Below are 104195 nucleotides of genomic sequence, written 5' to 3'. Positions count from 1 at the left end.
AAAGACACAAAGGATCACGGAATATACCTGAAACCACATTAGACAAAATTTTATTAGGCCCGGATAAAAGAAACATTACTAAAATTTATAAATACCTTCTGGAAGTAGAATTAGAGGAAGAAGTAGTGAAAGGATGCATGATTGCATAGGGTCAAAATATTGGACATAACATAAAATTATCAGACTGGGAGACCATATGGAATAGAAATCACAAATTAACAAAATCAGTAGCATACAAAGAAAATGCATACAAAATGTTCTATAGGTGGCACTTACCCCCTTTGAGATTAGTGAAAATGTATCCCAAAATTAGTCCCATATGTTGGAAATACAAAAAAAAAAAAAGAGGAAACATACTACCATATGTGGTGGTCTTGCCCAGAGGCTCGAAAATACTGGCTTAAAATCAAAGATTGGTTACAGAAAATTACTAACAAACAACTAGACCTGGAACCAGAACTCTTCCTATTGGGAATCTTCAAAAAGAGAATATGTAAAGAGCACAAAATACTTATTATTACATATATTGACTGCTGCTAGAATTGCCTTTGCCCAATGCTGGAAATAGCCAGATATACCTTCAAAGTAACTGGTAATACAAAAAGTTATGAACTGTGCTGAAATGGACAAATTAACGCTGAGTTTAAAAGATAAAGAAGCTTCAATATTTATAAGGTGTGAGAACAATGGTATAGCTGGATAGAACAGAGATAGATTAAAGATAGATAGTTATCAAATATAAGTAATAGATAAAATAAGAATGTAATTACACATAAATCAATACCTGTAAATAGAGCACGAATTATTGTTATATGATAAGCACCACAAATTGCTGTTAGTTAGTGATATGTTTTTTATGTTTTTAATGTAATAAAAATTCAATAAAGTTTATTTTTAAAAAAACCGCCTGGCTCTTTTAAAAGTGGATTTTTGATACAAAATAAGAGAAACTTTGTTACAATAAAATAGAAATCCTGGAAAAGTGGAAATACAGAACATCAAAATAAAAGAAAGAAGTGTGAAGAAATTACTCAGGGACTGTCTGGTGATCTTGGCATAAACTTAATTTTTTGGATCTTGGACTATTTGATGAATTTGGGGAAAAATTAAAGAGGAGTTAATTAATAAAAGCTGATCGTTGGAAATAAATATCAAAGACGCTGGTCGAATTAAATTACTGGACAATTGGTTTGGACTTAAAGAATAAAGAAAGAGATAAAGAAAATATAATAGAAGTGTTTAAAAATGGCAGAACTTTTTTCGGAATTAAAAATGGAACTAAGAAACATAAAATAAATGCTACATGAAAGAGGTGAGTCGTGCTGTCTTGCTTTACAATCATTAGAAATGGCGATTCTGGAGTATGAAGAACAAGGAGTGCCAGAAGGGGAGCAGTTGATTAAAGAAGAGGTCAGCTTCAGCAAATAATTGGAGCAATGAATATTAAAGCGAAGGGGAAAAAGAATGGGAATTAAAACTTGGAGATTTGAGGAAAGTGTCATGTGGAATCCGGCCTAAAATGCATGTGGTGTTACATAGTTGTTAGGAGATCATTGTTATTCATTTTTTTAGGTGATAATTAAAACTCAATTATTATTGGGAATTAAAGAGGAGTTAATTAAATGATGTATAAGGTAAAAGGGCAGTACACTCAAATGGGCAATTGTGGGGGAAATTTTTTGAATTGGGATGGAATTTTTGAAATGAAATAAGAAAATGCAATGAAGTTGCAAACCTGACAGATAAAAGTATAATGAATATGAAGATACGAGAATTATTTAAAGTAAAAAGAAAGAGGTAAAGAAATGAATAGAAAATATATAAAATAAGTCTGAGAGAAGTATTTGAGAAAATGTATAGAAAATGTGTAATGTAATGATAGGATATGAAATCAAATGTGAAAGATGAACATGTAACCAAAGTCATGTTTGTATGGAAATGTGAAAACCTGGAATCATGCTGTTCACTAAAAAAAAAGATGTTTTTGAAATGTGAAAAAATAAAAACCATTTTACAAACAAAAAGAATGAGCTACAGCGCGATACAATTGAAGTTTTACATATGGGCTAGTAAAACTGCCTTCCATGAGAGTCACATTTTTCTCATTTACTAAGCGCAATCTCTGCATGAAAATTGTAGATGCAGGGTCTTTCATACATAAAAGAATATTCTATTGCATTGTCCAATACCGCTTTCTCCATTTGGTCCTCAACTTTAAGAAATTATAATTTTGAAACTAATTGAAAATGTCAAATGTGAGAATGCCTTTGTACTTCAATTATCATCTTTGCCTTCTACTAATTTGACAACCAACTGATGGTAAATTGTTATCATAGCCTGAATAAATATAAAAGAGTGCTACTATTCCTCTGCATGTCAACAATTATGCTGCCTTCCTTGTTGTTTTTCTGTATACTGTATTTTCATCCACCCGGTGTTCTTTTATGTACCTCACTGCATTTAGTAATTTCATAAATATAAAATCTATTAACCGCTATGCCTTGTTTAGACAGCAGCAACTAGAAGATTATTCTGACTGAAACATCTCAAAAATTGCATATTAAAGAACCACCGCAAACATACTTTATGCACATAATTTATCTGGCCCTTAAAAAACTTCCACCAAATAGATTTTCATAATTTGATACAATTTATCTGGAATGTTTTAACAATCTATTTGGTATTGCAAATATATTGCACAAGCTGACTCAAACTCTTATTTGAGTGAGTGCATGAAATTTGACCTGTCTTGACGTTTATAGAGTAAAAGTAAGAGCCTTGGAGGCACAGTGGTTACAGTGCAGTACTGCAAGCTACTTCTGCTGCCAGCTGCCTGCCTGCAATTTGGCAGTTCAAATCTCCCCAGGTTCAAGGTTGACTAAGCCCTCCATCCTTCCGAGGTGGGTAAAATGAGGACCCAAATAGTTGGAGGTAATTTGCTGACTCTGTAAACCGTTTAGAGAGGGCTGTAAAGCCCTATAAAGAAGTATATAAGTCTAAGTGATATTGCTATAGCCAAAGTCCTTTTCCATCTATATGCTACTATCTAAGTGCTATTGCTATATAATAAAAAATTATTTTGCTTTTTATTTCTTTTTTTCTAACTTTCCAAAAGCTAAAATGAGAATTCAATTTATTCCATTCAGTTATAATACCCAAGAGTTTGTGCATCTAGAGGCCCTCAAATGAACCTCTTTGTACGTAGCAAGACTTTTTTTTTCTGTTTGAATATGCAATGAATATATGGAATTTAAAAAATGGAACTGTGGTACGTATGTGCAAAAATGTTGTAATTTTCACTGCATCCTGGGTTCAAATGACATGACATTACCTAACAGAAAAACCAACTATTTCCATAAAGTTTTGAAAAAATTCTACATGAACATTATTAAAAGGGAGGTAGGCAATAGCTGAAATGAAAGAAATTAATAAAAAAGAGCCCATTTGGTGTAGTGTGTCAACTTGCAAACCATCCCTGGTCTTAAGGTGGTAGTCTAGAAACCAAAAAATTGTGAGCTAATTCCACTTTAGGTATAAAAGCCAAAATGACTTTGGACTTGTCACTATCTCTCAGTTCAACCCAACTCACAGATTTGTTTTTGTGAGGAGAACAGAAGTATTGTGTATGGTCATCTCCATAAATAAAAGTGGGATAAAAACAATCAATCAATAAAATAAACTTTAAAATAGACAAATTTTTGTTAAGCTTCAGAAAACAACATATATTTTTCATATTTATTTTTCAGACAGTATCAGTTAACAGTGTTTTTATTGTTTTGGAAGACCAGTTAGAAGACAGTTTGTTATGCCTGAAACAGCGTATAACGTAACATTAAAGTAAACATCCAATACATACCTAAGGCAATTTCAAACCAAATAGAGTAACAGTTACTTGTTAATTTAAAAAGTCATTGTTGGTCATTCTAATAGCCTGGCAAAATTTATTTTCTGAATGGACAAGTTTGTAATAAGATGTGGTGCAGGGCCTCAGTACTAGTGTGCAAAAATATAGGCAAGTATTTCCATTCACAGGAGGAACATTAGCTTAACAACCAACCATCTTGCTACTCAAGTCTATTTTTTATCTAATCCCATAAAGAGCAGTTTATGTCTAATTTATAAAGGAGATTTTTTTTAGAGATTAGAAAGTGCCCCTGCAAGGAAGCCTATCTCATGGTAGGAAAGGTCTCATGAACACAGGAATAAGTCCATGATCCTACCCAGCAAGATCTTTTAGGATTAGTGAGCTGTCATAAAGTGTTCTGTTCTTCCAAGCTGGAGAAAAAATCATCAGGAAGTTCACCAAGAAGCTGGTCCAGATCATCTACAAGGATAAAATGAGAAGTGAGACCAATTTTTTTTAACAATAATCACTCTGGGCTACATCAGCCATGGTGGCACAGTGCTTAGAATGCAGTATTGCAGGCTAACTCTGCCCCTGCAAGGAGTTTGATCCTGACTAGTTCAAGGTTAAATCAGCATTGGTAAAAGATTGGTAAAATAAGGACCAGATTGCTGGGAATATGTGATGACATCTGTAAACCACCCAGAGAGGGAAAAAACAGCCCAACCTATCAAAAACAGCACCACAAAAAACAGATTAGGAACACAAGTTAAAATAGGGAAGAAAATGGTAAGTGAACTCCTAGACGAGTTCAAATCACTAGGACTGAATGGACTACACCCCAAGGTTCTGAAGGAACTGGCAGACGAGATCTCAGAACCACTGAACTATATCTTTCAAAAATCCTGGAGCACCAGGGAACTGCCAGAGGACTGGAAAAGGAGCTGATGTGGTCCCCATCTTCAAAAATGGAAAAAAATAGATCCAGGAAACTATAGACCTATCAGCAGGGAAGATTCTGGAATAGATAATCAAGCAATGAATCAGCAAACACCTAGAAGCAAACAAAGTAATAACCAAAAGCCAACATGGATTTGTTAAAAACAGATCATGCCAGACTAATCTTATTGCATTCTTTGACAAAATGACAAAATTAGTGGACCAGAGGAATGCTGTTGATATAATTTACTTGGACTTCAGTCTACTTTATTTGATAAAGTAGACTATAACCTAATACTAGACAAAGTAGAAAAATGTGGGTTAGACAGCATCACCACCAGATGGATTCGTAACTGGCTGACCAACCGCACTCAGCATGTAGTCCTCAATGGAACTGCATCCACATGGAGAGAAGTATGCAGTGGAGTACCCCAAGACTCTATTTTAGGCCCAGTACTCTTCAACATCTTCATCAATGATTTGGACAAGGGGATAGATGGGGAACTCATTAAATTTGCAGACAAAATCAAGCTGGCAGGAATAGCAACACTCCAGAAGATAGGCTTAAGATACAGAAGGATCTTGACAGACTTGAACATTGGGCACTATCTTAACAAAATGAAATTCAATGCTGAAAAAAGTAAGGTTCTACATTTAGGCAAGAAAAATCAAATGCACAGGTACAGTATATGTGGTACCTTGCTCAATAGTAGAAACTGTGAGAGGGATCTCGGAGTCCTAGTGGACAACCATTTACATATGAGCCAGCAGTGTGCAGCAGCTGCCAAAAAAAGCCAACACAATTGTGGGCAGAGGGATAGAATCAAGACCATGTGAAGTGTTAATACCACTTTATAATGCCTTGGTAAAGCCACACTTGGAATATTGCATTCAGTTTTGGTCGCCATGATGCAAAAAAGATGTTGAGACTCTAGAAAGAGTGCAAAGAAGAGCAACAAAGATGATTAGAGAAGTGGAGGCTAAAACATATGAAGAAGGTTGCAGAAACTGGGTATGTCTAGTCTAATGAAAAGAAGGACTAGGGGAGACATGATAGCAGTGTTCCAATATCTCAGGGGCTGCCACAAAGAAGGGGGAGTCAAGCTATTCTCCAAAGCAACTGAGGACAGGACAAGAAGCAATGGGTGGAAACTAATCAGAGAAGCAACTTAGAACTAAGGAGAAATTTCCTGACACTTACAATTAACCAATGCAACTTGCCTCCAGAAGTTGTGAATGCTCCAACACTGGAAGTTTTTAAAAAGATGTTGGATAACCATTTGTCTGAAGTGGTGTAGGGTTTTCTGCCTAGGCAGGGGGTTGGACTAGAAGACCTCCAAGGTCCCTTCCGTTATTATATTCTAGTATTGAAAAATACTGTAAAGTGGTATATAATTCTAAGTGCTATTCTAAGTGCTACATGCAGAGATTGTGGTCTGGATATATTATTTTAATGAGAAGCTGTCTTGTTTTTTTCAGTGTCTATTTTTTCTGTGATAAGTGGAAAAAAGGGAAGAGAGAAGAAAATCTTATGTAGACTTGCTTTCTGACAAGCAAGTTCATATTTAATGCTTAGCACATTCTATACTTAAGATGACACTGAGCGAATAAAACTTTTCATTTCTCATATCCTACGAATTTCTGTTTTTCTTTCTTGGGGAAAAAAAGCACAACAGGCCTTTATAATACATAACTAGGGCAGCACAGAAATAGATGAAACACACTAAACAAAGAGTTCCATGACTGCAGATAAACATAACAAATAACGCTAATAGTAACTTCCCATCTTATACAATTATAGAATATGCATTTTTAATCTAAAAATGCTGTTGCAAGCTACCTGATTTGCTATAAAGCCCTACATGTTTTATTTCTTCCCAATATCTGCCAATGCCACTTGTACTAACAGGGTGGGCATGCTTTAAGTCCCCTTTCTAAAACTATGTTATTAGATTGGACCCAAAGGTATGCATTTTCTGTGGGAGTGCCTGCCTTCTGGAGCAATTCCATCCTCCACTCCCAAAACATACATTTTCTATTGGCCTTTAGAAAAGCATTAAAACCCTCACTTTTTCTCAGGTGCTGGGATCAGGATGATGGACACCCCTGTCTGGAGGAGAGTAATAATTGAGCTTCTGATACCTATAATGCGTTTCTTTTTCACTGTAATGGAATCTTTTTTTTTTTTTGTGCTCATTCTTTACATTCTAAATCAGCCAGAATCAAATTTTTAAAGCTGGGCACCTATATAAATAAATAGATGCATAATGAGGGCTGATAATATATGAGTTAGCAAGCATTATGTAGCTCTGCAAAGCTTCCCTCATTTTCCATTTTAAAAGCCGAGATGAGTAAGGAAAGACAACAGATAAGAAGACAAACATTACTGTTTAGCATTCTATTTACCCAAGTCGGCTCTCTCAGCAGATTTGCCTACTCCACAATTTCCTGATTCTTGTAATGATGATGGACTTTCGTTTGATGCTAATACACGATGACATCTCTTCTTATTTCTCTCACATCCTTCCATGTTCTTGTTATCCATAGCGGCCATTACAATCACAGCACTTATGGGAGAATCCTGCTATAATTTTAATACAGCATGTTCATATAACGTCTCATAGACAGCTAACAAACTAAGTGTTTGCACAATTTGTTTATTCAATTTATTTGCTGCCTATCCCACCATGGCTTACAACAATAAAAACAAAAATGAAAAGAAATGTAATGTAACAATAGAACAATTTACAATTTCCTCACACCATGAATGCCATCCAATAACAGCAGGAAAAATCAGAGATGCTCCTACCATATCAGATCATTCATCCATTCTGTATCATTCTGTTCAAATGATCATCTGAGGCTCATTACTCTCAAAAATTGAAATGTGAGACCCACTACCTACAGAACACTCAGTCATAATATCACATTATATCTTCAATGCCTATTGATCAATTTTGAATTCAAGATAATAAATGTTCTAAACGATCTGAATACTTGTAGACCACTTTCTTCAAATTAATCTGCATTTAAACATCAAGAGATCAAGCCCTTCCCTGGGTTCCATTGATAGGGAAAGTATCACTGACTAATATACGAATTTGGACTAGAATAATGTATGCTTTAAAGACACCTAAAAATATAATAAATATCATCACCATCATTAAATTTTTATCCTGGCTATTGTAACTCAAATGAGAAACATGCTTAATCCTGCTTCCTATTTTTAGAGCAAGTGTTTGAGGTAGGTTAGGTTAAGAATGACTGGCCCAAAGTTATCCACCTATGCCTGAGGCAGGCCTAGAACGCAGTCTTTTGCTACACTACTATACCACGCTATTATACTAAACTGGCTCTCATGGGAGCATAATATTTTTCTGCTGCTCATTAATTAGTCAATATAACGAGTCTGAATTTAGCTTGCTTGGATTTAAATTAAGCTTTCTTCTCAGTTTAACTATCTATCCACATGAAATTTCTCACATCTTTTCCTACAATAGTCACATTTCTAATTTTTTGATAATTAAAATGTTACTGTTATTGTCATTATTGTCACATCCTTACCTGTGGTGTCACAGTCTCACTTGTTTCCCAAAACTCTTGGTATGGCTGAAGCTGATTTCCACTGCTAAAACCAGGTGAATATACTTTCACCAAGTTACTGGGTGTGACATTGAGATAGTGATTGCGATGGGATGGAGAGAACACGCTCACCTGTGAAGATACTTATCAGTTATTTTCACAATAATATGTAGCACTACTTACATGCTAATTTGTATAGACATGCTAAAGTTTGATGCCAGCAGATGAAATATATCAAAATCTTGCCTCTCCACTGACTCTTGAAATGATCTATGTATGTTATAGTCACCCTAACCTAAAGAACAATAGGAAGGAAATAGCCTTGTAACATATAACAAAATTGTCAGTGGATAATCTGATTTCTATCCATTATGTTGAAATAACACAACAGGATTGATATATGTGTCTGCAACAGGAGGGAATTAAGACATCCAGCTTAAATATTCAAATGGAAGTGGGGGTAGGGGTTAAGAATATTTATATTAGATAATTAGAATTCTTACTGAAGAATGCTCAAAATAAATCATATTGTTTTACTAATTCTGTTTTGTGTTTTGCCAGACTATAAATATCTATTTTATTCTGCTTCCAGAGGTTTTACAAACAGACAGCAGGAAAATATGCATTACAAGTTTCTTGGACAGGAAGTTGTTTTTTTATTTATCTTATTCTAACATGCTTCAAATTTTGTAAAACATCCTAGCTCAAAAGCACAAAACCAAGGAAATATAAATAAGTCAAGTGCAATCAAAGATTTTACATACGTATTATTACTTTCGGCATGGAAATTATCAAGGCTCATCCAGCCTTGAATTTCTTACTTCCTTACCTGTTTTAGCAAAAGCACTGAACCAATTTTAAATTCACTTTCTTTTTCTTCCAGCAACAAACGATGTATTGTGCCCTGCATTTCACCTATTTGAGAGAAGATCAGACAAATGACAGCAACAGTGAATCTACCAAAATGTTATTTAGCAGTAATTCTAATTTGCTTGTACAGAAAATAGGAACTGGATTCAAGCATGTGATCTGTTATTTGCTCAAACACAGCAGTTACTCTCAAATGAGATTGTTTTGAGTTTATATTGTTAGATATGTTCTATAACTAAGGTTGCATAGTTAGTAGTATTAAGTTCTTCTAGAGAAGGTTGGATTATATATTTAGCCACCCAGAGTCTTTTTAGAATTGGGTGACTTTCTTCTTATCTGCTAGGTTCTCTTTTTGTGATAACAATTGTGGGCAACACACAGACATTCCCCCAAATTTATAGCCTACAAAAACATTCTGAAATTCGGTGAACTATTATGTTATTGGACTTAATAACATAAAGTTTCCATTTGGGAAACTTGGGGATAATTTTTATGGCTCAGCTACTTTTGACATAATTCATCTTGGTACTGCAGTACTTGGCTAATCATGCATGCATGCAATATATGGTCAAGAAAAGGTCTATATTTCTTTTGTAACACAGAAAAGCACAGTAATAATTAATTTCCCATAACTTTTATTAGAATGAATCCCTAGAGGAATGCACCATTATTTTCTACAGGATAAACTTTAAGTAATCAAAAGAGCATTGGCTACACATTTGTTCAGGTATCCACAAAAATTACCTCACTCAAAATGATGCAGGCAAAAGACTTTACATGACACAAATCAAGCATCCATTTAAGTTACAAGGCAAAGCATTACCTCACCAACTTAGTAGGGCTGAATCCTTTTTACTCTTACCAGTAGGATCCTTGAACTCAGCACCTGCATCAACATTAGTCCTCATCATTGATTTAATCATTACTGCCATGTTTGGAACCTTGTTCTTTGGGAGTTGCTTCAGAGCTGCCTGAATGGAAGAAACCAACAGAGGAAAAGCTCCAACATGAATTGGGAATACATTCAATTGTGAGAAAAAAAATGTCTCACATTAAGAAGTTGATAACGGAGATTAAGTTGACTATTCAAAATTTCAGCCTTTACCTTACGAAGTACCATAGAAATGCTGTATATCTGAAGAAAACAGGATGGATCTCCTTCATCCAAATCAAATTCATTTTTCATGGCAACCCATGGGCCTCTTTCAAATTCTTCTTCTATTGTTTGCTGGGAAATAGACATTTCCTGAAGGAACAGCAGAGAATCCCAGATAAAGATTTACTTCTGCAGAGCAACATATTCATCTTAGAAATGTTTATTTATTTTGGTGATACATTAACCAATTATATATCTGAAACACTGCATTTATCTTTCCATGTACTCACCTTTCCCACTAGCTTTAATTGTATCAAGCATTTAGGGAAAAATACTGATGTACTGGCATTTTAAGCAACAGACTAAATCCATCCATGCACTTTGTATACAAAAGTGTATTTATAGGTAGTATTCAACTTACCATCACAACTGAGTCCAACATTTCCATTGCTAAGCAGGATAGTTATTAAGTGAGTTGGGCTTTATTTGTGCTGCGTATGGTAAGTGAATCTGGCTTCCCCCACTGACTTTGCTTATTGGAAACCAGCTAATTAGGTTACAAAAGGTGATCATATGACTCCTGGACAGTGCAATTGTCATAAATACAGTATATGCTAGCTGCCAAATGTCAGAATTTTGATCATGTGATAATGGGGAAATGGCAATAATCATGTGAAAATTAGTCATGTTGCGTTTTTCAGTACCACTGTAAATTCAAACTTTGACTAAAGAAATGATTAAGTCAAGGACTACCTGTACAGTTGTAATTCAAGAATTACAGCTCAACTATTGAAAATATTATCACATTTGCTCTAACTCCAAATATGTTAAAGTTGAACTTGATTATCCATGAGCTGAAAGGTATTCTTCCATAGATGTTCTCTATTGTTAATGACTTTCCAGGATTACAGTAGTCACATGAGAGAGCTTATTCAGTTCATCATCCTTAAAATATTAAGTTTATCATCTCCAAAAACAACAGAACCAAATTATCCTGCAAGGACAAAATTTTCAAGATGGTTTCTTTAAAATAAATGATATGAGAAAATTATATATTTTATTATTATAGATATCTACAGGATCACACGACACATTTAGTGTCTACTTTTGAATAGTTAGGGATAGGACACTAAATTAATCTAAACATTGGATGTAGGAAGAAGAGTCTCATTTCACTCAAGCCCCAACTCTCAGACCTAATAAAAATCCCCTCATTCCAAGATGCAGCTGCTAGTTATAAGGGGGAAGATTGCTCAAAAGTATCCTTATAGGCTTATTTTAAAGACTAACAAAAAGATTGAAGGCAATGTGATTTTCTATTAATAAGTTTAGTATCTTAAGTCTAGTCTATTTTTCAACATCAATACAAAAATTTCAAAGACACAATGAAATTACCTCAGTTCGTAATTTTGCTACAGCCCCGTGAGTTGGCATCTGGGGAGTTGCAATGAGAATCTCATCCAGGTTTTTCCCGTTAGGCTTTTTAAATAAAGAAGGAAAAATTTAAAAAATGTACATCACCTATGCATATTTTTTTAAAGCCCTCTTATTCTTTAATTGTTTAAACAGAAGCAGAGATTTCTTAGGATACTCAAAGTGGTAATCTGAAGAAATTCTGTGTTTCAAGTCATCCTACTTATAGAAGCTGAAGGTATTAAAGCATGCTAAAAATATTAGATTTAATAGACACACAATAGAAAACTCTTCAGAAGTATAATCTTTGCAGTAAAGGCTACAGCCTTTATCAGGGCAACATATGCAGCAGCTCAGAGAATTTTAAGTCACAAAATGTTTTGGAACAGAATAGATAATAAAATTTTAAGTTGTATTAGTATTCTAATTTGGCCTTGTGTACTATTTGGAGTATTTACATCTTAGAAAGGTAAGTACTGGCATCCTAAGCAAGAGATTAAATCCATCCAGACTTGAATAATCTCTAAAATGAAGACAACTCAATCCAACAATCTTTTTGGAGTAAAGACGAGAGTTTTTATTCTTTTTTATGGTTTGTAGCTAAGTATAGGTTTTTATTAAAGTACGGCTGGAATAAATATTTTATTTTATAATAAGTAGATTAAAATATTTTAGAAACGTTTTTACCAATGTTTTCACATATAGACTTACTGTATCACCCAAGTGTTCTCTTACTTGTTGAGGCAGAATGCCTGCTGGTCCTGGGAAGCGACGAGTCTTAGTTCGCAGAGAAACATGAGCCATTGACTGAGGTGTCTTGCTGGTTGCTGTGACCAAACGGATAAGATGATTGGTGAGAACAGGAGTCTGAGGCTTTCCAGAACCTGTAACTAAACTCGGGGCTTTAGGAATGACAGGAGGGATTCCCACAGTTGTCACTGAAGGACCATATGTGATATGGAGTTGACCACCACTATTGGCCATTCTAGAGTCAGAGCAGCTGGGGCTAAATATCCGTGATTTGGGCAGCCTTGAAGGAGTACTTGTTGAAATGAAGGGAGAACAGGGTCTAATCAGTGGCAAGGAAGGACTGTTGCACTCAGCATTGGATTTATCCAAAGATGATTGAACAGGCTTTATCATCTGAATACTGGAATTTGAAAGGGAGACAATATTGTTGCTCATCCCTAAGTTAGCCTGGGGAAAACCAGAATCCATGGAGGTAGGCCTCAGATTTGACTCTGAAGAAACTCCCATTGGCTGTAGATGGCTGACGACCTCATCAACAAATTCTTTTCGAGTTTTTATCATTTGTGAAGTATCCAATCCAACAGGATTCATTGGTGTCATTGTGTTTGTGCCTTGTCGTTTCTTGACTGTTTCTAACTCATTGTCTCTCATCTGCTTCTGGGAATCACAGTCAGATCTGAAAGATTCTGGATACATACTAGATTCTTCTAAATCCATACATGCAGCCAATACAAGTTCATTGTCAATATCATCCCTGGGGGAAGTCCCAGAGGGAAATATAGCTGGAGGCCTGGTCATAAATTTAAATCTCTTGCCTGAAGTGCTACCTGTTTCACACTTGGCTAATAAGCCTGTTGGGTCCTTTTGAACTTTGAAGTTGCTTATCAGGGGAAGCATATGGTTATTTTTGATCTCAGTAGTGCAGATACCATCTCCAAATTGAAGTCTGGAGCAGTTTTGTACCTGTGAAATAGGGGGCATAGTCTCTGAAAAGCTACGTGTGCCTGGATCCTTAACTGGCATGAAGGCATTGCCAGGAGCTCTTAACCCTGCAGAAAGGGGTCTCAGGCCTCTTAAATTAGCAGATGTTGTGTCTAGAGTCTGCTTCTCCACATCACTCACAGCCATCAAGAAATCCTATGGAAAAAGAAGAAGATAAGACTTGGCATGAAAAGCAAAATTTCAGTTGTGTATATAGATTCTGATAGTGTTGCTTGGGGATTTCAAATTCTCAGAAATAAGCAATAATTGAACAGTGAGATTTCAACTGAGATTTTGTGGCTAATCTATATTAGATTAGACTATAAGCCTTTTTATCAAATAGAACTTCTTGTTTCTTCTACTTCAATGATCTGGCTTCATCATCTACTTTCCAGTTATGATTTAGAAGTGTTCCCTTACCTCATCTTCAAATTCAGCCTCCACAGAAAACAACTTTTGGAGCTTGCAGGCCTGTAAGAACAGTTTAATAATTTGCAAGATTAATTCTAAAGGGGTTGCTCACAGCAATATTTTTATTTTTACTTCAAAACATTCTTCACCAGAAGTTATAATGAAGCTGTTCTTCTTGTGTTATCAATACTACAAGCTGAAATTGCTAAATTATTAGGGGATGCTAAAAATACCGTGCTTCCTGGGGACTTAATAATCATAAACAAAAAACAGAATAGTATATCTAGCAACACAGTTCTTTTTTCTTTAAAGGAAAATTAAATCTCTCTTAAATCCAAGAAACTAAAAAGAAATGGCTTTTTAGATCATTTTAAAGGCAAGGAAAGACTTCTTTACCAAACTTCATAATTCTGCTAACCAATAGTATCCAAAATAAAAATTTTTGAATTTTTAAAATGAATTCTAATTGTACAGAATTCTAATTTAAAAATGCAGGAACTCTTCTTCATTTTAAAAGTCCATCGGTATTGTCAGTCATCCAGGTCATGGTTGTCCCAAAACTGGTTTTTCAGGAAGCAACTGGACTTTGTTTTTTCTTTGAAGATGTTTTGCTTCTTATCCAAGAAGCTTCTTCAGCTCTGACTGGATAGTGGGGAATGGAAGGATTTATATTCCTTTCAGACAGCTAGTCATTTGCATTCTTTTAGAGCAGGGGTATCAAGCTTGCACCATCATGGTGGTATCACATGACATATCACAGCTATTTTCCCCTTCACTAAACCAGGCATGGGCATGGCCAGACTGTGATATATCTGGCCCACGGGCCACAAGTTTGATAGCCCTGTTTTAGAGAGTCACTTGGAGTTTAGTCACTTTTAGTCACTTGGAGTGTGTCCTCAGGATCACCTGAGTAGTGCAAATGGATGTGGAGCCTTCTTGGCTGCAGGATGTTTTCTGCCCTATGTCCCTTCACTCTTGGGTCTTCCAACAATCCTTTCATTCCCCACTATCCAGTCAGAGGTGAAGAAGCTTCTTGAATGAGAAGCGAAACATCTTCAAAACAAAAATTCCAAGAAAGTCTAGTTGCCTCCTGAAAAAGCACCTTTGGGTCTTCTTCACTGAACCTTTTCATGGGCTCCATATATTACTTGTATTCACAGATCTGGCAACAGATGTCAGTTGAATTAGCCAAATCAATGTCACATCGATTTTAAAAGTAATCATTATTTTTATGCTCAGACACTTTATACTGCATGAAGTTTTTGGACTTGACAATAAACAATCATGAAAATTTGATGTTACTTGTTCAGTGCAAAATAAATATTAAGTTATAATTTTAGTGAGATTCATGAAATACCATTTAAAAGTAACTTAGTGAAAACACAATATATGAAATAATAGTAGATTAGTCTAATCAATTTCCATAGTTATAAAGTTCTTGGTTATTTAAAGGGCTATATTTATATAGATTACATCATCGTTAAATATATTTGCCACCTAACTCAGTGATTCTTAGCAGTTTACAAATGATTTCAAACATGATAATAAAAAACTTCAAGAACAAAAAGGGGTAGATATGGCACAACTGAGTAGAAACCAATATGAATTGAAGAGATTGTGAATCTGCACAAAACAAATATCTTTGTCATTCCGTCAGCATAATTTGCTGCCTTTTGCTTTTCTCAATTTTTCCATATCTTTGCTTCTGTGTCTTATCAGAGCTTCATATGCATTCTAGTAATATATAAACAGAGTGAAGGGAAAATAACTCCAAAATTGGTTTTTGTTTCATTTGTTATTTGCTTCATTTATTTCATGTTATTCAATATGCCAATCTGAAAAAAATAATTGTCTCCTAATTGGCTGCATAACCTTTAACTACAATTACCGTGACAACACATCTCTGTAACTTGTGATCTGTCACCTTATTAAGAATTTTTCAGACTATTCCTGCCTTGTGAATTTCTACAGCTTAGGCCTCCTGGGCTCAGTTTTCAGCCTGTAGCCCTCTGCCAGTGAAAACGCACGGTCCTCCTGAGCTCCATTATCATTGGTATAGAACTGCAGGAGGATTCCCCCAGCTAACATGAACTCATGGTGTCCCACTTTCTAGCATGGTGCCTTTAATCATTGTCTCAAGTATTCTTTCAATGATGGTAAGACATCCAGTTTGAGACATTAAAGTACTCCCAATTTTAATTGGTTTCTGTTGGGTTATCTCTGTTCATCATCGAGAGTTACATTGATTCAAATGTATAACAATATAAATTTAATAAATAAACCTTTACTATGCTTGACAATTCTTATTAGATTCATATTATGGGATGCAGTGGTTAATTTCTGCAAACATGTCAACATTCATATAAACCCCAAATTTTACTTTCTACCATCTACTCATAGAACATTTTTTCAGAAGTGTACAAAATAATCCAATTGATTTCTGGCAAGTTCAGTGCACTTGCATTTAGTAGTCATGGCTTTCAACTTGCTATTTTACCAGAAATCCTACCTTTATCCAATGTTTTTTCTGATAATGGAATGATAAATACTGACTTTAAGCAAGGCAAGAGAGCCTGCAAATCCCTCAATGTTTTTGGAGGGTTTTTTTGTAACTTCCAGGGCAATTTTATACCAAAGCTCTAAGAATGATTTTAACAGAGTGACCTCTCTCGGAAAGATTCTGTTTTCTTTTTTTCCCCACTCCATTATCCAAAATAATTATTTTCAGTAGGACGTGATGTTTCCAGAATCTTATGATGAGGTTTCATTGCGATGAAGACAACCAAAGGTCGATCCAAATCAACTTATTTAATCTAGTACAGTACTGTATCACACAACTAGCCCTTAGTATTCATTTAATTGAATTGATTAAACTAGAGTATAACTTTTTCCCATTGGGATGTTCCATAACTTTATGAATAAAAGCACCCATCCATAGAGGAAATGGGCAGCACAAAAGTAAATAAAAATAAAATGGTGTTATTCGTAGAGCAAATACTCCTTGAACAGGGGAATTTATACGAAGCTTATATAACATTCAGGATCAACAATACCCATGTATGCATAAAACCTAAAAGATAATAGATTTTCACAGAACTGTAAAAGTGGAAACAGTGATCTAAACACAACTGGTCATAAGCTGGTATGCCACGAAACAGCAGTCAGCGTATCCCTGTGTAAACCACAGTCCCAATGAAAAAGAAAAGAACTAATTTTAATTTTATAAGACCTTCATATACTATGGGCATAGCCTTTATTTTATTGCTCAGTCTCTGCCCAACTTTCACGGTTACCATTGTCCCAAAAGACACCAAAGACAATGGCAGCAAACATTATTCAAATATTCCTAGTTTTATGTACCTACGATTTTGAGAATCACTGTCTTTTATGGCCACAAAGTTCAATGCTAATATTCAAAATCAGGAGTATGTCCCATGAAGCTTCAAGATATTTTGCTTCAAACAATATCAACCAGTATGACTGAGAGAAAAGATCTGCAGCTGAACTTCAAAAACTTTCCAAAAATCAAAAGGCTGCTTGGCCGAATTCTAAACCCATAAATAACAAGCATATTTTAATATACACCAAAACCTCCTTTTCATACTGCTTTATATCTCTACAATAACACACGCTCACACATTCGCTAGTGGCAAATTAAAATTTTAAATTCAAATGCTTGTAGTCTTTACGTTTACCGTTGGGCTTTGTACCCTTTGACCTTATAACAGAAAACCACCTGGGGGATTTTTCCTCGATGGCCACAGAGCTTCCTCAGTTTCTTTGCCCGGAAACCATACACTCAAGTCATTCTCTATATTTTAACACACACACCCCCAAATTACGCCGGTCCTTCTTTACCATCGCAAAGCTCCAATGCTACTATCGGGGAAAAGGAAACGAACAGCGAGCATTAACGCCCGAAAGGCATCCCCGCCATTGCTTTAAACGCCGCGCTAGTGAACATTCGAATTAGCCATCCTCCGCGTGACGTTCATTCTTCCTCATTACGCCTGCGCGATGGGGAGAAAGGACTTCGTTTCCTCAAGTCCTGCCTCCTTTCTGTAATGAGTTTGATTGCGCAACCATAAACAAGATCCTACGATCTGAGACCGCCTAAGTGGCAGTGCATGTCTGACTCGCGATAAAGCCCAACCGATCCATTCATTTCAGTGGCACGCATTTAGCTTTTTTTCTCCCACTCAGAAGTTAGTTCCTACATTTTGAAAAAGTTCGTATGCAGATCACTAAACTTAATTGAATCCAGTCTGATCATTAAATGAAAGCTAATTAGATAACTTTGTATTTATTTATTTATTTTTATTTGTCAATTGCTTACAAGATAATAGGTATAAGTAAAAACATAATAGGTATAAGTAAAAACCACCACCCAGCACAGATAAACGCCTGGCAGACAAGACACACATAAAGACTGAACTATGCACCCTGACTAAAGTACTGTCAGCTAACAGCTTCCATTAAAGCAAAATCACCTGCTTGATCCACAAAAACACACTGAGACATAATGGAGACCTAGAAGATGAACAGACCTATGGAACAGCTGTCCTGCCCTACATAAGAGATACTACAGACAAAATCAGTAAGATACTACACAGGCATCACATCAAGACTGCCTTCAAAACAGACAGAAAAATAGCAGCCATCCTAAGAAACCTGGGAAACCAAGGCATATATGTATGCACAGTCCCCTGTGCATCATGCCCAGCCACATACATTGGACAGACCAATAGAAGAATAAGTACCCGGCTGAATGAACACAAAAATGCAGTCAAAAAGCTGAAACACACTTCCTCACTAGTCCAAAACATGAAAGCAACAGGTCATAGCATTGACTTCAATGGCACCAAAACCCTGGCCACTATAGAAAACCCCAGCTACAGAATTATCAGAGAAGCCATAGAGATTTAAAAAAAAGACCTGAAAGCATGAACAGAAGAGATGATTCCACCAGACTGTCAATTATCTGAAAGCCTGCACTCTCAAACAAAAAAATCTCCACACCACAAGCCAGCCAAACACCTGGGCACAAACAGACTCCCCCTGATACCTCCAGCTGAAACACACCCAAACCAGGCACCCAGATGAAACCTAGCTTCCTAATAAATGATAGCCGTCCATTTACTTGGAGCCAAGCCACACTAAAAGCCCCCAATACAGCAAACACAATGCTGCCAGCCAATCAAGACCAAAAAAAGCTACAAAACAGACAAAAGATATTAGAAACACCAATCAAGCAGAACACAGCAAACTCCAAGACCAATAAACAGAAACCAAGACTCCCAACCAATCAGGATGAAGAAAAAAACATTCTGGCACAGCATAGGCTAGCACCAAATTTAAAAGAGAAACAGCTGTGAAATCTGACTCACAGACGAACACTACACAGAAGCCTGATGATGGCAGATGAGATTCTGCCAAAATGTTGCTACAACTTTAATGACATGGGAAAATACCCGAATAAAGCTGAATACCATACATATAAATACCCCCCAAAACTTAAGAAAACAAAAACATAGTTATGAATACATGCATACATATAAGAAAAATATATATATATATATATAAAAAAACAATAGGACAGGGACGGTAGGCATGTTGGTGTGCTTATGCACGCCCCCTACAGACCTCTTAGGAAAGGGGTGAGGTCAATAGTAGATAGTCTAAGTTTAAAGTTTTTGGGATTTGGGGAAAAAAACAGTGTCAGGAAGAGTATTCCAGACATTGACCACTCTGTTGCTGAAGTTGTATTTTCTGTAATCAAGTTTGGTGCGATTAACTTTGAGTTGTATCTATTGTTTGCTCTAGTGTTGTTATGGTTGAAGTTGAAGTATTCATTGACAGGTAGGACATTGCAATGTATGATTTTATCTATTTTTTTCTATGCTTAGATCGGACAGAAGGCGGCGTAGTTCTAGGTTTTCTAGGTCTAGAATTTCAGGTCTGGTGGCATAAGGTATTCTGAAACAAGTAGAGGAGTGGAGAACTCTTCTTGTGAAATATTTTTGGACTTTCTCAACTGTGTTAATATCAGATACGTAATGTGGGTTCCAGACTGATGAGCTGTATTCAAGTATTGGTCTAGCAAATGTTTTATATGCTCTAGTTATTAGTGTAATATTACCAGAGAAAAAGCTACATAAGATTAGGTTAACAACTCTTAATGCCTTTTTGGCTATGACGTTACAGTGGGCTCTAGCACTTAGGTCATTTGAGATGAGTACTCCAAGATCCTTGACAGAGTTTGGATCATCAACAAGGTCTTGACTATTCAGCCTGTATTTTATTTTCTGAATTTTTTTTGCCAATATATAGGACAGAGCATTTATTTGCTGAGATTTGAAGCTGCCATTTGTTTGACCATTCTGATATATGGTCAAGGTCTTTTTGAAGGGTAGCAGTATTGTCGGTGGTGTTGAATAGCTTTACACATCAGCGAAGAGAATGCAGTTGCTCTTGATATGGTCACAGAGGTCATTTATGTAGAGTATGAAAAGAGTTGGTCCTAGAACACTGCCTTGGGGGACACCCTTGTTGACAGGTACAGAATTTGATAGGAAGCTCCCAATTTTGACCATTAGTGTCTGTTGGACAGAAATGCTTCTATCCAGTTATGCAGGTGTCCAGAGATACCGTAAGATTTTAGTTTTAGGAGTAGTTTGTCGTGTACCACTGAAACAAAGGCTTTACAGAAGTCTATGTAGAGTCTATGTAGAATGTAGTCTATTGCTTTGCCCTGATCAAGTTGTGTAGTCCATATGTTTTTGCAGTGTAAGAGTTGCAGATTACATGATAGTTTTTTCCTAAAACAAAATTGTTTATTAAAGAGTAGGTTGTTTGTTTCTAAGTGGAGGATGATGGATTGGTTAATAATTGATTCCATGACTTTACAGGTGACGCAGCATAAAGAGATTGGTCTGTAATTTTCAACTAGGCTGGGGTCTCCCTTTTTGAAGATGGGGATGACTGTGGCTTGTGACCATAGTTTTGGCAAGGAACTGGTCTTGAAAGATTTTTCAAAGATTATGCTAAGAGATTATGCTATAGCAGTGGGTAACTTTTTTAAGAAGCAGGCACATATTCTGTCCAGTCCAATAGATAGAGATGGTTTTAGATTGCGCAGTGCTTTTTCAACAATGTCTTCTGTAAAATCGATATGTATTAGATCATCGTAGTTGTCTGTGGTTTGACAAGGAAATACTGGGCATGATCCATTGCTGTTTACAAATACTGAGCCAAAGAATGTGTTAAATGTGAGAGGGACCTTAATGGACAACCAGTTAAATATGAGCCAGCAATGTACAGCTGCAGCCAAAAAAGCCAATACAACTCTAAATTGTATTAACAGAGAGATACAATCAAGAGTGAGGTATTAATATCTCTCTATAAAGCTTTAGTAAGACCACACCTAGAACTTTGCATCCAGTTTTGGTCACTATACTATACAAAAAGATATTGAGACTGTTCCGTACTAGCAGGCTTGGAGGCCTGCCTTCCTATTGGTCCGGAAAAGCCGGGCCATGATTGGTCATTATGAGACACTCTGATTGGCTCATATAGAGCTTGCTGCGATTGGCTAACACCAAGCGCGGCAGGCTCAAAAACCTGTCATTGGCTGCCTAGCCACGGCCAGCTCTATAAAAAGAGCAGCTGCGGCTAGGGTTTTTGTCTCAGTATCTGGTTGCTTAATAAAGAGCTGTTGTTCACTACTATGAGTCTCGTCTCTCCTTGGGACCCACCACCCAGACTTAACACTGGCGATGAGGATGGGATACTGAGACAGCAAGTCTGACCAGCACGTGGCAGACAGCGCGAAGACGACCAGCGAAATGGCCAGCAGCGCCATGCCACCCGCACCATTCAATCCAGCCAGCGAGGACTGGGAGTCCTACATTGATCGTTTCCAAATGTTCTTGGAATCAAACAACCTGAAAGACGCCACCGGCAGCAAGAAGCGAGCGGTCTTTTTGACACACTGAGGACCCGCCGTTTTTAAAATGGCCAAGGCGCTCATGAAACCTGCTGATGTCAAGACTATGGACTAGGACAACCTAGCTCCCATCCTCCAAAACCACTACGCCCCGGCTGTACCGACCCTTATCAGAAGGCCTGACTTTTACCAGCGTGATCAGCGCAAGGGTGAGAGCATCGGCGAGTTCATAGCCGACCTGAGAGACCTAGGGGGCTTATGCGGGTTCGCTAACCTAGACGAGGCCATGCGAGACCAGGTCGTCCTCGGCCTAAAAGATCCAGCACTCCAAAGCAGGTTGATGGCCAAGGGTGATATATCCCTCGCCGACGCCATAGCCGAAGCCACCGCAGCCGAGGCCACACGTAAGTCTGCGGCTTGAATGCGGCGTTCGAACAGAACTGATTGCAAATCCACCAGCGAGCCGGCCACGACACCAGAGAAACTGCGCAGCCTCCATCCACCATGGCGACATCGAATCCCCTCTGACAGTGAAGGAAGAAGTTCACAGACTTCAGTCAGAAGCGCGGCTGGCCGAGACCGGCGGGGTCGCAAGTCGGGGTACCAATGCGCCAGCTGCGGAGGAGATCACCCACGTTCCGAATGTAAGTTCCTGGACGCTGTTTGCCGTTTTTGTGAGAAGCGAGGGCATATCGCTAAAGTATGCCACAACAAAAGAAACTACAGCCCGAGAAGGCAAGATGGCAACCCTACCAAAAACCGGGACCGCCTGACAGACAACCGATGGAGCCGGGACAACAGAACCAAGAAATTCAGCGAGGCACCACGAAGAGAGGAAACGCACCAAACAGTCATTATCGGCCACGCTTCGCCAATCGACGCACGAAAAATTCGTATTGAGGTCGGTATCGAATACCAACCATGCACCATGGAGATAGATTCTGGCTCCTACCTCTCTATGGTCTCCTGGCGGACCATTAAGCATATAATACCCAGCATATGCCGCCAAGAACTGAGCGACCAGAAATTGATTTTGAAAGACTATCAGGGGAACCGCATTCCAGTAGCGGGTGTAGGACATTTCAAAATCTCTTTCAAAGACCGTACCAACGTCTTACCACTCACAATCGTCGATAAGGACCGCCCCAGTCTACTCGGGTTGCAATGGTTCGCACCGTTGGGGATCGAGATGGCCAGCATCAACCACACCAAGGATGAAGACTGGGAAGCAATGCTCGTTCGGGACTTCCAAGAAGTCTTCAGTGACACCCTAGGCAAGTACAAGGGGTCCCCAATCTCCTTTAATCTTAGCCCTGACATCGCTCCCATCCGCCTCAAACCGCGCCGAGTGCCTTTTGCACTCAAGCCTAAAATAGATGAACAATTAGACAAACTAATAGCGCAAGGCATATTAGAACCCATTGATCATGCCCGCTGGGAAACACCAATTGTCACCCCTATCAAACCAGATGGCTCCTGAGAATTTGTGGTGACTACAAGGCTACCCTCAACCATGCATTGCAGCAGAGTGCCTACCCAGTGCCACTCACTGGGGGGTGGCAGAATCTTTGCAAAGCTCGACCTGGCTCAAGCTTATCAACAACTGCCAGTCAATGCTGAAACTGCCAAGGCTCAAACAATCGTAACACATTGAGGGGCCTTTCAATGCAACCCGACTCAGTTTGGAGTCAGCGTCGCACCTGGGGTTTTCCAAAGCCTAATGGAAAGACTGCTACAAGGAATTAAAGGAGTTGTGCCCTATTTTGACGACGTCTTAGTAGCAGCCCCCAACAAGCGAGAATGGAAAAGAGACTGAGAGCAGTGCTACAAAAATTTAAAGACTCTGGCCTCAAGGTAAAGAAAGAAAAGTGCCAGTTATGTACTGAAAGGGTTGAATTCCTCGGGTACCTCCTTGACGAACAGGGAATTCACCCTACCAACAAGAAATTAAGGGCCATCAAAGAAGCCCCCAGGCCAAAAAACAAAATGGACCTCCAAGCATTCCTTGGACTCATTAATTTCTATAATATTTTCCTACCCCAGAAAGCCACTGTCGCGGAGCCCTTGCATAGACTCCTGAATAAAAAGGCACCATGGATTTGGGGACGGCAAGAGGAACACGCATTTCAACAGATAAAAGATCTTCTGACTTCCGACGCAGTCCTCATGCAATACGAGACCCTACCACTGACTATTACTTGTGACGCTTCACCTTTTGGCGTGGGAGCAATCCTAAGCCACACATTGCCTAATGGAACAGAGGCTCCCATTGCATTTTTCTCAAGAACCCTGTCCAAGCCAGAGCGGAACTACAGTCAGCTGGATAAAGAAGCCCTCGCCATCGTCTCCGCAGTCAAAAGATTCCACGAATACATTTATGGTAGGACATTTTCAATTATTACCTACCATAAACCCCTACTCAGCATTCTGGCTGGTAACAAACCTACTCCATACATCCTGTCACCTAGAATGACAAGATGGTCTGAATTTCTTGCTGCTTATAATTATCAATTAATACATCGACCTGGCAAATCCATCTCGCACGCCGATGCTTTAAGCTGATCACCCCTGCCAGATGTGCAAGACGACCCAGCACCCACATTATCAATTTTGCAAATTGAAATTGCATCCATGTCACCGTTGACCGCGCAGGACATTGTCCACAAAACACGACGGGATAAACAATTAGCCCGAGTTCTCAGCTGGGTGGGGAGGGGTTGGCCAGAAAGCAGGACAAACGAACCCTTTAAACCATTTAAAAACCGGCAAACTGAACGCTTTTCTCAGAGAGGATGTATCCTGTGGGGAGACCGGGTAATCATACCAGAAACGCTCGAAAAAAAGTTTTAAACATGCTGCATGATGGCCACCCAGGCATCATACATATGAAAGCCCTGGCCAGGAGCTATGCTTGGTGGCCAGGCATGGACAAGCAAATTGAAACCTGGGTTGCCGCCTGTAACAGATGTCAAGAGACTCACTCAGCTCCCCCAAAAGCCCCACCGTTAGAATGGGAAACTTCCAGAGGCCCATGGTCACACATCCATATTGATTTCACTGGATCAACAAAAGGGCATACCTTTTTAATTACCGTTGATGCTTACTCGAATTGGCTCGAAGTAAGCAAAATGAAAACCACCACCACAGAAGCCATCATAAAAAAAATAAACAAACTTTTTGCCACACACGGTCTACCTGATGTGATAGTATCAGACAACAGACCCCAGTTTACTGCATTGGCATTCGAGCAATACTTGGCAGACCATGGCATCCGACATGCATTGACATTGCCCATTCACCCTGCGGTGAATGGGAGGGCTGAACGCATGGTTCAATTCACAAAAAAAAACTATTCAAAGAATTGAACATGGCGACATCCACGAAAAAAATCACCAAAATGCTCCTGATCCAACACATCACGCCCAACACCACGACCAACAAGAGCCCAGCAGAACTACTCATGGGCAGAAGACTCCGGTCACCCTAGATCATCTGCACCCCTGCTTACACCTGAGAGAAACCCCCAGGATCCTCTACTTAAAAGCGCCTCAAGGAAGGAGACACTGATTTTGCAAAAAACTTTACTGGAGACCCACTATGGCTTCCTGCGAAAATCACCCAGATCACCGGCCCTCGATCCTACCAGCAAGAAACCACTGATGGTAGGTGTTGGAAACGCCATACTGACCAGCTAAGGTCCAGGCTGGCTATTTCTCCCCTCACAGACTCCAACCAAGAAATCAGAGGGGGTGGGGGAGAAACCGCAAACTCTGAACAAGAACTGGATTCTGAACAAGCAGAACAACCCCCATTAAACAGAAACCAAACATTTAACCAATGAGACTTACCAGTTGACAGGGAGCCGTGGCAGACGGGTTCTTCTCCTGGAAGCAGCAGCCGGACAAGCTCTACCAGCCCAGAAAATCCAGGGGGAAGCAACAGAGCAAACGACTCAACCGACCCGGATACAGCAGGTGGGAGTCGCTGCTATAGGCCCGGCTCACACTTCCAGGCGGTTCCTTCAAGAAGCTTGAGAGTGACGCGGAGCCCGTCTGAGCCTGACGATGACCAAAGACATTGTGAACTGCGCAAGTCAAGTAAACAGGTCCGAAGACCCGCCTACTTGCACGACTACGTTTCCCGCCTCGGACCGGAACCAAGAGGGAGGGGTGTTCCGTACTAGCAGGCTTGAAGGCCTGCATTCCTATTGGTCCGGAAAAGCCAGGCCATGATTGATCGTTATGGGACACTCTGATTGGCTCATATAGAGCTTGCTGCGATTGGCTAACACCAAGCGCGGCAGGCTCAAAAACCTGTCATTGGCTGCCTAGCCACGGCCAGCTCTATAAAAAGAGCAGCTGTGGCTAGGGTTTTTGTCTCAGTATCTGGTTGCTTAATAAAGAACTGTTGTTCCCTACTACGAGTCTCGTCTCTCCTTGGGACCCACCGCCCAGACTTAACAGAGACTCTTTTAAAAAAAAAGTGCAGAGAAGAGCAACCAGGATGATTAGGGGACTGGAAACTAAAACATGAAGATTACAGGATCTGGGCATGACTAGTCCAGTGAAGACCAGGGGACACATGATACAATGTTCCAAAACCTGAGGGGCTGCCACAGAGAGGAAGGGGTCAAGCTATTTTCCAAGGCACCTGAAAGCTAGACAAGGAATAATGGATGGAAACTGATCAAGGAGAGGTTCAACCTAGAAATAAGGATAAATTTTCTGACAGTGAGAACAATCAACCAATGGAACAGCTTGCCTTCTGAAATTTTGGGAGCTTAATCACTGGAAGCTTTCAAGAAGAGATTGGACTGCCATTTGTTAGAAATGGTACAGGGTCTCATGTTTGGGCAGGGGGTGGGTGGAGGTTGGACTAGATAACCTACAAGGTCCCTTCCAACTCTGTTAATCTGTATTTTGTAGATGAGATACTGAATACTTCTTTGCCAAGAGTTCCTGATGCTCAAAATTGTGCAGCCTGCAAATTTTCTAGCACACTATCTTATATGCTAATCATTACAATCTTTTTTTTTTCCTGCCTTTACTATATGGCAATATTCTAACATCCCAGTAGATTTAAGCTTATCTACACATTTGTAAGCTTAAAGGCTTGGCATCATTTCTGCTAACTTTATATGCTTATTTTATTAAGCAACTGCATTATCAATAGGTGGCAGTATTTAGCTGACATTGATAGGTCCTGAAAAAAAGATGTGGGAAAGTTACATTTTAAATCAGGGAATTAAAAAAAACTGGAAAAAAAACAAATAGGAAATCACTTCCCTATTTGTTTTAACCAAGGAAGTACATAGATATGTCCATGTCATCACCATTAATCAAGATTAATCAAGACTACATCTACATGGAGGGAAGTAAGCAATGCCGTATCACAAGGTTCCATCTTAGGCAGGGTACTCTTCAATATCTTCATGAATGACTTAGATAAGGGAATGGAAGGAGAACTCATCAAATTTGCAGATTAAGCTGGCAAGAATAGGCAACACCCCAGAAGACAAGTGCAGGATCCAAAAAGATCTTAAAGACTTAAACAATGAACCCTATCCCCCCCAAAAAATGAATATTAATGTGGGCAAAAGCAAGGTTTTACACTTAGGTAAGAAAAAACAAAGATACAAGTATAAATTAGGTGAAACCTGGCTTTAAAACAGTAACTGTGAGAGGGACCTTGGAGTCCTAGTGGAGGTTTGCTTAAACATGACCCGGCAGTATGTTGCAACAGCCAAGAAAGCGAATATAATCTTTGGTCGTATAAACAGAGGCATAGAATCCAAATCATGTGAAGTATTAGTACTGCTTTATAAATCCTTAATAAAGCCACATCCGGAACACTGTATTCGGTTTTGGTCACCACATCACAAAAAAAGATGTTAAGACTGTGAAAAAGTGCAAAGAAGTGCAACTAAGATCATTACAAGCCTGGAGACTAAAACATATGAAAAACAATTGCAGGATTTGGGTTTGGTAATCTAGACAAAAGAAGGGCTAGAAGGGACATGATAGCAGTATTCCAGTATTTGAGAGGTTGCCAGAAAGAGGAGGGGATCAATTTATTTATAAAAGCATCAGAAGGCAAGACAAGAAACAATGGATGGAAATTAATCAAAGAGAGAAGCAACTTGGAATTAAGGAAAACTTCCTAACAGTGACGACAATTAACCAGTGGATACGTTTACTGTCAGAAGTTGTGGGTGCTTCATCATTGCGATTTTTAAAGAAGAGACTGGACAGTCACTGGTATAGAAATGGTATAGGGCCTGGTTGATTGATTGAAGATGGGCTTGAGATTTTATTACTAATACAATAGTATTTTATTTTATTAGTATTGATTTTATTACTATATGACTAAAAAGTTACATTGAATCTCTCAGTTTGTGGGAATGCATTGGCAATGTGAGATACAAATATTGTTTGCTTTAGTCCAAGCTGCAGGATTTACATTTTAAAACAATTCAGTTTATGAACAGGAAAACAGAAATCTGAAGAACAAAAAAAAACTGTTTGAATTCTACTTTCAAATTGTAAATCGGTAAATACTAGTAAAATATGAGGAAGTAATTTGCCTCTTTGAGTAATTAAAAAATGGGATAATATTGTTTGCTTTAGTCCAAGCTGCAGGATTTACATTTTAAAACAATTCAGTTTATGAACAGGAAAACAGAAATCTGAAGAACAAAAAAAAAAACTGTTTGAATTCTACTTTCAAATTGTAAATCAGTAAATACTAGTAAAATATGAGGAAGTAATTTGCCTCTTTGAGTAATTAAAAATGGGATAAAAATAAAAAATGCTGATTAACTCTTGCATTCAGGTTAGGAAATAAGTATATCAATTCTACTATATCTACAAGACATTCTTATTTTGCTCTGCTGTCATCGCAGTTACACAAGCAATTTCAGAAGCAATCTATACTGTATAGTGGAACTCATAACTAACATTTTCTAAATGTATTAAATTGTCCAATCCTCTGGCATCAGATAATTTTCTATGTGGTAGCAGATTCTGTTAATACTTTAATGATTTTTCGGGGGGAGGGGGAAGAGTTTGGGGGAAACGAATTGAGGAGGATTCGCACTCAGTTGCCTCTGCGGCTCCACCACACGGTCCTTGGGACCATGTAAGCAGGCCTCGTCCTGGGATAATCAGCAGGCACTAGGACCAGGAAAAGGGTTTCTCTGAACCTTTTTAACGAGTCCGGGTCACTTGTCAAGACTTTTTGTTGCCCGGGCACGTTTTTCAAGTAGTTTCTTGCAGCCTTTGATATTCAACTCGCAATAGAGGCAGGGCAGAACACCTCCTGTCTTTTGAGAGAGATTTCGCTAATCTCAGAAACGTAAAAACTACAATCCCGCAAGGATTCTGAGATATTTGGGGGCGGGGGGGTGCATCCTAACTCAGGCCGCTGTTTTACACGTCGACGGAATTGATGCTGCTTGGCTGGAGTCCTCTCGGCCGCCTCTATTTTAGCAAAGCGCCTCCTCCGGCCCGTTCTTTCCTCTCCCTCCCATCGCAGCGTGCAACCTAGAAGTGTAGCTTTTTCTCTCCCTTTTCCACAATTGTGCCTTCGGGGAAGACCATGAGTTTGCTGTGCCTTATCTTTGCCCTGAGTTCTTTGGAGGCTCACAGCTTGGGAGACCCGGGTCCCTTAGAGGATGTCGTCATTGATAGATACTACATCCCCAAAGTGTGCTTGCGAGAAGTTCAGATGGGTGACTTCGTCCGCTACCATTACAATGGGACCTTTCAAGACGGCACCAAGTTTGACTCCAGGTACTGGCTCGGTAAATCCAGAACAACTGACCAAGGGAAAAGTCAGGGCTGTTTTTTAAAACTGTTTTTTTTTTTGTCGAGACCAGGGATGCGCTGGTCAGGAACAGTGCCGTGGGTTCATTATTAGCCCTATTAAATCTGAATTCCAAAAGGTTAAACATATTACTTATTAGCAGAATTCGAAGGAAAAATGTTTTTCCTATAAATTGCAATGCAAAAACAAAAGAAGTTACATTTTGTTCTTCCTTTTGTAGAGTATTTCTGAAATACTAAGCTCAGCAAAAAAAAAAAAGAATCTAAAAAGCAAAGAAGACCACACCCTTTCTCTCTTTTTTCCCTGTTTTGCTGGACTTCAATAAAGAAATTTGGCATTGCTGAGCATTCACATCAATTCTGTGTGACTGCACAGCATTTGTGTTGCAGAAGACAAAGCACGGAGGAATGTTATTGGAATAATAAAGGGTTAATTTTATAAATTCCCAGTTCTGAATGAGAAAGAAGGTGGGACTGGCTTGGGAACCAGAAATTTGAGTGAAGGAGAGATAAGATGGATTCCAGTCTTATAATGGGTTGAGATGCCATTGCAAAATGGTGGAGAAGTAAATGTGGCAAACTTTTTAAAATGTGTTTAAATCTACTAGCTTAAATAGGTGGTGAAATGTTAACCTGTCATATGATTGTCAACCATATCTTGACCAGAATATTAGAAACAGCTTGTTCTTTGTTGAACAATTAGTTAGAAGCCATCTATGCATGCTTCCTTTTATCTTTGCAAATAAAAGAATGAGAGATTTGAAAAGAGAAACACTCAGAACTGCAGTGTTAAAAAAACACAATTTGATTATAATGACATCTACTATTCATGTCAAAGTATGTTTGCTGAAGATTTTGATGTGGAAACTTTTATCTTTAATTATTTTCACAATTATTTCTTTTAAAAAATGGATTTAAGTTAGGATTCCACCAAGTTAGGATTGCACCATCCCTCAATATCTGGTTGTCTAATGGCATTATTCTGTTAAACATCTACACAGAAGTAGTTCCCATTGAATTTAGTGAGATTTACTACTGGAGAAATGGATAGAGTTTATTTAATTCTGCAATTGCTATAAGATTCCCATTCATTCAGCATCTGAGAAACTTAGGAGCAGGGTTTCTGGTCATAATTTGCTTGATTTTTTGCCCTAGCACCCCAAATTAAACACACACATTTGCACTGCCTGGGATTTCTGAATATGCAGGAAGCCTTCTCTAATTCCATGCTTAACATTTGTATTTGACTACAACTCTTATCGTTCTTATTATGCCACTCCACCGACCCAGTGGCACCCGAATGGGTAAATTAAGGGAAAGGCTTCTAATAGTTATATTTGCATTGGCTAAGAGCCATTAATTAGCTGGTCTTCCACTAAGACTTTTTTAAAAAGTATTTATGTAAGCATCTTTCAGTAGATCAATCCAGTCGAATATATTACTGTTATATTCATAATAACCCCATGAAATAAAGTACCAGGCTTTTAACTATGTTAAAAAGTTGAAAATAAATTCTTTTTCAGTAGCTGGATATAATACTCTGTTAGTTCATCATCAGTGAGTGTGAGTCTACTGTAACTTTTACTTATATAACTATATAGTATTCAAAAGTATTACAACATTTCAATATTTCCTTCAAGTGTTAAATATTAATATCCTTAATGTTGAGCTTTGATTTTTATCTAGCCAGAGTCCTCAGACTATTTAAAAGAGACAGTGGGTTGCAAAGGGCTGCCAAAGAGGTAGTGTCTATAATGGAATCCGCAATTTTGGTTGTAGACGTGTCACCTCATGAAACCATAACAGAACTGAAAAGTTAATTTTGAATGGGTAGATTTTGCAAGCTAAAATTCAATTCCAAATACATGAAGTAAGCTGCAAGCCCTATAAAACGCATGCACATTTATGCCTACTTTAAATTTTCAGAATATTTTCGGTAAATAAAATTTTGTTCCTGTTTAAACTGCAATTTTGGAAAGGCCATGGTGACTTAGCTAGCTTTTCCTCCAGCTGCATTCGGAATGTAAGATTCTGCCATTCTACTCTGAGCAAAGGAAGCTAGAGATCATATTTCACTTTCTTCTTTCTATGCTAGAAAAACAGGGGTCAACTTTAGAAGAAAAGATTTGTGGAATTGCTTTCTTACTAAAACATCCATCCATGATCTGGATAAATAATTAGGTTGAAATACAACTCTGTTAAACAGATGGATTCTGCTTTTGCAGCATGATAATTATAGTAGATCTGTACTAAAATATTCAACTTCATAATTACTTCAAGAGGGAATGTTTAGCCCAGAGGTTTCCAACCGTGGCAACTTTAAGACTTCAACTCCCACAATGCCCTAGCTACCCTTTTAAAGTGCACAAATTTTAAAGTTGTCAAGGATGGACATCCCTGGTTTATAGTCAGTTCAGTCTGTGCATGGATGACCACTGTGACTCATTATTATACTTGCTTTTTTTTGCATATAAAGTGAATTATAAAGTAAATTATGGCCATCGGACCTTTACTTCCTGATTTCTCCAGCCCTTTTTCTTCTTATTCCTATTTTTTCACACCCGGAGTCATGTCCTTCTCTATTTAGATTTGCATGAATTCTATCCTGAACCTGAAACAATACAAATATGAGAAATGGAGAAAATCCTGCTGTGGGTAGAATAACCTTCCAACGGGACAGATATACGTTTCAAAGGAAACAAAAGAATCACTTTCAGTGTTCAGGCTTAGATGATATTCTATATAAATTGTATTTATTTCAATGGTAGGTTGGGCTGAAATAGAGAAACTAGCTGCCAGCAAACTTTATGATCAAATGAAAACTTGAATCTGGGTCTTCTTAGTAAAGTCTGATAAGATTGAGGGGCAGAAGGCTTTAGGGATCCTCACATTCAATGATTTTTTTTCATCATTAAATCTGGGTGAGGTAACACTGCCCCAACCAGGGTTGGTGCACAATTTGGGGCTCTACTGGACTCAACAGTTCTTGCTCAAGGAGCACAAACTCTTTGCACACTTGTATTCCTAGACTGGGGGATATGGTTTATGTCACTCATGCCATAATTGGAGAAGTGCAACACATTCTGAATAGCATTTGGAAGCTGGTCCAGATGTAACACTGTAACACATGTAATATTGGGCATGCCTTGAAATATGCCCACACAGCAAACTGCTACAGGAATTGAACTAGTTTCTATAGACGATTCAATGTTCTAATTATCACCTTTAAAGGCCTACATGGCATGGGGCCAGAATATTTGCAGAATGTTTTTGTCCATCCCACAAGATGAGAGTGAGCATGCCTAGGTCCCGTTGGTGAAGCAATTTTTTTTTAAGGGTCCTTGACTTAGATTTTTCTTTAATTGATTTGTAAATTTGTATGATGTTATCTGTTCACTACCCAGAGTTCCACTGATACTTAACCATTATATGAATTTGTCTAATAAATAAATGTAAGTTTTATACTTCATTGACTGTTCCTACACTGCCACATTTTGTTACTGAAAAGTGGTCAATTTAGAACAATTAATTCTTTAATGGTCACTCTGACAGTAGTTTCTTCCTTCTCCAGCTATGACCGAGGTGCTACTGTGGCAGGTATCGCAGGTGTGGGACGACTCATCACTGGCATGGACAGGGGCTTGCAAGGCATGTGTGTGAATGAGAGGAGGCATCTCATTGTGCCACCACATCTTGGCTATGGCAGCATCGGTGTTGGTGAGTATGAAACTTGTGGTGTTGACTGGAAAGGAAAGATAGTGAGAGCAGAACTTTGCTTATATCTAAATTAGAAAGTTGCTTCTCAATCACAATTACAAATATGTGTAGTATTTTCCAGATTTCTTTTTTCCCCTCCGTGACATATATTTTCATCCATAATTGTTTTTTACACTATTTTCTTTTCCAATATCTTCTAGTTATACAATAATATGTAAAGATATAATACTGTGTAAGGACACTGTACCTGATTTTCTCCTGGTCTCCATTATAGTGTATCTTATTTTCAAACCCTTAGCTGGTCTCATTCCACCAGACACCACTCTCTATTTTGATGTCATCTTGCTTGACATTTGGAATAAAGAAGACAAGTTGCAGATCACCACCCTCTACAAGCCAGAACAGTGTAATCGCACAGTGGAGAATTCAGACTTTGTGCGTTACTACTACAATGGCACACTTCTGGATGGAACCCCCTTTGATTCCAGGTAAGAAATTCTGGAAGCATAGAGAGCAATTTCTTGGCAACTGAGAATAAAGTATTTATAAAAAAATAATCAATAAATGGCCACAATTGGACATATGATGACATGATATCACAAGGGTCATAATCTATGTGGTTCTATTGAAAGAAGTTTTCAGGCCACACTAAATCATGTGTCACTTGCAAACTTCTTTCAGTTGCCTACTTTGGTGCTAACATATTACTGGTGACTTGGTTCAGACGAAGAAAAAATATATCCAAGAAAGCAATTTCTATAATCAACTCAACAATTTCATTTTTTCCAGATTAGGAGCAGCAGTCCCCAAACAAGTATACAGTTGCAGTTGCAGAAGCAGCAGGCATTTCCAGCCCAAGAAAATTAAGTTGATTGATCAAGATGTTGTAACTTTTTAACTCCGTTACAATTAGAAAGCAGAGATCCTTTTGCAAAGTCATTAATTTCTAACTAATTACAACAGGGTCTAATAAGAGTAGACTGATACCAATATTTCATCTTGAGTGATTATTTATTGCCAGAGGCATCCACATTTCTTGCTCTTTTAAGGTACTGTATTGGATCACTGCTGGCTGCTCAGTTTTCCTTCATTCCCTGAGCTGCTTCATCTACCTAGTATTCGATGTTTTTTTCTCTCCATCCTCTCTTGCCTCCTAGCTATGGAAAAGACAATACTTATGACACCTATGTGGGTTCAGGCTGGCTAATCAAAGGTATGGACGAAGGCTTGCTAGGGATGTGTCCTGGAGAGAAGCGGCAAATAGTCATGCCTCCTTTCCTGGCCTATGGAGAGAAAGGCTATGGTAAGCTGGTCATGAAATTCATGTATTTCTTCTGCATCAAGAGATGATCCTCTTCTTTTGCTATCAATTCCTGAATCACAAAAACATGCAGATCTACTAATTTGGATTTCACAGATAATTTATTTTGTGGACTTACAAAGCAACCACCATCCATCATTTGCAGACTTTATGCAGACAAGTAGACCTTTAGAGGGTGAGGATTATGGCCATTAGCTCTACTCTTACATGGGACCCTTTGTAGTGTTGGAATTCTGTAGTTACCACTATTCTCCAGTTATCCTCCACCAAATAACCTCCAGTTATTTTGGGACGGCAGATCTCAGAATTCCCGGCTGGGTAGGAGAAATATGTGGATTATGTGCACTGTTGGGATATGCTCAAAATTCTAAATTTTGTTCGTTCTACAAGTGCTGCTAGCCAATGAATAAAGCTTTGCAACTGGGCATTTTTTTAAATGAATGTCAAAATCTATTTCCACAAACATATCATCTTTTGTATTCTTCCAGAGTGAATGTCCACAAATGACCTACACATATACAGCATACTGTATCACCCAGCTTAAAAGCATTGTTATCACCCTATCTGGCTCAATTCATATCTGTGCCAGCCTGAGCTGAGTCCTTTCTTTTTTTTCCCTCTTAGGTACCGTCATTCCCCCGCAAGCATCTCTGGTTTTTTATGTTCTTCTGGTGGACCTGCACAATCCAAAAGATAGTATCTTCTTGGAGCACTTGGAAGTGCCAGCAACATGCAAACGCAAGGCTGTGACTGGAGATTTTGTGCGGTACCATTATAATGGCACTTTAGTGGATGGGACCCTCTTTGATTCCAGGTGAAAATATTCTGAATCAGTTTCAAATTCTAATGACTGCATGCCCATACAGTCTTTGTGGTATGGAGGTATGGCTTCCAGCCTGGTTCCTTGATGTTTATTTTATTTATTCAATTGTATTAGCCCCTAATTCCAATGGACTCTTAAGTGGTGTACAAAATTGGAGAATCAGGAAAAATAGATAAAATATCAAATCCAAAAGACAGTTCAGATTAAAAAGGATCTTATAAACAATACAAACAAACAAGAGCACCAGAAATACAATAATATTTTGATATATCAACCCCAGGTTTGGGACGAAAAACAGGTTGTAAGAACTTTGCAGAAGTTGCAAGAGCAACCTTCAGCCTTCCATCTGAGTCAGTGGTAGGATTCAATTTTTTTTACTACCAGTTCTGTGGGTGTGGCTTGGTGGGCGTGGCAGGGGAAGGATACTGTAAAATCTCCAGTCAGAGGTGGTCTTTGCTGGTTCTCCAAACTACTCAAAATTTCTGCTACTGGTTCTCCAGAACTGGTCAGAACCTGCTGAATACCACCTCTGATATGAGTCCTAACCAGCCTTTTAGACATCAGCAATTGGCTGGTGCCATGACCTACCAAGGTAAAAATGAAAAAAATAATATTAGAATTGGAATTTACCTTGAAAAATACACCGTCAGACAAGAAAACAAGTTGCGTAGAGACGTGATAGATTTCAGTCAAGGGACATTACCTAACATGGGTTGCTTTCTTAAAATTGGATGTTCAAAGTAGGGTTGCCACATGAGTAGGTTTTCAACTGACTGAAGTTGTACCTCTTTTGCTAGAATCAGGGCTTCCTGATCCTTTCTGGCAAATAGAATTCGTATAGCAACTGGGTACATGTGACAGAAGATTTGATGACATCACAACCTTATGCAAATAGCACTACAAATATTGCTATCCCATATAATAGATTCTGGCCTAAATAAAACAACATGTTTACGTTATGCAAGATAAAAACTGCTAAACCAAATTCTGGTGAATTATTTTACCATGCCATTCAAATAAAAATAGCTAGTAAGAAAGTGCTCCCTTGTTTATGTCTTATAGGTTGCTCCTTTCTTATCTTCATAAATCCAGATCAGTATATTCAGAAGGTCAGTATAGCAAGAAAGCGACTATTCAGGCAGGATTTTCCAAGTACAGACTAAGAACAAGAAAAAATTACACTGGGGAGCAAGAAATAGAAATTATCTGACTTCTGAAATCTTAACTATTTGATTTAAAAAATGGTAAAGGAATGAGAGGCTTCCATATCTTTATTACTTAAACCGGATTTATGCACTTTGTGATCTTCCCTCCCTTATTCAGGCCAAATTTAATTAAATGATCATAGACATTTTGAATGGTCTAGCTGAGGGTGAGCAATGGGTTTTGCTGTTAGTAACAGCCAGTTCTTCCCCACAATTTCTTTTCTCTCTCAATTCCAGTTATTCACGGAATCATACTTATGACACTTACATTGGAAAGGGCTATATCATCCCTGGAATGGATCAAGGACTACAAGGAGTCTGCATTGGTGAAAGAAGACGAATAACAATTCCTCCCCATTTAGCCTATGGGGAAAATGGGGCAGGTAGGTATCAAGAAGATTGGGGAAAGCTTTAGTGTTATTATGGTGAACATTTTTGTATGTAGAAACTTATATATTACCTTCCAAATGTGTTAGACATAAGCTCTTGTAACTCCCATTATACAATACGAGCTGTACAATCTAGAGAGATCTGTGAGAATTCTTGATCAGACACAGCAATCTGTATCTGTAAGATATAATTATATCATGAATATAAATTAGGCACTGTTAAATTTGGCCAAGAGTTCCTTATAAATCTGGAAGTGCAGATTTTAAGATGTCTTGAGGTAGCTATGTGGCTCAATTCCTGGGAGGTCCAGACAGATGAACCATTGGCAATAAAGTCCGTGGAGATTCTCAGTCATCTGGTAATAGTTGTCTCAAAGGTGTTTTTTTTTTTTAAAAAAGCAACTGTACTGTCCTCAAGGGGAAAAACAGTCCCATTGCCTTTGAAACACTATTGGCAATAAGCAATTATGACACTTGGAATACAAATATACTTGTAAACTTAAGGTAAATGTTCAGCTTTTTGTAGTATTTCCTTTTCTATTTTTGTGTGTTGTGCCATTTTAAAGAACATATTTTACCTCTCCTGGAAATAAATCCAGGTTGTTTGTACTGTATGGATTATTATCAAGTTATTTTATAGGCCACTGATTTATTTGATTGGAATGGAGACACACTTTTCCTCTGGGAAATCAGGGTGGCATATATTGAACTCCATTCTCCAATATTTTTACCTTCAAACTATGTAAGATTAATAAAGACTGTCGCCAAGTAATTTTCTATGACAAGAGAACAGATATACATTTTTAACTCCTGATCAACTTATCTACTACATCACAAGGGCTGTCCTATAAAATATTAACAGAGCGGTGCTAATTAGGGTACCTTAACACCTATTCCCTCACTTTCCCTTATGGTAGAGTTAGTTCTGCTCTTCCTTTCACTTGAACACAAAATTTTAGGTGAGCATTGGTTGGCTTCTAAATCTAATAGAGCAACACTGAGATACAACAGATCCTGTATAGTGTCCAGTGTCTACAATTTACTTGATTCCTGGCACGGATACTTTGCATTCCATAATAGGTATTACTGTAGTGTGGAAAAAGTTTTCAGAAGACATGAACTTCAAAATTCAGTGGGTTAGAATGTGAAACCAAAGCAGAAGAAATGACTGAGTTTATTCTTCATGGTGATATGCCTGATTCTGCCTTCATGCAGCATGTGAACCTTATCAATTCTGATGTGTTAGATCACAGTTTGTCTCAACATGATGTGTATACCTTGATATCATAGCTTGTTCAATAAACTAATGATTAAAACAAACAATGAGTTAACATATGTAAACACAGGGAATAGATCAAAGGACAATTGTTGCTTCATGCGCTGTTTGAAACTTTCTGGAACCCATGTTCCTGGAAAGAGCAGAAAATACCTTTGGTCAACCAAGTTCCACAGAAGACCTATGTATTATTCTCATTCTTTCTTGCATTCTTTTGTATTCCAGGGAACAAGATACCAGGCTCAGCTGTTCTTATATTTGATGTCCACGTTGTTGATTTCCACAACCCCACAGATTCCATAGAGATAGAGACCATCTTCCGCCCTGCAGACTGTAATGTCACCGCTCAGGATAGAGATTTTGTTCGCTATCATTATAACTGCTCACTCCTAGATGGCACCAAGCTTTTCTCCTCGTAAGTTCCTAGCTCCAAGTTAATTTCAGTTAAATACCTACCCTGCCTCACTGCAAAAATGGAAATATTGAACAAATACACAACATAGGTATTTTTTTACCTATATGAAATAAATGTAACACTCCTGATTTGAATTCATTTTTCACCATCAAAGATTGACTAATCCCCATCTATCTCAAAATCACTATATAAACTTGAAAACATTGGGACTTCTAAATTACAAAAATAGTTGCTTAAAATATTTCTTTCATGGGCTGTTTTGTGAGAATACCACAACTTTGTCAGTGTCCTATATTGCTTTAGGTACCCTTCTAAAGCAAAATAATATTGGCTAAATAAGGAGATATAATAATTTGTATAATCAATACGGTTGCAGAATTTAAACTTCTTAAATCTAGAATTCTACAGGAAAAGTTTTGGAGAGCTAATAGGAGATGGAACACATTATTCTGAAAACCCAACAAAGTATTTTCAAGAGGACTCAGTGGCTTGTTTTCCACTAACAGGCATGATTATGAACATCCTCAAGAAGCTACCCTGGGTACCAATAAGATAATTGAAGGCTTGAACAATGGCCTACTCAGCATGTGTGTGGGAGAGAAGAGGACTGTCATTGTTCCTCCACATTTGGGGCATGGTGAAAATGGTGGTAAGGCAACTTCTTAGTAAACATTTCAGATTATCAGTCAGTTATACAAGCTGAGCAGAAGAAATGGAAAAATAAACATTGGATGGATCCTGAATTGTTTTCTGCCTCACCTCCTCCCTCTCTTCTTGATATCATTAGTGAAAAAGTTGGTTTACTGTCTGTGTGGGAGGTGATACAGGTAGTCCTTGAGTTATGATGAGCAGTCAGAAGACTATTAAATGGACCACTAACGCTATCAGAGCTAAGAAAAACATCTAGCAAGAAATGGAAAACTGGGAGGAATTTTTTATCACTAACACTGGCCTTAAGTCTTCCAGTTTTAGTTTCACTAGCATTATGCTAGAAACCTGACACTGGTGGAACTAAGGCATTTAATGTTAGTGAGAAACTAGTATTAGCAAACTAATGCTGGTGGAACTAACGCTATTATTTAGTGTTAGCAAGAAGTCAATGCTAGTGAACCTAATGTTGCCAGACCTAAGGCTAGCTTTAGTGAGGAAAAGAAAACCAAGAGTATCACCGATGGTACGTTTCACTCAGAAAAATATGTACACTTGTGGAATTGTGCTAGATAGCCCAGCAACAGAGCAGCCTTAGAAATGATGCGTTCATTCTATCAACAGACTTAAATTCTTAGAAATGTTTGTTATAATCTCTAAGATAATTTAAAAACACCATTTATTAGAACAAATATTTCACTTGCTGTGACTCACAGACCTTGTTTGCATGTCACACTAAGGCATAATGTGATTCTTTGGGCAGATTAAGTTTAATATGCTGCATGAACACAGGATTTAGTATGCTGTATGAGCACAGCATTATATACATTGGTTTATTTAATAAACTATGGTCAAGTCCACAATAGCCCAAAGTAGTGTATGAACCAGGTCACTGTTACTGCTGCCTATAGCACTTTTGTGCATGTCTGGAAACTAGATTTCTGCATTACAGGTGGCCCTCTATTTATTTATTTATTTGTCAAACATGTACAAGTATAGGTATGAACATAAACATGAACAAAGTAAGTAAATACAGATAAATGGGGACAGCAAGACAGGGATGGTAGGCATGCTGGTGCACTTATGCACACCCCCTTTAAGGACCTCTTAAGAATGGGGTGATGTCCGTGGTAGACAGTTTGAGATTGAAGCTGTGAGGATTTGAGGCTGTAACAACGGAGTCAGGTAGAACATTCCAGGCGTTAACCATTCTGTTGCTGAAGTTGCATTTTCTGCAATCGAGTTGGAAGCGGTTTATCTTGAGTTATATTGTTTGCCCGTGTATTATTGTGGTTGAAGCTAAAGAAGTTGTTGACAGGTAAGACGATGTAGCAGACAATTTTGTGTAATATGCTTAGATCGGACCGCAGGTGGCGCAGTTCCAAATTGTCCAAGCCTAAAATTTCAAGCCTGGAGGCATAGGGAATTCTATTGTGAGCAAATGAGTATAGAGTACTCTTCTCGAGAAATACCTCTGAACCCGCTCATGTTAATGTCCGATATATAGTGTAGGTTCCAGGCGGACGAGCTGTATTCAAGAATTGGTCTGAAAAAGGTTTTTTATGCCCTAGTTAGTAATTCTATGTTACCAGAGAAGAAGCTTCGCAAAATAAAGTTAACAACTCTTAATGCCTTTTTGGCAATGCTGTTACAGTGAGCTCTAGGGCTTAGATTGTTTGACATGTGTACTCTAGAGTGAGGGTCGTCTATGAGATCATTTCTGCCCAACTTGTATTTGGTGTGCTCATTTTTATTGCCAATATGTAGGACAGAGCATTTATATCGTTACGCAAGGCATTTGTTAAGTGAGTCTTGCCTCCATTCTATAACCTTTTTGCCAATTAAGTGAATCATTGCAATAGTTAATCACATGATTGTAGGTGAATCCAGCTTCTTTTAGTGACTTTGCTAATTGGAAGTCAGCTGGTAATCACATGACCCTGGTATAATGCAACTGGGATAAGTTGCCAGTTGCTAAGCGCTCAAATTTTGATCACATGACCATAGGACTGATGCAAGTTGTATGAAAACTAATCATAAGTCATCTGGAAGTGAGAATATTCACTGAAAGGGTCATAAGTCACTTTTTCAGTGCTGTTGTAACTTAAAACGGTCACTAAACAATAGTTTGTAAGTTGAGCACTACCTGTACTGAGATGTTAATCTTTTTATTTAAGCCCGGGGTGTACCTGGAAGTGCAGTTCTTCGCTTTGACATAGAACTTTTACACCTGGAAGTTGGTGTTCCAGAAGGTTATTTGTTCATCTGGCATGGTGAACCACCAGAAAACCTGTTTGAAGCCATGGATCTGAATAAGAATGGTGAAGTCCCATCTGAGGAGGTGAGACTGAATTCTGTTTTAGAAAGAAAGCAGCTGGCAAAGGGTTCAGAACTGGAAGGATAATTAGATTGGTTCTTATTGCCTAGTCCATTGAATGCATATGTTGGTAAAAAAAGAAAGAGTTGTAAAGAAAGCAACAAGATTTTTACTTGTAGAATATGCATATAGTGTAGTTGGGGCAATTCCTGATATAAGATGGAGCTCTTAAAATGTTACCGAGTTTCTATAAATATTTGAACTGAGTTGTTATTAAATTTACATTGAGGGGAAATATTATTAGGGCGCTCAAGTCAGTATACACAGTAAAATCAGTATCTAATTAAACGGATTATTTTATCCTAGCTGTATTATTGCCAGACATAAATCACTTTGTTTGAAATGCTACACATACTGGAAATCATTTGTAGAAATAATGGATCTATTATTGTCTTTTTTCTATGTCCATTCTGCAGTTCTCCACATTCATTAAGTCCCAGATTGCAGAAGATAAAGGTCATATGATTCCAGGCATTGACCCAGAAAAAGTAATCACAGACATGTTTCAGAATCAAGACAGGAATAAGGATGGGAAGATTACAGCAGATGAACTGAAGCTGAAGTCAGATGAGGATCAAGTTAAACATGAAGAACTTTGAATTATAAAGAATCCCTTTTCTAAAAATGCTTCTGTTTGGTGGTATTTGGGGGAATAAATTGGCCCCCAATCACTTCCAGTGCTAGTTTGGGTATAGGAAGTCAATAGTTTTTTTCCCTCATTTGGTTTTGCTTTGACTGTATATTATTGGTAATGAGTTAAATGAGAAACAAAACCCAGTGGACTAAATGAATGATAAATCTCCCAAATCACTGGTTGCATATCCTTCCTGAAATTAATTTTTCCATCTCAATTGAATTCTGCTTATTTCCCAATTACAGCACATTGTCTTTCCTGTAAATGACATTAAAACAGACATTCTGCTTGGGATCTGTGCATTCAACTGTCCTGAATCAAGATAACAGATAACAGATAATCAGAGTTGAAAGGGACCTTGTAGGTCATTTAGTTCAACCCCCCCGCCCAAGCGGGAGACTCTACACCATTTCTGACAAATGGCAGTCCAATTTCTTCTAGAAAGTCTCAAGTGATTGCGCTCCCACAACTTCCGAGGGCAAGGTGTTCCTTTGGTTGATTGTTCTGTCAGAAAATTTATCTTTATTTCCAGGTTAAATCTCTCCTTGTTCAGTTGAATTCACTATCAGGAAACCCAGACTGGCTTATTGGAGCCAAATAAGCAGTATCAGGATTCTCTGTATTCACTATTTTTAGGTTTTTAAGGCAAACACAACCCAAATTTATTTTTTTATTTTTGCTATGTTAGAATATGCATTTTTTAAATGAATTCCTATATGATGCTTAAAGGATTTAATTGGTTCAGCTTTTTCATGATTTTTGCTTTGAGTTTCTGTAGACAGGATTGTTGGATCAATTCTAATCTTGAAAATCCAGTGTCTTGATCAGAAGGACATGACCATAATTTACTTTCCTTAAACCAGCTTTGGTTGCATTTTTCTCTAATAGGGTTCTATGATTAACTGATAAAATTAAAATCCTTTAACTCTTGAAATTCTTGAAGCAACCAGTTTACCATAAAAAACTGGCTGGTACAAATAATGTATAATGTTCTCATAACTTTTTCTGCCTGAGTAACTTGATTTTCTCATGCACTTCAAGTTATACATCAAGTCATTCAAGAAAAGTAGTCCAACACAGCAGTCACATTTTTGAAGGCACTTAAGTCACCAATGGAACAAATATTTATCATCACATAGAAGGTACAGAATTAAAATGTCTTGTGTTTCATCCACCTAAAAGTAGTATAGGACCTTTTACTGAAGAGAACATTCAGAAATGTACAGTATCCAGAATTCTTTTAAATAAGCCGTAATGTTGAAATCAGTTAAATCACTACTAAGGTACATGCCTAGACTTACACAAGTCTGGATAGGTTTTTTTTAATTACAATTGTTTTTTAAAAATTGTAGCATGTTGAAGTCAGTGGTGCTGTGGTAATTTTTTAAAAATTGGTTCAATTAAAGCAGATGAAACAAAATAAAATAGGCATACCAAAATGTTCAAAATAAGACATTTGTTTTATTATATTTACATGTCTTTTAAATAAAAAAATGTTGAAAATTTTGTGGAAAAGCTGAATTTGGGCCATATATATATAGTTCAAAAATGTTTTGGAAAATAAATGTTTCATGAAATCAAAATACAGAACATCAGAAATCCAATAGTTTGCATACAAGTCAAACAAAAATACTTAAGTTATGCATACTTTTTAATTATCAGGGTTAAATATACTTGTTACACATACTAGTTTTTATTGGAAAAAGCTCAATAACTACTAGGGCCAATATGTATTATCTTTATTTTAAAGATAGTTTACATTACATCTAAATTCACTCTCACATCCAATTTAGAACATGCCCAAATACATAGGTTTCCAACAATGCTACTCACCCAGAAATCTGTTCAACCCACATTCCACAAGTCATTTGCATTAAAACAGCATCACCAATAATACCAAATTGTTTCCCACAGCAATATTATTTCAATAACTGCAATATATCTTAAGGTGGACTGTACCATATTACCATTAATTTCTATTTTAGGAGAGACGGAGTGACAATAGACAAATCTAATCAGTATCACTCCTTCCTTTGTTTTTAAAGAATATTTAATTAGTCAAATAAGTCTGATTCAGCCAAGAAAAAAATTGTCTGCTAAATCAGTAGATATCTTGGTACAATTGTGATGCCATTTTAATTAGCAATATAGTATAGATGTAAAAATAAGGTCAATACTAGCAAGGCCCTGGTTAATTCTATGATTATGGGAATGTTAAAGAACACGGGAATATTCCAAAAGGAAACTAGTTGTCAAGAGTTAAGGGAGAGTATACAGAGTTTGGGCAAAGATGAAGTGTAAAATGCCATTTACCACATCCAATGTTTCATCTTTCTCTAGTACAATATCATAAGCCTCAATGTATTTTTCCCGCCGTTCTTCTACCTGCATGGGACAAAGTATAAAAAGCAATTATAGTATTAATCTCAACAAACATTCAGTCTGTGGTTTCTATAGATACTAATACTATGGTGTAACATTTTCTTTCTATGAAATGCCACAAGAAACCCAATATAAATGGCTAAAAATTCCACCTCAAGATCGAACTGGAAGAATTGGTTATAATGCGTAGCCTAACATTTGAACTATCTTGTTTCTTTCTCATCCCCCTCTTTCTTTGATAACAACTTGCCTGATGAAAAGTTTTGAAGAACATAAAAGCTGACAGACACTATGTATCACTGTAGTCGTTCTAATAAAAAGATCACAACTAGATAATAAAACTAGCTATTTCTCCTGTTAATTTCTCCTGCTAATAAAATATTTTAAGTCAGCTCTTACTATAATCTGGTAGATAAAATTAAAGCTGAGACTTAGAAAAGATTGATGCTGTTCCATCTTTACACTATTGCCCTTTAGGCAGAACCTATTTATTTGTAAGGTTAGAAAAGACAACAAGGCAGGAACAACATTAAGCACACAAGATAAAAGAAAACAGTTCTTACTTTCTAGTGAAACTTGTCATCTCTCCCAAGCCAACTACCTTATATGGCACTCAAACTCTTCTACTTGAAATAGGTGCTTTAATTTGCTTCCAGACAGGGTTTTCACTATCTGTTTTAGTCATCTAGATCAGCGGTTGCCAAGCGATGGGCCACAAAATTTTTTGGGTGGGCCGCAGAGAAATGTCACCCCCAGAGCACCCACCCAAAGCAATTAATCCAGGCTGCGCAGAAACACGGCTGCACCGTCCACATGGCCTGCAGGAACCCTCTCCACCCACGCCTTACCCGGCAAACTTGCCTGCTAAGTTCTATTTTTGCTTTTTTTTTCTTGATCATCAGCTGCTCTGCTGTGCCAGGAGATTTAGATTAGCTAGAAAACAGGAAATGGTTGGATTTCTTGCTTTCTAGCTAGTCTTTAGATCTTCCGCTCTGCTTAAAGCACAGGCTCCCTTAGGATTGAAGGCTCTATTATTCAGTGCAGAGTCACAGCAAGCAAATTTTATGTGACAGACTTAGATAGACAATGGCAGATAGATAGATCAATGAATGATTTTGTGAACAACTCAATCTGCCTGCCTGCTTTGTCTGATTTTGGGTAAAACTTACCCTTTTTTATAAAAAGTCTTAGTGGTCCCTGGGATTTAAAATTATGAGTTTGGAGGTCCCTGAGGTCCAAAAGGTTGGCGACCCTGATTTAGATACTCTCAACTCACCCTGTCATTCAAGAAGCCAATCCGGAGGATATTCTCCATGTCAGCAACACCATCTGCCATACTGAGATCACCCAAGGAATCTCCAAGCAGTAAAATATTTGTTCTTGTGCACAGTTGCTGGAAATACTCTGTATTCTTCAGGACTGTGTTGTTCTTGTTATAGATGTGAATAAGAGGATCTTTGAAACCTTGTAGAACATCCTTCAAAGGCAAACAATGGGTTTATAATGTAAAAATGGCAAAATGCAGCTTAGGAGACATTATGTCTCCTTTCCCCCCCAAGAGTATGAATTGGTATTGGAAAGATGATAAAAAGGAGGCTGGCACATTCTTTTAAGAATAATCTCACAAATTATAAAATTAAAAACCAGACTTCGATTAATCTGAAGGTTTACATCCAAAATCCACTGCTTAAGAACATTTCTGGTGCTTTCAAAGCCTAAGCAGCAGAGGTTCTATAAAAATGAATTTTATTAATAATTTTCTTAAACCATATTGAATTAAAGACATCCCTAAGGTCTGAGGCAGCCAGATCTACAGGGAACAAAATTAACTAAAAGTTGAGAAAAAAAAACCAACCTCCATGGAAACTAAGCCCATCTTCATAAAGCATTCTTAATATATTTTAGAAATGGCTCTACTAAACATAGTTTGAACAACCTCAAGGATACTGAACTTGAAAAGAATATAACATACTTTTTGTAGATAGCAATAGCACTTAAACTTATATACTATTTCACAATGCTTTACAGCCCTCTCTAAACGGTTTACAGAGTCAGCCTATTGCCCCCAACAATCTGGGCCCTCATTTTACCCACCTTGGGAGGATGGAAGGCTGAGTCAACCTTGAGCCTGGTGAGATTTGAACTGGCAAACTGCAGGCAGCCGGCAGGCAGCAGAAGTAACCTGCAGTGCTGATCTAATCATTGCACCACCATGGCTCATACAGATAGTCCTCAACTTACAACCATAATTGAGTTCAAAGAGAGTTGAGTTTTGCCCCATATTACAAACTTTCTTGCCACTGGTGTTAAGTGAGTCACTGCAGTTGCTAAGTTAGTAAGACAGTTGTTAAGTAAAATCTGATTTTCCTTTTGGCTTTGCTTATCATATGATACCGGACACCGCAACCATGATAAATATGAGTCAGTTGCTAAGTGTCTTAATTTTGATTATATGACCATGGAGATGCTGCAAGGTGTGAAAACTATCATAAGTCATTTTTTTCAGTGCTGTAGTATCTTCAAACGGTTACTAAACAAACTGTTGTAAATTGATCTGTTCATAAATGTTCTGCTTTGGACAGCAAAGATTGAATATTTAAATATTTTCAAATATACATTTCTATTTCTACATTCTCCATGAAAATAAATAAACTAAGATCCTTCAGACTGCAGGTGCTATTTCATATATAAATTTCTCACAGGAAAAGAATATGGACAGAAATGATGCACCATGTCCTTTCCATATCTTCTGCTTTTCTACATAGAATATTTTTAATATAGGACAAGTCATAGTGTTTACAACCAAAATAGCACAGCACAACCCAAGTTTTTACCACTTTGAAAAAAATTAGATCCAAGTCCCTAAGATATTCACTGTAACAGCAGTATTCAGAATTCTGTACATTGTGGCAAACCCTGGAAGTTTGTTATTTATTCTCTGATTCCACAGGAAACAGATCAGAGGAGATGAAGTGGGCAAAAAGAGATGATTCAACTCACATTGTCATCGAAGTCCATATAGTTGGCGACCACATTGATGTTAGGGTGGAAAACACCAGCCTGATGAATTATTTCCTCTAGGACATCACCTATACCTGCTGAAAAGATGAACAGGGGAACTTTGTTCTCATGCAGCTGGTCAAAGAAAATGTTGAAGCCATCTCTAAGTGCAAGAAGGAAGAGAAAGATAACATTAGGCTAATGTTGTGAAATGTGAGCATTTATATTTGAAGGGCATCGATGTCCCAATGTTTCTAATAAATTAACTCAAAAGGACAATGATTTCTTGAAGCACACAAGTGCTGACAGAAAAATGTCCTTTTTATATTATCAACAGTAAACAGTAAACTTATCCACTCTCTTATCACTTTCTTAGAACAAATAAGGATATTCAGATTGAAAAAGACAAAAGCTTTAGACTATTAGCTAAAAATTAAAATAGCATATGATTTTCTAAAATATATAAAATCATCAAATCTTTATTTATACAAAGTGTAACTTTCTAGATAATGCATATGTCCTTAATTGCAATAGTTCCGGTGAATAAATTAATTGCTTAGTAGGAAATATAAAATTTATAATTTAAATCCAGTATTTAAATGTATACTTTAGGTGGATGATTTAATCAATGGCTTGTTCTATCAACTGAAAACCATGCACATAAATATCAGATAGTAGCAAAGCCTTTTCTTGAAATATGAGTTCATGTTGGGTAGGAAACCTTGCTATAAATAGTTCTCAACTTCTAACCATTTGTTTAGTAACTGCTCAGTTATGACAGCACTGGAAAAAAAAGACTTACAAATGATTCTCATATTTACAACTATCATAGTATCTTGGCAATCATGTCTTTAAAATCCAGGTACTTGGCAACAGTGTGTATTTATGACAGTTGCAGCACTGGGGTCCTATGCTCGTCATTTGCAACTTTCCCAGAGAGCTTCCAACAAACAATGTCAGTGGAAGAAGCTGGATTTGCTTAACAGCACAGTGATTTGCTTATTGATCACAGTAAAAAAGATAAAACCTGGTGTGAGTCACATAACAATCATATTGCTTGGAGATAGATGCTCCAGTCCCAATTTTGGTCATAACAGAACCAGTATGACTAGTGATAAAGATGTTGGCATGGAAACCAGGAGACTATGAGCTCTAGTCCTATCTTTTTATTTATTTATTTGTGTGTGTACACACATACACACGTTTTATTTGCAGTTACACATATATGTTTTATTTGCAGTTTTTCCTTTAACAACCAGCATTTTTGTGGACAGTGCAATGACTGGGTTAATGTATTTTTCACATAGTGCTCACAGTAATAATACAATTATATGCAAAAAATTTATCTTCCAACTTCTGACCTTAATGTACTCGTTATAATTATAATATATTCTTTTATATATCAATATATATTCTACTATTTTCCCAATTTATAGTTATTTCTTTATTTTTCCCATTTGTTGGGATTCTTCTATATTTACCTCATTATCTTTAAACAATAGTATTCTATGATTTTTTATCACTTCCTCCAAAAATATATACAAACATCAATAACATTTCTTCATACAATATACTTATTAACTCATATTAAGTCACTAATATTTTAATATATAGGTATTATAGGTATCTCAATTTTCTATAAACACCAATAAAACCAGTTCTTAATAAGATTTAATTAATCTCAAAATTATATCTCTAAATCCCTTGACTTTATAGTCCTTGAAAACTATATTTTCCAATGGGTTTTTTGGCATCCTATCAATCATAATAGTATATTTAGATATACCTAGTGCTAATCTACCACCTCCTAATCTTAATATATTTATGGTTATGATAAGTTCTATTATATATTTATATACGTGCTACTATTTCCCCAATTTAAACTTCCACTTATTTCTATTGGTTTTCAATACAGTTACTATATTGCATGATATTGTCTCTCTATCCATCATCTCTCAGCCTTTTAGAATTTCATCATTTATTGATTTTTTGATGATTCTTTTGTTTCTCTTTTGGAATCCTATATGTCTTTCTAGCATTTTTGCACAGGTTAGCTGTTCCTTCTACCTTGCCTTTTATCTCCTTCTCTGCATCTTTTGAATATCCATCCACACTCCTTCCATTATTTTTGAAGAATCATCCTTTTTTTCTTCTATTCTGTTGTAGGGTCTTAAGGGGTTGTCTATTTGATTTTTAGTACTTATTAATACTACCTTTTCAGTGTTTTTATCTACTTTTAATTTATTTTTACCTTCTTGTAGTTTATTTTGCTTTGCCTCTTCTACCACTCCTTCTAATTTCTCAGCTGTCTTTTGTGTGTTATATTCGTCTTTTCCTACCATTTATTGAGAGCCTTCTACTTTCACATTTTATCTTTAAATATTCCCATCAACTTCTTATAATTCTTTATCATTTCTAACATTTCTTCATAGAACTTTATTATCTCCTGCTGGGTCATTTTGTATCCAATTAATATACCTCTAATATTCCAGTATCCCAATATATAGAACCACCCCCCCCCCAAATCAATTGTTAATAAAAACTAGTCAATGCTAAAATTATTCCTCCCAAGTCTCTTAAATTTCTGATCTTTAAATGTTATAAATTTGTACTTTTCTGTCTTTATAATTTCCAATTTGCCCCTTTCCAATTGTCCAGATTTTAAAGTCTTATTTCTCTTTTTTTTCTTCTTTTTTCCGCTTTTCAGTTATAATTCCAATAAAGTTTACAGTTTAACTTGATTTGCCTTATAAATCTTCAAAAAGCTCAGCAGATATTTCCCAGCATCCAAATCGTCTACTAAGATAAAGTCAAGGTCAAGAAGCTTTCCAGACTTTGTTCACTTTCTCTCTCTTTTCACTTTCCTTTGGATTTTACACGTTGCAGTAATCTTCTTCCTCCATTAGATGGCTCTCCTTGCTCCCAAATCCAACAGTGTAGAAAATTGAAAACAACTGATTTGCATCCAACCAGGGGGGTTAGAGATTAAATTTCAGAAAAGCAATTTCTCCCAATAATCACTTTTCACAATGTTATTCAGCTTTTTGAGATTTTTAATGTTTTAAATCATCCTTTAGGTTTTTCTTTTACTTCTATGTCTTTGATCTTCTTCTTTAATTTTTAACCTTTAAACTTTCTCCAAAAATCTGCTTTCTTAAGGTTTGGAGATTATTTTTTGGAACTTTTTACTTAGCTTAGTCTTCTAAGGTAACAGTTGGAAATTATCTCACCCAGTTTCATTGCTCTGTCCACACACTGCTTTAGCACAAGAACCTAGTGTCCTGGTTGTCCCAGCTTGTAACAGACCAAGAAAATGGCTGTCGTCTCTGCTGCCGATCAGGAGAGCTTTCTTCGGATCAGCGAGGAAATTGCAGTTTCCTCGCGATGGATGAAGCACCTCTCCTTTCTTCACCACCCCTCCAGGGTAACTTAACCCCATAGGTCTCCCAGCAAGCAGTTGCTAGTTGCATTTCACGGAGCCCAGCAGAGCTCCACTGTTTTCCAACTGTTTTCACTGCAATGTCAACCAGAAGTCAGCTCTAGTCTGTCTTCTGCATGAAAGCTGGTTGGGTGATTTGAAGCCGGTCATTTTTTCTCAACCAATCCCCTTCATGAGGTGGTTGTTTTGGAAAATAGGAGGAGAGAGGAATATCAGTATGTTTGCTGCCTTGTTATCTATTAAGTAATAAAGGCAGGATAAAAATCTAGTAAGTCAAAGATTACCTGTACCATTCCTAGATCTTTGGCTAAATGTGGCATGTTTCATTGAAATACGATTTAATTATCCTTGCCTCATCAGCACTCATCATGTGAAGAGGCCATTAGGACAGTCAATCTAATGGCCTCTTCACATAATGCCCTCTTCAGTTTTTTAATCTCAGAAAAAATAAAGATGGATTTTATTATACATTTACTAATAGCATTATTAAATAAATGCATCTGAAGAGCTCCAAAACTTAAAACACATATTATAAATGCGTCTGATATTCTGCTTTTGTAACTGAAAAACATTCCAAAACCCATTTACTTCTTCCTTCTTTATGGTTTCTAGTACCATAGTTACTAACTCTAATCAAGTTGACACAATTGTGTACCAACAGATTTGCTTTGGATGAAAAAGAACATGCAAACAATAAGCACTATTTACATGTGTAATATTAAACCTTAAAACTTTGGGGAAGTTTCTATATTTAATTCCATGTGCAGAATTCCATCTTCAGATAGCTGAGGAATATTTGATACCAAGAAGAAATAATTGTAATTATTGCTTAGATAATTTACCTCTTTCTTGAATTGTTTTTGAATCCAATATAGAAACCACATACCTGAGTTTAACATCTGATTCTTTCACTATCTGGGCAATATCATTCTTCAGAATATTTTCCTGGGACAGGAGGTTATGAGCTTTAGTCCACCTGGAAAATATCAGTGTCAGGCGCTCTTGTCAGTTCAGATAATTCACCCATCTTCTAAGCAGCCAACACCCACCCCCCACTGCCAGATTTCAAACAAAATAATCTTATTTGGTACAATACTCACCATTCTATCATGAGGGGGAGTTTGTCCTCCATAGTCCGATAAGGGTCAATTTCAATAGGATAGTAATGATGAAGTAAATCTTTCAGCTGGAATATTAGGCAGAATCAACACATTTGTTCAAAGAAAAAACAGATTTTCAAAGCTGATAAATAGCACTGAATTATAAGCAGTTTTAAAACTGGAACACTGGTATTACAGTTTTCTATGTAATTACCTGGAACATTAGATGTCAATAGATTGACCATTGCTGGCTTAATCTCCGGCACTTTCTATTTTAATGACATTTTAAGAACATTAACTAGTTGGCAAAACTGAAATCTTCAAAGCTGATTTTAAGTTAGACAATTCTCATAAGTATCAGTGGTCAGCTTCACATCAACTGATTCCAAATTCACTGAAGCTTTAAAAAATTGGTATTTTCCAAACTTGGTATGAAAATGGAAAGAAAGTGAACTGCCCCAATATACTCTTTTAGCAGTTGAATTCTTAATAATTGAAGTTTCCAATCTTCAAAGAAAGACTTATGCATTAAAATAGCAAAGTATTTTCCCTAACTAAAAAGCCTAAAAGGTCACAAAATTTTAATTCCTAGGGTTCCTGATAACAGGACATGAAATATGAGTATCAGTTTAGATTTTAATTCAGATATTTGCTAAATAATTCCTAGAAGCTCATACCTTTTTCCTGCCTTCTTCACTGATGACCCGGCAGTTATCTATGATATCTGAAGAGATACAAGCAGATTTCTAGAAACTCTTATACACAGTAATGCTGAGTCTAAATTTATTTTGAACATGTGGTGTTTTAAAAGCATGTTCTGAATTTTCAAATAAAAAGGATTAATGCAAATGAATAAGCATGTGGCTATGCACTATGCAAAATCAGAATTTTAACTTGAGCACAAAATTTAGTCCCTTTTAAAAAATATAACTGAATTTTTAAAAACTATAATTACATTTATTATTAAAAAGCAAGTTTCTGGTTTCTGAGCCAGTAAAAATAAGGATGAAAATTGTGTATACTTCCTAATTGAAAACAAAGATTACAGTGCCAAAGAGTAGTAGTTTAGACCTGTGTAAATTATTTATACATGCAAAATTGCCTAATAGCTTATTTTCCTCACTGATAGCAGTGCTTCTCACTTTGTGAAATCTTCCCACACCTATTATTCATTAAATCTTTAAAACATAACTATTTTTCATTATGTTGAAACAACAATTAGATTATATTGAATCGAATGTGTCCTAAAAATCAAGAATTATATCCTGGTTAGGAAAGAGTACCTTAATCACAACTATAACATGCAGTTTGTCATTAAATTCATTAAGCTAAAACCATATTTCAAAATCTTATTTCAACTTAGATGGACAAAGTAAATTCTCTGAGGGAATTCTCCCTTCCACCTTAGAAATGGCAAAAGACTGGAATAGATATGGGATCACATGAACTCTTTTCTTTTTCTTTTACACTCCAAATATGTGTTATATAGGGATACAAATAGCCTGGACAAGGTGTAGTCAGTCTCCCCTCTGTCTGTTCTAAGTGTTTTTGACTCCAATAAGACAACTATGATTAAAAAATATATTTCTGCATCTGTAAAATAAAGTACTATTTCAGTGATCTAAAATGGTGGTTAACCAGTACAATCTGTATTAGCCTGGTTACAATTATCTTAGTTTAGTCAAATTATAATTACAATTAGATTGGGGTTAATATCATCATTGTATACTCATATATACAATATATCAATGACTCACTTAAAAGTGACCTAAAGACCGGGGCAATAGGAAGAAAAACATAAGAAAAAATAATTTGAGAAGCTTCTACAAGCCATCTTGTAAAGGAATGAAAATGAGGACAAAAATATGAGAAAACACCAGGAAAGAAAGAAAACTATTGAGGTGAAAAAAAAAAATTTTCAAAAGAGAATTGACAATTTAAAAAGGCTGGAAATTACACTCACTGTGCGAAGTAGGACAGCGCTTCCCATTGAAGCCAAATCGAGTAAGAGTCATGTCAAAATCAGAAATGACCTGGATTGAACAAAAAATAAGACTTTAATAACTTACTAAGGAATACTGTGTTCACGTGGCATCACACATCACCATATGACAGACAATTAACAATTCAAGCCACTTAACAGACTCAAGGTTAATTGCACCAAACTTGATTGCAGGAAATACAACTTCAGCAACAGAGTGGTCAATGTCCGGAATATTCTACCTGACTCTGGTTTCTTCCCCAAACCACAAAAACTTTAACCTTAGACTGTCTACTATTGACCTCACCCCTTTCCTAAGAGGTCTGTAGGGGGTGTGCATAAGTGCACCAACGTGCCTATTGTCCCTGTCCTATTCTTTTATTTTTTTTATTTTTCTTATATGTATCCATGTATTCATAACTATGTTTTGTACTTATACCTATTATCTTGTAAGCAATTGACAAAAATAAATAAAAAAAATAAATTCAGTCTCTAAATCAAGGGTTTACAACTTATTCTTCAAAAGCTTTCATGCAACATTCAACTCCAGTTACAGTTGAATTGTAATTATTAATGAGATGGAGGCGAAGTACGCAATGTGAAACATGTTATATTAACTGTAGTTAATTTTAAGTTACATTTAGTTTTGTCCCGGCCCTGCGTACCACTGTTTTATGCTGGTAAAATTGTTGGAATAAACAGATATCCTGAAAAGAGATGGGAAAGAAACTAAGATTATAAAAAGAGTCACACACCTGGAGTCTTGCTGCTCCGCCTTTCCTGAGTGCTGAAACTATATTTTTTACATGTTCAGGATTCTTCATCCGGACAGTTATTTTCTGCAACTCAGGTACCTTGAGACAGATATAGTATGCACAACACTTAATTATATTTTAGAACACAAATGGCATTTTTACAATTGATAAAAACTTATAAAAATTTAAATACATAAAATGTATATAAAAATAAGTCCAGAAGATGCATGCAAGAAGAGGTAAAAATGGCAAAATAAGGGAATTTCCATATGTTTCTATTCCCAGTCCTTTTATTTTGAAATCTGCCATGAGATTATCATTACTTGCGACCAATTTGGAATGCTGAAAAAGCAGGAACACCGTGCAATAAAGAGAATTCCCTATAGCTAATTAGTAAGGGAATGCAAGCACAATTACTCAAGTCAATGTTCATATTCTAAATTATAGCAGCTCTGGAGTAGCAACCCCCCTCCCCCATTTTGGCCTCTTTCACAACATTAAAATAAACATAAATATCTACTTCTCTTTCTATAAACTCCAATGTGTTTGTTAAAAATGTTGGTCTATTTTGAAAAGTAGTGACTGTTGGTATGAGAGAAAATTTTCTGCATTTTCTTTCTACAGTTTCCTTTGGAAGTATGGTGACAGTCAGGTACTTTCTCCAACATGTGCCAAGTATAAGTTGCTTTGTAAAACTTTATGTATGTATATGGAAGTGAACAAAGAATGATTCACTTTGATCCGTAGGCTGGAAAACCTACCTCTAAGAATTTTGATTCATAGCGCTTATATACGGTAAGTAAGAAAAATCAAGACAGGTAGTTTTATATAAACTAGAATTACAGTAGGTTGAGTGAGAAAGTTGCCTATGAAACCCATCAGAAAGTTCAGGTAGTAAAAAGCAGAATAAGGAAAATATTCATGTGAACCAGAACAATTCCCTGTTTCTATGCCTAGTATTACAAATTAAAAAGTAGCAGAATTTTTTTCTATAAATAAAATATAAATAAAACCTTTTGTTTACTCTGTTTCTCTAACCTATTCTATATTCTCAGTCTACAGTCTTCCAATCAACTTCTCCAATCTCTTAAATACTCTAATGTCTCAAATAATCATATCATTAGTACCCAAATCATTTTTTCAGTTCTGCATCATCACATCTGTAGTATTTAAAGAAAAATTTAGATTTTCTGTATTGCTTCCCCAAATCTCCATAATTACATCCCAAAACAATTTTCCTTACATATTTCTTCACACATTGCACCAAGTCTGAATCTGTAATATACATTTCATCATCTCAAATTATATTAAAAATGAATCGGTTTTAATTTACCATTAAATCTACTCAGATTACTCTCAGTTTCAGGCCTCTAATTAAAGTGGATGGACAATAAAATACTGATGTAATATATGGGGTTATTTTAAAGATTATATTATTCAGTAATATGAATGTAGCCTACAAAATATGCAAACACTAAGCAGGGAAGGTAATGTTCAGGACTACAAGGTAGTTAATAACATTTCCTATTTTCCCACTATAAAGTAGATAGGGCTAAGAGAAAGTGTCTGACTTAGAGTCAGTTAGTGAGACTCTGACTGAGTACAGAATAGAATCTGAATCTAGCTTTTTAATTATTATATTGAACTCACTTTCAGTTTCGTTTACTACAATAAGTCCATTTTTGTGGGCTCTGACAATTCACTGAAGCACTAAAGTCTAAATCACACAACCAACTAAGCTAGGCACAGCTGTTTAAATCTGTAGCTGTGGGTTGTGTAAACTCAAATTGAAGTAAGCTATCTCTTGGATAATTACGTACCCATTCACTTTACTGAGAGCAAATCTTGACTCTAGCCAAATGAATCTGGTCATGCAACTGCCATAACCTACTTGATACCACCTGATGTGTTGGAACACAACTCTCATAATTCATATGCTATATTTAGGACACAGCACAGCAGTTAAACGACAGCAAAAGAAGGGGTATATAAAAGTCTAACAAAATCCGCAATCATCCAGTGATCCTGGGGATCCATGAGGAAAAGCGTGCTGGCTTGAGAAAGAATGAACCGCCATTATCTCGGTATACAGATCCCATCCCACATCAGCCTTGCCCCTGCAGCTTTTCCCGTCAACCCTACTAGCGGACATCCAGCCGAAACCTGGATATAAAGGTTAAGACTTGCTTTCCCGTTCACTCACCAAACCTTATCGCATCGGTCATTAATTAAACACCACGGTAGCCTTTTAACTACATTGACCCCAGAACGCGCCAAGGTACCACACGGGCGCTCCTTACAAATCCCTCACCATGACTCAGGTTCTACGGCTGCTGCAGCTGCAAGCAAAAGGGCCGCTGTCCGGTTCTTCTCAGGAGGGCCGAGGAATGCAGAAAGCGAACGACCGCCAGGCGAGAGAGCTTCTCTAGGCAGCTGAGGCGACTCCTCCCGAACTCGTTAACTAAGCGCCTGAAACCCGAGCAGAGGTTTTATCTTAACCGGGTCACGAAAGGCCACAGCTCTTCCTTTTCCCTCCTCCCTCAATGGGGGAGGAGACATCAGCCCCTCCCTCCTGAGGTGAGGCGGTTTGCCTGCAAACAGTAGATACGCTTTCCCTCCCAACAAAAGTTTCTGAAAATAAGCGATGCGTTATTAGGTTTTAATTATTTTATTCATGGCAAGCTCAAAAGACCGGCTGCCCGTTAAAATACTACAAAATGGCTTTAAAGGAATCTTGATATTTTAAAGATAGTTTGACAGTCAACGTCTCTCTTGTTAAAAATGGTACGCTTATGGTAGGACTCGTACATAGCTTTATGTAGACCTGGAGGAAGGGCAGAAAATTGTAATACTTCTAATTAATAACTCATGACTCGATCCCTCCCTCAAAGTGGGGAATTTAAAGCCGATTCATTTCAGTACCAGAAAATATGCATCTGTTTCTCAGAGATTAATTGCATCACTCTTATAAAGAATACATATTCCCTTCTTTTTTCCTCGGAGCACCAAGCATACTTATTCATATTGAATAAGTAGGAACATCATACTGCTCCTACTTATTCAAGGGCAAGGAAAATGTTTTATAACGGTTAACAATTTGGCAATACTGGCAAGTTTTGAAAACGGTTGAAAAGTATCCGTGGGAAAAAACCGGAGCCCCAGAGTTACAACACTTCAGTGCTCATCGAGGGGATCATCCACAAAGCTTTTACCTGAGCTGGGACATAGCTGCTTACCAGTTGTTGATGGCACGTCCCCAAGCTGCAGCCTCCATCCTAGGGGCAGCCTGTCACTTAAGCAGCATAAAAATAGATATAGCAGGAAAGCGGTGGTTTCTAGCAGCAACTGGAACGAGCCCTTTTCTTTGCAAGCATTTTTTTATTGCATAGAGGAGCCAAGGGAGATCAGTGAGCTGCAGTGCTCCAATTGGCTTGTTTCCCAAACACCACCCTGAAAAGGGAGTGCCTTTATTTTAGCTGCCTTGGAAAGGAGAGCTTTGCCTGACAACCCTAGGATTTGGGGGGTTGTCTGGTAAAAATACTAATTTTATAGAAGTTTCATAATGTAATTAAGTAACTTTTGCTTATAACCTCATGGTGACCCCTTCCCTTATCTCTACATCTGCTAAGAAAGCACAGCTGAGCTAAAGGTGACAACTTGGTCGTTTTCCAACTGTGGGAAAAGGATATATGCAATAAATACTAATAAATTCGACTGGGATTTTAGCATCCCTCTGAAAAATAAAAGGCATAAAATACTTGTTAGTGTCCAATTGCATGTTCATGTTGCATGCTGTGTCTACATTTAAATAAGCCAATATATTTATTCATTAAATTTATATGGCTCCCATCTCACTATCCAAAATACATCTATGTTTATTATTTATCATATGAGAATAACAGAAGTAAACAGCAATATATGATGACCTGGTTTACACAATAGGCTAAGACAAAACATTGTATTTTACGTTATGCCAGGCCAAACAAAGCTTAATTTGAGAGTTTTATCTAGGCCTTTTATTTATATAATGACCATGAGCTCCAGTTTAATATTTTTACTTCTAACATAATCTCTCTCCAGAATATTGCTTTGGCTTACAGCAAGCGGGAAAGAATTTACTGTATAGAAACCACTGAATTGGTAGTTATACTCACTAAAACTGCAGAATACGAAAGGAGGAATGCAGATATTTCCTCTAATTGCCTAATTATCCTATACCTTTTTGTATTTTAATTAACCATCTTTAAATTGCATGGAAAAATGAAAATATCAAATACACTAATGTTACTTTTACACAAACTTTTTTTATCTTTTACAAAATTTTATGGTGAATAAAAACATTAGCTGAGTTCTGCAACTGTAATCAGTTCAATATGGTAAGTTATATGTTATATGGACACAGCATCTGCTTCTTTAAATCCTATCACTTTTTCCTTCTTTTGCACTGGAAGATTATGAATAAGAAAAAATAAATAAATGCACAAATAATTTTTAGTTAATGGTATTGGGATCCCTCCAGCTGTAAGCTTCCCAACACTACATTTAAGACAGAGCTACAGATGTATCTGTATGCAACAATGGAGACTGAGGAATAGTATCTCAAAAAATGTGACAGGCCAACAGAGTCAGAGATAAGTTTTTTTTAAAGTATTAAGTAGTTGAAGATGGGGATTCAGGTAATCATGAGGCATTTGCAGTCATAAAGTCCTTGACAAGTTTACAACTGTTTAGTAGCAATTAAACTGCACTAAAATACAGTTGGATTATTTTGGTATTTTAATTATTTTAATACATCTACCTATGTTTTCAAACTTGACTAGTGTCTCTGGAGAAACTACTGTTGAAAATGGATAATTCCTGGCATTGATTGTGGCAGTTAGGCCATAGAGCTTAAATTGTTTGACAGGACAATTTTAAGATAAAGATCCACTCAATCCACTCAATCCACTCTCCAATTTGTCTTGAATACCTCTTAGCTATATGGTATACAATCCTGTTATAGATATCAGATAGAAAGCAAATTTAGGTAAAAGTTCAGATGAATATGAGAGAACACTTTCATGTATGAAACAGACTTTCCTCTATAATGCTAGTTCTTGGTTGGTTGGTTGGTTGATCAATAGATTGATATCACAATTATATAGAGGCCATCTCACAGAATGTGACTCTGGTATACAATAGAAATCATAAAATGCTAACACAGAGCATTCTACAATTAAAAAAAGTCAAAGCTACCAGCATAGCAGAGAGAGAATAGCAGAGAGTTATCATTATAGGCAATATAGCCATCTCATTACAGGTTTTCCTTAACATGATGGTAATGGAGCCTGTCCATTATGGTTGTAAAACAGGTCATCCATGTCACCAGCCCAATTTTACTTTTGCTGCCATTATTAAACACACTTATTGTTCACTATTGATTGGTTTTGCAAAAAATATCAAAGTATATGCTGATTTTTAGCAAAAACTTTGTAAAAAGCACTGAGATAGTGCAAATGGCCATAGATTAGGCCAACTGCCAAGTGCCCAAAATATAGTCACAGGACAGTAGAAGGGGGCTGAATGTTGGTACTTCAGCACTGGCTCACAGGTATGCCCAGGGAGGTTTGTCATAACTTAGAATGGTTGCTAAGCTTTTAAGTCAAGAACTACCTGTAATTCCCAATCCTGATTGCACAACCATGCTTTAAGGAACTTCTGGAAGGATGGTGGAGCCGAGGCCAATCTCACCTAAAAGGGGAAACAATATCTCTGAAGTCCTTCCAGATGTCTTTCAGACAAAGTTCAAAACATACTTATTCTGACAAATCTAATGGGATGGACAGATTAGTCAGATAGAGGCAGTTCCTCATTTTACCCAATTCAAGTCATGAGGGATTTTAAAGATCATAAAAAGTGTCTTGATTTGGACCTGGAAGCAAACTGGCAATTGTGCAACTTTGAAATAGATGTTAAACCTGTAGGAGGATCCTTATTGCTCTGAGCTTGATAGTTGTCTTGCAGGTGTTTCATTACTACATTAGATATCATCATGCTAGAAGGGAAAGGTTTGCTCTTAATTTATGTATACGGTAGCTTGCACGTCAGTGTTGGTATGAGGTTCCTTGATTGGATTGTTTACTGTTAACTTGTCTGCATTGATAGTTCCTTGATGGCGGGTTTACTTGATTTTGTCCAATGTGTCACAAATCGGGGACGCATGACTCCCAGGATATTAACATATGGCAAATGTATAAAACAATATGACAAAATTATTATAAAAAATTGTCATAATACTAAAATATCATAAACATTTCCTGTGCTGATGTTTGGCTATACAAGTTTAATATTGCTATTTTCAAGATACATCCTTTTCTAGTGAAGGTAATACATTACACGTTCTATTATCAGTGAACGCACTGAGGAATCTAGTAAGAAACAACTCTGAAAGGTTAATTCAGTTAGTCATGGGTTGTCTAGTATATCCTACCTTTTTTCCCTTTTACTTATTAATTTTCAGCTGTCTGGTCATCTTCCCTTCTTCATAGCTAAATACATATCAAAAGTGGAACAACCAGGTATAATATTCCAAGCCCATTATGGCTGAACAGAATGGAAGTATTACTTACCTTGTTTTAATATTTAATATTTAAATTTTTGTTTACATCTCAAGAACTTATTAATTTAAAGCTTTTTCTATTGGCCTTCTTCTGCCAGTTTTAAACTATGTTTCCTAGAATGGGCAGTTTCAGAATTAGGAAATAAATATATTCCTATTTGTTGATCTTACATTAGTTAGTCTTCATTCTACAAGAGACAAATGAAATATGAATAAAATGACAAGAATCTTCTTTTTGCACTATTTAAAAATTCAGTGATAACTGTTATTGAAAGATAAGAACTTTTGTGCTGAAAACATATCCATGAAGAATTTTAATAAGAGAGGAACAAAAGATATGAAATAAAATGTTTATTGAATTAGTATTTAGTGTTACACAATGTAATATAGCACATAATGAATTGCATTTTAAAAAAGAAAGTTTAGAGGCCAGCATAGCATCTTGAGTATTCTGCCTGAACTAGGTGAAAATTCTGCATTGCAGCCTGAGAACTAACCTATTTATTTGAGGAACAGATCAAGCGCAAATTAGGATCATAACGGAAAAATGAAATTGGAAATTACTTTATGAATTCCTGATCCATTATGAACTCTTAGAATAAAGAATTTTATATTTTCACTGTTCTTTTCAAACTCAGAGAAGGCCAGTAAGTTAAGAGGTCCATCAGTATCTGCTTGGCATACCAACTGAGCATCGATTTATATAATTAACAGATTTACAACCATTGTAAACACATAATCTTTTTCCACAGTTGTAAAAGATATTGATGAGAAAACTAGCTTTAAAACCTGCTGATTCTGTTTTTCCACAAAACATTTTACAGAACAGCTGTTACTACCAGTTTCCTGAAAAAGAGGAAAACTCCACATTCTCCTGAGTCACTTTTTCCTCATCAAGTGTTATTTGTGCAATGTGAGTTCAAGATAGAAAAGAGCTAGTCTTTTGTAGGAACTCTTGAAAATGGCTTATTGTCACACTATTAAAAATTACTAACATATTTTTAATGTTTTTTTGTGGAAGGTTATAGCAGTAACAGATTACCATAACATTGTACTGATATATATATATATATATGTATGTATATGTATATGTATGTATATGTGTGTGTGTGTGTGTATGTATGTATGTGTATATATATATATATATATATATATATATATATATTTACTTTTCTTGTGAAAATTCAGCCTTAAGTGAAACAGAGACACAAACACAGGAGTTCAAATATATGAAGAGTACGTGCCTATGAATATAGCCTTCAGACAATATTACTCTAGTAATAATGCCTATTTATTATTTTAAAAAATCTGTCATATTCCTGTAGAATCAAAAAAGAACGGCAAACTGTTGAACCATATATTTTGCCAATAGAAATGCAACTGAAAAATATATTGTCTCCTAAAATTCTATCTAGCTTTGATGTCTGCCTGTCTTTGAACATTTCCACTGCGATTAGAAATTATCTTTTGTCCACAAAACATACTTCTAATTATTTTCACTCAGGCAGAAGTTCCATTTATTTAACTGAAACTCTCAGGCATGCTATAGTTCTAGATCTAATCTAGATCTCTTTATAATTCTAAATGGAAATATTTTTATAGTTGTTCCTTTTGCTACAAGGTCATTTTGTTAAGATTGTCATTATTAAATAAGATTAAGAAACCGCATGCATACCAGAGTTGTGCACTCAGACCAAAGGAGCAAGTTAGTAGCATAATATCCAGATATTAAGAAATTCTGACATTTGATGTACATATTATACAATGTGGCTGCTTTCCATACTGCTCTTACCTCTTCATACAAACTGAAATCTCCAAGCAGGGCATGTAAATAGTTGTGAGTGACTGCATTCACAAACAACCAAAGTGACTCCTAACTTTACACTACAAAGCTTATCAGACTAAACAAGCACATTGAACAAGCATTTTAATATAATCAACAAATTATTTGTGTTGATTTAGCAAAATATTTGCAATGAAGGCCATACATATCTAAGATTTCAAGTGTGTTTAATTTTAGGTAATTAAAATTTTGCCACAGTTGTCATTACTAAATAAATATAAGACACTTAATTTCAAATACTACAGCTATATTAGTTTATTAAGGGGAGTACAGAAAGATATAAGAAAAATAACAGATTGAAAAGGTACAATTTCCAATTAAACAGTTTTAAATTTTGCATACAAATGTGTGTAGGCTTGGGGCTAGATTATATTCTTAAAAAGCATAATTAATTAGTACTTCAGGTAATAGTTATGAACAAAGGAGTTTAGACCCGGCAGATTTGGAATGTCAAAAGATTTCCAGAAGATAAATTGCTTTCTAAAGCAGCTTTTACACCATATAAAAAGTGGCTGGAAAAAGTAAAGTATCTTTAAGGCAGGCAAGCAGCATAATTAGATTGTTAATGTCTGTGACACTATCGGACAAAAACATTTTAGTCCTAATTTGATATTAGGATTATTTCAGCCCACAAATTAATCCTGCCCCACCTACTGTACAGCTATATAATAAACAGAAGTATTAGAAGAGCAAAGATAAGTTAGAAAAATCTGCACACATGCAATTGAAACACTTACCCAGGTATCTCAGACATGAATTAGGTTTCCTGCTAAATTGGAAAACAGTAGCAGTCAGTCTTTTTAAAATTTTAAAAAACGTGCTTCTAAAATTTATTTATTTTTTGATTTGTCAATCGCTAACAAGATAATAGGTATAAGTATATACATAGTTATGAATACATGAAATGGGTACATATAAGAAAAATAAAAGAAACAATAGGACAGGGACGGTAGGTGCGTTGGTGCGCTTATGCACGCCCCCTACAGACCTCTTAGGAAAGGGGTGAGGTCAATAATAGACAGTCTAAGGTTAAAGTTTTTGGGGTTTGGGGAAGAAACTACAGAGTCAGGTAGAGTATTCCAGACATTGACCACTCTGTTGCTGAAGTCATATTTCCTGCAATCAAGTTTGGTGCAGTTAACCTTGAGTTTGTATCTATTGTGTGCTCTTGTGTTGTTATGGTTGAAGCTGAAGTATTCATTGACAGGTAGGACATTGCAATGTATGATTTTATATACCATACTTAGATCAGACCGAAGACGGTGTAATTCAAGGTTTTCTAGGTCTAGAATTTCAAGTCTGGTGGCATAAGGTATTCTACAATGAATAGAGGAGTGGAGAACTCTTCTTGTGAAATATTTCTGGACTTTCTCAACTGTGCTAATATCAGATACGTAATGTGGGTTCCAGACTGATGAGCTGTATTCGAGTATTGGTCTAGCAAATGTTTTGTATGCTCTAGTTCGTAGTGTGATGTTACCAGAGAAAAAGCTATGTAGGATTACTTTAACAACTCTTAATGCCTTTTTGGCTATGTAGTTACAGTGGGCTCTAGCACTTAGATCATTAGAGATGAGTATTCCAAGGTCCTTTACAGAGCTTGGATCATCAACAAGATCTTGACTATTCAGCTTGTATTTTATTTTCTGACCATTCTGATACATAGTCAAGATCTTTCTGAAGGGTAGCAGTATTGTCTGTGGTATTGAACAGCTTTACATCATCAGCGAAGAGAACGCAGTTGCTCTTAATATGATATGATTTGAGACATAGTTATTTACCAACCAAACACCATCAATAATATTGTCCAATATAGGTTTCTCCCAGAGTGGTTTTGTCTATTTCTCTCATCTTAGTCCTCCCAAAGATAAATCTGGACTAGTTAAAAAGAAAAAAAAAATAAGAGATGAGGAAAGTAGACCTAGATGAAATTAACTATTTTAGATCCTCCTCGGAAAATATTTAGATGAAGCAGCCAATTCTTTTTCTGAGGATTCTACTTGCACATCATTTGATGATCACATGCATTAGATCTAGATTCTTCTTAAAACTTCCTTTGACATTGTCATCACTAGCATTATATTTCTGACACAAAGCAAAGAGGAGAAATTAAAAGATGTTCTACCTAGCCAAAGACAGTTTCTGAAGTAATTTATTTCAATCATTTGAAGAGGCAGGATAATTAATGCAAACAAATATTTAGGTTTTTAGAAAAGGGAGTAAAAGTAATAAATCCAATAAAATTCCATAAAAAAATACTTCAGGATATCATGCTGTGTTTTTAACACTTTGAGACATATGTAATACAAAATAATTTATAAAATAAAATAATTCTATTGAATCAACAATTGTAAACATTCCATAAATGCTTCATATCAGTTTGCCTAACTGAACAACTCTGTAGCATTCTAAAACTTAAGTACTCTTTAATCCAATAAAAATAAATACATTTGTATCATCTGGTCATATTCTGTGTCTTCCATTAAACTATCAGAACTTTAAACAAAATAGAACTCTGCTTACTACCAGACTGGTGGACAGAGGACAGAAAGGAGGAAATAATTTGTATCAAAAATTATCTTGAGTGAGAATAAGTTTTATATGCTGCCATATAAAATATGCAAATATAATTAGGACATGGGTGTTATGGGTTCTTAATGTCTAGAATAATTGTTCTGGCAAATTTTCTACTCAAAATTGAACAGCCTACTGTCCACATAAATAGTGTATCATTTAAGACAAAAGGCTTTGTTAAATCTAGATCACATGGTAGTTAGACTTGCACAGATATTGACACCCGAGTTTACACAGCTTTAATCCTTCCATGAGGAACTCACAAATCCTTAGTTCTGAATTAGAATTGTTTTGATCATTTCATTCATGTTTTAGGGCCACAATTCTGAACCAATTAAATGAAATTCATTAATGAAAAATCTGTGGGGCTACTAAATAACAGAATGATCATCATGTCCTCAAACATCTCAGGACATTTCCACTATATAACTGACAATTATACTTAGGTTTATCATTTAGCAATTTCAAGTGCATTTAGATAAATACAATTTTAAAGTATTTATAATCATGGAACATTTTGAAGCTCTTAGAAAGTTTGTGCTTTATTCTTTTTATAAACTTTTTTGCTACTGCGTATCTCCAAATTTGACAGAAATAAGCAGATTTATAGCAGATTAAAAAGAGGAAATACCTCTGCACAAGTAGATAAAAATACTTTTTAAAAAAGCCATGAAATGATGTTTTCCAGATACACCAGGATTTTAAAACAAATTAGAATATTTCACAAACTGCATGTTATACAGTGGGATAAGATGATCCAATACATAAAAAGTAAGTTCAATACAAAAAATGTAAGGAAAAAGCTGTGCTAAATCTTTGTACTACCTGAACATATCCTCAAAGTGCAAGAACAATTCTTTTTTGGACTCATATTTGTGGAGATAACAATGGGCTGTAAGATTTAATATGTCTGCCTACCTCCATAATTATGGCCAGTGTACACCAAATTTCCATGTGGTGCTTGTAATCCAGATCAAACACTTAACACCAAGTAAGCTTTGTCTCCAATGCTTAAGTAGTTTGGTGACTTGTAACATGCCAAGCATCACAATTACCAACAGGTATTTCTGATATCATTTATTCAAGCTAGCATTCTATCTGAGACCGAGGCATTGTCCGTAAACTTAAGGAATGTCAGTGTATCTCTTGCATCTGCCGGATCCGGTCCTTCTGCCACATTAGGTTTTGCGGCATTGGATATTTCTGGTTACCATGTAAGGACCGAAAGGGGATTCTCACATGACAGGCTGTAGCACGGCAGCGAGGCTGAGGCATAGGAGGAAGTAACAGCCAACGCTTCTTCTCAGCACAGTAGCGGTAGGCCTCTTTTCTGTACTGTTTATCAGTATCATCACTGTTCTTCCATCCACCTATGATGAAGATATCATCTTTGTAATAGCAAATAGCCGCCCCTTCAATGCCAAGAACCTCTGGTGGTAAGCTTTCCAGAATGTCATCAGATATTGGATTAGAGATTTTTCTCTTGGCCTCTTCATGGTCTATAGGATAGCTCCTAGGACAACACGAAGCGGTGTAGTAAAAGTTGGTGTTCCCCACAACCATTTGGAAGCAGCAATAGTTATCAAGGAGTGGCAGAGACTCACAATCTCGCCACTGTCGTGTGTCTGCATCATAGCGAATAATGAGAGACCTTAAGCCATCTTCATTATCTCCGTCAACTGGTGTGCGAGCTGCCATGTAAACAAATCTGTTGTCTATTGTAATCACTTTAACATCCCGGAGTATCTTTGGGGCAGACTCCAAGTTGTGCCACTTATCTTGATCAGGGTTGTAGACAGCTACATCTTTAAAACCAGGGATAAAATTCCCATGGCCACCAATGCTGTACAGGTTTCCCTTTACCTCAGTAAGTCCAAAATAATGTTTCCTGGTTATCAGATTGGAAACCTGCTCCCAAACGTTTCTAACTGGGTTATACCTTTCCATGGTCTTGGCAAAGCCAGGTTTCATGGAACCTGCCACGTAAAGATAAGATTTGGTTACTACCACAGCATGCCCATCAAGGTGATTGTGTGTGCGTGGTAAATTCACCCATCTATCTTCATCAATAAAGTACCCCACACATTCACTCAAGTAATCACCTCCCTCAGACACACCACCAATGACCATGATAATGTCCATGTTTTGGCCAAAGCGAGGCTGAGATGAGATAATGGAATCAACTTGTGTATCCAACTGAAAATTCTCACTCTTGAGAGCATGGCTCTCCACTGCTCCCAACACAAGTTTGAGGCATTCTTCGTTGCTTGACACCAGCTTTTCAGATTTAACATACTGAGTCAAATAGGTTGGCTTAATTTGTGATAGTCGGAGAAGCTTAAAGAGCTCTGCAAAATACTTTTCTCTTTCGTCAGGATTTCTCTGGACCCACTTTAAAAGCATCTCAAAGAGAATCTCTTCTGAATCCACTGTGATTTCTGAGTCTGAAAGCCAGTCCCTAATAAGATGAAATGGCAAAGTATAGAATTCGTCATCTTCAATGACTTTGGAGAAGTTCCTCCTGATCATCTCGGCAGCTTTTAAAGCCAGCTGGTTCAAAGAGTACATATGAGCTAAGCTGTGAATGGCGACAGAGTTGGAGAGACTCAGTTTTTTCTTGAGGAATTCCCCACAAACCTCTTTTAGACGTATTAGTAGGAACCTGCAAAACAAAAAGGGAATTTAGAAATGTCACCTGAGAATGATTAGTTTGTTTTTCGGGTTTTTGTTTTTGAAAAGGAAGAGGAGGGGGGGGAGAAGGCATTGATTACTGACTCCCTCCGTTACAGTAGAATAAGGCATTAACACTGAACGCCAACTCTATACTTTTCCAGAATAGTATAAACTAGCCATTTTTATAACTAATCAATCAGTAAAACGCAAGATCAAAGTTTAATTTCTTTCCACCTCAAGCACAAAGTCCAGTAGTAGTTTCCAAGTAGAAACAAAACTACTTACATTATTTTGTTTGATCAAAACTGTCAATTTAGACATCTCTGCTCACCTTACAGCCATTCATCCATGGTGGGAATTGAAATAACCTTCCATTTTTGTGCATAATCTTGCTGCTGTCAACATACACAACACATCGAAGTTCCAATTATTTTCCCAAGTCTTTTCCCATTAAGCCCAGCTCCCCCCCCAAAAAAAGTGTTGGTTTTATCTTTATATTCACTTAAGAATTTTCTATATTAGAATATGAATGCTACTCCAATATTTCTTTGCTTTATCACATGTTCATCCTAAATGGTACACAGTCTCTTATTTACATTTCCAACATTCATTTGAAATATCTTTATACATTCTTGATAACTTGTCTGGTGTTAAACACAAGCGATACATCATCTTTATTTTAAATTGTAGTTTAATGTGAATTTTAAGCCCTTTGCCTACATATTCTTCCATTGTTCAAGCATCACATTATAGCCAAAGTTCTTCCCTAATGAATCATACAATGCCTTTACATGTTCACTTTCCAAATTCAATTTTAATAATGTTTTATAAATCTTTGAACATGTTTATCACTACCGTGCAGTAAGATTTACAATTCATTTTTAACAAAGTCAAACCTTCTGAGTCTAACTCTTCTTTGGACTTGAGGGTGGGGTCACCAAATTTAAAAGATGTTATTTTCAGTTTCTTTTTTGAAAAAGGCTACTTGGGGGGGATACCCAAAGTGGCATCTTCATAAAAAATGAATGTTTTGTATTTATTTTACTTTTACTATGGAACTTCTAACAAAATGATTGTTAAAATCAAAATTACTTTAACTTTGTCATACCATAAATAACCAGGCCATCTGAACTTTTAATTCTAAATCAGTTATCCTCTTGTTCTGGTTTTGCCAGACCGGACAACAAGCGCCAAAATACAATTTCATATCTGGCAAATCCAATAGTTTATATTTAATTCTGGGTTTGAGAATTGTTGGCGAGCTAATAACTTGCATTTTTTGCTTTCCACTAAGCTGACATTCAAAAATGGTGTCTTTTTCAAAAGGTGCCAGAGCTGAAGTTCTCTGCAACTGTCCAGCAGTCCCCCTTCATGCTATAACTCAAGTAATTCAGAAACTGCACTGGGAAGAAGTGTTGCCATAATAATTTTCACCTTGGTAAGGGCCATGTTTAATGCTGCCATTCGGCTTTATTTCTTTACTTTGTTCAATTCTAGTAGCGTCTTGATGTGCCTTATTATAACAAGCCAGACGCTAGGCTAGTCTTTCTGGAAAAGTAGTCTACGCCAACTAAAGCTCTCACTGGTCTACACTGGAACCCAAGAGCAATTTTCACAGTTCCAGGGAAGGAGAGAATGACTGACTGACCATCCCTGGTTGCCTTCACGAAGAAGGCCCTCGGGTGAAGGTACCTTCTCCCATCAGAACTCGGACAAACATTTCTGCCGACACACAACAGTCGGTCGGCGCCTGACTTATCACCTGACACTTCGTTCCTCCTTCCCGCCTCACCTGTCGGCCAACTCCAGAACCTCGTGCACGTTGCCAGGACTGACGCGAATGCTCCCCGTGTACATGAAGCTGATGACCGCCTCGATCGTCTCCGGGTCTGGTCCCGCTCCCGAACTCCATTTCCGTAACTCTACCCGCCCCGAGCGGGACTCCGCAAAGTCGCCCAGGAGGAGAGGAGCGAAGTATTCGGTGGCTGCTGCCAGGACGGAGCGGTGAGCCCGGAACTCTCGCGGCGGGGGGTCGGAGCCGCGGAAGGCCCCGCCCACTCCCCTCTCCTCCTCCTCCTCCTCATTGCTGCCGCCACTGAAGGCTAACGTGACGTCACAGAAGAGGCCTAACCGCCGCTGTTCGTTCTGGCGGCGGGCGAGGTCGGAGCAGTGGGCCACACACGAAAACACCTCCGAGTCAGGCTCTGAGTCTGGGCCCGCCTCGCCCTCCAGGCCCGGGAGGTCGACATCTGCGTCGCCGTAGCCTCCTGCGTCCAAATCGCCGTCACCTCCAGCTGCCGCCATCTTGGCTTCTCAATCGTTTCGAACACTTTTCCCGTAGCTAAATCTAATTACGTCACTTACAGGATCATAGAGATATGAATATATTATACTTCCGGACATAAAAAAGTAGCCGCTTGTGACGATAGATAAAAGAATGATAGAGATAAAATTCGCACAAGTTAATCTTGTTTGGAAAAACTGCTTTCTCTTTATTTAGGGTCACTGCACCTGTTATTTCTTGAATTAATATTTGCAGGTTTATTCTTAATTAGCCGTTATAGAAAGAGGGAGTTAGCAACCTCTGACAAATCAATCTTTGCAGAAAACAATAGACTAAAAATCACATGGTCTTCCTAAAAACCAAGTCAACTTGTAAAAAATATTTTAAAAGAAAATGGGTATAATTTTATTAACTAATTAAAATCAGACTAAATTTCAATTGAAGTTTAATATAATTATGGAGATTCTAATGCTGCCACCATTTCTTGGAATTCAATCCTGGTATGCCACAGGTGAAACCAGTAAACAGTTTATCCTTCCCATTTATAGAATGTAGCTAGTTATTATGCTTAAGGCTAGATTTTCTGTGCAAACCAAACCAAACAAACCATATTATTCCAAACAACTTAAATAATATAGTTACTATTATAGTTTGCCCATTGTCCTATCTAATCCACCATAATTAAATTCGCAAATGAAATCACATAAGAAATTCCAAGATCAAAAGGTCAAGCTATTTCCCCATGTTGTACCTTGGCAACATTGTTATTGAATGGGAGATATTTTACTCATGGAGATATATAAAGTTGATGTTTTTCAAATCCTGTTCTAAATATTCTTGGGAATTTATTCCCCATCCCAGTGCCAAAGCTGTTGTACCATAAAAAGGCATTTTGATTTATTTATTTACTTCGGTCCTTTTTTGATCGGAACCATTAATTGGAAGGGGCCATTTTAGATCAGGAGTGCAGGAATATGAATGAAAGAATCCTGAATTAAAGGATTCATTCATTTTCTATCTTGCTGCAATCACAAATAACAACACGAACACAGACATAGAGAAATAAAATGTTTATTGAATTAGTATTTAGTGTTACACAATTGTAATACAACAAAGAATTGCATTTAAAAAAATAAAGTTTAGGTTTCATCATAGCATCTAGAGAATTCTATTGAACGGGTGTGAAGTTTACATTGCACTCTGAGAGCTGACCTATTTATTAAGAAACAGACCCAAGGCAAATTGGGATCACAACAGAAAAATGAAACAAAGTTATTTTATGGTTCCCTAGTGTTCACTGGAAAAAGAGTTTCATATTTTATACAGTTTTATATTTTTTACCATTCTAATCAAATTCAGAGGAAGCAAGAAGCTGGCAATTGAAACCTGCAACTAATGAGATAGCTGGGCTACCTGACATGCCAATCTAATAGTAACTTAAGAGATCCACAAGTCTTAGCTTGGCATATCAACTGAGCATCAATTTGTATTACGGTATTAACATATTTACAACCTTTGTAAATGTATCACCCTTTGCTAGAATTACAAAGCTATTGATGTGAGAGAAAGCTAGTCTTAAAATTTGCTGTTTCCATATTTTTCCAAAACACTCTACAGAATAGCCAATACTACCAGTTTCTTTCAAATGGGGAAAACTATACCTCTACACAATTCTCCTATTCTTCCAATATCAAATGTCATTTGTGCAATGTGAGTTCAAGATGAAAGGCGCTTATAACAATGTCATTGTTTGGGGAAATTATTGTAAATTACTTGTCACTTGATTAAATGGTGACTAACTTAAAATATTTTGGATACCATGTTTTTTTGTTGTAGAGGTTATGAAAACAACCAATATATCATTTGTGACAAAACTGTACAGAATATAGGTAGTCCTTGATATACAATCACAATTGGGACAGAGACTTTCCATTATTAAGCAAAGTGGTTAAGTGAGTTGGATTCAATTTTATGACCTCCTTTGCCACAGTTCTTAAGTGAATCATTGCAGTTGAACACAAAGCAGGAGATCAAACACTGTATATGAAGAATATGTGCCAATGAATATCATCTCCATATCGTATTATGCAGTAATAATGTCTGTTTATTATAAAAAGATATATTATACTCCAGTAGGATCATAAAATAAAGGCATGCTGTGGAACCATATATTCTGTCAGTAGAAAATTAATAATTTATAAAAGATTATTGTCTCCTAAATTCCTACGTAGCTTTGAACTCTCTGTGTCTCTTAACATTTCCACTGCAATTTCTTTTGGTTGCAGGAAATAACAAAGTGTATTTCTAATTATTTTCACTCGGGCAGAAGTCCCTGATTCAGTTAAATAACTGAAACTCTCAAATATGCCAAGGAACAATCTAGATCTGTTAATAATTCCAAATGGAAATATTTTTATAATCTGTTGGAGGATTTCCCTTTGCCACAAGAAAGTTTTGTCAAGGTTGTCATGGCTGAGTAAAGATAAGTCATTTTTACACAGAGGCCACTGTTGTGTATTCAGACCAGGGGAGCAAGTTAATAGCATAATATCCAAACATTACATTAAGAAACTTTGACATTTCACCCTGCATATTATACGATGCGTTTGCTTGCTGTAGTGCTCTTAACTTGACATGCAAACTGAAATCCCGAGAATGACACGTGAATAGCTGTGACTTCATTCACAAGCAACATAGTGACTTATGATTTTAAAATACAAAGTTTACCCAAACTAAATAAGTATTTTAAACAAGCATTTTAATTAGTATAATCAATATATTAACTTATTTGTGGCGATTTGGCAAATATTTGCAATGAATGCCAATTATACATACTACAAAGTTTTCAAATTGTTTAATAGGGACATACTGTATACTTAATCCATTTTAATTATGTTTAAAAGAAATATTGAGATATCTAAGAAAAATATCAGACTGAAAAGCTATAATCCCAAATTTAAAAATTTACAATTTTCCACACAAATGTGCCCAGGCTTGGAGCTAGATAATGTTCTTAAGAAGGATACTTCTTAATTAGTACTTCAGATAATAGTTTTGAGAAGGGTTTAGACCCCGGCACCTTTGGAATGTCAAAAGATTTCCAGAAGATAAATTGCTTTCTGAAGCAGCTATTCCACCATAAAAACGGGCTAGTAACAATAAAATATCTTTCAGGCAGGCAAGCAACATAACGACTGTTAATGTTTGTGACTCTGTGGAACAGGGCATGTTAGTTTGATATCAGGATAATTAGTGCAGCCCACAGGTTTACCATGCCCTTATCTACTTATAGCTAAATAATAAACAGTAGTATTAGGATGGCAAAGATAAATTAGGAAAACCTACACATCCATGCAATTGCAACACTTACCCCAGTATCTCAGACATGAATTAGGTTTCCTGCTAAATTGGAAAACAGCATTAGTCAGTCTTTCAATTTTTAAATAAAGTGCTTCTAAAATGTAAGACATAGTAAGTTACCAATCAAATACCATCAATAATAATATTGCCCAATACAGAACTTTTCCATATTGATTTCATCTTCATGTTTCATTTTTGTGCTCCTAGCCATAAATCCAACTTGTTAAAAGGGAAGAAAAAGCAAGAGAGATGAGAATAGCAGACCTAGATGAAGTGTTTGATCATCTTTTTCAGAAAATATGTATAGATGAAGAAGAGGCAAATTCTACATTTGACGATTCTGCTTATAGACCATTTGGGGACCTCATGCATCAGGTCTTGATTTTTCCTGAGACTACCTTAGATATTGCCATCACTATATTTTTACCACATTTATGACATAAAGCCATAGGGGGAGATGGAGAGTTGCTCTACTTAAGCAAGGATGATTTCATGAGTTAACATGTTTAACGCTTTGGGACATGGATCTGTAATGGAAAAGAATTTATAAAGTTAAATATCCTCTTAGATCAATAAGCTGACGTCAAATACTGCATAAATGCTTTACATAAATTTGCCCGCCTGAACATCTCTGTAGCATTACAAAACTTCAGTATTCTTGAATAAAATATATTTCTTTCACCTGAATATATTCTGTATTCTTCATAAAATTACCAGAACCCACAAAATAGGATTGTGCATGCTACTAGGATAGATGGTAGAGAGAAAACAGCAAATAATTTACAGTATTTCAATCATTTGAATTATTTGAGTGAGAATAAATTTTATATGCAGCCAAAAGACAAGACTTGGAGGATATGGAATCTCAAGTCTAGGATATTCAGGCAAATTTTCCAAATGAACAGCCTTGCACTTTGTACTGTCCACACACAAATGGTGTCACATTAAGACAAATGGATCTGATTGTCAAAGATAGATCAGACGGTACTGAGACTTACTTACCAACACCCAAGTTTATACAACTTTAGCCCTGTATAATGAATTTCCAATTGCTTAAATTATAGATTATGATTTTTTTTGGTCTTTTCATTTTTTAAGGCCACAATTCTTAACTGAAAAAAAATAATGGAAAACAAGTGAGGCGACTGAAAGGCAGAACAGTAATCGCTAAAAATTATAGTGAAGCTGAGGAATGCAGACATATTTTATTACATAATTGTGAATGGTCCAAACAGCAAAACTTATAACTAATACTATTTAGCAATTTCAAGCATTTGGATAAATAAAACTATAAAATATTAGCATGGAACATTTTGAAGTTCTTAGAAATTCTGTGCTTTATTCCTCTTAGAAGAATTTTATTTTTTAGTTATTTTACATCTCCAAATTTGAGAGAAATTCATAACAGAAGAGAAATACCTCTGTAAAAGACTTAAGAAAACCTTGGAATGGTCCATTACATATATATCATCATTTTAGAACAAACTGAAATACTTTACATGAGCTGTATAATGTTTAAAATGAAAGATGACCCAAATACAAAAAACAAGCCTAATACAAAAAGATGCAAATAGGAAAAAAAAGGCTGCGCTATACCTGAACACATTCACAAAGTGCAAGAACAATTCTTTTGTTGGATTCTAAATCTGGATCACATCTGAGAAGAAACCAATAGATTCTTAAGAATTTTCTACATCTGACTTCCGGTTTGAAAGGCTTCGGCGGCGGCAGGAATCCACAACTGTGCGTGGTTCCTGCTGCGCTCGCCGCTTGCGTGCCCCTGATCCAGCAGGATTTGGGGGTTAATAGAGGTGTATAGGTGACTGAAGATAGAGAAGGTCCAGCAGGGGTTTGGGAGGATCGCAACCCCCCTCTTCAGCTGGCTGAACTTTTTCCAAAAGCGGTGGAGTGGCAGTCAGCAATTGCCGCCACAAAGAAACTTTCACCCGGACAAGACTGTGCAGGAGGAAGCAGGAGAAAGTGAAAGTTTTTGGCTGAACCGGGATAATAAGTAACACCTAAATACCCTGGAAATTCAACTCTTTTAAGATACATTGTTCCCTAAGAAGCAGCGGAAGAAAGTTTAAGGGGAAAGGTGTTTTTTTTTTCACTCTCTTTCCCTATGGAAATAGCAGAAAATCGGAAAAACCCATCTTGGCAACAGAAGGTAATTAAATTTGAAAAATAAAACCAAGGGGGTATTAAAAATTTCTGAACACTGGAATCAAAGATTTAAAAATTCTTTTTTTGCTATAAGTGGGAAGGCAGAGATAAAGAACTTATATTAAGACTTTGCTGGAGGAGATTGCTTTGAGCTTATAAGACTAGAGATAAAATGTAATAAGACTTCAAAAATACATTTTGGAACTTTGCAATTGATTGTACCCCAAGAAGAGAAAGTACAAAAAGAAGAAAGTGCTAAACGAAACAGTTTGTGTTGATTAGGTTGCTTGCTGACTTTGGGACTTTTGGAATCTATTTTTTGAAAGACTAATAACTTTTGGGTTGTTTAAAAAACTTTATAATGGCATTATCTGTTGAAGAATTGAAAATGGAATTTCAAAAGTTAAGAGAAGAGGAACAAGAAGGGAAGGGCTTTTCTGGATCTGTTTTCCACTTTTTGGAAATGGCGATTTCTACTTACCAGGAATTACAACAACAAGAAAGCTGGGATGAAGAAGAAGAAGCCATCTTTAATGAACAAATAACTTTAGTTGAGGAAGAAAAGGAAAAGAAGGGAAAGAGAATGGAGAATTCGAGACTTAAAAACAACAACCAAAAAAAGGGAAAATAAGGTGAAAATCCGATACAATGTCAGAAAGCAACATGAAAGAGGAATACAACAGAGAGGGGAGATTAAGAGGGTGGAGACTAAGAGATGGGGGGGGGTTAAAAGGCTAGATTGGACAAGAAAGGAAAGGAAAAAGGGAAGAGAAGTCACAAAGGCTTGAAACAAGATGTAAAAAAAACGGATCTTTTTCAGAGACAAAGGATAAAATATAAATTAAAAAGAGATTCTGCAAGAGCACATAAGATTGTATTGTAGTATTGCATTTGAAATAGAATTAGAAAATTGGAACATTATATGATTTAATAAAATATTAACGGGAATATGTAAAATGTTTAAGATTTAATGATAGAGTTTAATTTGCTTTGGATTATTGTTTCAACTATATTATAAACGTATTATTTTCTTATTTTAAAATGTATGTAGAATGTACTAAGCAGAATCAGAATAGAAATTATACATTATTTTAAGTCATAAATCTAGGGGAAAGATAGAATAGTTTGTGTTTATAGAAGAGAGTGGAGACCAAGAGGGTGGAGATTAAGAGATGGAGGGGTAAAAAGACTAGGATCACAAAAGAGATTCTGCAAAAGTACATAAGATTGTATTTTTGTATCTTTAATTGAAATAATGTCAGAAAATTGGATCTTTATATGATTTAACAAAATACTAAAATGCATAAATGATAAAGTTTAATATACTATGGATTATTGTTTTAACTATATTATAAATTTATTAATTTTTTATCTTAAAATGTAGTAGGTAGTTTTAGAATGTGCTAAGCAGAATCAGAATGAGAATTATATATTAATTTTTAAGTGTTGAATTTAGGGGGAAAATATAAAAGCGTCATACTTCAATTAGTGATTACAGGAGAAATATTGTGTTAATAAGAAAAGAAAAATAGATGATTACAGAACGGACAAAATATATTAGTATAATGATTTAAATTGAGATGAAATACATAAAACAGAATTAAGAGAGTGAAAAGAGGGGAGAAGCCATAGAGAAAATATAGAATGGTAAATAAGATATGAAATGGTATATAAAGTGAGCATGAACTTGATTTATGTCTGTACCAAAAGATGTAACTCGGGACTAGGCTGCTTTCCAAAAAGAAGTTTTATGTTTTTATGTTTTGTGTTTTGTTTGTGTATGTTTGTTTATTGAAAATTAATAATATTCTTTAAAAAAAAAGTTTTCTACATCTGCCTACCTTCATATTTATGGCCAGTATACACCAATTTTCCATGTGGCGCTTGTAATCCAGATCAAACACTTAACACCAAGAAAGCTTTGTCTCCAATGCTTAAGTAGTTTGGTGACTATTAGTCCATTGCAGGCATGACAATTACCGACAGGTATTTCTGATATCATTTTTCAAGCTAGCATTCTATCTGACACTGAGGCATTCTCTGTAAACTTAAGGAATGTCGGTGTATCTCTTGCATCTGCCGCATCCGGTCCCGCTGCCACATTAGGTTTTGCGGCATTGGATATTTCTGGTTACCATGTAAGGACCGAAAGGGGATTCTCACATGACAGGCTGTAGCACGGCAGCGAGGCTGAGGCATAGGAGGAAGTAACAGCCAACGCTTCTTCTCAGCACAGTAGCGGTAGGCCTCTTTTCTGTACTGTTTATCAGTATCATCACTGTTCTTCCATCCACCTATGATGAAGATATCATCTTTGTAATAGCAAATAGCCGCCCCTTCAATGCCAAGAACCTCTGGTGGTAAGCTTTCCAGAATGTCATTAGATATTGGATTAGAGATTTTTCTTTTGGCTTCTTCGTGGTCTAGAGGATAGCTCCTAGGACAGCACGAAGCGGTGTGGTAAAAGTTGGTGTTCCCCACAACCATTTGGAAGCAGCAATAGTTATCAAGGAGTGGCAGAGACTCACAATCTTGCCACTGTCGTGTATCTGCATCATAACGAATAATGACAGACCTTAAGCCATCTTCATTATCTCCGACAACTGGTGTGCGAGCTGCCATGTAAACAAATCTGTTGTCTATTGTGATCACTTTAACATCCCGGAGTATCTTTGGGGCAGACTCCAAGTTGTGCCACTTATCTTGATCAGGGTTGTAGACAGCTACATCTTTAAACCCAGAAATAAAGTTCCCATGGCCACCAATGCTGTACAGGTTTCCCTTTACCTCAATAAGTCCAAAAGAATGCTTTCTGGTTATCAGATTGGAAACCTGCTCCCAAACATTTCTAACTGGGTTATACCTTTCCATGGTCTTGGCAAAGCTAGGCTCCATGGAACCTGCCACATAAAGATAGGATTTGGTTACTACCACAGCATGCCCGTCAAGATGATTGTGTATGTGCGGTAAATTCACCCATCTATCTTCATCAATAAAGTACCCCACACACTCACTCAAGTAATCACTTCCCTCAGACACACCACCAATGACCATGATAACGTCCATATTTTGGCCAAAGCGAGGCTGAGATGAGATGGAGGAATTAACTTGTGTATCCAACTGAAAATTCTCAACCTTGAGAGCATGGCTTTCCACTGCTCCCAACACAAGTTTGAGGCATTCTTCGTTGCTTGACACCAGCTTTTCAGATTTAACATGCTGAATCAAATAGGTTGGCTTAATTTGTGATAGTCGGAGAAGCTTAAAGAGCTCTGCAAAATACTTTTCTCTTTCGTCAGGATTTCTCTGGACCCACTTTAACAGCATCTCAAAGAGAATCTCTTCTGAATCCACTGTGATTTCTGAATCTGAAAGCCAGTCCCTAATAAGATGAAATGGCAAAGTATAGAATTCGTCATCTTCAATGACTTTGGAGAAGTTCCTCCTGATCATCTTGGCAGCTTTTAAGGCCACCTGGTTCAAAGAGTACATATGAGCTAAGCTGTGAATGGCGACAGAGTTGGAGAGACTCAGTTTTTTCTTGAGGAATTCCCCACAAAACTCTTTTAGAGGTATTAGTAGGAACCTGCAAAACAAAAAGGGAATTTAGAAACACCACTGGAGAATTATTGACTAGTTAATAACTTGCATTTTTTGCTTTCCACTAAGCTGACATTCAAAAATGGTGTCTTTTTCAAAAGGTGCCAGAGCTGAAGTTCTCTGCAACTGTCCAGCAGTCCCCCTTCATGCTATAACTCAAGTAATTCAGAAACTGCACTGGGAAGAAGTGTTGCCATAATAATTTTCACCTTGGTAAGGGCCATGTTTAATGCTGCCATTCGGTTTTATTTCTTTACTTTGTTCAATTCTAGTAGCGTCTTGATGTGCCTTATTATAGCAAGCCAGACGCTAGGCTAGTCTTTCTGGAAAAGTAGTCTACGCCAACTAAAGCTCTCACTGGTCTACACTGGAACCCAAGAGCACTTTTCACAGTTCCAGGGAAGGAGAGAATGACTGACTGGTTGCCTTCACGAAGAAGGCCCTCGGGTGAAGGTACCTTCTCCCATCAGAACTCGGACAAACATTTCTGCCGACACACAACAGTCGGTCGGCGCCTGACTTATCACCTGACACTTCGTTCCTCCTTCCCGCCTCACCTGTCGGCCAACTCCAGAACCTCGTGCACGTTGCCAGGACTGACGCGAATGCTCCCCGTGTACATGAAGCTGATGACCGCCTCGATCGTCTCCGGGTCTGGTCCCGCTCCCGAACTCCATTTCCGTAACTCTACCCGCCCCGAGCGGGACTCCGCAAAGTCGCCCAGGAGGAGAGGAGCGAAGTATTCGGTGGCTGCTGCCAGGACGGAGCGGTGAGCCCGGAACTCTCGCGGCGGGGGGTCGGAGCCGCGGAAGGCCCCGCCCACTCCCCTCTCCTCCTCCTCCTCATTGCTGCCGCCACTGAAGGCTAACGTGACGTCACAGAAGAGGCCTAACCGCCGCTGTTCGTTCTGGCGGCGGGCGAGGTCAGAGCAGTGGGCCACACACGAAAACACCTCCGAGTCAGGCTCTGAGTCTGACCCCGCCTCGCCCTCCAGGCCCGGGAGGTCGACATCTGCGTCGCCGTAGCCTCCTGCGTCCAAATCGCCGTCACCTCCAGCTGCCGCCATCTTGGCTTCTCAATCGTTTCGAACACTTTTCCCGTAGCTAAATCTAATTACGTCACTTACAGGATCATAGAGATATGAATATATTATACTTCCGGACATAAAAAAGTAGCCGCTTGTGACGATAGATAAAAGAATGATAGAGATAAAATTCGCACAAGTTAATCTTGTTTGGAAAAACTGCTTTCTCTTTATTTAGGGTCACTTCACGTATTATTTCTTGAATTAATATTTGCAGGTTTATTCTTAATTAGCCGCAATAGAAAGAGGGAGTTAGCAACCTCTGACAAATCAATCTTTGCAGAAAACAATAGACTAAAAATCACATGGTCTTCCTAAAAACCAAGTCAACTTGTAAAAAATATTTTAAAAGAGAATGGGTATAATTTTATTAACTAATTAAAATCAGACTAAATTTCAATTGAAGTTTAATATAATTATAGAGATTCTAATGCTGCCACCATTTCTTGGAATTCAATCCTGGTATGCCATTTACGTGAAACCAGTATACAGTTTATCCTTCCCATTTATAGAATGTAGCTAATTATTATGCTTGTGAGAAGTGAACCAATGTAACTCCATTTTAGATAAGCTCTCCATTTTGTATTTTGTACTTTTCCACTGTGTGTATGTGTGTGTGTGTGTGTGTGTTTCAAAAAGCAACCTCAGCGGTTTTTCGGAGAAACAAGAACAAGGAAGTGGTTATTGCTTAGCTAGTATACGTGCAAAATTCCAGATAGATGCAGCAACAGAATGTTCCTATTGCCGATACATTGTATCTCGCTTCTTTGCTTCTTTGTACTGGGAGTATAAAAATGTGTTCTTAACTTAGCTCTGAGTTCCATCCCGCTTCCTTGGATGTGAACCCATTTCTGCAGAATCGTAACAATAAACTGCTTTGCCTTGAAGAAGTTCCATGTCGTGTCAGCGTTTTGTGCGAGCGCAATATCACAAGTGGCGAGCCAATGCAGGAGATTCCACGGCGATCCTTGGGTCTCGGGGACAGGTGAGTAGTGGCCACTCCGTCTCCTTTTGTGAGACAAATCTCTCCCCGAATCCTGAGAGGTCCCAGGAGTCCCGAATCTTGCAAAACCCAGAGAGATAGACCGACCGGACTTGGGAAGCAGTCGAGACCGGTGTGAGAAAAAATTGAGAAGGTGGTCTGGGACCACGGAGAAAAAAAAACCTGAGTTGGGGATGCCCACACATCCGCAGACCTGAAGGAAGGTTCCCGGAGTGATCAGGTAATATTGTTTCTTTCCATTTGGGGCAGACAGAAAGCACGTCCTTAAATTTTCTTTGGAAAAGAAAATCCAGCGTCTGCTGGAGGATTGGGGCTAGGAAGAGAGGTCCTTAAACTCTCTGGGAGAATCCAGCGCTTGCTGGAGGACTGGGACTGGTGAGTCAAGGCTCTGGGAGCCTGAAAGAATAGAGATGGGAAAGAGACAAAGCGAGGGTCTTGGAGACCTGGAAGAAGCCTGTCTGGGACAGGGAAGATTTGACAAAGGCAGAAAACCTATTCCGGTAGATTCGCCCCTGGGACAACTATTTCAGCAGTGGTTCTCCCTGAATCTAAAGGAATTTACCAGACATCTCGAAAAGAAAAACATGATTTATCTTTGTCGAGATAGATGGCTAAAATATCCTCTGATTGATCCTAAATTTCCATATCACTGGCGTCTGAGGGGGAAACCAGTACCTATTGGATGACCAATTGCGAGATTATATTCTCCAACACAAAATGACCACCCAAATTGCATACATAGAGGTATGGTTTCATGTGAAATTTGCAACAGGAGGGCAATGAAAGTGAGACGGATGATTGGCTTTAGAGTCCACCGCCCTCAAATCCTAACTTGAATAATGTACCAGCCAATGTTCCAGCGGCCCCGCCATTGCCGGCGTCACAACCCCCTCCTCAGCCGCCTTATCCGAGGCTGAGAAAAGAAGTGGACAGTTGAGAAGAGATGTTCAAAATTTTCCCTTCAGCCAAAAACCTGAAGTGGATGCATTTCCTCTTAGGAAGTCCTAATGGGATCAATGCTGCAGGCAATCCGGTGACAGTCTTTGTGGCTGTCCCCATAAAACCAGCCGAGTTGCGAGAATTGAAGAAGACTCTTCCGGAGTGGCAGGACAGGGAGAACGGAGGTGAAGAAGTCTGGTGCAGGCTTCGAACACCTTTTCTGGCGTCAGGAGCGATCCCCAGGGATACACGAACCCGGAGAGGTTCGTGTCAGCGTGGAGATCCTCGAGGCTGCAGAGGGGAAGGCAACTCCCGACAGTGAAGAGGAAGCTCCCGAGCCGGCGCTAAAGAGTAAGCTGTCATTTTATGGCGGCTTCCAATCCGTCTGCCACTTGGTGAATAAGCAAAAGCAGTGACAGCCTGCGAGATCGAGTAACAGGAACAGAGAAGCGGTTTATATTTTGGATTCTTTGAAGTCTGAAGGGAGCAGAATGACAGAAGAATGATAGCATAAATTCTTCTCTCCTGGTTGTGATAAGCACCTCTCGGAAGTCGGGCGGAGGCGGCCAGAAAAGCAGTTGGGAAAATGGAAAGATTATAATGGAGAGCGGAAAAGACTAAGCACAAAGGAAAACACAGTTTTACCCTGTGAAGGAAGCTCTGGGGAAAGAGGGAGATTGCTAAAACCTGGAGATCGGAGGTCCGGAACTGGTGAGGGCTTTATTTGACTCTTGGACCTTTCTTTTTGACTCTATTTGAGAAGAGGGAGGCGATGGAGGTGAAAGAATATTGACATTGATTGAGTCTTATGAATCCTCAGATCTGAGCACTACATGACTATTACATCTACTTAATATTGGGGAGAAGACAAATTGAGCATTATATTGGACTTTGGAAGATGTGTATGTGGATTTAAAAGTTGGAAAGCAAAGAAAGAAGAAGCAGCAAGAGGAAGAAGGCAGAGGCAAACAGAAGGCTGGGAAAGACGGTTTTGGGACTGCAGATTAGTCAGCACATTTCACCATTTGCTGATTGGAAGGCTGAAAAGAAACCTCTAGCTGGAAGATGGACCTTTAGCTCACCCAATTTGCTTTCTTTATTACGTGGTACTACTTAAGTTTACTAAGTTGGCACTATTTTCTCTTTAAGATGACTTCCTTGCTGTTTGTTTGTTGATTTTCTGAAGCTGTGGTAATCTCTCTTCTACCTCTTCTCTTATTATCTTGCCCCTGCCTCCCTATTGTTTCTCCTAAATACTTTACATAATTCTACTTACTTGGGGGGAAGAGGAGGATACACTATTATCAAAGAGTTAAGAGTTTACTGTTGTAAGTATTAATAGCAAAAAGGGATAAACTTTGTTGATATAATTTATTTATAAATTATTTAGACTACTTATGACATTTAAGATTAATCCCTTAAAGTGTTAATTGATGTACTATTGCTGACCAATTTTCTTATTACATAGACTAGAATATTGTTGCAGATATCTATTTATGATATAGGGGAAAAGACTGTGGAGTGAGATATTAAATTGAAATACGTGAATAGTCTTTCAAGTATAGGACCCAAATACTGAATGGTGATTTGGGATAATATATTAAAATTGTGCATCAACAAAAACAAATACTTAGAGATGACATCCACAACAACTATGGCCTTAAAAACAGGAAAGAAGGCTATCCCGACCCTATCGACTACGTTGACAGCCACCCACCAACATCTCAAAAAACTATCGAGGAGTCTTTAATAGGGGAAAAGCAGCCTAATGTCCCAATATTAATATACAAACTTCCATATTAGCCTTGCAGGAAGCTATATCTAAAATGCAAGAAATGATGATTAAAAATCACAAGGAAACTAGAGCAGATATAAGTGAATTGAAAGATGAGATGGGAAACTGAAGGCTGAAATGAAAGCGGATATATCGAAGGTGGAGGGTAAGATAGGGGTCTCTACAGCAGGCCATGGAGAGAAATGAAGTGAAAATAAAAGATATAGAGAGTAGAACAACACACATGGAGACTTTAACTGAAAGGATGGATGAGGAATTTAAAAATGTACTTAGAAGAAACGGAAGACTCTCTGGTCCACCTCGAGATGGACAAAGCAATGGCGTATTTAAGATTCCAGAATGTGGCGGAAGCAAAAAATGAAAGAATTGGAACATTTGATGGCAGAAATATTGGCTGAATGGCTAGGAAAGGAAAAAGATGATGATCTAATTAAAGGTTTGATGAGGTATATAGGGTTAGCACAAGCTACGCCAGGCGTAACAACTGTCCAAGAGAAATTCATATCCGCTTCTCTAGGAGATGTCTGAGGATTTAATTTTGAAAATGTCTAGGGAGGAAACAATATCATATAAAGGCAGAGAAATTAGGATTTTAAAACAAATTCCAAAGAGAGTGAGGATGATAAGACAAGATTATAAATTTTTAGCTAATGATTTAAATAAAAAAGAATCCATTTCAAATGGTTAATCCCGGAAGGGATGTTAATTACGATGGAAAGAGAAGAAAATCAAAATAGAATCGATAGAACAGGCCCAAGTTTTTCATCAACAGCTCACAGATAAGAATAGTCAACCCACCAAGAAGAACCTAAAACAAGACCACAGGAGGTCCGATATCATCACAGAACCCAAAGGAACGACTTTCTCCAATTTCAGGAAGTGATAATCCACAACATGGGAGAAGAGCAAATCCCACAACAACAACAACAAGAGAACCGAATCATTACTAGGCAAAAACTAAGCAGAAGTAGATAAATGGTGGAGGAAAGAAGTTGCTCTCCATCAATATAAGCGGATTAAATTCATTATCAAAAGAAAAGGATATTCTCAAAACTTATTCAACATAACGCATGATATAATATGTCTTCAAAGAGACACATATTTACGAAAAATGACGAAAGACACCTAATTTGTCCAAAATTAGGTAAACTTTACAACACCGGCGACAAACACAAGAAAAAGCGGAATTTGCAATTTCACGTAAAACAAGATGTAAAGGCAGAATTAACCTGGTCGGATCCCGAAGGAAGAACTCGGGTTATACAAGTTTGGATAAACCAATCACATTTTTACTTGTAGCAATCTATGCCCCAAATGATGACCAGGGAAATTTTTAAACACCTTCACCAAAAAATAGTAGGCTTTGAAAAAGAAACATTTGCTTGATTGGCAATTTTAACTCCATTGCAGACTACCAGAAAGACCATAGTAATATGGGGAAAAAACAAGAGGGAAAAGGGAACTTTCTGCGGCATGTGAGGAAATGTTGAAAGAGCTAAATTTAAAAAGATCTATGGAGGGGAGATCTTGAAGGAAAAAAATTACATACTATTCTCTAACCCACATAAGACTTGACCAGAATAGATATGGCTTGGATGGATTTGGACTTGGCTAATGAAATAAAAGAAATCAAAATCCTACCGAATGAATGGGCTGACCATAACCCAATACAGCTAATTTGGAGAGATAGGAGGCGAATAAAAACAAGATGGACACTAAACAACCAAATTGTATGAAGCGAAGAAGTATATTAATAAACTGAAAAGAGGAGCTAAACTATTTTCTAAAGATAATAATAATGAAACAACTTCAAAACAGAACATTTGGGATACTATGAAAACAATTATAAGAGGCACAACAATTTCCTATAATGCTATGAGAAACAAGAGAATTTATGCCCAACAAAGCGTGTTACAACAACAAATCCAAGACTTAGAAATACAATTACAAAAAACCCCCTAAGATCCAAGGACTATAAAATCAGTTAATACTAGCCAAACATAAGTTGAATTTAATTGAACAAGATAAAATAGAAGTTAGCTTGAGAAGGTCCAAACAAAATTATTTTGAACACACCAATAAACCAGGAAGATGGCTATCTTATAAACTTAAAAGAAAAAGAAAAGAGATTGATACACCAATTAATAGATGAGAAAGGCATCCCACAACATGAGATTGAGAAGAAAAGGATATTATATTAAACTATTTTCAAGATTATATAAAAAAGAAGAAATCAATGAGGATAAAATAAGAACTTATCTGGAGAATACGAATGATAAAACAATAGAAGAAGGAGACAAGAATTACTAAATAAGGATATTACATGGTCTGAGTTAAAATCCGCAATGGAAAATCAATGTAATAATAAATCCCCTGGTCCAGATGGGATTCAGTAGAATTGTATAAAGCCACAATAGATTTAGTAGGGCCTCTGATGCTGGGAAGTGTTTAACAGAAGTACTTTTGGCTGCCAAAATGCCAGACTCTCATGAAGGGGGCGTTGATTGGGTTAATTCGAAGGAGGAAGTAGATGCCAGATATATCAACAATTATAGACCAATCTCACTTTTAAGCGCCGATTATAAATTATTTACCTCAATTATAGCGAATAGAATAAAACAAGTTTTAAATTTATACATTCATGAAGACCAAAATGGTTTCCTTCCATTCCGCCAAATTAAAAACAATTTGAGAACCGTTATTGACGTCTTAGAATATTATGAAGCTCATCCAGAGAAACAATTTACATTCATGTTTTTAGATGCGGAGAAAGCATTCGATAACACATTGGCACTTTTTAATACAAAAAAATCTATAACATGAATCTGGGCACTAAATTCGAGAATATTATCACAACAATTTACAATACCCCCAACAAGCCAATATACTAATTAATGGTGAACAAACAGGCCCACTAAGCATCGAAAAGGGCATTAGACAGGGGTTGCTCTCTCACCCCTCTTATTTATATTTGCTTTAGAATCATTGTTAACGCGGATAAGACAAAACTCTGAAATCAAGGAAGTAAGGTCAAAGCAGAGGAATATAAATTACAGGCATTTGCAGGCGATATGGTTTTCTTCCTAGAGGATCCCATGGAAAAAGGACATAATCTAATAAAAGAACTAAGAACAATTATGGCTCAGTAGCAGGGATTAAAAGATTAACAGAAATAAGGCAAATTACTGACTAAAAATCTAACAGAGAACCAGAGGAAAGAATTAGAAAAACCATGGGGATACAGGCAACAAAAAGGTCAAATATTTAGGCATATGGTTAACACCACATAGTAAATCGCTCAAAGAGAATAATTATGATAAACTGTTACAGCAAATTAAGAAAAGATCTAGAATCTTGGAATAAGTTGCAGCTTTCTCTACTGGGCAGGATTGCCCACGATCAAAATGAACATCTTACCAAAACTCCTTTACTTATTCCAGACAATCCCAATAAAATTACAAAAATTTTTTGATGATATAAATAAGGTAACTCTTAAATTTATTTGGAGGAAAAAAACTGTAGAATCAGTATTAAGGCCTTACAAGATGCAAAAAGTAGAGGTGGGCTAGCGCTTCCAAACTGGGAATTATATTATTGGGCAGCCAACTTATTATGGTTAAAAGACTGGGTCAATTTGACGAACAAAGAACTCTAGTCTTGGAAGGGCAGGACCTTCAGAGAGGATGGCACGCATTTCTATGGGATGTGGGGAAAACTAAACAGGCGTACTTTCATAGACATCTTATTAGAGATTCACTATTAACTAATTGGAAAAAAAATATGTAAAAAACATTGTTTAAAAATTCGATTTGGCTTTCAACAATGGAGGCAATGGTTCATCCCAACAATTTGGATATAACAAAAGCGACTAAATATAAAGATTGATTAGACCCTTTAGGAAAATTGAGAACTGGAAGCAGGACTTACAGGAACAGGGATTTAAAATTGATCAGTGGTTATATATACAAATCCATAGCAGATACAAACAAGATATCAAAGAGTTTGGAATCTATAGCAAATTACAACACTTAGATAAAATCTTATTAGGATCAAATAAAAGAATATCTCCAAATTTTATAAATATTTATTGGAGGTAGAATTAGAGCAAGAGATAGTGAAAGGGAACATGATAATGTGGGTAGGAATATTGGAAGAAGCATTACATTAACAGAATGGGAAAAGATCTGGAATAGAATCATTAAGATTACGAAATCCAGCGAGTGTACAAAGAAAATGTGTATAAAATGTTATATAGATGGCACTTACCCCCTTTGAGGTTAGCGAAAATGAACCCAAACTCTAGTCCAAAATGTTGGAAATGTAAAAACATAGAGGGAACCTACTTTCATATGTGGTGGACCTGTAAAGCCCAGAAATACTGGCAAAAAATTAGAAAATGGCTGGAGGAAATAACAAAGAACAAATCAAATACAAACCAGAGTTCTTCCTACTAGGGATCTCTGATAAACATTTTCCTAAAAGGCGAAATATATAATAATTCATATCCTAACTGCAGCCAGATTAGCATTTGCCCAGTGCTGGAAATCATCCTATTTACCTACAGATCAAATGGTCATTCAGAAAATATGTGACTGTGCAGAAATGGACAATTTAACCATAGCTCTTAAAAATAAAAGTCTTCAGCATTTGATAATAATTGATGGATGCGTGGTATAATTGGTTATATCAGAGATAAACTGTTCAATGAATAATGGGTAATTTAAGCATAAATATTGATAAGATGTGTATATTTAAAGTAAGGTAGGAGAATTGGATCTTGCAGACTGTCATAAAGGATATTTGTCTGTTTTTAACATATTTTTCTTTTTCTTCCGTCTCTTTGTTTTTCTTTCTTTTTTATACTTCTTTTTCTCCTTTTTGGTCGCAAGACCGGCGTTTCTTCTCCTCTTTCCCTTCTTTCTTTCTTCTTTTTCTCTCTCTGTTGCATATGTAATGTTGTTATGTTTTTTTTAATTGTAAATTCAATAAAATTTATTGAAGAAGACTCTTCCAAAGCTTCATGAAAATGCTCATGAGGTGGCCGAACAGTTAGAGCTATGGTTGGGTCCGAATGATTACACTTATCAGGAGCTGATGTACATTTTGGGACATCTATTTACTCCTGAGGAGCGGAATCTCATCCAGACCTCAGCCTGGAGAGTGTGGAATGAAAGAGTGAATGGGCAACAAGGGGCAGTGGCAGGAGATCAAAAATTCCCCATAGAAAATTCAGAAAATGGATAATTGGGGAGCTGTGGGAATGGTTGATCTCCTGAAAGCAGCCCAACAAGTTTTTGTGAACAGAGACACTGTAAAAAACCAGACAGAAATCACAAATGATGGTTGCAGCTGTACAGGCTGCAACAAAGAGCGAAGTAAAGAAAAGTGGGAATTTTGGGAAGGGTCCAATTGGAGAAAGAAGAGAGAATTTTGGGGGATACAATCAGGGAGGTTTTCGAGGTAGAGGAAGAGGCATGGGAATGAGACAGCCTGGAATGGATAGGAGTTGCTTCAGGTGTGGGAAGGAAGGTCACTTTGCACGCGAGTGTCCTACCAACCGAGAAGAGCGGAGTTATGCATTGTATGATGATTAGGGCTGTTCCGGCTCCTTTAAGAGGACCTGCGGGGAGCCATTGGTAAACATTTTAGTGGGTCCTAACCATCAGGAGCGGCTGTTCCTGATAGACACTGGCGCAAGCCAGACTTCTGTGTGTGACCCGGTAGAGGGTGCACATAAATCAAGGAAAGTGATAAAAGTAGTTGGGGTGAGTGGAAAATCGCAGGATGTGAGTGTGTTTGAACAAATTAGACTGGAAATGAATGAAGTGGTGACTGAAGCTGAAGTGTTGTATATTCCTGATTCTGGAGTGAATTTGCTGGGGAGTGATTTGTTGCCTGTGTTTGGTATCCAGCTGTGGGATACTGGGAAGGGAATAAGGATGATTAGTTAATGATTTGAGGAGGATCTCCTGATCCCTATACTATCTTGGGACGAATTCCTCCCAAAGACAAATGGTTTACTGTGATAGATCTGAAGGATGCCTTCTGGGCATGCCCCCCCTTGAGGAGGGAAGTAGAGACCTGTTTGCATTTGAATGGGATGACCCTGAGACTGGGAGAAAACAGCAATTAAGGTGGACAGTACTTCCCCAGGGCTATACTGAGAGCCCTTTGTTGTTTGGACAGGCTTTGGAAGAAAAGTTAGTGTCTTTTGAGAAAGGGAAAGGGATCATGTTGATTCAGTATGTGGATGACTTGTTGTTGACTGGGGAGAAAGAGAAAGAGGTTAGAGCAGCATCTGTGGCTTTGTTAAATTGGCTGAAAGAGCAAGGATTGACAGTTTCAAGGGAAAAGATCCAGTTTGTGGAAAGGAAGGTGAAATATTTGGGGCATTAAGTCAAAAGCCTTTGGATTGTTGGGGTATTGCAGAGTCTGGGTGGACCAGTACACTGTGTTAGCTCAATTCCTGCACAGGAAGCTGGTAGGAAAAGGAGAAAGTATGAAAAATGGGAAGGTTTAAAGAAGGCAGTGTCATCCGCACCGGTTTTGGCTTTGCCCAATTTAGAGCTCCCATTTCATCTGTATGTGTCAGCAGCCCAGGGAACGGCACTAGGAGTGTTGGCGCAGAAGAGTGGGGGGGCAATACCAGCCCATCGTCTTTCTGAACAAAACTCTGGAGAAGGGAGAAGACAGGAGTGGGAAGCTGAGGATCATGATTGTTTGTTGCAAGTAGATTTGATGACAAAAGTGAGGGAGGATCTGGAAGAGACTCCTTTGAAAGATGGAGAAAGGTGGTTTGTGGATGGATCAAGCAGGGTTGAGGAAGGAAAAAGGAAGTCAGGATTTGCAGTCGTGACAGGAGAAGGGGAGGTCATAGAAAAGGGCTCCCTTCCTTCCTCATGGTCTGCACAGAAGTGCGAGTTGTTTGCTCTGGAAAGGGCCTTTGGAATTGGCTGAAGGTGTGGATGTAACGATATGGACAGATTCCAAGTATGCTTGGGGTGTGGTCCATACGTTTGGGAAAATTTGGCAAGAGAGAGGATTCATAAAATCCGATGGGAAGCAGATAGAGCAATTACAACTGGTGGAAGAGGTATTGAATGCATTACAGTATCCAAATCGGGTAGCTGTGGTGCATATCAATGCACATCAGAAAGGGATGGAGAAAGAGATTGTTGGAAACAGATGGGCAGACAAATGGGCAAAAGAAGCAGCTGGGGAGGTAATCCTACAGATGGTATCAGTACCCATGTTGCAAGAAGAGCCCGAAGAAGTTTGGGAGCCAGATGAGAAGACTAGGGAAAAGTTGGAAAAAAGAGGGATGTCACAAAGCTGAGAAAGGATGGGTAACAGCAGATGGGGTTAGAGTGTTGTCTGAAACCCAAATGAGGAATGTTATGCAGTACTTACATGAGGGAAGTCATTGGGGGACCGAAGCTTTAGTACAGGCAGTCAAGCCCACATATTGGAGTTTGAATATGTGGACTACTGCACATGCTATTTGTTGGAAATGTTTAATATGTCTTAAAGTGAATAAGTTGTCGGCACGGAAGACTGACAAGGGGGGTAGACCCTTGGCAGTCTGGCCGTTCCAGAAGATACAGATTGATTACACCGAAGTGCCACCTAGTGGGAGTTGGAAATACTTGCTGGTTATTAAGGATCATTTGACTGGGTGGATTGAAGCCTACCCTGTCAGGCAGGCAACAGCTGCCACAGTGACTAAGATTCTGCTGGAACAAATCATACCTAGATATGGCATGCCAGAGGTAGTAGATTCAGACAGAGGCACACATTTTACACAAAAGATATTACAAGAAGTATCCACACTTGTCCAAGAAAAGATGTTGGAGTATCTCCTTTTGAAATGTTAATGGGACGACCCTATCTCACAAACTTCGGGGGTCCCATTCCTGAGTTTCGTGATATGTTTGTGAGAAAATATCTGCAGACACTGTCCAGGTCTTTATTGTCTCTTCATAAACAGGGACTTTTGGCACAACGACCACCTTTGGTAGGGACTCAGCATCCTTACGGAACCGGTGATTGGGTGCTTGTGAAGACCTGAAGGACTGAGAAATTGCAACCTAGCTGGGAAGGACCGTATCAAGTGCTTCTTACCACGGAGTCTGCTGTCCGGACGAAAGAAAGTGGATGGACTCACTACAGTCGTGTGAAAGCAGCTCCAGAACCTGAGAAGCCTTGGAGAAGCCACCCAGTGGAAGGACAACCTTTGAAATTGACTCTGAAAAAGAATCAGGACTGAGAAATATGTTTCTGTGTCTTTCAATTGTACTTGTGAGTGCTTTTGTCTTGCAACAGGTTGGAAGAGCAGGAACCGAACAGACTGAACATGTGCAAAAAGCTGGAGACCTGGGAAATGATCTGTGGACAGAGAATTCGTACATTAAGGACATTAGGGGGACCGCACAAACTTTGAATCTGACAAATTGTTGGTTGTGTATGCATATGCCTGGAACAGGGAAAGGAGGGGTTATATTGCATGGAATACCACTGACACAACAGATGATGGTGCCGGACGGGAAAACCAAAACCAAGACTGGACCTGTAGGAGGGGCTGTAACGAAAAAGGTATTCATTCATTTGAGGAAGACAGCTTATGTTTGCTTTAAAAGAAGTGTTAAAGGAGGACCATTCCTTGGAGATTGGGAAAAGTGTAATAAGACTTGGGAAATGCCTGAAACATGTTTCAATCATAGTGTGGTTACCACTTATGAATGTAAGAATGAATATCTGCCATTCTGGAAATATTATTGTCAAATGTGCATTGACTTGAAGAAATGATTAACTGGACTAGAGTGTCAAACTTGACTTGGGTTATGGGAAGGAATAGATGGCTGCTGTGTGGGAAACGCTTACAGAGAAATACCAAAATTAAGGTCAGGCACTTGCACTATAGGGTTTGTGTTACCTGCAGTTTACAAGTTGAACAAACTACCCAACACTCGAATCCGGAACAAAAGAGGTTGATACTGGAATACATCACAGGTCCTGGTATGAGGGACTAGCAAGAGCCTTAATATTCCCTCTTGGGGTAGGTATGAATTATAGGGATATGACTCGAATGAACAACTTTACTATTGCCGTGTTTAATGACACTGTTAGAAGTATTAAAATGATTAATCAAGAATTATCTGAAGTCAGGCAAGTGACCCTGCAGAATAGATATGCTTTGGACATAATCCTTGCAGCAAAAGGAGGAGTATGTGCTCTGGTACATTCCCACTGTTGCACATATATCCATGACTATGAGCCCAATATTACCAGAACCATAAGAGATATGGAAGACCGAATTCATGAATATCAGAAGGAATGGGATGAATCAGGTATAGCAGGATCTTTGTGGGACGCCCTATGGTCCTGGTTGCCTGATGGTTCCTGGTGGAAATCCATATTAACTACTATTATAACCATAATAGTTGCCTTGATTTGCTTGTGCTGTTGCATACAATGTATTCCTAATTTGTTTAACATGAGTACTCAAGCTTGTAGGAAAATTAAATTTCATAATGGAGAAGGAGAGAAGCTTCTGTATAGTAACCCAGAAGTGGCTTTGCAACAAGTAACAGCTGATTTATTTGCTTTTGAAACAAAGATGAACCAGAAAAAGGGGGGATTGTGAGAAGTGAACCAATGTAACTCCATTTTAGATAAGCTCTCCATTTTGTATTTTGTACTTTTCCACTGTGTGTATGTGTGTGTGTGTGTGTTTCAAAAAGCAACCTCAGCGGTTTTTCGGAGAAACAAGAACAAGGAGGTGGTTATTGCTTAGCTAGTATACGTGCAAAGTTCCAGATAGATGCAGCAACAGAATGTTCCTATTGCTGATACATTGTATCTCGCTTCTTTGCTTCTTTGTACTGGGAGTATAAAAATGTGTTCTTAACTTAGCTCTGAGTTCCATCCCGCTGCCTTGGATGTGAACCCGTTTCTGCAGAATCGTAACAATAAACTGCTTTGCCTTGAAGAAGTTCCGTGTCGTGTCAGCGTTTTGTGCGAGCGCAATATCACATGCTTAAGGCTAGATTTTCTGTGCAAACCAAACCAAACAAACCATATCATTCCAAACAACTTAAATAATATAGTTACTATTATAGTTTACCCATTGTCCTATCTAATCCACCATAATTAAATTCGCAAATCAAATCACATAAGAAATTCCAAGATCAAAAGGTCAAGCTATTTCCCCATGTTGTACCTTGGCAACATTATTATTGAATGGGAAATATTTTGCTCATGGAGATATATAAAGTTGATGTTTTTCAAATCCTATTCTAAATATTCTCGGGAATTTATTCCCCATCCCAGTGCCAAAGCTGTTGTACCATAAGAAGGCATTTTGATTTATTTATTTACTTCGGTCCTTTTTTGATTGGAACCATTAATTGGAAGGGGCCATTTTAGATCAGGAGTGCAAGAATATGAATTAAAGAATCCTGAATTAAAGGATTCATTCATTTTCTATCTTGCTGCAATCACAAATATCGCTTGCGACGATAGATAAAAGAATGATAGAGATAACATTCACACAAGTTACCTTGCTTGCAAAAACTGGTTTGTTTAATGAAGAGAATTTCAGCAATTATTTCTTGAATTAATATCGTCAGGATAACTGTAGATTCTTATGTAGCGCAAATCGCTCGTTTTGTATCAAAGAGGGAGTTAGCATATTCAGGAAACTCCCTCCTTGCAGAAACGCACAAACTAAAAATACAAACGTTTCTTCTTAAAGTTAACCCTTTTACGTGACAAAAACTTGTTTATTTCCTCTCAGCACCTTCTGCAAATCGTTTCATTAAATTTATGTCATTAACTAGACTCGTCAAATTTTGCATTTTTGACCTGTGGGAAGCCTCCCTCCTGGAAGAATGAAATATTTTGAGGAATATTAAAAAGGGAGAATATTATGTTTTTTTAAAGGTAGAAAGTAGACTTAGTCTTTCTTAATGCTCTCCCTAGCAGATATTTCGTGTTAAGAAAGATTGGGGCAGCCTATCTACAAAGACTTTCAGCTCCAGCGTGATTTAGAGAAGACACAAAGCTGCACAATCTCTAAAGGCATTTCAGACATTGCACAACCCCCTAGCAGCATCTCTGAAACTTATAAAAATCCACAAAGTCATCAAACTAATTGGCCAGCTGTACCAGAACCATAAATGCTGATGGTTCTGTTCATCATTAAACATTTGTCCAATCATTTCCAGTGTCTTTCTCCCAGTTTGGGACTGAACTAAATGGATATTTCTTCCAACAGACCTAATCACTGATTATCCAGTTAGTGGGAATGCAAACCATGATTTATGCAAAGTGTGTGAAGTTGTGCAATCTACAGCTCTCAAAAGAATATCAAAGTGTAATGTTTAAGCTCAGAAAAATTATAAGAAAATGGAGGTAAACTATAATTGAAACTAAACATGATAGTAAAGGAAATTAAATAAGAATAATATTCTAATCCTTCCACTTGTTTCTTGAATCCAACCCTGGTATGTGCAGTCAGTAAAAAGTGGTTCCTTCTGATTTGTTGTTTGTCAGAAACCGTGGTAAACTAATTAATGGTTAGTGTAAAACAGCATGGTTTGGTGACCTATTATTTATTGAATAATCACATAATAAAATACAATAATAGAATATCTAGAATTCTTGAAAATAATGAATATATTAAGATATATTTCTTTTTTTGATATCATATTCATAAAATGTTTTTAGGATAGATTTGTTAGGACTATATGAATTGTTATAAAATAAACTAAGTAAATTATAGTTATCTCGCAAAGTATGAATGAATAAAATTATAGTCAAATGATTGTTTAATAGTGATACTAGGGTACTTAATCTTTGATTGATAATATGAGTTATCATGCAATGTAACTGTAATTGAGACTACTTAAATGGATGCACAAAAAATTGGTAAACCAACCGACACACTGCTTGTATATTTCTGAAAGAAAGCTGGATGTTTTTGTTTTGTTTGTTTTTGTTTGTCTTTAAAAACCAATAAAATTGTTTTCAAAAAAAAATCAGTCATCTTTATTTCTGCCTAGAACTGACCACGGAAGAAACCGCGGCAGCCCTTTTACAGTCGGGCTGCTTGCAGCTGTGGCCAGTGATGGCTCGTTGAATTTCCCGCCACCACGGACCAACCAATCACAGGTAAGTATGCTAATACATAACACACTTGGTCTGGTCTAACCAATCCTGTCTTTGCCTACTGTACGTAATCATGTAGGTAGGCAGGGCTTCTATGGTTGCAACTGGACCTGTGCAGCTCAGTCGTGATTTGGTCTCTGGACTGTTCGGGTGGATCTGTTGTTCCTTATGTCCTTCTTCTTGGAACTTCCTGGAAGGTTGAGTCGGCCATGCCGCTCCCACCAGGAACCTCCTGGCCGGTTGAGTTAGCCAGGCCACTCCCACCAGGGGCTGCTTTCCCACTATCTTTCTGGACTTGTTTCTGTCTCCCTATGCTATTTTCTTCTGTGCTCTCAGGTATGTGCCTGCATTTTCTGACCGGGGCGACTTTTATTAGTGGGGGTTGTGTGTTTTTAGTTGTCAGGGTTTGTTCTATGGTTGTTCTTGCTTGTGGAGGGTCTCCCCCTCCCTCTCTACTTGTGTTGTGTCTGTTTGAGGGGTCTCCTCCCCTTCCCTGGTTGTGTTATGTCTGTGTGAGGGGTCTCCCCCTTTCTTTCCGGTTGAGTTTCATTTGTGTAAGGGGTCTCCCCTCTCTTCCGTAATCCAGTCTGTGTCACCCCTCATTGCTCTAGATCTGAGTTGGTCTAAGTGTCTCTTCCAGCTCCTACCATCGTATCTACCCTGTAAAAACAGGGCCTGGTTATTTGGGTCACTTTCACCAGTATCCACAAAGGTTCCCCTGTAAGGTTTTTTGTGTATACTGGGCCCCCTGTTTGGAATATGAGGCATTTACTGCAGGAGTCTACTGGTTTTTCTGGGTTATATGTGTGGGGTGTAGTCTGTCTAGGTGTGATCTGTTTCCTCCCCATTAATAATTTGGTTGGGCTTTTATTTGTTGTGGCACTGGTTGTTATATACTGTATGCTTAGTAGTTTGTCTATATTTTCTTGTGTGTCCCTGGGGCCTAGCTTTTGTAAGGTTTCCTTAGTGTAACGTACCATGCGTTCCGCCCATCTGTTCGTCAAAGGGTGTCCTGGTGCTGTTAGTGCGTGCCTTATCCCATGTTGTGCTAAAAATCCTTCGAATTGTGTTGCCATGAATTGTGGCCCATTATTGGACACAATTAAATTCGGCAACCCATGTGTTGCAAAAAGCCTCCTTAGCTGTCTAATAGCGGCTTTTGTCGTGGTGGAGTGCATGATGCTTACCTCTAGCCATTTGGAGTAAGCGTCTATGACTATTAGAACTGTGTGTCCTTTGGTTGGGCCCACAAAATCAATGTGTAATCTTGACCATGGTCCCCTTGGTGTTTCCCATTCATGTTTTGGTGCTGTGAGGGGTGTCGGCCTAGATTCCTGGCAACATTTACAAGTTGCCGCCCAGTCCTCTATTTCCTTGTCAATCCCTGGCTACCACACATAACTCCGTGCCAGGGATTTCATTTGTACAATACCCGGGTGTCCCTCATGTAGCATTTCTAGTATGCTTTCCCTTAAAACATCCAGTATTACTACCCGATCCCCCCATAGTACGCACCCCTTCAGTATTGAGGGTTCTGTTTGTCTGTTCTGGAACGGTTTGATGTTCTCTGTGATCTCGGTCTCTGGCCAGCCTTTTCCTACCCAATTTTATATTCGCACCAGGGTTTTGTCTCTACTCGACTTCCTTGAGATGTCGGCTGCTGTTATTGGTAGGTTTTCTAATGTCTCTATTTGGAGGGTTGATGTAGTTGGTGCTGGGTCTTCTTCTATGTCAGGTAGGGGGCAACGGCTAACCGCATCTGCATGATTTATGTCCTTTCTGGATCAGTATATTAATTTGTAGTTGTATGCAGCCAAGAATTCCGACCACCTCGTCATCTGGGGTGACAGTATGTTTGGTATAGCTTTGTTTCCTGTGATAATGCCCAGGAGTGGCTTGTGATCTGTGACTAGGGTAAAGTTCCTCCCATAGATATACTCGTGGAACTGCTTGATCCTGGTGACAGCAGCCAATGCCTCTTTGTCTAGTTGGCTGTAGTACCACTCTGGTTTTGACAGAGTTTTTGAGTAGAATGCTATGGGTTCTTCTTTCCTGTTGGGTAATACGTCGCTGAGGATAGCACCGATGCCAAAAGGTGATGCATCGCAGGTTAGCATTATTAGGAGTGTTTCGCTGTATTGTTATTAGTACGCGGTCTGATGTGATCAGGTTTTTTATTTCCTGGAATGCCATTTCTTCCCGTTGCCCCCAGGCCTAGGCTGCTTTCTTGTCAAGCAGCCTGTGTAGTGGTTCCGCAATAGTTGCTTTCTGAGGTAGGAATATATCATAAAAGTTAATGAGCCCTAAGAAAGCTTGCAGGTCAGTTTTATTTGTGGGTCTGGGGGCTTCCTTGATCGCTCTGACCTTTCTCTCGGTGAGGTGGATTCCTTCACTGTCTAATAGATATCCTAAGAATTCAACCTTGCTTGCGGCTAATTAGCACTTTTCCTTTTTCACCTTTAGCCCTTTAGCTTCCTTGAATTTACTTAGAACTTCCCTTAGGCGGTCATGTAATTGTCTTTTGTCCTTGGCTGATTCGAGAACATCGTCAAAATATGGCACCACCCCTTTTATCCCTTTCAATAGATGTTCCATTAAGCTCTGGAACACCCCTGGGGCGACGCTGACCCCAAATTGTAATCTGTTGTATTTGAATGCCCCCCTGTGCATTATGATCATCTGGGCTTCTGCTGTTTCAGGGTCTACTGGTAATTGTTGGTAGGCCTGTGCGAGGTCTAGCTTTGCAAAGATTTCCCCCCCAAGGGAATGCAATAAATGCTGTACCACTGGGAAAGGGTATGCGCTTTTTTGGAGCGCGTGGTTAAGGGTTGCTTTGTAGTCTCTGCGGATGCACATGGACCCATCTGGTTTAACTGGCGTGACAATAGGGGTTTCCACTTTGCGTGGTCAATGGGTTCTAGGACCCCTTGTGTAATGAGTTTATCCAATTGCTCATTGATCTTTGGTTTGAGCGCGACAGGAACCCGCCTTGCCTTTAAGGGATTATAGGGATTATGGTTGGGTTTAAGTTAAAGGAAATTGGGGACCCCAAGTACTTGCCCAGTTCTCCATCGAATATATCTCAGAATTCTTCCATCAGGGTCTCCTCCCAATCCGCTCGGTGATGCTATTTATTCCTGTGACTTCGATTCCCAATGGTGCACATCATTCAAGTCCCAGTAGGCTGGGTCGGTTCCAGTCTATTATGATTAGTGGTAGGACTCTGGTGTATTTTTTGAATGTTACTCTGAACAGTCCAGTGTCTACTATGGGAATTTTGTTTCCCTAGTAGTCTTTCAGTGTTAGCTTTTGTCTTTCGAGTCCTTCCTGGTTTATGTCTGGTATCAGTCTTTTTATGGTGTCCCATGATACCATTGATAAATAAGCATGAGTACACTTCCATCTGGCAAGGCTGGTCTTCTATGGTGACCTGGACATGTACTTCCCAGACATTTGTCATGTTTGAGTAACCAATGGTCACTGTCTGGTGTGTTTCATCTCTTCCGTTGGTGGCCTCTTTCCCTCGCCTGTTTCTGTTGTCTTGGTTCCAGCTGCTTCCTGTTTGTTTCTCCCTATCTCGGGGTGGGGGGGTGGGGGGTTCCCTCTTTGCCTGGGGATGTAGTTTTTCGATGCTTGGCAGGCGCTTGCAATGTGCCCCCCCGCCGTTCACAGCGTTGGCATATTGCATCTAGGAAATGGCACTCCAAACGTGGGTGGTTCCCCTCGCAGCCGGCACAATGGAATTCTTTCCTTTTTCCATTTCAACCCTGCTGCTATGTTCCGAACAGAGTTGATTTACCCCCTCGTCTTCCTCTTCATCTTCCAATTCTGACCTGATGTCCTCGTGGTGGGTCATGGTGATGTTTTTTGATGCCTCTGCGCATGACAGCCACCGATTTCTGGGTTGCTTCTGCTTCAGTAACCTCTTCTATTGCTTCTTTCAATGTTATCTTTGATTTTGTTAATAATCTGCCCTGCAGTGTTAGGTCTCTCAATCCCAAGACTACTCGATCTCTCATAGCCTCATCCACGTTGAGGAATTTGCACACTCCAGCAATGTCCCTCAGAGTTGCAATTAAATCGCCGATGCTCTCACGTTCTTTTTGGTCACGCCGATAAAATTTGTGTCATTTGATGAGGCAGGATACGGTTGGTGTGTAGTGAGCCCTCAGTATCCTCTCCAGGTCTGACCAGGCCATCGTTTTTACATCAGTTGGCACCGCAAACGCTTTGGCCATTTTGAATATGGCAGGACTGCAATGTGTAAGGAAGACAGCTCTCTTCCTGTGTTCTGAAATATTCTTGAGGTTATTCCCTTCGAGGAACATGAGGAATCGATCGATGTATGATTTCCAATCTTTGGTTGTTAGATTAAACAGTGTGGGTGGCGTGTTGTTTCCAGCCATCTCATCTTGATGTGTCACCAGCATTCCTCTGTCACCATGTGCTTGCTGGTTCCCTTTGTCTCAGTATCCCATCCTTGTCGCCAGTGTTAGATCGTGGGAATGAGACTCTGGGAGCCAGCATAGTAATCAGTCATCGTTATTTCTGCCTAGAACTGACTGCAGAAGAAACTGCCGCAGCCCTTTTACGGTCGGGCTGCTAGTGGCTGTGGCCAGTGAAGGCTCGTCAAATTTCCTGCCACCGCAGACCAACCAATCACAGGTAAGTATGCTAATACATAACAATGTTATTTTTTCCTCTCACACTTTTTCTTGATCATATAGTTTTCTGTAAAATTCCTGAATTATGTTCTTTTTACTCTCATTTTGATACTATAAAGCTCCCTTCTCATCTGGCAATTTACTTATCAGTTTCTTCTTTTTTTCCTTTTTCAGTTTATAAAGTAACCATCTTCCTGGATTATTGCCATTTTTTAAAAAATAGATTTGCTCTTTTAATTTGTTATGCCAATTCTTCTTTTTCCATTAAATTTAATTTATGTTTTATTATTTCCATTTGCTTTTTTAAAATTTCCCTTCTGCAGTTCTTTTTGTAAGTCAGATTCAAGTCTTTTATACTCCTGTTCTAGTATCTTTTGACATTGTTTCTTTTTCTTGTTTTTTCTTGCTGTATAAATTACAGCTAACCCCACCCCCGACATGCTTTTGCTGTGTCCCATATATTTTGTAATGAAGTCTTTTCTGTTCACTTTGAAGAAAAATTTAAAAATTTTCTATTGTTTTAAACATTCTTTATCTTTTAGTATCAATTGATTCAATGTCCACAGGTGCATAGAAGAACAGTGATGATACTGATAAACAGTACAGAAAAGAGGCCTACCACTACTGGGCTGAGAAGAAGTGTTGGCTGTCACTTGTTAGGAATGTAAGTAACCTAACAGTTAGGTGGATTGGAAAATATATAAACCAGGATAGACATTTTAATACTGTCTCATTAAAGGAATGCTAAAAGTGTAATTGGGTGTGGTTCCTCAAATGGCCATAAGATGGAGCCAGAAACCTGGATTGTTTATTTCCTGTTCTGTTCTGGAGAGTGTTGCCGTTTCTATTGATTGTTTCTGATCATAGTTCTTCTTGGGTTTGATGTAAGTCTGTTACTGAACTGTTTTTGATACTGGACTTTGTTATTGGATTATCCCTGGACTGAAAACTGACTGCTTTAACTGTGAATGACTTGAACTGTTTGTTTGAGTTTGCTTAACTGTTTTACTGGAAGTAAAAACCTACATTTTATTATACAGTGTAGCTGTGTGCTGTGTGTGTGTTATTCTTCACTCTCACTACATTTCCCTGGTCGCACTCATTCTCCTAAAGGGGAATTATCTCAACACTGGTTATGGGCCCAGGCCATACCTGGCTCAGATAACTGAGAGTTGGTGTGAATACACAGTACTGTATACAGACAGCTGTTTATTGTTTAATTGTGGGTTACTATCCTGGTAAAGATGGCACAAGACCCTTCAACAAGTCTATCACTGATAACCCGGTTGGATGGAACAAACTATGTTTCCTGATCTATGAAGCGTAGTCTACTTCTGCGTAGAAAAGGGTTATGGAATGTACTTCAAGACTCACCGGATGTAAATGCTTGGGATCCAGAAAATGAGGACAATGCCAAGAAGCTTGCTGACTTTAAACAGAACAACGAACGAGCTCTTTGTATAATTGGGCTAACACTGAGTGATCAGCAGCTAGTCCATATTCATGGAGAAGAGTCTGCTGTTAGGTGTTGGGAGAATTTGAAGAGGATTTATGTTCGTGACAGTGTAGGTGCACACGTACATCTTACATGTAAACTGTTTAGAGCATGTCTTCTGAAAGGTGAAGATATGTTAGTTCATTTGAATTTCATGAAAAGAACTTTTCAAGAGCTACATGAAAAGGAACTGATATTTTCAGAGCTGCATCAAGTTTACATCATTCTTTCCTCGTTGGATGAAAGTTATGATTATGTATCTTCACTAGAAGTCCTGACCAAAGATGAACTGATATTAACTGACATAACTGGAAGATTGTTAGAAGAAGCAAGAAGACAACTGGATAGGAACCAATTGAGAAAGGAACAACCACAAGGAGAGAATTTGTGTTCAACTGCCTGTACTGTTAGGAAATGTTTTTCTTGTGGGGCTAGGGGACATATAGCAAAATTCTGTAAGAAGCGAAAACGACAGAATACTGGTAATCACCAGAAGGCTAAGAGGAATGTTAGTTTAGCTATGTCTAGCAATTCAACTGTAAACCATGATTTGTGGGTTGTTAATAGTGGAGCATTGCAGTGCATTACTAAAGATAAGGAGAGGTTTGTAAAGATGTCTACGAGTAAACAACATGTATGGATGGCAAATGGATGGAAGATGAAAGCTTTTGGTGAAGGTACTGCATATTGTTCTTGTATAAATGAGCATTTAATTATGTTATATGTACCTAAAATGAAATTTAATTTGTTATCAGTAAGGGCTTTAGTTAATCTTGGTTATGTAGTAACCTTTAGTGGAGATAACTGTATAATAGAGAAAGAGGGTAAAAGTGTTA

At 37.7% G+C, this 104195-nt stretch overlaps 5 protein-coding genes across 7 annotated transcripts; 1 reads left to right on the top strand and 4 right to left on the bottom strand.

Moving 5' to 3' along the window:
* Positions 1–3695: 3695 nt before the first annotated feature.
* On the bottom strand, positions 3696–17673 carry HROB (homologous recombination factor with OB-fold). Its single transcript, XM_087917698.1, has 10 exons — positions 17623–17673; positions 13896–13946; positions 12456–13631; positions 11727–11810; positions 10341–10481; positions 10098–10206; positions 9195–9280; positions 8348–8497; positions 7190–7367; positions 3696–4324 (listed from the first exon to the last, which is right to left on the bottom strand). The coding sequence occupies exons 3-10, from the start codon at positions 13620–13622 to the stop codon at positions 4251–4253; spliced, it is 1989 nt and encodes a 662-aa protein (XP_087773824.1). The 5' UTR covers positions 13623–13631; positions 13896–13946; positions 17623–17673; the 3' UTR covers positions 3696–4250.
* An 11375-nt stretch (positions 17674–29048) lies between these two features.
* Positions 29049–43974, top strand: FKBP10 (FKBP prolyl isomerase 10). The gene is made up of 10 exons (XM_026717606.2): positions 29049–29621; positions 33226–33371; positions 33670–33859; positions 34529–34674; positions 35317–35506; positions 36958–37103; positions 38611–38800; positions 39307–39449; positions 41626–41789; positions 42242–43974. The coding sequence occupies exons 1-10, from the start codon at positions 29428–29430 to the stop codon at positions 42422–42424; spliced, it is 1692 nt and encodes a 563-aa protein (XP_026573391.1). The 5' UTR covers positions 29049–29427; the 3' UTR covers positions 42425–43974.
* NT5C3B (5'-nucleotidase, cytosolic IIIB) lies at positions 43901–58501 on the bottom strand. Of its 3 annotated transcripts, XM_087916260.1 has the most exons (10): positions 58353–58501; positions 57428–57585; positions 55117–55215; positions 54344–54413; positions 53058–53104; positions 52381–52466; positions 52167–52256; positions 47842–48004; positions 46118–46318; positions 43901–44844 (listed from the first exon to the last, which is right to left on the bottom strand). In XM_087916260.1, the coding sequence occupies exons 2-10, from the start codon at positions 57428–57430 to the stop codon at positions 44719–44721; spliced, it is 885 nt and encodes a 294-aa protein (XP_087772386.1). In that variant the 5' UTR covers positions 57431–57585; positions 58353–58501; the 3' UTR covers positions 43901–44718. The 3 variants fall into 3 exon arrangements, with proteins under 3 accessions (XP_087772386.1, XP_087772388.1, XP_026573394.1); XM_087916262.1 differs by lacking the exon at positions 57428–57585; XM_026717609.2 differs by lacking the exon at positions 58353–58501 and having other exon boundaries at positions 57428–57691.
* An 8152-nt stretch (positions 58502–66653) lies between these two features.
* Positions 66654–72884, bottom strand: LOC113454509 (kelch-like protein 11). Its single transcript, XM_026725876.2, has 2 exons — positions 70597–72884; positions 66654–68793 (listed from the first exon to the last, which is right to left on the bottom strand). The coding sequence occupies exons 1-2, from the start codon at positions 71106–71108 to the stop codon at positions 67266–67268; spliced, it is 2040 nt and encodes a 679-aa protein (XP_026581661.2). The 5' UTR covers positions 71109–72884; the 3' UTR covers positions 66654–67265.
* Positions 72885–75633: 2749 nt separating this feature from the next.
* KLHL11 (kelch like family member 11) lies at positions 75634–81301 on the bottom strand. Its single transcript, XM_087916259.1, has 2 exons — positions 80769–81301; positions 75634–80197 (listed from the first exon to the last, which is right to left on the bottom strand). Exons 1-2 carry the CDS (start codon positions 81275–81277, stop codon positions 78622–78624), a joined length of 2085 nt encoding a protein of 694 aa, XP_087772385.1. The 5' UTR covers positions 81278–81301; the 3' UTR covers positions 75634–78621.
* Between the last annotated feature and the right edge of the window lie 22894 nt (positions 81302–104195).

This window comes from Pseudonaja textilis, chromosome Z (genome assembly GCF_049901715.1).
Source record: "Pseudonaja textilis isolate UNSWEBS1 chromosome Z, rPseTex1.2, whole genome shotgun sequence".
NCBI lineage: Eukaryota > Metazoa > Chordata > Lepidosauria > Squamata > Elapidae > Pseudonaja > Pseudonaja textilis.
Note: the sequence above shows the minus strand (reverse complement) of the source record. Positions and strands in the feature narration are given on the sequence as shown.

What these genes read in the sequence shown, in the direction of transcription:
- KLHL11 (XM_087916259.1), bottom strand. Translation starts at nt 81,277, where the DNA reads ATGGCGGCAGCTGGAGGTGACGGCGATTTGGACGCAGGAGGCTACGGC. An exon ending in GTTCTGGAGTTGGCCGACAG is followed by an intron (nt 80,198 to 80,768) that starts GTGAGGCGGGAA and finishes TTTGTTTTGCAG; the next exon opens with GTTCCTACTAATACCTCTAA.
- HROB (XM_087917698.1), bottom strand. Translation starts at nt 13,622, where the DNA reads ATGGCTGTGAGTGATGTGGAGAAGCAGACTCTAGACACAACATCTGCT. An exon ending in TGAGTTCAAGGATCCTACTG is followed by an intron (nt 9,281 to 10,097) that starts GTAAGAGTAAAA and finishes TCTCTCAAATAG; the next exon opens with GTGAAATGCAGGGCACAATA. An exon ending in CAGTGCTTTTGCTAAAACAG is followed by an intron (nt 8,498 to 9,194) that starts GTAAGGAAGTAA and finishes GTATCTTCACAG; the next exon opens with GTGAGCGTGTTCTCTCCATC.
- NT5C3B (XM_087916260.1), bottom strand. An exon ending in CTCCCCCTCATGATAGAATG is followed by an intron (nt 52,257 to 52,380) that starts GTGAGTATTGTA and finishes GATATTTTCCAG; the next exon opens with GTGGACTAAAGCTCATAACC. An exon ending in TTGGCTTCTTGAATGACAGG is followed by an intron (nt 44,845 to 46,117) that starts GTGAGTTGAGAG and finishes TGTCCCATGCAG; the next exon opens with GTAGAAGAACGGCGGGAAAA.
- LOC113454509 (XM_026725876.2), bottom strand. Translation starts at nt 71,108, where the DNA reads ATGGCGGCAGCTGGAGGTGACGGCGATTTGGACGCAGGAGGCTACGGC. An exon ending in GTTCTGGAGTTGGCCGACAG is followed by an intron (nt 68,794 to 70,596) that starts GTGAGGCGGGAA and finishes TTTGTTTTGCAG; the next exon opens with GTTCCTACTAATACGTCTAA.
- FKBP10 (XM_026717606.2), top strand. Translation starts at nt 29,428, where the DNA reads ATGAGTTTGCTGTGCCTTATCTTTGCCCTGAGTTCTTTGGAGGCTCAC. An exon ending in CTATGGCAGCATCGGTGTTG is followed by an intron (nt 33,372 to 33,669) that starts GTGAGTATGAAA and finishes TCAAACCCTTAG; the next exon opens with CTGGTCTCATTCCACCAGAC. An exon ending in GTGAAGTCCCATCTGAGGAG is followed by an intron (nt 41,790 to 42,241) that starts GTGAGACTGAAT and finishes TCCATTCTGCAG; the next exon opens with TTCTCCACATTCATTAAGTC.